Source organism: Corylus avellana, chromosome 3, assembly GCF_965113065.1.
Source record: "Corylus avellana chromosome 3, dhCorAvel1.hap1.2, whole genome shotgun sequence".
NCBI lineage: Eukaryota > Viridiplantae > Streptophyta > Magnoliopsida > Fagales > Betulaceae > Corylus > Corylus avellana.
Window position 1 is genome coordinate 11,714,466 of NC_142492.1, and position 141,275 is coordinate 11,855,740.

At 36.0% G+C, this 141,275-nt stretch overlaps 14 protein-coding genes and 1 long non-coding RNA gene across 23 annotated transcripts in view; 6 read left to right on the forward strand and 9 right to left on the reverse strand.

The window, feature by feature from the left end:
- The first annotated feature begins 1,672 nt into the window (after positions 1-1,672).
- On the forward strand, positions 1,673-10,701 carry YDA (Protein kinase superfamily protein). 3 transcript variants are annotated; one of them, XM_088514511.1, is made up of 14 exons: positions 1,673-1,834; positions 3,056-3,238; positions 3,341-4,168; positions 4,302-5,033; positions 5,412-5,499; positions 5,613-5,675; positions 5,977-6,137; positions 6,270-6,345; positions 6,692-6,751; positions 6,836-6,943; positions 7,102-7,341; positions 9,067-9,152; positions 9,419-10,136; positions 10,341-10,701. In XM_088514511.1, the coding sequence occupies exons 3-13, from the start codon at positions 3,636-3,638 to the stop codon at positions 9,915-9,917; spliced, it is 2,646 nt and encodes an 881-aa protein (XP_088370637.1). In that variant the 5' UTR covers positions 1,673-1,834; positions 3,056-3,238; positions 3,341-3,635; the 3' UTR covers positions 9,918-10,136; positions 10,341-10,701. The 3 variants fall into 3 exon arrangements, with proteins under 3 accessions (XP_088370637.1, XP_088370636.1, XP_059441215.2); XM_088514510.1 differs by having other exon boundaries at positions 3,056-3,213; XM_059585232.2 differs by lacking the exon at positions 3,056-3,238.
- A 441-nt stretch (positions 10,702-11,142) lies between these two features.
- Positions 11,143-17,445, reverse strand: LOC132173667 (short-chain dehydrogenase TIC 32, chloroplastic). Of its 3 annotated transcripts, XM_059585231.2 has the most exons (9): positions 17,132-17,445; positions 16,825-16,913; positions 15,503-15,734; positions 15,239-15,318; positions 13,696-13,849; positions 13,493-13,571; positions 12,015-12,099; positions 11,626-11,672; positions 11,143-11,479 (listed from the first exon to the last, which is right to left on the reverse strand). In XM_059585231.2, the coding sequence occupies exons 3-9, from the start codon at positions 15,667-15,669 to the stop codon at positions 11,315-11,317; spliced, it is 777 nt and encodes a 258-aa protein (XP_059441214.1). In that variant the 5' UTR covers positions 15,670-15,734; positions 16,825-16,913; positions 17,132-17,445; the 3' UTR covers positions 11,143-11,314. The 3 variants fall into 3 exon arrangements, with proteins under 3 accessions (XP_059441214.1, XP_059441211.1, XP_059441212.1); XM_059585228.2 differs by lacking the exon at positions 17,132-17,445 and having other exon boundaries at positions 16,825-17,050; XM_059585229.2 differs by lacking the exons at positions 11,626-11,672; positions 17,132-17,445 and having other exon boundaries at positions 11,347-11,479; positions 16,825-17,052.
- A 4,617-nt stretch (positions 17,446-22,062) lies between these two features.
- On the reverse strand, positions 22,063-28,170 carry LOC132173666 (short-chain dehydrogenase TIC 32, chloroplastic). The gene is made up of 8 exons (XM_088514512.1): positions 27,912-28,170; positions 26,705-26,936; positions 26,385-26,464; positions 25,078-25,231; positions 24,875-24,953; positions 22,906-22,990; positions 22,550-22,596; positions 22,063-22,401 (listed from the first exon to the last, which is right to left on the reverse strand). The coding sequence occupies exons 1-8, from the start codon at positions 28,015-28,017 to the stop codon at positions 22,237-22,239; spliced, it is 948 nt and encodes a 315-aa protein (XP_088370638.1). The 5' UTR covers positions 28,018-28,170; the 3' UTR covers positions 22,063-22,236.
- Positions 28,171-59,594: 31,424 nt separating this feature from the next.
- On the forward strand, positions 59,595-60,400 carry LOC148586787 (uncharacterized). The gene is made up of 2 exons (XM_088514331.1): positions 59,595-60,059; positions 60,143-60,400. Exons 1-2 carry the CDS (start codon positions 59,595-59,597, stop codon positions 60,398-60,400), a joined length of 723 nt encoding a protein of 240 aa, XP_088370457.1.
- On the forward strand, positions 60,397-60,888 carry LOC132174332 (uncharacterized). The gene has a single exon (XM_059586004.2). The coding sequence runs from the start codon at positions 60,397-60,399 to the stop codon at positions 60,886-60,888; it is 492 nt and encodes a 163-aa protein (XP_059441987.2).
- Positions 60,889-61,246: 358 nt separating this feature from the next.
- Positions 61,247-63,463, forward strand: LOC132171244 (uncharacterized). The gene is made up of 3 exons (XR_009439019.2): positions 61,247-61,589; positions 63,102-63,220; positions 63,305-63,463. It is a non-coding gene; the product is annotated as an uncharacterized LOC132171244 (long non-coding RNA).
- A 915-nt stretch (positions 63,464-64,378) lies between these two features.
- On the reverse strand, positions 64,379-68,671 carry LOC148586788 (myb family transcription factor PHL11-like). Its single transcript, XM_088514332.1, has 7 exons — positions 68,599-68,671; positions 67,352-67,605; positions 66,939-66,950; positions 66,741-66,804; positions 66,433-66,508; positions 64,998-65,067; positions 64,379-64,913 (listed from the first exon to the last, which is right to left on the reverse strand). Exons 1-7 carry the CDS (start codon positions 68,669-68,671, stop codon positions 64,506-64,508), a joined length of 957 nt encoding a protein of 318 aa, XP_088370458.1. The 3' UTR covers positions 64,379-64,505.
- A 5,671-nt stretch (positions 68,672-74,342) lies between these two features.
- Positions 74,343-78,089, reverse strand: PIP1;5 (plasma membrane intrinsic protein 1;5). The gene is made up of 4 exons (XM_059584765.2): positions 77,655-78,089; positions 77,100-77,395; positions 74,730-74,870; positions 74,343-74,635 (listed from the first exon to the last, which is right to left on the reverse strand). Exons 1-4 carry the CDS (start codon positions 77,980-77,982, stop codon positions 74,537-74,539), a joined length of 864 nt encoding a protein of 287 aa, XP_059440748.2. The 5' UTR covers positions 77,983-78,089; the 3' UTR covers positions 74,343-74,536.
- Positions 78,090-84,546: 6,457 nt separating this feature from the next.
- On the reverse strand, positions 84,547-93,104 carry SPPL2 (SIGNAL PEPTIDE PEPTIDASE-LIKE 2). The gene is made up of 14 exons (XM_059588176.2): positions 92,807-93,104; positions 91,834-91,992; positions 91,610-91,721; positions 90,613-90,732; positions 90,247-90,398; positions 89,957-90,139; positions 89,643-89,677; positions 88,845-89,001; positions 88,418-88,471; positions 86,298-86,390; positions 86,050-86,192; positions 85,385-85,455; positions 85,100-85,183; positions 84,547-84,892 (listed from the first exon to the last, which is right to left on the reverse strand). Exons 1-14 carry the CDS (start codon positions 92,942-92,944, stop codon positions 84,768-84,770), a joined length of 1,626 nt encoding a protein of 541 aa, XP_059444159.2. The 5' UTR covers positions 92,945-93,104; the 3' UTR covers positions 84,547-84,767.
- Positions 93,105-95,719: 2,615 nt separating this feature from the next.
- LOC132173316 (stress response NST1-like protein) lies at positions 95,720-99,444 on the reverse strand. Its single transcript, XM_059584778.2, has 2 exons — positions 99,008-99,444; positions 95,720-98,250 (listed from the first exon to the last, which is right to left on the reverse strand). The coding sequence occupies exon 2, from the start codon at positions 98,002-98,004 to the stop codon at positions 96,328-96,330; it is 1,677 nt and encodes a 558-aa protein (XP_059440761.2). The 5' UTR covers positions 98,005-98,250; positions 99,008-99,444; the 3' UTR covers positions 95,720-96,327.
- Positions 99,445-102,276: 2,832 nt separating this feature from the next.
- MURE (ALBINO OR PALE-GREEN 13) lies at positions 102,277-107,636 on the reverse strand. Its single transcript, XM_059588773.2, has 6 exons — positions 105,684-107,636; positions 105,107-105,223; positions 104,600-104,775; positions 104,100-104,245; positions 103,468-103,710; positions 102,277-102,473 (listed from the first exon to the last, which is right to left on the reverse strand). Exons 1-5 carry the CDS (start codon positions 107,542-107,544, stop codon positions 103,692-103,694), a joined length of 2,319 nt encoding a protein of 772 aa, XP_059444756.2. The 5' UTR covers positions 107,545-107,636; the 3' UTR covers positions 102,277-102,473; positions 103,468-103,691.
- An 11,643-nt stretch (positions 107,637-119,279) lies between these two features.
- Positions 119,280-124,802, forward strand: TRM12 (uncharacterized). Of its 5 annotated transcripts, none has more exons than XM_088514731.1 (6): positions 119,280-119,463; positions 121,151-121,218; positions 121,560-123,222; positions 123,309-123,430; positions 123,551-123,680; positions 123,798-124,802. In XM_088514731.1, the coding sequence occupies exons 3-6, from the start codon at positions 121,620-121,622 to the stop codon at positions 124,388-124,390; spliced, it is 2,448 nt and encodes an 815-aa protein (XP_088370857.1). In that variant the 5' UTR covers positions 119,280-119,463; positions 121,151-121,218; positions 121,560-121,619; the 3' UTR covers positions 124,391-124,802. The 5 variants fall into 5 exon arrangements, with proteins under 5 accessions (XP_088370857.1, XP_059440754.2, XP_059440752.2 ...); XM_059584771.2 differs by lacking the exon at positions 119,280-119,463 and adding an exon at positions 119,466-119,490; XM_059584769.2 differs by lacking the exon at positions 119,280-119,463 and adding an exon at positions 120,561-120,764.
- Positions 124,803-126,002: 1,200 nt separating this feature from the next.
- Positions 126,003-127,355, reverse strand: LOC148586789 (uncharacterized). The gene has a single exon (XM_088514333.1). The coding sequence runs from the start codon at positions 127,353-127,355 to the stop codon at positions 126,003-126,005; it is 1,353 nt and encodes a 450-aa protein (XP_088370459.1).
- Positions 127,356-130,002: 2,647 nt separating this feature from the next.
- On the forward strand, positions 130,003-134,717 carry LOC132176629 (GMP synthase (glutamine-hydrolyzing), putative / glutamine amidotransferase). The gene is made up of 6 exons (XM_059588890.2): positions 130,003-130,694; positions 131,865-132,115; positions 132,313-132,688; positions 132,782-132,913; positions 133,009-133,184; positions 134,245-134,717. Exons 1-6 carry the CDS (start codon positions 130,137-130,139, stop codon positions 134,366-134,368), a joined length of 1,617 nt encoding a protein of 538 aa, XP_059444873.2. The 5' UTR covers positions 130,003-130,136; the 3' UTR covers positions 134,369-134,717.
- Positions 134,718-139,857: 5,140 nt separating this feature from the next.
- The window catches only part of LOC132175948 (transcription factor EGL1), a 4,778-nt gene continuing 3,360 nt past the window's right edge, over positions 139,858-141,275 (reverse strand). Inside the window, exons 7-9 of the mRNA XM_059588046.2 lie at positions 140,908-141,275; positions 140,385-140,828; positions 139,858-140,179 (exon numbers count right to left, since the gene is read on the reverse strand). The exon at positions 140,908-141,275 is cut by the window's right edge and continues 490 nt beyond it. Coding sequence (XP_059444029.2) covers positions 140,108-140,179; positions 140,385-140,828; positions 140,908-141,275 — 884 coding nt within the window. The 3' untranslated portion in view covers positions 139,858-140,107. The remainder of the gene's footprint in view (positions 140,180-140,384; positions 140,829-140,907) is intronic.

The window sequence follows — 141,275 nt, forward strand, 5'->3', positions numbered from 1 at the left end:
ACAAGCCGATACTCATCCTCTTCAACTTGAAAGCCAAGATAAATTTCACATCCACAACCCAAAAGTTTGGACCAGTAATATCGTCCAGCAACCGGGCGCAACAAAGCAGGAGGAGAAAGCCTTATTACAACCAAATAGACTTTTAATTGCTATTCAATGGTAATGGTTTCAAAAACGCTTCAAAGTCAAGGATCTCAATTTACAGTCTTCTCCTATTCGAACACAACTGTAAAGTCAACAGAACTATAAAGTCAACGGATTCATGCCCAAAAACCCAAAAAAGACCAAAACCAAATAACAAATAACCCAAAAATAAGATTCTTCAACAGAAAAACCAGAATCGGTGAGAATCCATTTAAGAGGGATGGCTGCTAGCAACACTCACAAAATCATTAAACTTTCAGCACTACAATATTGACTCTGATAATGATTGGAATTGGCTGCAATGGTTAGAAAATAAATATGTGGGAAATTCAAAAACTAAAGAAAGCAAAGTAAAAAAATTGTATGAGAAATTTTTGAACTCTTGACAATGAGACAAATATGAGTATTGCTCTTAGATAAATACCGCCTCCCATTTTATAGCAATTTTATTATCACGATACGATACTGATCGGATTATAGTGTGCACATTACAAACTCTGAACAAGAAAAAATTGTACAACATCAAAGGAGAGGATGAAAAATTGTGTATATCTTGAATTTTTGAAGACAACCTTTTATGCGGGCTTGTGCGAGTGTCAATGCAACACGCGCATGGAACACTAGGTGACACCACTAGTATGTGTCTACCCAAAAATTATTCTAGAATAAGAAAAAGACAATTCCTTATAAAGCACATTAAATTCTTACAACTTTTCAACGTGCGATAAGTGTAAAACACAAATAGAGAGAGAGTTGAAATTTTCAAATGAAAAAAAAAAAAAAAAAAAATCTTTAATTTTCATGAACTAATTTCAATAACTATCACCTATTGATTGCAACCCCTAGAAAGTTCATATATCATAACAGGTGTTCAATAGTCGAGAATCTATTTAGGCAAGTGAACTCTATAAAAACTTTATCTAGTTACTTTTCGGATTTGACGAATAATTACAAAGAATTCCAATATATCTGATAATGAGCTCTCGATAAAATTTTTTACAGTAAAAGTAGTTGATTAATGGACAGTCATTAAAAAAAAAAAAAAAAAAAAAAAGGTATTTAACTAAATTTACACATAATTTTAAAATTTTAATTACTAAAAAATAATAAATTGATTATGTAATTATTTTTCTCCTTTGTGATCAGCTATGACGTTTCTTTTTGCAAGAAGGTTCTATATAATTTCTTTTAATTTGTGAAGAAGCCAAGACCAAGAAAAAGAACCACAATTGTTTAAAGCATTGATGATAATGGAATATAAGATAATATATAATTTTGGAAGTTGCCGTTAAAGAACACACCAAAAACAAAAATCCCATGCTCCTCGGATCACCATACGGCCGTGTTCCTACACGCTACTCGTTGACAAAACACGACCACTAACATCATCGTCGTCCGACCGACGGTCAGGATGACCCAGTCCCACGTTGTTATTATACATCACGCGTCTCAGGTGGGTCTTCCTGTTTTCAATAATTAATCACTCGAAAGGTTTCAGACAAACCCAAAAAATAAAATATTAAAAAAATAAAAAAATCTCTCTGTCTGAAAAGTGTTTCCTATCTTTGGATCTCTCTCTCTGTGTCTTTTCAGCTTCTCTGCTTTTTCTTCTTTGGTGTTTGTGACATTTGGAGCTGCTGGTGGAGCAAGAGGATCATGTTTTTTGGGGCTGTGCATACACTGTAGTACTGTAAGTGTTTGTTAGGGTTTTGGTTTTGGTGCTTTGAGCTGACTTGAGCTGCAAAAAATGATCATTTTAATCTGGGTTCTTTTGTTATACATGGTTCTGTTGGGGTTTTCAACTTGGGAAGTATTGCTCACTGTGTTTGAAGGAATCTTTCTGTGCTTTTGTTGCTTGAATTGTGAGTGATTTTGGTGTTTCCAAGTTGGAAATTTTGAATTTTAGCTGAAGTTGGAGATGGGTTTTGATTTTTGTCATGTTTCGTAATTTAATTTGTGTGAATGAGTTTGTTTCTTTATGGGTACTAATTTTGGTGAGTGCGATTGATATTTGTTGACATGAATGGTTGAATAGTTAGATCTGTGTTGAAAGACTGTGATTTGGGCTTTTGAGCTTGAGTGCAATACAGCAATATCGTCGAAGTGATAAGTATTACAGGATGGGTCTGTTACGATATAGGAGTGTCAAGGTATAATGTGCTAGAGCAAATTATATTGCTGAGTGTATATGCATCTTTTTCAATATTTTAAAACTGACATGGAATGAGCTATTGATGTTGAAGAGCTGGTTTGGTTCTCATTGGGACATGCTTTCTGAATACGGATTAGGCATTCCAACCCCAAGTTTGCCAATGAAACAGAAATTATGTAACAAAAAATTTAAAGCCAATGGATTTGGGTGTGAGTGGTTTACAAGGGTTTCTTTTGGTTTATGCTACTGAACTTAATTAGAGAAATGTGGGTTCCTTTACACAAACTGATAATTTTAACATCCATGTAACTTTATCATGAGAATATGGGTTGTTTTAGGGTAGACTGTTAGTATGACCCATCTCGGTTTGAAAGTATTACTGACTGTTCTATTAGCTTGATGCCAATCCATTTTGAAATGATGTGTGATTTCTAGCTGAGAAGTTGGTGGCAGAGAATGGTTTGCCATGATATTTGGATCTTAGTCCAGACCTGTTAGCAAGTGAAGAAATCTACTAGATAGAATAAGCTCTTTAAATCCAAGTAAGTATAACTAAGTAGAAATCCTTGGCGGTTTTCCTTTCATAAGGTATGGTCTAGACGAAGTGGATGGAAAACCCATTTCAATATAGGAATTGCATTCATCCCTGTGGTATTTTGATTGACATGTATCTGATAATCATTATAGACTTTGCAATGTGCCTAATAGCTCCAGCTGTGTCCTGAAACCATGGCAAATCTAACCTCTGTCTACCTTTAGGGTTAACAAACCATGTGCTTGGAAGATGCTGGAAAACAAACATTCAAAAAGTGCAAGTTTGATAGATTTCGCTTCTAGACGAGGGATCCAAGCACAAGGGTCTGTAGTGGGGCATAGTGGGAATTATCCTCGAGACACTGCTCTGTTGCTGCTCATTTGTTGAGTTCTCTGACTATTGTTCATGTATACTTAATTTTATAAGTTTAAGATTTGAAGATGTAATATTCGTATCCATTAATTTGGCATTGGTTTGGGTGAAATCTGACAATAAATCCTTCTGTACAGGTCCCTATAGAGTACAATGTCTTTTGAGCCACCCTACTCTGGTTGACACTCCAGAAAAGAGCTGGATTGGATGGCTGTCTGTGCTCTGTTTATGTGGAGATTTTTTGGATAAGGCCATTGAATTAGATCTCCTAATTGCTGACATATCAGGTCCAAATCTGGTTGTTGACTTGGTGTACATGTTATGGCTTATCTATAACCAAGGAGTATTGAAACTCAGAATTTGGCCTTCATTTCTGGGCTTTTTTTTTTTTTTTTTTTTTTCTTCGCATTTCTGTAAGTTTGTTGCATAACCATGCCTCCATGGTGGGGAAGGAAGAAAGCAAACAAGGAAAGTTTCTTTGATACAATACACCGAAAATTTAAGAGTGCATCTGAAGAAAAGTGCAACAGTAGATCAGGAGGGTCTCGGGGACGCAGTAGTGACACTGTTTCAGAAAGAGGATTCCGATCCAGTCTGCCTTCAAGATCACCGTCGCCCTCAACACAAGTATCACGTTGTCAAAGTTTTGCTGAAAGATCTCAGGCCCAACCACTTCCACTTCCTGGGGTACACCTTCCTAATATTGGGCGTGCTAACTTGGGAATTAGTGCATCATCAAAGCCAGGATTGGACAGAGGCTCTAAGCCACTAGTTTTTCCCCCTCCAAGACCTGGATGTGTCCCAAACAGGGCTGATCCTGCAGATACTGAGGCTGATATAGCCACTGCTTCTGTTTCTAGTGATTCCACAATCGATAGTGATGATCCATCCGATTCACGACTTCTTAGCCCCCTGGCTTCTGACTATGAAAATGGAAACAAAACCACTGCGAACAGCCCTTCGAGGTGAGCCTGCTCTTATGTCATTTAAAGTATTTTTTTGGGCTATTATGATCTCTTAATTGACTATGGTGATGGATGCATCATACTTATATATCTGTTCCTTCCCTGACAATTTTTTCTTTTACCTTTGCTGAAGTGTAATGCACAGGGATCAGTACCCTGTTGTCAATCAAAAGAACTCGAGAGAGATATTGAAACCAGCTAATCTTTTATTCAGCAATCAATTTCTCTCTACATCACCTAAACGGAGACCTTTAAGTGCGCATGTGCAAAATTTACAGATTCCTTCACACAGTGTTTTCTGTAGTGCTCCAGACAGCTCGATGTCAAGTCCTTCTAGAAGTCCGATTAGAGTGTTTGGGCCTGAGCAAGTTATGAACTCTGGTTACTGGACAGGAAGATCTTATCCAGAGATAGCTTCTGGGCAGTGCTCTAGTCCAGGTTCAGGTTATAATTCTGGGCATAATTCAGTAGGGGGGGATATGTCGGGACAGCTGTTTTGGCCACACAGCAGGTGTAGTCCTGAGTGTTCTCCAATTCCTAGTCCCAGAATGACAAGTCCAGGTCCTAGCTCCAGAATACACAGTGGTGCTGTCACCCCTCTGCATCCACGAGCTGGAGGAGCTGCCGCAGATTCGCCTACAACCCGGCCTGATGATGGGAAACAACAAAGCCACCGTTTGCCTCTTCCTCCAATAACAATTTCAAATTCTTGTCCTTTTTCTCCCACATATTCAGCAGCTACAACTCCCTCAGTTCCACGTAGTCCTGGTAGGGCAGAAAATCCTACAAGCCCTGGTTCTCGCTGGAAGAAGGGACGTCTGCTAGGGAGGGGTACATTTGGACATGTATATCTTGGTTTTAACAGGTCCGTAGCCGAAGGATGTATGCCTAACTGTTATTTTTAATGTATATTTATATATATTGCTCTGCTTGTTTCTCATGATTGCATGTATGACATTAATGATGTTGTCCGCTGCAACATTACCAATATAGCCAGTTATATGAGATTAAAATCGGTGGTTATTATTAAGTATCATGCATCAGGGAATTACACTTATATTTATTTTACTATATTATTGAATCTTAGATTGATGGTGTCTTCAGACTCAAAATTGAGTTCTATGATTGTTTACATGCCATAGAATTGAGGTTATTCAGTATTTGTTGTGCACAATTTCCTTTTACTTATCAAAAAAAAAAAATATTTTTGCAAGTCTCATTTGATTTAATTTTTGGGCCTTAGTGAAAGTGGCGAGATGTGTGCTATGAAAGAGGTAACTCTGTTTTCAGACGATGCAAAATCAAAGGAAAGTGCACAGCAGCTGGGGCAAGTAGGTTTTCTTTGGTAGATTTGGCAGTAATTTTATAGCATAGCAACAAGAATATATACCTTTTGCTTTTGAGAAGTTTGAGTTATTTTATACTTATCAGTGGCATCTAACAGGAAATTACGATGCTAAGTCGCTTGCGGCACCCAAATATAGTACAGTATTATGGATCTGAGACTGTAAGTTGTTTGTGCCTTTTGGCTTCATTTTAAATATGATTCCTCTTACAAGCTTGCTGTGATCCATGTCAAGGAACTTGTCATTATGAAAAGTTATTGGTTATGATTATTGTTTGAACTTCGAAACTACTGAGCCTTTTTGGATGTTGCAGTACTTTATTTTAAGTCAGTGAACCTAGTTTATTTACTTATTTAATGTATACTTTTTTAAGGTTTTGTCTACTTAAAGTAATGTTAGGACCAATAGGGGCAATTGACAGATTGTTTTGAACTTTCTTTTTTCTCTTGTTTTATTGTGCAGGTAGATGACAAACTATACATATATCTAGAGTTTGTATCTGGTGGTTCCATCTATAAACTGCTTCAAGACTATGGTCAGTTTGGTGAAATTGCTATTCGCAGTTATACTCAACAAATTTTGTCAGGGCTTGCATATCTACATACTAAAAACACTGTCCATAGGTGAGTTTGGTTAATATGGTTCCTAGTTTGATTGTTGTCGGAACATTATCTATTGGTTAATCTTGTTGGCCTTTGTGTTTTCATCATTTTGGACTTCTTTTATGGTAATTGGTAATTTGTAATTCTGATTAGGGACATCAAAGGAGCAAATATTCTGGTCGACCCCAATGGCAGGGTGAAATTGGCAGATTTTGGGATGGCGAAGCATGTAAGATCATTTATATGCAGTTTTTGTAGTTTCTTTGTAAATCCTACCACACTAACAAACAATTGCACGTTACACTTAAGCTGCTATAATTTCTTTTGTCAATACAGTTGGTTTCAAAAAAGATGGTAACATTGATATGTGATGCTATAGATAAGAAGAAATGCTGCAAAAACTTTATCAGTTACTTGTTTTGTTTAGATCTTTAGACTTTGTCATAGAAGAACAGAAAGAATCTGGTTAAAAATGGACTTGCGAAGTGGTACTAAGTAACCTGGTTTAGGTCAGATTTGAATACTTAAACCATGACTTTGGGTTCTGATCTTGCTTTTCTGAAAATGATTTGCAGATTACTGGGCAGTCTTGTCCTTTGTCATTTAAGGGAAGCCCTTACTGGATGGCACCTGAGGTCAGCATTGTTTTGTTGTCATACTTATGTCACCATATTTTATGTGCATCCTGGTAATAGTTTTTAGTTTCATCAATTGCCTAGGTTATCAAGAATTCAAATGGTTGTAATCTTGCTGTTGATATATGGAGCCTTGGATGCACTGTTTTAGAGATGGCTACAACAAAACCACCGTGGAGCCAGTATGAAGGGGTTAGTGAAAACTGGATACTAAGGCTTAAATATAATGAATTTCTTGTATATTGCATTCAAAGTAAGTAATTAAGTAATAAAATCCATTCGTCGGTGAGAGCTGCATGCCAGACATTGATTTTTTTACATGTTTTCTTGTGTTGTGTGCTTCTTCAAAGGTTGCTGCTTTGTTTAAGATTGGAAATAGCAGGGAACTCCCTCCAATTCCTGATCATCTATCAGAGGATGGAAAGAATTTTGTGAGGCTATGTTTACAGCGTAATCCATCACATCGTCCTAGTGCTGAGTGGCTTTTGGAGCATCCTTTTGTTAAGAATGCTGCACCACTAGAAAGACCCGTTTTGAGTGCTGATCCTTCTGATGCACCACCTGTGGTTACAAATGCAGTGAGATCTCTGGTACAAGCAATTCTTTTCTTTTCTTTTTCTCATAAGTCATGATCAATATAATTTTGATGCCATGGCTGCATATATGTAAAGCATTGTTATTTATTTTTAGTCGGATTAACTGGTTTAGAGTAAAAAAAAAAAAAAAGGAGCAATGACTTAATCTGGACTTGTTTTAACCCATTTATTCACTTAACCCAACCTTAAATTTATTTATTTTTTTTTTTTTTCGCGTTGAAATTTTTTTCATGACCTTATTGACCTCACCAGGAGGTTAGCTATGTGCTGTGTATTATCAACAATTTCGATAAACGCATTTCAAGTAATTGAAGTAAAACCTGACCTGTTGACCCTTTGGCTTGATAGGGCTTCCAAATTTACCTGATCTAATGATTGAGTATCACAAAGCAATTGTATTTTGAGTACTTGGCTGAATGTAATTTAAGAATTTTCATTTAGCAGAAGGGGAAGTTAATTGTTGCATAATTGTTTTCTGATCTGTTTCATAATGATTGCATAGATGTTGTGTATCTATTTCAATCTTTGTTCACAGAATCAGTTTAAAGCACTAGCAGCAGACACGCTATAGCTCATTCCCTTCCTTATAGTTAGGGAAAATTTAAAAAAAATCACAAAAATCCACCCACATCAGTTTTTCCTTAAATTTAACATTAAAGGGGGAAACACTATAGCTACCCAATGCTTTATTTTAATGCTAAAAATACCACACGTCTCTCTCCTTTCTCCTCTCATGTTTCCCAATCTTTTCTTCCTCCTCTCCTCCTCTCTCTCCTCTCTTCTTCATCTTCTTCTTCTTTCCTCTCTCTCTCTCTCTCTCATGTTCTCTCCTCTCCCATTTTCAGTCAAGAACAGGACTGAACAAACAAAAAAATGAAGACCAAAATCTTCAAAACAATGAAACCCATAAAATCCTCAAAAAGCATAGATCACAAATCCACAAAATCTTCAACCCAAAAACATTGAATATTCCACCACTCGAAATCAGCAGAAATCAACAAACAATAATAATATCAGAACCTAGAAATCAATGGAGACAAGAGAGAGAGAGATTGAGAGACAAAGAAGAAAGAGAGAGAGAGAGAGAGAAGACGCTGACGGTGAGAGACGAAGAAGAGAGAGATAGGGAGAAAAGAGACGGATTTTTCTAGAATAGAAAAAAGAAAAGTAAAAGTAAAAAAAAAAAATTATTTTAATGATATAGGGAAGATATAGGGAATTTATTGTGGGGAATATTTAGATAGGGAACTAAAAAGTAGTTTTGTTCCCTAAATTTAAGAAAAATGGTTGGGTATATGCTGCTAGTGCTCTAAGTTGACACTTCCAGTGCTTCCAATCTTCTTCATATATTAGTTGGTGACTATCATGTGGAAACAAACACTTATATTATGTTCCTAACGCCGACACGATTAGCTTGTCAACTTCCACAACTTAGATGTGGAAACACGATTATGTGTGTGTTGTCATACTAGTGGTTGAACTTGTATAATGCCTACATTTATATAGAATGAGGTATGCTATTGAGGACCTGATGCTTTGGTGCCTTTGAATTGTAGTTAATCTGTAATTCCTGAAATAAAGAATTGTCTAGTTAACTTGATGCTGGTGAACTTGTATGGATCTTTAATTAGTTCCCTTTGTTCTCTTATCCGACTGTTGTGGTTTCTGTTGGTCTGCCATCAGTTAACAGTTGGTTTATACACTTAAATCTTCTTTCAGGGACATGCACGAAGTTCTCCATGCTTAGACTCCGAAGGAGTGGGTATCCATCAGTCTAGAGGCTCAAAAACTGGTTCAGGATCCAGGTCTTCTCTCTGTCTCTGCTCATAGACGTATACACTTGTATAAGTGAAGCCTAGGATGCATCATTTATGTATGTATGCAGAGATGGCTAATCTAGTAACAAGTTGTTAAGAACTAATGGCACCTGAGCGGTCTCCTGATGCTTGTTCTTTCTATGAAGACTGGGTCACTTTAGGCATCACATAAGGCTGTCATTATGTGGGCCATTCATAACCTTAATATAGTCATTTGCTCCCCTAAATTTTTCTCTTTTTCTTTTTGTTTCCAGTGATGCCCATGCGATATGGAATATATCATGCCCAGTTTCTCCTGTGAGCCCTCTTCTACGTTCAAGGTCACCACAACATATGAGCGGAAGGACATCTCCCTCTCCCATTTCTAGCCCTCGCACCCCATCTGGTTCATCAACACCCCTTACTGGTGGTACCGGTGCCATCCCATTTCACCAACCGCAGCAGCTAGCAACCTACGCATATGATGGTGTGGCAATGATACAAAGAAGCCAAAACAGTTTCTATACTAATGGTAGCACCCCCTATCACGAGCCAAACCCTGACCTATTTAGGGGGATGTCACAAGCTTCTCATGCCTTCCGTGATATAATTTTATCTGATAACAGTACTCTTGGAGACCAGTCGGGACGGCCTCTCCGAGTGGACACAAGGGAATTGTATGATAAGCAGCTCTTAAGGGAACCCTTAAAGCAAAATTTGTTCCTGGAACTTATGCCCAGCTCGCCAATTCTTGGTCGTAAGAATGGAATCTGATTTGCATGTAAATCCCTGACAAGAGCAAGATTCCAGGCCATGCAAGATTCTTTCCAATGCTTGAAGGGTATCATATTCATGGCCGATATCACAAGTTTGTACTTTAGCAATTCAAGTTGGGGAAGCATTTGAATAAGGTTGGATCTTTTGGAAGCCTAAATGATGGGGGAGAGACGTGGTTTTCTAATTCCCTCAGTACGGGGTTGATCGGTTCAAATGGTAAGCGATAATCGTAGCAAACAATAGGCTTTCAAGGCTATGATTGCTATGTTGACATTGATTGAAGTGTTCACCCTCATTTTCAGTATTCCACTGTTATTGTTAACTTTGTATTTTATTTTATTTTATTTTTTCCCGTTATCAACTTTAATCGCTTCATAGGGCTCAAAAGCTGATTGGAAAATGAAATCGTTGATGTTGCAGGAAAAATATGGCCTCTGAAGATCCAGCAGTCGGCAGTTCCTTACAATGAAGAACATTTCTGCATGTGTAAAGAAATGTACATTTTTACCACACCTGAAAAACAGAAAAGGTATAACAGCTACTATGATATGGACCATGAATATTTTTGCATTTTTCTCTTTTGGAAAGGGGGGGATTGGTGGTGGCAGCAGCAAAGAATCTTTTGTACAGAAGGATGAGGATTTTAGTCAAAGATTTTGTAAAGATGGCCGAGAAATTTGCCAGGCGTTCAATCTCTTGTATCAGCTAATGGGCTGTAATGCTGAATACTGTTGTAACTACATTATACCTACATCTAATTGAAGAAATCTAGTTCATATTCTGTCTTGCTTTCAAGATACTTGCATTAAACCTTGCGTCTTCAACCCAACAACCTCGCAGCCAGTCAATTGAGCATGCCACTTCAGAAAACTATGAAACACCTTGAAAATATGTGAAACCCTAATTAGGTTCGAATGAGAAGTTATTTCATTTCTTCACGTTCCTGTTTGAACGATTGCAGTTTTTATAAATCGACTTTATGTCAATGTTTTCTTAAGTTTAGTAGTCTAGGTAGTACAAATATATGTTATTGCCGTATAGAGCATTAGTTTTAATGTATTTGGATCAATTTATCAATAAGAAATACTCGAGGTTGAATTTTCTCCTATTTTTGTCTTGAATCCTTGATTGACTATTGGTTTCGAGAAGAATTGTAAAACTTGTGTTTGTTTGTCTTCGCGACCCAATATGCCGTGCTGCATCAGCATTGTAACTTCTTGTTCAACTGAAATACCATTTATTCTAGTTTTATCAGTTCTTTCTTTTAATATTCACAAGTAATCAAAATAATACTAAAAGCGTAAAGCGCCCAAGCTATAGGTACACAGGAAGAGTTTTATGGGTTCTTATAAGTACAAAGAGGATACAACGCAAGTGAACACCTTAAATCCTAACTAGTTTTGGCCAGTCAAGCTCAAACTGAGGTCCCATAATTTCTTTGCCAATTCTGCATCTGTAGCCCGAGAGCTAGCTTTCGCTTTATTACTGTCCATGAAATATTCACCACTTACTCCTTTAACTTGTGGATGCAATGCCACATAGCATTGAGTTGCTGCTCCCTACAACCATGGAAATGAATCTAATAAGCAACCATGCTGCATGGGGACATGCAAGTTGAAGTGAAGCTGTTTAAGTACATTTTGTTCGGATTTGCAGCCACACTTGCTAGAGTAACACGTAGTAATATATATACCAGGATACATACCTGATGAACACTTTTTAACACACATTTACAAAGTGTAGAAGCAATAACTGCATTGAGCCAAAACAGTAAAATAATATCATAAAACGGGACAATTTCTCATTCTGTGAAAGCAGTTAAAAACTCATGATCTCGTTATATTGGTATGGCAAAGTACCATATGATTCCTATGTGGAAACCCATAAGCCAATATGTGGAAGAGAACCTTTTCCTAGTGAGAAGGTTGCAATAACTAGATGTTTTCACCATTGTCAAAATAGCCTAGTTCCATAATTAGAGGTATGATCCAAGCATACTAAGACAGATTTGTGCAAGTAAGAATTAGAATACTTGGAACCTGATCCTAAACAAAAGGAGTATTGGAATATAAGTCAAATGGCTAAGAGGTTTACCATGAATGAAACGGTGGACACGCAGAATATTTGTACCAATTGCACCTGGATGAAGGGAATTAGCAGTTATCTCCACCCCTTCTTCCTGTTTATAAGAGAAAAGAAACCAACAATTGTGGATTACATTCCGCCTCACAAGATAAAATGACTAGATGGACTTGCTAACTGCAAGAGCAGTTAAAACGGGATGTCTAAAGAGTTATTATCATTACTGCCATGAAGAAAATATTTTGACCTTACATCATGATCTCTATATTGCATCAAATGGTGGTAATCTTCGGTATGTGGGTCAGCATGGCAACTACGTTTCATTTTCCTTGACCTGATACTATGCACAATTATTCAAATTTGGCAAAAGACCCAAGTGCTACAAGAGCAGGTGAATTCAATCAACTTCAGAATTTATTTCGACTGCTAACCGAACAATGGATTATTTATTAATTTTTCATTAAATCAAGTCTTATTCACACACTATATCTAGTAATTTTGTTAAATGGATGACTTCAAACTACCACTGTGCTTCTTAAAAGTCTCTGGCAACATAAGTGCCTAGGTGACAATTTCCCTAGCCTGACTCCCAGGTGCCTCCAGGAATTTTATGGCAGGCAAGGCAATGGCAGTGAAACGGTTACCTATTTGAGCTTCAGAATATTAGCACACCAAGGATGTGATGCCAACCCAGAGTCACAAAGTACAAATTATCTTTATCATTTATAAATGAAGCTAACAATTCGCTGCTTATAATAGTTAAGATATAATATTATACTATACATAGATTGCTTTCAATTGACTTACCAGTAAATTCAAAAACAAGTATAAGAGACCTCAAAAGAGAAAAATATAGTGCTTAGCTGCTGAAGATGAGAAAAGGGACAACAACAGTGAGAAGAGCTCTAAAAGATAGTCCTCATTTGGCATATTATGATTACGAGCACTAGAGTAACACCCCTACACTTTCTCAGGGGCACGAATTTTTTTAACACTTCATTTAATTTATCTCTACTCCTCTATTTTTTATAAGGTTAAGCATTTGGATCACAATTTAAGAAAATGAAAAATTTAGACTGCAGTATGATTTGATGTGCGCCACTTGCAAATCACCACCTGGAAGGACCAGGTGTTATATGACAGCACCCAAATAGGCAAACAGACAACTAAATAAGCAGATAACGTCTTCAAGAAAAATATTTCTGTGACGCCCCATATGTTTAGGGACATTTATTTGTCTTAGGAAGCTATTTATTATTTTACTCACAAAAGACATGAATAATGTGCGTGGCTTGCATAAGCATTTCCTTGTCAGTTAATTCAGGAACCAAACATATTTTTTCAAACATATTTTAGGATATTAAAGAAAACATAATTTTTTTTTTTTTTTTTTCAAAAAAGGAATCTTAATAAGGAGGATAATACATGATCAGATACAATTTTGCATCCGTATATGGGTTAATAATTGATGGCTTATATGCTTTAAGTACCTTCAAGCGCCTTGCAAGCTCATTAGCATGCAAAATGTTGGCAAGCTTTGATTTCCCATAGGCAAACCACATGCTGTATCTGTTATTGTGAAGTAAACATAAAAATTTAGGAGAAGAGACATTGCAATTTATGAGCACCTCAAGCCATAAAACATATGCTACTTAGAGGCAAGATTAATCATATTGTCCAGCCAAAGTTGTACCCTGATTCATCATTGATCTTATCGAAACAAATCCCTTCACCAAACACGAATCGGTGAGCCTCAGATGATACATTAATAATCCTCCCCTCTTTGTTTCTTTCACGAGCAGTTTTTTTCATGGTCTCCAATAGAAGGTTCGTCAAAAGAAAATGACCTGCAAAATGGTATTAAGACCTTAGGCACTCATATCCACTCATTTGAAGAGTAAGTAACAAGTGAATAATTCACAAAATCTTTCTTAAAAATGTAAATGAGTATTTAAAGTTTTCGATATTGACTTTTTCTTGGGGAAATTACACTTTACCCCCACCCAAAAAAAAAAACTACCACCCAATTCTCACTTGAACATCTAAACTTTAAATCGCTGCAACTCAGACCCTAAATCCAAGTTTCAGTTACAGTTTGCCGCTCCATCAAATTTTACCATTATTTTGGATGGAAAACATTCCCCCGTGCACTTGAGTCCTTTGAAATAACCATTTAGCCCTTACCATGACAATGGATGAAAACGCTTGGTACAAGAAAATTGCATTCACAGTTCTTTCATCGAATCACACCTTTCTCTGGTGCAACTTGCATAGCATGATGAGCAAATCTCTTATTTAACATATCCGCAATTCTATTGATCTCAAAAACTTTTTTTTCCCTCTAAACTCTCAATGTATAAAGAAAGCAAATTAATGAAAAAATTTCATGAAAGGGGAAAACTAGAACTGAAATTTTGATTTAGGGTATGAGTTGCAAAGATCAAGAGTTTAGAGTTGCAAGTGAGAATGAAGAGTCAGCTTGAGGTAAAATGTAATTTACCCATTTTTCTTTAGGGAAAAATATAAAAAAACCCCCCAAACTACCCGCCATTTTCGATTTAGCCCCCTAATGTTCTAAAAGTGATAAAGTAGTCCCCTAAACTACCAAACTATTGTATTTTGGCCACTCCGTTAGTCAAAACCGTCAGTTTGGACGGAAACTGCAAAACGACGTCGTTTTGTTATGGGTAAGTTACTACAATGCCCTTTTATGAAAAAAGCAATTTTTGAGAAAAATATAAAAAAGCCCCCCAAACTACCAGCCGTTTTCATTTTAGCTCCCTAATGTTCAGAAAGTGATAAAGTAGCCCCTCAACAAAATGACGTCATTTTGAATTTTCATCCAAACTGACGGTTTTGACTAACAGAGTGGTCAAAATGCAATAGTTTGGTAGTTTGGGGGGCTATTTTATAACTTTTGAAATATTATGGGGCTAAATCGAAAACGGCTAGAAGTTCAGGGGGCATTTTTATATTTTTCCCTTTTCTTTATTTACCAAAGAAAAATGTGGAAACTCTATCAATAATTTAAGGGAAAAATGCAACTGATTGGATCTTGTGATGAGCTTTATTTCTGATTCAAAAAAAAAAAAAAAAAAAAAAAAACACGATTCTGATTTACCAGAGCAATAAATAAAAATGGGACTTCTGTAACTAAAATGTCCCTGATCACTGCTCCCCATGCAAGAGATTGTTGCAGCTTTAAGACATATCAAATAAACGTATGAGTAAAATACCTAAATGATTAGTTGCAAATTGCAGTTCAATGTTGTCTTGCGAAAGCTTGAATTGCCTCACAATCGCCCCTGCATTGTTACTTTCAAACATATATAGCTTTTTAGTGAGTTCAATGAAAGAGCAAACTGAAACAACGAAGGAAGCAACAAAAACTACTAAGGTCAAATATGCATGTAAGCATTCACACACCACGCAGAGACATGATTGCATGCAAGCCCTTGCACCATCTCAGGGAGACAGAGAATTCAGCTTACTGTGCTTACATGAGGAGATTCAGTGGACGACCTGATTCATTATAATCTGATGCAAATTTCCTCACCGATCCCATTGAGCTAAGATCTAACTGCATGACATCAATTTTGGCATTGGGGATTTCCTTAAGAACTTGTTCTTTGATTTTCCTACCAGCATCCATATTCCTTACAGCCATAATGACATGGACACCACGCAATGCAAGAACACGTGTAGTCTCTACACCAATGCCACTTGATGATCCTGAAAATTCAAATCAACATAAGAAGTAAAATATGCCAAAATGTGCAGAACTAACCAGTTGCTCCAGCCAATACCAGGGATATAAACATATAAACAGAACCAACCTAGTCCAGAACCATCTCTTTGAATCGCCCTTGTTTTGCCTAGTTTAAAGCCTTTTTCCCCCTTTTTCTGAGTGTGTGTGTGTTTTTGACGAAGGAGGGGGGGGGGGGGGGGGGGGGGGGGGTGATTTCTCTTTTTCCAAATAATACTTTTATTCAACAAATTAAATTTCTCTGTTCACTCTTCCAAAGTAACTAAGTTCTAGAATAAGCATACCTTTGGCAAACACAAAGATACCCCAATAACAAATGCTCATAAGATCACATAGCTGATATTAATATATGCTAAGGTGCCAACTCTGAGACTTTAATATAACACTTTCAGAAATCCCGCTTGATACTAAAACTAGACCAGGATTGAAATCAATCAAGATTATTTCCAAAGAAGCAGATTAACCAATCAATGATGAACACCATATTGTACCTATATAGACCAACTCGTCATGTATCACGTATTTGCTCGGTTTCCATAACTCTGACAACTCCATTAAAAACTCACAACCATGATTTATCACAAAAATATCATAACAAAACCACATAAGTTTATCATCTACCAGGAGCTTTTCCTGAATCTCGCATGAAAGACTTATCTTGGGGAAATATTAAATTGTATCTTGCACACCAGAACCCGAGGATAATCACAAATGGAAACAGACAAGTAAATGATTCATATTTCATCAAAACAATTAGCTTGTTTTAGGAGCTGTCATTTCATTTTGCTTCACCGGCCAATTCCCTTGTAAATACTTCTACTAACAACTAATACCATTAGATAGTAAGCAGAAAAGAACAACAATAGCAACTACATGGCATAAAGAACAAACATTTTAACGATTTATTCCCAAAAAAAAAAGAAAAAAAACTCATAGTCCTGAATGAGATTTCCCATTACCTGAAACCACAAATTCCCGAGGAAAAAAAACATACATATGCAATAGCTGAAATCAGAATAAGGCAAGACTAGTTAGACCCAGATGAAAGGAAAAGACCTGTAACAATGGCAGTGAGACCACTTCCATCAATTCCTTGGGTAACTTCCTCTGCTGTTGAACTAGCTGAGAACCCAGATGGTCCTTTCCTGCCAAAAATCCACATCTTTTGCAGAGAAAATAAATACAAAACGAGACAATCCACAAACTTAAAACTGGCTCTATCACTCTACTTCTATTTCTATACAGCCCAGTTCCAACATTGTAGTGGCAGCTTAGTAATCCTCATACTCTTAGCCATATTTTTTTTTTTTTTTTTTTTTTTTTTTTTTTTATGTAATAAATGCAAAATTTATACGGTACCGACCTGAGTAGTTGTATTTCAGATTCATTGACCAGCCCTGAGCCCCACCACCCTCAATCCGCACAACCACCCTCTGTTGTCCCCACCATCCCTCTGCCGTTCTTGACTTCTTGACATCTTGTCACCCCCCAAAGTCTGCCACCCTTCATCGGCACTACCATCCTCCTCCCTTCGCAACCGCCAACTAGCCGTAATTTTTTTTTTTTTTTTTCTCGAGAAATTAGGCGATTTACTATTTTACTGTGATATTAGGTAGATAGATGATGGTAAATGATTTTCAGCCTGATAAAGGAGGGAAATGTTTTCACATCATTTTTTAGGGTTTCTATCAACGTTCTTGTTGACGTGGCACATTTATTGTAACGGCCAGAATTGAAAAATGTAAATGCTAGAACTGACTAATAAAAATATTTATAGCAATAAAATTAGAATAATATTTAGTGGTTGGATTAATTATTATTTTTTAATTAAGATTAAAGAAAGTTGTTAGTTATTTAGTGGCTAGTATAGCGTCTTGCTTAAGCTGTTTTATTTATAAGATCCGCTAGATTTCTCTCAAAAAAAAAAAAAGGTAATAGATAATATTTTGGGTTGATTTAGAAAATACTAAAAACAAAAAATAGGGGCTCACATCACACGAGTATGGTTAGTATATTTTATACTTAGAGCATGTTTGGGATTGCGGAGAAAAATAAAGCTTTTGAATATAGAACTTTTGCCTGTGAGCTTTTGTCGAAAGTGGTATTACTGAACAAGTTGTTTACATATTTGGTAACCGCATGTCTTAAGTGCTTTTTTGATGTTACTATATTTGGTAACAAAAAAAAAATATGTTTTTAGTTGCAAAGATGACAATAAAGGACATGTAATAATAGGCTTTAAAAAAATCATTATGTGACACCAAATATATGTCATTTTACGTGAAGTCATTACATGTTTTTCAATAAAGGCCTAAGGTTGGTAATGAATTTTTTTTTTTTTTTTTTTCCATTTTATACCAACCTTTTTATATAAAAATGGTTAATGTTAGCTTTCATAAGTAAAAATTATTTTGTAATGGTTTATGTAACAAAACGCCAACATTTTATTTCTTTTGTATGCAATCATTTTCTTTCTTTTTTAAAAAAAACAAAAAATTATTTAACACACTTTTTAACACCACAACACTTCAAAATATTTAACACATAAAAAAGAACAACATTCAAGGAGATCCTTATAACATTTTAAGTAGTTTTTTTTCAAAAAATAATAAAATAATAATAAAACCATTAATGGGTCATAAGTAGATTAGCAATATGATCACGCTCAATGTTCATAGAATTTTCATCTGATGTCTCTGATTGTTGTATGCTTGACTCATCTTGTGCTTCGTCATTGCCTACACTGTCAGTAGGTAGTAAATCATCATCATCATCATATGGTTGGAACTCAGCATCCTTTATTGCATGCTTCTTAATGAAGTTATGAAAAGCCATAGACACTACCACGATTTTCACTTGTTTATCATAAGGAAAATTCAGCATAGAATGCAATAACTTCCACTTATTTTTCCAAACTCCAAATGTTCTTTCAATAGTGCATCTAAGTGATGAATATGCATGATTAAAAATTTCATGCATACCCCTCGGTTGGCTTCCGCGACGAAAGTTTGGTAGATGATATTGTTCTCCTTTGTATGGCCCCATGTATCCTTTCAAATGAAGATATCCTGCGTTTACCAAGTAATACTTTTCTACAAAAAATATACGAATAACAGTGATAATTTTTTTTTTTTCATAATCATAATTTTTATTTTTATTAAATACAAATCTCTAGGTGGGTGTGGAAATCGCAATTCTTCCTTTCAAATAACTTCCAAAAAAATACGTGTATCATTATTCCATGCTACGACGGTTGATTTCTCTATTTCCCATTTGCATGATAAAGTCAATCTGCAACCATGACTCTTTAATAGTCACAAACATCTTTCTATGTGATCTTTTAAGAAATACCTATGTTGCAAACTTAAGGATGCTAATGTCATTTTTTCTTTCAGCAATCCCCTGAACAACATCCATAACCTCTTCAATATTACATCCAAGTTTATCGTAACTCTTAGATGTCACTATATTCTTACTTTCTATTACATCACAAATACGACTCAAATGTTGATCACTAACGATTTGAACTCCTTTTTTATCTTTTCTTACATTAAACCGCAAGACCAAAATTTTTATTTCCTTTATCCCACATATCTAATTCAACAGGAATATCATCAATGCCATGTGTATTGGGATTTGGTTCATCATCCAAAACATCTAAACTTTCTAAAACATTGCCATCTTCATCAATCATTACATCTACACCATCCATGGCACCAATATCATTAGGAACTAACCCTATTGATGGTGCCCAAGATCCCTCTCCGATGGCAATTATATCTTTAAACAATATTTCCACCCTCATAGCATAAGCCAAACATGTCGTGCGAAACTTGGTTACTTCTGGAACTTCTTGTATTTAGGTATATGTAAAAATCAATAATAAACACTTTTTTAAATCATTTTAATAAATACAAATAAGTACAAATATAATACCTGCAATTTTTTTTTCCACCAATCATCGGGCACATCAATTGTCTTTTTCACTGGATCCCATCCAATGCCAGTTTCCTTGCTTATCAATCTCTTTCAAATGTTTCACTCTTTTTTCAAACTATCTCAATTGTTCTTTAGTTGTTTATAGCAATATTATTTTCCAGTTTTTTCATTAAATTTATCTATCACATTTTTCCATCCAGTCCTATTGAAATGTGTTCATGGGCGGTTACCAGCATGAATCTCAACAATACATACGTCAAGATAATCTTCTAGCATTTTTTCAGTCCAAATTACTTTCTTTATCTGAATATATGTAGTAGCAGCATCAACATTGCTTTGACCTTTTTAACTCATGTTTTTCACACAATAAATAAGCTGATAAAATTATAAATAAAAAAGTATGTTAAACACTATTAAGAATTAAAAATTTGTTTAAAGTGATCAATTGATAAAATGCAAAAAATCATATTTGCATGAATAATATGCATGTCCATCCAACAAAAGGGCAACAACAAAATAATAATAATAATAATAATAGAATCCAATTTCTGCAACAGAAAAGGCATTAAATAATTCAAGTGAATTAATTGTTTTACCATGCCATTGTCATTCACCTCTTCGTAAGCTTCATATATATATATATATATATAATATGAGCATGATGTTTAAGTTTTTTTTTTTTTGTTTGTTTTTTTGTGAGTAGCATGATGTGGAATAAGTTTTGCAAATGAAAAAGGCTTGAGTTGGTGGTGTATGAGAGAAATAGATTCTAAACGAAAATCTTTGTCATATCTCAAAGAAGATCCACATGTTATTGTCATATTTTATATATATATATGAGCATGATGTTTAAGTTTTTTTTTTAATAGCACGATGTGGAATAAGTTTTGTAAATGAGAAAGACTTGACTCGGTGGTGTATGAGAGAGAAATAGATTCTAAACAAAAATCTCTGTCATATCTCAAAGAAGACCCACACGCCATTGTCATCTCACAATCTCACAACAGAAGGCTCACGTGAGAGAGAGAGATATTTTGCTCACATATATTTTTTTTGCAATTTTTCTACAATGTTGATGTATCAAACTCTGAGTGGGTTGCACAAAACCCTTGTTTTGTGCAACGACCACACAGAAAACCCTCTCGTTTTATAGATGGTGGTGACAAGGAGTTAAGTGACGACTCTTATGATGTCTAGGCTTTTGTCTATGAGGTTTGCAGGAGGCCTCTCACCTTCTGAAAGACTGACTCATGTTGAGTCAATCTTTAAATTATATGAAAGAATTTTCTTATGGCGTCTTTTGATTTGATGTCAAAACAATATTAGTTTATGTTGTTGTAAAAACATTATCTTTAAGCTATAATATGTTATTTCATATAGTAGCTCTAGTATTATGTGATGATGTGAGTTGTTGGTTCGTTAACCAAAAAAAAAAATTATACATGTTTTCTTTCGCTACGAGTGTATGTAAAGATAGTAGCACCATGTGGAATTAAAATAATGATGCTTTGTGACTTATATAAAAGTTGGGGTGCTTTTTTCAAAAAAAAAAAAATCGCATTTCTCTACTACCAAACATTTAAAAACAAAGGTGACACATGATTGGTGCCTATATTATAATTAACGAATTTCGTCAACTTTCTATCAAAATGGGTCTACATGCTTTTTTTGCTTATCCTAGTGAGTATTTAATCACTTTTTTAAATTCAATGAGCCATTTGTCAAAACTTCATACCACAAACACCAGTTTTGCGTATATCCCTTTCATTTTGAGAGCTTTTTTTTTTTTTTCCTATATTATTTCAATTAATTTAACAATTTTCTATAAGCACATAAGTCTAGGGTGACCCACCATCAATTACTTCCTCTGGGCATTAATAATGTAGAGCTTGCAATTTTTAATACAAACTATAAACTTGACACGAACATGATACGAAATTGGTGGATTAAAGTTAGTGTAATAAGATTTGTGTCAAACTGAGTCAACCCGATTAGGCACGCTTAATAAACAAGTCAAATCTTAGGTCAACATGCTTAATCCACAATTGACTCGTATAACTTGTATAACTCGTATGACTCGTATAACTTTAAATTACACTTCAACTCTATCTACTTCCCATTCTACTAATAATTAATGTCGATACTTAGTGAGGAGGCTTTATCATGTTATTTGTTGGAATGTAATCGTATATGAAGATGAACTTTATTGGATTGTAATATTATTTTGATTGGATATTGTGTTGAGAAGTTAGGTTATATTTATTAATTATGATTATAAATAATTAGATATTGATTGTCATGAATCTAGCTGTGAGCGTGCATAATTGATATAACTTATGCTTATAAGATATAAAATTGTGTCAATTGGAATATTGTCTATGTATTCTAATTTTATTAGTTTTTTCATAATACAAGTAATCAAAATATCATTAAAAGCATAAGACACTCGTCCAAAGTACAAAGTACGAGTTTTATCAGTTCTTCGAAGGACAGAGAGCGTACAACTCAAACGAATGCCTTAAACCCTTACTAGTTTTGGCTAGTCAAGCTCAAGCTGAAGTCCCATAATTTCTTTGCTAATTCTGCATCATTAGCCTGAGAGCTGCCTTTCGCTTCATTACTATCCATGAAATATTCACCACTTACTTCTTTAACTTGTGGATGCAATGCAACATAGCATTGAGTTGCTGCTCCCTACAACCATGGAAATGAATCTAATAAGCAACCATGCTGCATGGGGACATGCAAGTTCAAGTGAAGCTGTTTAAGTACATTTTGTTAGGGCTTTCAGGTACACTTTCTAGGGTAGCACATATTAATATATATACCAGGAAATACATACCTGATGAACATTTTTAAGCACATATTTACCAAGTGTACTGGCAATAACTGCATTAAGCCAACAGTAAAAATATTAACACAAAAAGGGACAATTTCACATTCTGTGAAAGTAGTTAAAAACTCATGATTTCTATATGATTTCTATGAGGAAACCCATAACCCAATTTGTCGAAGGGAACCTTTTCCTAGTGAGAAGGTGCAATAACTAGATGTTTTCACTATCAACAAAATAGCCTAGTTCCATAATTAGAGGTATGATACTAAGACAGATTTGTGCAGGTACGAATTAGAATACCCGGAACCTGACCCTAAACAAAAGAAGTATAAGAATATAAGTCAAATGGCTCAGATGTTTACCACTAATGAAACTGTGGTGACGCAGAAGATTTGTAACAATTGCACCTGGATGAAGGGAATTAGCAGTTATCTCCACCCCTTCTTCCTGTTTATAAGAGCGAAAAAAACCAACAATTGCGGATTACATTCTGCCTCACATGATAAAAATGACTAGATGGACTTACTAACTGAAAGAGCAGTTAAACAGATCTTTAAAGTCTTAGAGCATGTTTAGGATTGCATTAGAAAATATAGCTTTTATTTATTTTTATTTTTTTAAGATTTCCAAAAAGTTCGTTTTGGCAATTTTTAAAGTAAAAAAGTCAAATAAATATTTTTGAAGTTTTTTAATAAACATGCTAGCTTTTTGTTTAGCACAACTTTTTAAGTACTAAAAGTACTTTTTAGGCTCCCTAACACAATCTTAAACATGCTCTTATTATCATTAATGACATGAAGAAAATATTTTGACCTTACATCATTATCTCTATATTGCATCAAATGGCAGCAATCTTGAGTGTGTAGGTCAGCATAGCAACCATGTTTCATTTCCATACATCAACACTAGGTAAATAATTATCTATACTTCTATTACTGTGTATGTATAATTTCTTTGACTTGATACTATGTGCACTTTTTTTTTTTTTATGTCGGGAAACCTCTCCAAGACAGGGCCCTTCGGACCCAACCCTGTAAAGTAAACTCCGGTCCCGTGAACCGCACTCTCAGAAGTTTCTCTACACGAAACTGGTTAAATCGCTAGCTTTTTACCAAGGGATGTGCTTCAAAAAATTGTTTGCACCCATGAGGTATTAAACCTTAGACCTTGAAGGGAGCAAACCCCAAGACTAAGGGCTTCAAACTTGGTAAAAAACCCCAAGTTCTTTAATTCAAACTGGGCTGCTACATGAGCAGGTGAATTCAATCAACTTCAGAGTTTATTTCTAGTGCTAACCAAACAATGGATAATTTATTAATTTTCCATTAAATCAAGTCTCATTCACACACTACATCAAGTAGTTTTATTAAATGGATGACTACAAACTACCACTGTGCTTCTTAAAAGTCCGTGGCAGCATATGCGCCTAGGCGATAGTTTCCCTAGCCTGACTCCCAGGTACCTTCAGGAAGTGTATGGCAGGCAAGGCAATAGCAATGAGACAGTTGCCTATTTGAGCTTGAGGATATCATGCACACCAAGGATGAGATGCCAGCCCAGAGTCACAAAGTAAAAATTATCTTTATCATTTATAAATGAAGCTAACAATTCACTGCTTATAATAATTAAGATATAATTTTATACTATACATAGAATGCATTCAATTGGCTTACTGGTAAATTCAAAAAGAAAGAATAAGAGACATCATAAGAGAGAAATATATAGCTGCTGAAGATCAGAAAAGGGAAAACAACAATGAGAAAAGCTCTAAAAGATACAGTCCTCATTTGGCATATTACGATTACGAGCACTTAAGTAACAGTCCTGCACTTCCACTGGGGCATGAATATTTTTAACAATTAATTTAATTTATCTCTACTCCTCTACTTTTTAGTTTAAGCATTAGGATCACAATTTAAGAAAATGAAAAATTAGACTGCAGTATGATTTCATGTGCACCAATTGCGAATCACCCCACCTGGAAGGACCAGGTGTTACCTAGAAATTATTGTGACAGCACCCACCAAAGAGGCAAACAGACAACTAAATAAGGAGATACATCTTAAAGAAAAATATTTCCGTGACTCCCCACATGTTTAGCCGTTTAGGGACATTTATTTGTCTTAGGAAGCTATTTAATATTTTACTGACAAAAGACATGAATAATGTATGGCCTGCATAAGCATTTCCTTATCAGATAATTCAGGAACCAAACATATTTTAGGTTATTGAAGAAAACATAAAAAATATATATAAGGAGGATAATACATGATCAGATACAATTGCCTCCATGTCTGGGTTAATAATTGATGGCTTATACGCTTTAAGTACCTTCAAGCGCCTCGCAAGCTCATTAGCATGCAATATGTTGGCAAGCTTTGATTGCCCATAAGCAAATAACATGTTGTATCTGTTATAATCAAGTAAACACAAAAATTTAGGAGAAGAGACATTGCTATTTATGAACACCTCAAGCCACAAAACATATGCTACATAGAGGCAAGAGTCATCATATTGTCCAGTAAAATTTTTACCCTGATTCATCATTGATCTTATCAAAACGAATCCCTTCACGATACACAAATCGGTGACCCTCGGATGCTACAATAACAATCCTCCCCTCTTTGTTGCTTTCACGAGCAGTTTTTTTCATGGTATCCAATAGAAGGTTTGTCAAAAGAAAATGACCTGCAAAATGGTATTAAGACCTCGAGCGCTCATCCACTCATTTGAAGAGTAGGTAACAAGTATATAATTCACAAAGTCTTTCTTAAAAATGTAATCAAGAGTATTTTAAGTTTTTGTGACTTTTATGGGTAAATTACACTTTAACCCCAACCCCCCCCCCCCCCCCCCCCCCCAAAACACCTCTAAACTTAGAGGTGTAATTACACTTTTATGGGTAAATTACACCTTTAAACTTTAAATTGCTGTGGACCCTAAATTGAAGCTTCAGTTCCAGTTTGTCCCCTCCGTCAAATTTTGCCATTATTTTGGATGCAACACATTCCCACGTGCACTAAAATCCTTTGAAATGACCATTTCGCCCTTACCATGACAATGGATGAAAACACTCAGTACAAATTGCATTCACAGTTCTATCATCAAACCACACCTTTCTCTAGTGCGGCTTGCACAACATGATGAGCGAATCTCTTATCAACGTATCCACAATTCTATTTACCTCACACTTTTTATCCTCTAAATTCTGGAAATATAAATGAAACATATTTCTAAGATCATTATCAGAATTTCGGTTATAGATATATTGTTGTTATTAGAGATAATGTAAATGGTTCTATCTATAGGGAGCAATTCACCTCTAATTTATTTTACTCTCATTTCTTTCAATATTGATGTAGGACAACAGCCATCCCTATTTTCGGTGTTTGCCAAATTAAGAAAAATAACAAAAATCAAATTGAAGTAGCACCGTTTTAGCAGATTTTTGTTTGATCTCAGTCGATGGAAGTACAAAAGGGAGGGATTTTGTCACAGAATAAGAAGCTGGGTAGAACTGAAATTTCGATTTAGGATCTGAGTTGCAAGTGAGAATGAAGTGGCAGCTTGAGGAGGTAAAATGTAATTTACCCCTTATCCTTTATTTACCAAAGAAAAATGTGGAAACTCTATAGATAATATAAGGGAACAGTGCAACTGATTGGATCTTGGAACAAGCTTTATTTCTGATTGAAAAAACAAACTATTCTGATTTACCAGATCAATAAATAAAAATGGGAATTCTGTAACTAAAATTTCCCTCATCACTGTCAACACTGCTCCCCATGCAAGAGTTTGTTGCAGCCTTAAGACATATCAAAGAAACTTATGAGTAACATACCTAAATGATTAGTTGCAAACTGCAGTTCGATGTTGTCTTGGGAAAGCATGAATGGGCTCGCCATCACCCCTGCATTGTTACTTTCAAACATACAACAGAGAATTTACTCCTTATTGTTACTTTAAAAAATATATAGCTTTTAGCGAGGTCAATGAAAGAGCAAACTAAACAAAGAAGGAAGCAACAAAAACTACTATGGTCAAATATGCATGTAAGCATTCATGCAGCAAGCAGAGACATGATTGCATGCAGGCCCATGCACCGTCTCATGGAAAGAGAGAGAGAGAGAGAGAGAGAGAGATTCAGCCTACTGTGCTTACATGAGGAGATTCAGTGGAAGACCTGATTCATTATATTCTGATGCAAATTTCCTCACCGATCCCATTGAGCTAAGATCTAACTGCATGACATCAATTTTGGCATTGGGGATTTCCTTAAGAATTTGTTCTTTGACGTTCCTACCGGCATCCATATTCCTCACCGCCATAATGACATGGACACCACGCAACGCAAGAACACGCGTCGTCTCTACACCAATGCCACTTGATGATCCTGAAATTCAAATCAACGTTAAGAAGCCAAATATGCCAAAATGTGCAGAACTCACCAATTGCTCCAGCCAATAACAGGGATATAAACAGAACCAACCTAGTCCAGAACCATCTATTTGAATCACCCTTGTTTTCCTAAACAGGAGTTGAAAGATACTTTTATTCAACAAATTAAATTGCTCTGTTCATTCTTCCAAAGTAACTGAGTTCTAGAATAAAGTATACTTTGGCAAACACGAAGCTAATACCCCACCCCAATAATGAAGGCTCATAAGATCACATAGTTGATATTAATATATCTAAGGTGCCAATTCTGGGACCTCAATGTAACATTTTCAGACACCCCGCATGATACAAAAACTAAATCTCTTCCATTAGACCAGGACTGAAATCAATCCAGAATTATTTCCAAAGAAGCAGATTACCAATCAATGATAACCAACATATGGTACCTATAGAGACCAACTCATAAATGATTACCAAGCAGATTTCCATAACTCCCACAACTCCATAAAAACTCACACAACCATGATTTATCACAAAAAAAAATATCATAGCAAAAACAGCAAAATTTATCATCTACCAAGACTTTTTCCTGAATCTCACATGAAAGAATTATCTTGTGGAAATATTAGATTGTATCTTGGACACCAAAACCCAAGGATGATCACAAATGCAAACAGACAATAAAATCATTCATATTTTATCAAAACAATTAATGTTTTAAAAGTTGTCATTTCTTTTTGCTTCACTAATTCCCTTGTAAATACCATTAATTAATAAGCTGAAATAACAACAATAGCAACTCCATGGAATAAAGAACAAATATTTTAGCGATTTATTCCCAACCAAAAAAAAAAAAAAAACACAAAACTCACACTCCTGAATGAGATTTCCCATCACCTGAAAACCCACAAATTCCAAAAAAAAAAAAAAAAAAGCCAAGACCAGTTAGACCCAGATGAAAAGAAAATACCTGTAACAATGGCAGTGAGACCAGTTCCATCAATTCCTTGGGTAACTTCCTCTGCTGTTGAACGGGCTGAGAAACCAGATTGCCCTTTCCAGCCAAAAATCCACATCTTTTGCAGAGATAATACAGAACGAAACAATCCCACAAAACTTACAACTGGCTCGTTGACTTTAATTCTATTTCTATAGACTATACAGCCAAGATCCCCAACATAGTAGTGGCAGCTTAGTCATCCTCAGACTCTTACGGTGGCCAACCAGCGCAATAGCCGTTGCATCTTATGCTGATTGACGTGACGTGAATCAACCGGGTCGGGTGGATTCCTCTGGTGCCATCCGGGCTATGATAAAGCCCACCAAAAGCTGCAGTACCATACTTAACCTTCTTTTTTTGAATTTTCTTTTTACTTTAATTTTTTTTTAATATAAGGAAATAGTTGTATTATTATAAATTTTGTAGGGATATAACCAACATTTTATAGGTTATTGTTAGTCATCTAAATTAACAAAAAAAAATTCAATAATAAGAATAACTGAAAAGGGCTAAAAGATGTCTCCAAGGGGTAGCTCAATCAGCTGTGAATCGCACCTCATCAATCGGAGGTCATTAGTTCAAATCTCCCTTCCTCTTCTCTTGTGTGGACATGTCAAAAAAAAAAAAGAGGGGCTAAAAGATTAAAACCTCACATATTACAAACTTTTAAAGTTAAGAAAATACATTACAAATTGCATGGACTATTGATGGATTTACTTTTTACTAGGTCCACCAAGCTTCTATCTGCTCTTCAATTTTTTATAGCGTTTATTAAATTGGCGTATTCTTTTGAATTCACACAAGAAGAAAAAGTTTAAAGGGAAGCCATGAAATAAAAAATTAAAAAAAAAAAAAAAAAAAAAACTTTCTATTATGCAATCCATGGGCAAATGGACCTCCAAGAAAACTAAAGAAACAAAGATTTAATACTAAGGCAGGTGAAAGACGCACAGGATTAATGTCACACTCATTGCAAGGGATTATGGTCTAAATCCCAATAATTTATATTGACATTAAAAATTTTATAATAAATATAAGTTGTATTTTTGACGTTGTTATTTTAGAGCAATTAGCTCTATCTTTGTAGGGCTTTGTCCCAAACTCTAGTTTTTTTTAATGAAGATCAATCTTTCTCCAAAATATATATATATATATATATATATATATATATATATATATATATATATAGAACTAGCCCGGACGGCTGGTTTCGGTTTACTTGGTTCTCCTTGATCTCAGACGGATCACTGTTCATTCATATTTGGAGTTACTGTGCAAAATCACTGTTCACTTTTACTGTACATGTCCGGACGACACGCGCAGGATTACTGTTCAGATGCACTGTTCACTCACTTTTCAAGATTTGTCCGCCGACACTACAGTGCCGACAATCTACTGTTCCAGATTGGTACTTTCACTGTTCAGACTGGCGCCAGACGTGCCAATCTACTGTTTACTTTTTACTGTTTACTTTTGACCGCTGGACGCGGCTCATGATTGTAATTTACTGTTTTTCTAAAGCCTATATAACGGGCTCCCCTTCTCCATTGTAAGGCAGAGGTTTTTTGAGAGGTTCCTTGAGACACTCTATCCTCCAGCCATTCTTCTTCTTCTTCTCCTTCTTCTTATCCTTACTTCAGTAAGTCCGAACGCCTTACTCAAGCTTAGGTTTTTATCTGTATAATCTTTAACGATTATCTGTTTATCAACTGTTTTAATTTCAGTTGCTTATTTTGACTATCAATTGTCATACCGCCATCTTGGTCGGTTCTATTGCTTTGATTTTCAACTGCTTATGTTCTGCATCTATTATCATCTACCCCTCATCCCCTGCATCTATATGCATATTGCGCTTCCACCCCTCCCCCCCCCCCCCCGTCTTGGTATCAGAGCCATAAGAGTTCCGATCTGTTGACTGCCTTGATTATACATCTTCTCTCTTTCTCCCCCCCTGAGTGCATAGTCTTTGCCTCCTCCTTTTTATTTACCCCCTGTTAACCTTTCTCTGTGTCGAGATCCTAAGTGTTAGACGGTAGTCTGCCACCCCGTCACTTTTGTTGGAACGGTAGTCCACCACCCCGTCACCTCTGTTGTAAGGAACGGTAGTTCGCCACCCCGTCACTACAGTGTTGAGGTATCTGTAAGTCCCGCTTAAGCCTGGAGTTGGCGTCAGGGCGTGAAGAAGAGCTGTGGGTTAGGCCAAGGGTATGTGCGAATAGTTCTGGTTTCAGCTTAGGGCTAGGCCAAGGGTATGTGTGGATAGTTTCACCAAAGGGTTAGGCCAAGGGTATGTGCAAATAGTCTAGTGTCTTAGGAAGACCCCTACACATAGAGACTGGTTACACAGTGAGTGAGTACCTAGGATGAGATCCTTTAAGACTTCACCCAGTGAGTGATTATGAGTTTAGTTTGTATGTCATAATGTTCAGATCTAATTCTTCTGTTAGCTCTAATTCCAGTTTGCCACCGGACGTGGTTAACTATGAAAACATTTTGGTTGATGATAATGCTGATTTTAGTAAGTGGAACATCCCCAAGCTGGACGCTAGAGATATCTACAATACTACTTGGTTTCAATCTTCTTTTAAGATTCAATATTCTGTCAAAACTGTTGAACAGACCTTCCCGGTCTCGGGTAATAATCAGACTATTACCTTGTTCAGCAAGCGTTTTGTTAACAATGCTCTTGCAAAGAAATACAGATTTTTGCATGTTGGTTCTGTCCAAGTTGCAGTCAAAGCTTTGACTCGACTCGGTATTAATGCATCTGTTTTACTTTGTTTGCGTGATGCTCGTTTTCTTGATTTCAAAACAAGCATTATTAATTTAATTCAGTCATCTTTGTTTGGTGGCCCTGTCCACTTTGATGTTTTCCCCAACATGACTTTGAGTTTAACCGATGTTCATATTCTGAAAGCACTAACGCTGAATATTCTCACATCTGGTTATAATATGGAAGAAGGTAGCCATCCTGTTGCTATCATCTACCGTATTTATTACAAGTTGATGAAAACAAATCTTGATCCACGTGTTGTGATTAAGAACACTGGCGAATCGACTCTGTTGATTCAGAGCTCTACTCAGAATGCTCATATTAAAACTCCAAAGATGATTCGGTGGTCGGAGATTGAACTCCCCAACGAGTGGCTTTTGGAGAATGTTGCAAAACCTTCTCGAGTAGTTAACGATGCCTCTAATCTTGATTACATCCAACAATACATGGATGGATCTGTTAAAATCAATTTTGCTGATTTGGGATATTCAAACAGAATTGAACGTCCCCTGTTGATTAACGAACGAAGGAATTCTTTTGCTGGTTCAACGACCTCAAAAGGACTCCGTCGTAGAGATAAAGATGTCGACGAATCCCTTAACGATTCTCCTCATCTTCATCCCACTGTTAGTCCTGGTTTGAAACTCAAAGGAATTTCCACTGATTCCCAAGTTTCATCTGCTTTTTATTCCACGAAAAATCATCCACTGACGGATGACGATCGCGGATCTCTTTCTCCCTCTGCTTCTGATTTTGTTGCTCCCGTTACATCTGATTTTCCCCATCAGTGTAATGTTATCACTGCCCATATCAAAGACTTTTTCTCTGTTATTGATTGGAAAGCTTTGAACGAGGATTTTTCTTCAAAAGAAAATCGTGAGTTGAGGCATGCTTACCATGCTAAGTATTCTCAAAAGGAATGAGATCGTATCAAGGTCCAATGGGCCGAAGCTATGATCGAGTCCCAGACTCACATTTTGTTTTTTGATTTTCTCCAAAAACATTTTCCGGACGAAAATGATTTGAACGTTGTCAAAAAGAAGTTTGTCAGAGAGGATAAATCTGAAATCAGATCTTCCCATCCTCCTACTGAGACCACTCTTCTGAATGTCAACAACATGGTTATCAAGTGTTCCCCTTTCAAAACTCATGATAAGGACCCTATCACGAACGATAGGAGAATCATTGAGCAAAACAATTTTATTTCCGAATCCATTCATATCATAGGTCAACAGTTAGATCGGATTGAAGATAAACTTCCATCTTCTTCCTCTGATTTAAAGTTTTCCTCTGTTCCCCCAAAAATTGAAAAACCACTGATTTCTCTCCCTGATTTAAAGAAATCTCCTGGTTTCAAACCACTTCTCAGAAGAACACTGAGAAAGTGAACAAATTGCTTGCTGAACTGGCCGAGTTAAAGACGACTCGTGCCAGTACTTCTGGTCAGAATTTTGCCATGGAAAAAGCTTTTTCATCTGATTCTGAATCCTCTGCTGATTCCACTGATTCTGACATCAAAGTTCTTGAACAAAACTTTGGAAAGATTGAAATGGAGCCAAAACTCCAAAGGATCTTTGACGGATCTAGAACTTTCAATCAGACAAAGAATTTTTATCCAAAACCTACCCCTCCTGATTTACAATTTTAGGAAAGGTTTTTGCATACTCAGTTTTCTGTTTCTGCTGATAAGTTGTATGAATGGAACATTGATGGTTTGTCTGAGCAAGAACTGCTCAACAAGATGAATCACATGGCCATGGTTGCTAATGCCTACATCTCAAACCACAGTAAAAGTCAAACTGATATTGTGGATTTACTTGCTACTGGTTTTTCTGGTACCCTTCGAAATTGGTGGGATAATTATCTCACTGAGGACAGAAGAAACCAAATCAGGAAAGCAGTAAAGTGTGATGAAGAAGGTATACCCATTTTCAATGAGGACGTTGGCATGGGTGAACCTGATGGTGTTAACACCTTGATTTATACGATTATCAAGAATTTTGTTGGAACTCCCTCCAACATTACTTCTCGTATTTCTGATTATTTGAACAATCTTCGATGCCCTACTATGTCTGACTATAGATGGTATCAAGATGTTTTTCTTTCCCGTGTTATGATGAGGTCTGATAGCCAAAAGCCTTATTGGAAAGAAAAGTTTATTGATGGTTTACCCTCATTATTTGCTCACAAGGTTAAAGATGAGTTGATCAGTACTGACACTGGTCTCATCGATTTTGAAAGATTGACCTATGGAGATTTATTCTCCACAGTGAAAAAACTTGGCATTAAGATGTGCATCGATCAAAAAATGATCCGACAGCAGCTTAAGAACGCCAAGAAAGCTAAGTATGAAATGGGAAATTTTTGCGAACAATTCGGTTTGCCTCCTATTGCTCCTTCAAAGAAGCATAAGAAGAAAACCAGAAAAGATTTCGTGAAATCCTCCCCTCCATATTACAACAGATCAAAGACAAGAAAATTTAACAAACCTAAATTTTCTAAGTCTAAGTCTCCCAAACGGAGCAAGAATTCTAAATTTGAAAAATATTTTTCAAAAGATAAGTGTTTTAATTGTGGAGAAACTGGACACTATGCTGACAAGTGCCCTAAACCTCCCAAAAAGATTAAACAAGAGATAAATGCTTTAAACATCAAGGACGATGAAAAGCAAAAGATTTTCAGAATTTTCCAAAACAATGGGTTTTCTGATTATTCTTCTAATGATGATCTTCCATCCTCTTCGGATTCTGATTATCATTCTGATTCTTCTGTTTATGAAAACTGTTACAAATTTGAGAACTGTGCCGGTTCTTGCTGCAACACAAAAACTTGTTCAATGATGTCCAAATCAGAAGAACAAGAAGATTTGCTTTTAACTTTGATTTCAAAAATTGATGATCCTGAGTTAAAAGAAGAGTATCTTAAAAAACTTAAGAAACTCATGTTTAAAAATTTTGAAAAACCAGCTACTTCCAAGATTTCTCTTGAAGACACTTTGAAACGTTTTTCAAACCCGAAAAACAAAGTGCGTACTGTCTCAGAATTGCAGCATGAGATCAGTAACATCAAGAAAGATATTGTGAAATTGCAGACTGATCTGCAAGCTGTGAAAACTGAAAACAAAGATTTACAACAACAGCTTTTGCTGTTAAATCTTAACAAATGTTTTCCAGAAAGTGCTTCAAGTAACGAAGACACTAAAATTTCTGAGCATGGTGATGAGGCTGAATCCACCCATAAACCTCTCTCTGATGAGGCTAAGGTTGTCAGTATGATTTCTAAAGTTATTCCTCCCAAATGGTATTCAAAAATTCATATCCGTATTTCTGATGAATATGCTTTTGATACTATTGCTTTGATTGATTCTGGTTCTGACTTGAATTGCATTCAAGAGGGTTTTGTCCCCAAAAAATATTTTCAACCCTCCACTCAAAGATTAAATTCTGCCAGTGGAAACAAGTTGCATATTGAGTATGAACTCGGTAACATTCATGTTTGTCAAAAGAATGTTCGCTTTCATACTTCTGCTGTTCTTGTCAAAAACATGAAAGAAAAAGTTATTCTTGGCATGCCTTTTCTTTCTTTGCTTTATCCATTTTCTGTTGATGAGATTGGTGTTTCTGCTGTCAAATTTGGTACTAAAATTCAGTTTGAGTTCGTTTCCAAATTTGAAATTGATATTAATAGGTTGATTAATAGGTTTTCAGGATTAGAGTCTGATGAGTACCCTACTCCCATTAGGACTTTATCTTGTTTAAACACTCCCCCTGACGATTGTGTTTTACCTACTGTTCATACCTGCACCCATCACATGGCGTATATTATTATAACTGTTTTACTTTGCATCAAAATAATTTTAAAATTATTTTGTGATATTTTAAAGATTTTTACATCTTTATTTCTGATTTCTTTCCTTTTGAAATTTTGCAGTGCCACCATGGCAGGCAAAAAAAGAAAAAGAGAAAGTTACTTCCAAGGCTCTGACCTTCAAGTCAGAGTCTTCTATTGTTCCCACTGCTTCCCCATTGCCGTTTTCATCTGTTGCCCTAACCAACAGATTCACCCCCTTTTGTCCTGGTTCCCAGGTTTCATATTCCAGCACTCTTGCTGCCCCCTTTGATCCCTTTGCGGATCCTTCCCAAAAACCTTCCGTCAAGTACGACCGGACGTCGTCAAAATACATGACCCTCCCCTACTCCCAAAATTTATTTTTTGTTGAGTTAAATCGGGTTTCCCCTTCCCTTACCCCCGGAGATATTGCCGTCTCCTACTTTCCCCCAAACTTTCATTGGATTCCTGAACATCCTTCGAAAAATTTGGCTTATTATTCTGCTATCCTGAAACAAACAGGTTCTGTTTTCTTCAAGGTCATCCCTGATAAGATTAACCTCCAGAAAACAATTTACCACAGTGTTTATTTCAAGAGAATTATTTCGGAAAAAGAATGGGGTAATCACCCTTCTGATTCCAGGTCCCTGAACGGGTTTAACATCCCATGTAATTATTATGATTACGTGGATGCCTTTTTCAAATTCCTCCTTCATCAAACCTCGAAATTTGAACATTCTTGGTTTGTCAGTTTTGATAAAGAATTTTCTGGTATTCTCCCTCTCTGGTTCTCCAGGTGGTGGAACCAATTTGGTTGTCTCCCTGATATTCTCCCCCTCCAACTTGTTGATGCCTTTCAAATTTTCAAAGGCCATTACAAGGTTGATTCCTATGGAGCAAAGTTTCCAACTGTGCTTCATTTTGTTAAAAAATTCAAGATTCCTTGGATTCTGAGATGGCAATATCACCTCTCGGAAGACAAAATCCAAAGGCATTGGTATATCAAATGGTGGGATAAATACTCACAAAATGATTCCATTGTCCTTGAGGTTAAGAACATGGCTCGCGCTCCCAAGGCCCTTCCTGCCCCAAAAGCGTCTGCCCTGTCCAATTTGTTGATTCCTCCCAGTGCTTTCTCATCTCCAAAACGAGAAAAAGAAAGTTCCCCTGCTTCCCCCCATTCAGCTTCTTCAAGCTCTTCAAAGAAGAATTCTTCCAAGAAGAAAGAAATGATTGAAGCCCTGCTTGCTGCCCTGGATACTTTAGAAGATGATGAAGACGAGACGTCTAAACCTTCTGCTGAGAAGCCCATCCAGGTTCCACCATATTTTGAAGACTCACAAGACTACTACCCCTACCCAGGGGCTGAAGACATGTGAAGAATTGGGCCTCTAACGGTCCTTTATGTTCTGCATTATCTAGCCCCTCGGGTGGCTAGTTTTCTCAGGTTTTCTCATTTGACTGGCTCCATGACGGCCAGTATTGTTCAGCTCAACAGAACTAGCCCGGACGGCTGGTTTCGGTTTACTTGGTTCTCCTTGATCTCAGACGGATCACTGTTCATTCATATTTGGAGTTACTGTGCAAAATCACTGTTCACTTTTACTGTACATGTCCGGACGACACGCGCAGGATTACTGTTCAGATGCACTGTTCACTCACTTTTCAAGATTTGTCCGCCGACACTACAGTGCCGACAATCTACTGTTTACTTTTTACTGTTTACTTTTGACCGCTGGACGCGGCTCATGATTGTAATTTACTGTTTTTCTAAAGCCTATATAACGGGCTCCCCTTCTCCATTGTAAGGCAGAGGTTTTTTGAGAGGTTCCTTGAAAATGCATATAGATGCAGGGGATGAGGGGTAGATGATAATAGATGCAGAACATAAGCAGTTGAAAATCAAAGCATTAGAACCGACCAAGATGGCGGTATGACAATTGATAGTCAAAATAAGCAACTGAAGTTAAAACAGTTGATAAACAGATAATCGTTAAAGATTATACAGATAAAAACCTAAGCTTGAGTAAGGCGTTCGGACTTACTGAAGTAAGGATAAGAAGAAGGAGAAGAAGAAGAAGAATGGCTGGAGGATAGAGTGTCTCAAGGAACCTCTCAAAAAACCTCTGCCTTACAATGGAGAAGGGGAGCCCGTTATATAGGCTTTTGAAAAACAGTAAATTACAATCATGAGCCGCGTCCAGCGGTCAAAAGTAAACAGTAAAAAGTAAACAGTAGATTGGCACGTCTGGCGCCAGTCTGAACAGTGAAAGTACCAATCTGGAACAGTAGATTGTCGGCACTGTAGTGTCGGCGGACAAATCTTGAAAAGTGAGTGAACAGTGCATCTGAACAGTAATCCTGCGCGTGTCGTCCGGACATGTACAGTAAAAGTGAACAGTGATTTTGCACAGTAACTCCAAATATGAATGAACAGTGATCCGTCTGAGATCAAGGAGAACCAAGTAAACCGAAACCAGCCGTCCGGGCTAGTTCTGTTGAGCTGAACAATACTGGCCGTCATGGTGCCAGTCAAATGAGAAAACCTGAGAAAACTAGCCACTCGAGGGGCTAGATAATGCAGAACATAAAGGACCGTTAGAGGCCCAATTCTTCACATGTCTTCAGCCCCTGGGTAGGGGTAGTAGTCTTGTGAGTCTTCAAAATATGGTGGAACCTGGATGGGCTTCTCAGCAGAAGGTTTAGACGTCTCGTCTTCATCATCTTCTAAAGTATCCAGGGCAGCAAGCAGGGCTTCAATCATTTCTTTCTTCTTGGAAGAATTCTTCTTTGAAGAGCTTGAAGAAGCTGAATGGGGGGAAGCAGGGGAACTTTCTTTTTCTCGTTTTGGAGATGAGAAAGCACTGGGAGGAATCAACAAATTGGACAGGGCAGACGCTTTTGGGGCAGGAAGGGCCTTGGGAGCGCGAGCCATGTTCTTAACCTCAAGGACAATGGAATCATTTTGTGAGTATTTATCCCACCATTTGATATACCAATGCCTTTGGATTTTGTCTTCCGATAGGTGATATTGCCATCTCAGAATCCAAGGAATCTTGAATTTTTTAACAAAATGAAGCACAGTTGGAAACTTTGCTCCATAGGAATCAACCTTGTAATGGCCTTTGAAAATTTGAAAGGCATCAACAAGTTGGAGGGGGAGAATATCAGGGAGACAACCAAATTGGTTCCACCACCTGGAGAACCAGAGAGGGAGAATACCAGAAAATTCTTTATCAAAACTGACAAACCAAGAATGTTCAAATTTCGAGGTTTGATGAAGGAGGAATTTGAAAAAGGCATCCACGTAATCATAATAATTACATGGGATGTTAAACCCGTTCAGGGACCTGGAATCAGAAGGGTGATTACCCCATTCTTTTTCCGAAATAATTCTCTTGAAATAAACACTGTGGTAAATTGTTTTCTGGAGGTTAATCTTATCAGGGATGACCTTGAAGAAAACAGAACCTGTTTGTTTCAGGATAGCAGAATAATAAGCCAAATTTTTCGAAGGATGTTCAGGAATCCAATGAAAGTTTGGGGGAAAGTAGGAGACGGCAATATCTCCGGGGGTAAGGGAAGGGGAAACCCGATTTAACTCAACAAAAAATAAATTTTGGGAGTAGGGGAGGGTCATGTATTTTGACGACGTCCGGTCGTACTTGACGGAAGGTTTTTGGGAAGGATCCGCAAAGGGATCAAAGGGGGCAGCAAGAGTGCTGGAATATGAAACCTGGGAACCAGGACAAAAGGGGGTGAATCTGTTGGTTAGGGCAACAGATGAAAACGGCAATGGGGAAGCAGTGGGAACAATAGAAGACTCTGACTTGAAGGTCAGAGCCTTGGAAGTAACTTTCTCTTTTTCTTTTTTTGCCTGCCATGGTGGCACTGCAAAATTTCAAAAGGAAAGAAATCAGAAATAAAGATGTAAAAATCTTTAAAATATCACAAAATAATTTTAAAATTATTTTGATGCAAAGTAAAACAGTTATAATAATATACGCCATGTGATGGGTGCAGGTATGAACAGTAGGTAAAACACAATCGTCAGGGGGAGTGTTTAAACAAGATAAAGTCCTAATGGGAGTAGGGTACTCATCAGACTCTAATCCTGAAAACCTATTAATCAACCTATTAATATCAATTTCAAATTTGGAAACGAACTCAAACTGAATTTTAGTACCAAATTTGACAGCAGAAACACCAATCTCATCAACAGAAAATGGATAAAGCAAAGAAAGAAAAGGCATGCCAAGAATAACTTTTTCTTTCATGTTTTTGACAAGAACAGCAGAAGTATGAAAGCGAACATTCTTTTGACAAACATGAATGTTACCGAGTTCATACTCAATATGCAACTTGTTTCCACTGGCAGAATTTAATCTTTGAGTGGAGGGTTGAAAATATTTTTTGGGGACAAAACCCTCTTGAATGCAATTCAAGTCAGAACCAGAATCAATCAAAGCAATAGTATCAAAAGCATATTCATCAGAAATACGGATATGAATTTTTGAATACCATTTGGGAGGAATAACTTTAGAAATCATACTGACAACCTTAGCCTCATCAGAGAGAGGTTTATGGGTGGATTCAGCCTCATCACCATGCTCAGAAATTTTAGTGTCTTCGTTACTTGAAGCACTTTCTGGAAAACATTTGTTAAGATTTAACTGCAAAAGCTGTTGTTGTAAATCTTTGTTTTCAGTTTTCACAACTTGTAGATCAGTCTGCAATTTCACAATATCTTTCTTGATGTTACTGATCTCATGCTGCAATTCTGAGACAGTAAGCACTTTGTTTTTCGGGTTTGAAAAACGTTTCAAAGTGTCTTCAAGAGAAATCTTGGAAGTAGCTGGTTTTTCAAAAATTTTAAACATGAGTTTCTTAAGTTTTTTAAGATACTCTTCTTTTAACTCAGGATCATCAATTTTTGAAATCAAAGTTAAAAGCAAATCTTCTTGTTCTTCTGATTTGGACATCATTGAACAAGTTTTTGTGTTGCAGCAAGAACCGGTACAGTTCTCAAATTTGTAACAGTTTTCATAAACAGAAGAATCAGAATGATAATCAGAATCCGAAGAGGATGGAAGATCATCATTAGAAGAATAATCAGAAAACCCATTGTTTTGGAAAATTCTGAAAATCTTTTGCTTTTCATCGTCCTTGATGTTTAAAGCATTTATCTCTTGTTTAATCTTTTTGGGAGGTTTAGGGCACTTGTCAGCATAGTGTCCAGTTTCTCCACAATTAAAACACTTATCTTTTGAAAAATATTTTTCAAATTTAGAATTCTTGCTCCGTTTGGGAGACTTAGACTTAGAAAATTTAGGTTTGTTAAATTTTCTTGTCTTTGATCTGTTGTAATATGGAGGGGAGGATTTCACGAAATCTTTTCTGGTTTTCTTCTTATGCTTCTTTGAAGGAGCAATAGGAGGCAAACCGAATTGTTCGCAAAAATTTCCCATTTCATACTTAGCTTTCTTGGCGTTCTTAAGCTGCTGTCGGATCATTTTTTGATCGATGCACATCTTAATGCCAAGTTTTTTCACTGTGGAGAATAAATCTCCATAGGTCAATCTTTCAAAATCGATGAGACCAGTGTCAGTACTGATCAACTCATCTTTAACCTTGTGAGCAAATAATGAGGGTAAACCATCAATAAACTTTTCTTTCCAATAAGGCTTTTGGCTATCAGACCTCATCATAACACGGGAAAGAAAAACATCTTGATACCATCTATAGTCAGACATAGTAGGGCATCGAAGATTGTTCAAATAATCAGAAATACGAGAAGTAATGTTGGAGGGAGTTCCAACAAAATTCTTGATAATCGTATAAATCAAGGTGTTAACACCATCAGGTTCACCCATGCCAACGTCCTCATTGAAAATGGGTATACCTTCTTCATCACACTTTACTGCTTTCCTGATTTGGTTTCTTCTGTCCTCAGTGAGATAATTATCCCACCAATTTCGAAGGGTACCAGAAAAACCAGTAGCAAGTAAATCCACAATATCAGTTTGACTTTTACTGTGGTTTGAGATGTAGGCATTAGCAACCATGGCCATGTGATTCATCTTGTTGAGCAGTTCTTGCTCAGACAAACCATCAATGTTCCATTCATACAACTTATCAGCAGAAACAGAAAACTGAGTATGCAAAAACCTTTCCTAAAATTGTAAATCAGGAGGGGTAGGTTTTGGATAAAAATTCTTTGTCTGATTGAAAGTTCTAGATCCGTCAAAGATCCTTTGGAGTTTTGGCTCCATTTCAATCTTTCCAAAGTTTTGTTCAAGAACTTTGATGTCAGAATCAGTGGAATCAGCAGAGGATTCAGAATCAGATGAAAAAGCTTTTTCCATGGCAAAATTCTGACCAGAAGTACTGGCACGAGTCGTCTTTAACTCGGCCAGTTCAGCAAGCAATTTGTTCACTTTCTCAGTGTTCTTCTGAGAAGTGGTTTGAAACCAGGAGATTTCTTTAAATCAGGGAGAGAAATCAGTGGTTTTTCAATTTTTGGGGGAACAGAGGAAAACTTTAAATCAGAGGAAGAAGATGGAAGTTTATCTTCAATCCGATCTAACTGTTGACCTATGATATGAATGGATTCGGAAATAAAATTGTTTTGCTCAATGATTCTCCTATCGTTCGTGATAGGGTCCTTATCATGAGTTTTGAAAGGGGAACACTTGATAACCATGTTGTTGACATTCAGAAGAGTGGTCTCAGTAGGAGGATGGGAAGATCTGATTTCAGATTTATCCTCTCTGACAAACTTCTTTTTGACAACGTTCAAATCATTTTCGTCCGGAAAATGTTTTTGGAGAAAATCAAAAAACAAAATGTGAGTCTGGGACTCGATCATAGCTTCGGCCCATTGGACCTTGATACGATCTCGTTCCTTTTGAGAATACTTAGCATGGTAAGCATGCCTCAACTCACGATTTTCTTTTGAAGAAAAATCCTCGTTCAAAGCTTTCCAATCAATAACAGAGAAAAAGTCTTTGATATGGGCAGTGATAACATTACACTGATGGGGAAAATCAGATGTAACGGGAGCAACAAAATCAGAAGCAGAGGGAGAAAGAGATCCGCGATCGTCATCCGTCAGTGGATGATTTTTCGTGGAATAAAAAGCAGATGAAACTTGGGAATCAGTGGAAATTCCTTTGAGTTTCAAACCAGGACTAACAGTGGGATGAAGATGAGGAGAATCGTTAAGGGATTCGTCGACATCTTTATCTCTACGACGGAGTCCTTCTGAGGTCGTTGAACCAGCAAAAGAATTCCTTCGTTCGTTAATCAACAGGGGACGTTCAATTCTGTTTGAATATCCCAAATCAGCAAAATTGATTTTAACAGATCCATCCATGTATTGTTGGATGTAATCAAGATTAGAGGCATCGTTAACTACTCGAGAAGGTTTTGCAACATTCTCCAAAAGCCACTCGTTGGGGAGTTCAATCTCCGACCACCGAATCATTTTTGGGCTTTTAATATGAGCATTCTGAGTAGAGCTCTGGATCAACAGAGTCGATTCGCCAGTATTCTTAATCACAGCACGTGGATCAAGATTTGTTTTCATCAACTTGTAATAAACACGATAGATGATAGCAATAGGATGGCTACCAACTTCCATGTTATAACCAGATGTGAGAATATTCAGCGTCAGTGCTTTCAGAATATGGACATCGGTTAAACTCAAAGTCATGTTTGGGAAAACATCAAAGTGGACAGGGCCACCAAACAAAGATGACTGAATCAAACTAATAATGCTTGTTTTGAAATCAAGAAAACGAGCATCACGCAAACAAAGCAAAACAGATGCATTAATACCGAGTCGAGTCAAAGCTTTGACTGCAACTTGGACAGAACCAACATGCAAAAATCTGTATTTCTTTGCAAGAGCATTGTTAACAAAACGCTTGCTGAACAAGGTAATAGTCTGATTATTACCCGAGACCGGGAAGGTCTGTTCAACAGTTTTGACAGAATATTGAATCTTAAAAGAAGATTGAAACCAAGTAGTATTGTAGATATCCCTAGCGTCCAGCTTGGGGATGTTCCACTTACTAAAATCAGCATTATCATCAACCAAAATGTTTTCATAGTTAACCACGTCCGGTGGCAAACTGGAATTAGAGCTAACAGAAGAATTAGATCTGAACATTATGACATACAAACTAAACTCATAATCACTCACTGGGTGAAGTCTTAAAGGATCTCATCCTAGGTACTCACTCACTGTGTAACCAGTCTCTATGTGTAGGGGTCTTCCTAAGACACTAGACTATTTGCACATACCCTTGGCCTAACCCTTTGGTGAAACTATCCACACATACCCTTGGCCTAGCCCTAAGCTGAAACCAGAACTATTCGCACATACCCTTGGCCTAACCCACAGCTCTTCTTCACGCCCTGACGCCAACTCCAGGCTTAAGCGGGACTTACAGATACCTCAACACTGTAGTGACGGGGTGGCGAACTACCGTTCCTTACAACAGAGGTGACGGGGTGGTGGACTACCGTTCCAACAAAAGTGACGGGGTGGCAGACTACCGTCTAACACTTAGGATCTCGACACAGAGAAAGGTTAACAGGGGGTAAATAAAAAGGAGGAGGCAAAGACTATGCACTCAGGGGGGGAGAAAGAGAGAAGATGTATAATCAAGGCAGTCAACAGATCGGAACTCTTATGGCTCTGATACCAAGACGGGGGGGGGGAGGGGGTGTGGAAGCGCAATATGCATATAGATGCAGGGGATGAGGGGTAGATGATAATAGATGCAGAACATAAGCAGTTGAAAATCAAAGCAATAGAACCGACCAAGATGGCGGTATGACAATTGATAGTCAAAATAAGCAACTGAAATTAAAACAGTTGATAAACAGATAATCGTTAAAGATTATACAGATAAAAACCTAAGCTTGAGTAAGGCGTTCGGACTTACTGAAGTAAGGATAAGAAGAAGGAGAAGAAGAAGAAGAATGGCTGGAGGATAGAGTGTCTCAAGGAACCTCTCAAAAAACCTCTGCCTTACAATGGAGAAGGGGAGCCCGTTATATAGGCTTTAGAAAAGTAAAAACAGTAAATTACAATCATGAGCCGCGTCCAGCGGTCAAAAGTAAACAGTAAAAAGTAAACAGTAGATTGGCACGTCTGGCGCCAGTCTGAACAGTGAAAGTACCAATCTGGAACAGTAGATTGTCGGCACTGTAGTGTCGGCGGACAAATCTTGAAAAGTGAGTGAACAGTGCATCTGAACAGTAATCCTGCGCGTGTCGTCCGGACATGTACAGTAAAAGTGAATGATTATGAGTTTAGTTTGTATGTCATAATGTTCAGATCTAATTCTTCTGTTAGCTCTAATTCCAGTTTGCCACCGGACGTGGTTAACTATGAAAACATTTTGGTTGATGATAATGCTGATTTTAGTAAGTGGAACATCCCCAAGCTGGACGCTAGGGATATCTACAATACTACTTGGTTTCAATCTTCTTTTAAGATTCAATATTCTGTCAAAACTGTTGAACAGACCTTCCCGGTCTCGGGTAATAATCAGACTATTACCTTGTTCAGCAAGCGTTTTGTTAACAATGCTCTTGCAAAGAAATACAGATTTTTGCATGTTGGTTCTGTCCAAGTTGCAGTCAAAGCTTTGACTCGACTCGGTATTAATGCATCTGTTTTACTTTGTTTGCGTGAGATATTTCTAAAGGTCAGATTCGTCCTATTGACAGGGCGATTCAATTTGCTGATACCAAGACGGGGGGGGGAGGGGGTGTGGAAGCGCAATATGCATATAGATGCAGGGGATGAGGGGTAGATGATAATAGATGCAGAACATAAGCAGTTGAAAATCAAAGCAATAGAACCGACCAAGATGGCGGTATGACAATTGATAGTCAAAATAAGCAACTGAAATTAAAACAGTTGATAAACAGATAATCGTTAAAGATTATACAGATAAAAACCTAAGCTTGAGTAAGGCGTTCGGACTTACTGAAGTAAGGATAAGAAGAAGGAGAAGAAGAAGAAGAATGGCTGGAGGATAGAGTGTCTCAAGGAACCTCTCAAAAAACCTCTGCCTTACAATGGAGAAGGGGAGCCCGTTATATAGGCTTTAGAAAAGTAAAACAGTACATTACAATCATGAGCCGCGTCCAGCGGTCAAAAGTAAACAGTAAAAGTAAACAGTAAAGGCACGTCTGGCGCCAGTCTGAACAGTGAAAGCATCAATCTGGAACAGTAGATTGTCGGCACTGTAGTGTCGGCGGACAAATCTTGAACAGTGAGTGAACAGTGCATCTGAACAGTAATCCTGCGCGTGTCGTCCGGACATGAACAGTAAAAGTGAAAAGTGATTTTGCACAGTAACTCAAAGTATAAATGAACAGTGATCCGTCTGGGATCAAGGAGAACCAAATCTTCCGAAACCAGCCGTCCGGGCTAGTTCTGTAGAACTGAACTTTACTGGCCGTCATGAAGCCAGTTTTTGGGAAAACTTGAGAAAACTAGCCTTTGCGGGGCTAGATAAAACTGAACATTGAGGACCGTTAGGGGCCCAATTCTTCACATGTCTTCACATGTCTTCAACCCCGAATTATTCTTCATTGTCAAGAGGGCCAATAGAATCAAGATAGTTTTGAATCCATTGCTTCTTTTTAGAACAATATTTGGGGACAGGAGGAGTAGGTGCAGAGTATGGTACAATGGCATCATATCTGCTTGTCATAAGCTCAACTTTTTTAACAATGGGACCAATTTTTGGAGACATTGTCCAAGTTTTGCACATAAACCATCGTCTTTCAATTTTCTCTTGATTTCTGGCATATTTCCATTTGAGAAACCAAGGGATTCTGAATTCTCTGGCAAAATAAAGCATGGGGGAAAATATAGGGTTGTAATGGGCAATAAAGCCTTTACAGCCAACATGGGAGGAGAAAAGATGAAAAGCATAAACAAGAGGACCAGGAAGAACATCAATTGTTAGGCCAAAATAATCCCACCAATGTTTGAACCAAGAGGGAAGTTGGCAATTGAAATCTTCAACAAAAGTTATGAACCAAAAGTGTTTGGATTCGGGATTCTGGTAAAGCATAAAGCGAAACCAGGCATTGACATAGTCATAATATGAGAAACAAACTGGAGAATTAGAAGATGGGAGTAGCTGAGATGGGTGAGAACCCCATTCTTCTACAGAGATGAATTTGACAATATAGGCAACAGTCCCGATAGCCGTTAATGGGTTATCTTTCTTGAGAATATTCCTAAATTTGATGGATTTGGTTTTGATAAGAATATCAGTGAAAAATGATAAATCCTTCAAAGGATGCTCAGGAATCCAATGGAAATGAGCAGGGAAATAATTGAAGGCTAACTGTCCAGGAGTCCTGGAGAGATCTTGGGAAGAGAACAAATATTGAGAAAATGGTAGGGTAACCCAAGGGAATGTCAAAACAATTGGGTTAGAATTTGGTTCCGTCTGAGAACCAGGTTGGGAGCTGGATTCCGTCTGGGAATCTGAAGAAAGGGGAATGTAACCATGAAAGCAGAAGAATCTGACTGGACAATAAGTGGGGATTTCCCAAAAACTGTTGAAGTATGGGTTACAGGTTCTCCAAGGAAATCAAGGGGAATCATGTCAAGTGGGATGGAGGGGCAAGGTCTCAGAACAGAGTTAACCTTTTCCTTTCCCTTGTTGCTGGCCATTGTGGCACTGCAAGAATTCACGGGTAAGAAAATCAGGTATTGAATTGTTTGAGCCTTTGATGTATTCAATATCAAAATCAAAAACACTCAAAATAGCTTGCCATCTGGCAAAAATCTGTTTTGATGCAATATTTTCAACATCTTTTTTCAAAATATACTTAGCAGATTTACAATCGATTCGCAAAAGAAATTTTTGATTGAGCAAATCAGACTGAAATTTGGTAATGCACAAAACAACAGAAAGTATTTCTTTCTTAATAGTGCTATAATTAATCTGCGCAGAATTCCAGGATCCAGAATGGAATCAAACAATTTGTTCAGAGGTTTCTGGGTTGGATTCTGATGAAACAACCTGTTTTAGGATACCTCCAAAGCCAATATCGGAGGCGTCAGTATCCACAATCTTGAAAGAATTATCCGAAGGGATGCCAAGGCAAGGGAGAGTCTTGACATGGAGTTTGATTTCTTTGACAAGAGAAGTATGGATATCAGTCCAAGGGGGAGGATTGCCTTGCAACCTTCCAAATAAAGGTTTACAATGTTTTCGCAAATCCTTGTAGAAATCAACAATGTAGTTCAGAGAACCAAGAAATCTTTGAAGCTGTGATTTCTCAGTGATGATATCAGGGAATTTATCAGCAAATTGAATCGCCCTGTCAATAGGACGAATCTGACCTTTAGAAATATCAAACCCAAGAAATCTGATTTTATCTTGGAAGAGTTTGATCTTTTTGGCGGAAACAACAAGCCCGTTATATCGAATAGTTTCTAGAAACGATTTCAAATGTTTCCAGTGTTCATCGATGGACTTTGAGAAAACAAGGACATCATCAATATAGACAATGGTGAAATGGCTGAATGGGTTGAAAATATCGTTCATGATATTCTGGAACTCACTCGGGGCATTTTTCAAACCAAAAGGCATGACATTCCACTCATAATGACCAAAAGGGGTAGTAAAGGCCGTCTTGTACCTATCACTATCCTTAATCTGAACTTGCCAAAAACCTGACTTTAAATCAAACTTAGAGAAGACTACAGCGTCGTTCAGACGGCTGACCAGATCCTTCCTATTGGGGATAGGATACCTAATCCACTCTAAAACATCGTTGAGGGGCTTGTAGTTAATGACTAACCTTGGAGCACCTCTTTCTAACTCAGCATTTTTCATGACATAAAAAGCAGCACAAGACCAAGGAGACTTACTCTTTCGAATAATACCCTTAGTAAGCAAATCAGCAATTTCTTTTTGACAAAATTCTAAAGTTTCAGCATTCATTTGAATAGGCCTAGCTTTAGTAGGAATTTTGTTTTCAGAGAAATCTTTGACATAAGGCAAAGAAACAATATGTTTTTTCCTATGCCAAAAAGCATTAGGAAAATCAGAACAAACAGAATCAACAATCAAGGTATTGAAAACAGAAATTTTTGATTGCAAAAGCTCGTCCGAGAGCTGTTCAGCAATCTTTTTATACCTTAATTCTTGTTTGAGGAAATTGAGTTGTTTATGCTTAGCAGAAACTAAATTTAAACAACCGTTATCAATTTCAGATTTAGTAGCAAAAGGAAATTTAACTTCAAATCCCATCTTGACAGTTGAGACACCTGTGTCATCAATTGTTATGGGGTAAAGCATGGCAATGAAAGGCAAACCAAGAATGACTTTGTCAGTCATATTTTTAACCAAAACAGCAGGGATATGAAAACAAACATTGTTCTGACAAACATGAACATTGTTTAATTCATACTTGATATTCAACTTTTCACCACTGGCTGAATGCAACCGTTCTGTGGATTTTTCAAAATATTTGCTTGGGATTAAACCTTCTTGGATGCAATTTAAATCAGCACCAGAATCAATCAAAGCAACAACATCAAGAGTAAAATCAGGAGAAACAATGATATGCACGTTAGAATGCCATTTGGGAGGGACCACTTTGTTGATTAAATTGACAAAATGGGTTTTTTCAGAAACTGAGATAGGGAGATGCTTATTCTTTTTTAAATCAACCATTTCATTCCTGATATTACGAATCTCGTATTTCAAGTCTGAGATTGTAACTTCTTTGGATTTTTGTTTTGAAGATTCTTCCAAAGGTTTTTCAGGAGAAGTTTTAGTATTGCTTTGTTCCTCTTGATTGGTCAGAACAGAACAAGTACTAATACAATCGTAGTTGATTCTATTAAGAAGAGGGAGGTTAAAATCTTTCATAGGATTGACAGATCCGTTCCAGATCTTTTGGAGGTTTAATTCCGTTTCAATCTTACAAAAGTTTTGTTCAAGAATTCTGATGTTAGAATCAGTTGGTCCTTGAGGGGGCTTTTCAAAATTGGTGCTAATGCCTTGTTCATAGGAACTAGCAATATTTTCTGAAAATTTATTAAGAAATTTGTCAATCTTCTCAAGGTCTGTTTGAGAAGTCTTTTGATATGAAAGTTTTGACAAATCAGGGAGAGGTTGGGAAACAAAATTGTTTTGCTCGATGATTCTCCTATCGTTCGTGATAGGGTCCTTATCATGAGTTTTGAAAGGGGAACACTTAACAACCGTGTTGTTGACATCAAGAAGATTGTTTGTAGTGGGAGGATGGGAAGATCTGACGACAGATTTATCCTCTTTAACAAACTTCTGTTTGACAACGTTCAAATCATTTTCGTCCGGAAAATGTTTTTGGAGAAAATCAAAAAACAAAATGTGAGTCTGGGACTCAATCATAGCTTCGGCCCATTGGACCTTGATACGATCTCGTTCCTTTTGAGAATACTTAGCACGGTAAGCATGCCGCAACTCACGATTTTCTTTTGAAGAAAAATCCTTGTTCAAAGCTTTCCAATCAATAACAGAGAAAAAGTCTTTGATGTGGGCAGTGATAACATTACACTGATGGGGAAAATCAGATGTAACTGGAGCAATAAAATCAGAAGCAGAGGGAGAAAGAGATCCGCGATCGTCATCCGTTAGTGGATGATTTTTCGTGGAATAAAAAGCAGATGAAACTTGGGAATCAGTGGAAATTCCTTTGAGTTTCAAACCAGGACTAACAGTGGGATGAAGATGAGGAGAATCGTTAAGGGATTCGTCGACATCTTTATCTCTACGACGGAGTCCTTCTGAGGTCGTTGAACCAGCAAAAGAATTCCTTCGTTCGTTAATCAACAGGGGACGTTCAATTCTGTTTGAATATCCCAAATCAGCAAAATTGATTTTAACAGATCCATCCATGTATTGTTGGATGTAATCAAGATTAGAGGCATCGTTAACTACTCGAGAAGGTTTTGCAACATTCTCCAAAAGCCACTCGTTGGGGAGTTCAATCTCCGACCACCGAATCATTTTTGGGGTTTTAATATGAGCATTCTGAGTAGAGCTCTGGATCAACAGAGTCGATTCGCCAGTATTCTTAATCACAGCACGTGGATCAAGATTTGTTTTCATCAACTTGTAATAAACACGATAGATGATAGCAATAGGATGGCTACCAACTTCCATGTTATAACCAGATGTGAGAATATTCAGCGTCAGTGCTTTCAGAATATGGACATCGGTTAAACTCAAAGTCATGTTTGGGAAAACATCAAAGTGGACAGGGCCACCAAACAAAGATGACTGAATCAAACTAATAATGCTTGTTTTGAAATCAAGAAAACGAGCATCACGCAAACAAAGCAAAACAGATGCATTAATACCGAGTCGAGTCAAAGCTTTGACTGCAACTTGGACAGAACCAACATGCAAAAATCTGTATTTCTTTGCAAGAGCATTGTTAACAAAACGCTTGCTGAACAAGGTAATAGTCTGATTATTACCCGAGACCGGGAAGGTCTGTTCAACAGCTTTGACAGAATATTGAATCTTAAAAGAAGATTGAAACCAAGTAGTATTGTAGATATCCCTAGCGTCCAGCTTGGGGATGTTCCACTTACTAAAATCAGCATTATCATCAACCAAAATGTTTTCATAGTTAACCACGTCCGGTGGCAAACTGGAATTAGAGCTAACAGAAGAATTAGATCTGAACATTATGACATACAAACTAAACTCATAATCACTCACTGGGTGAAGTCTTAAAGGATCTCATCCTAGGTACTCACTCACTGTGTAAACAATCTCTATGTGTAGGCTTCTTCCTAAGACACCAGACTATCTGCACATACCCTCGGCCTAGCCCTTTGGTGAAACTATCCACACATACCCTCTTGGTATCAGAGCCATAAGAGTTCCGATCTGTTGACTGCCTTGATTATACATCTTCTCTCTTTCTCCCCCCCTGAGTGCATAGTCTTTGCCTCCTCCTTTTTATTTACCCCCTGTTAACCTTTCTCTGTGTCGAGATCCTAAGTGTTAGACGGTAGTCTGCCACCCCGTCACTTTTGTTGGAACGGTAGTCCACCACCCCGTCACCTCTGTTGTAAGGAACGGTAGTTCGCCACCCCGTCACTACAGTGTTGAGGTATCTGTAAGTCCCGCTTAAGCCTGGAGTTGGCGTCAGGGCGTGAAGAAGAGCTGTGGGTTAGGCCAAGGGTATGTGCGAATAGTTCTGGTTTCAGCTTAGGGCTAGGCCAAGGGTATGTGTGGATAGTTTCACCAAAGGGTTAGGCCAAGGGTATGTGCAAATAGTCTAGTGTCTTAGGAAGACCCCTACACATAGAGACTGGTTACACAGTGAGTGAGTACCTAGGATGAGATCCTTTAAGACTTCACCCAGTGAGTGATTATGAGTTTAGTTTGTATGTCATAATGTTCAGATCTAATTCTTCTGTTAGCTCTAATTCCAGTTTGCCACCGGACGTGGTTAACTATGAAAACATTTTGGTTGATGATAATGCTGATTTTAGTAAGTGGAACATCCCCAAGCTGGACGCTAGGGATATCTACAATACTACTTGGTTTCAATCTTCTTTTAAGATTCAATATTCTGTCAAAACTGTTGAACAGACCTTCCCGGTCTCGGGTAATAATCAGACTATTACCTTGTTCAGCAAGCGTTTTGTTAACAATGCTCTTGCAAAGAAATACAGATTTTTGCATGTTGGTTCTGTCCAAGTTGCAGTCAAAGCTTTGACTCGACTCGGTATTAATGCATCTGTTTTGCTTTGTTTGCGTGATGCTCGTTTTCTTGATTTCAAAACAAGCATTATTAGTTTGATTCAGTCATCTTTGTTTGGTGGCCCTGTCCACTTTGATGTTTTCCCAAACATGACTTTGAGTTTAACCGATGTCCATATTCTGAAAGCACTGACGCTGAATATTCTCACATCTGGTTATAACATGGAAGTTGGTAGCCATCCTATTGCTATCATCTATCGTGTTTATTACAAGTTGATGAAAACAAATCTTGATCCACGTGCTGTGATTAAGAATACTGGCGAATCGACTCTGTTGATCCAGAGCTCTACTCAGAATGCTCATATTAAAAGCCCAAAAATGATTCGGTGGTCGGAGATTGAACTCCCCAACGAGTGGCTTTTGGAGAATGTTGCAAAACCTTCTCGAGTAGTTAACGATGCCTCTAATCTTGATTACATCCAACAATACATGGATGGATCTGTTAAAATCAATTTTGCTGATTTGGGATATTCAAACAGAATTGAACGTCCCCTGTTGATTAACGAACGAAGGAATTCTTTTGCTGGTTCAACGACCTCAGAAGGACTCCGTCGTAGAGATAAAGATGTCGACGAATCCCTTAACGATTCTCCTCATCTTCATCCCACTGTTAGTCCTGGTTTGAAACTCAAAGGAATTTCCACTGATTCCCAAGTTTCATCTGCTTTTTATTCCACGAAAAATCATCCACTGACGGATGACGATCGCGGATCTCTTTCTCCCTCTGCTTCTGATTTTGTTGCTCCCGTTACATCTGATTTTCCCCATCAGTGTAATGTTATCACTGCCCATATCAAAGACTTTTTCTCTGTTATTGATTGGAAAGCTTTGAACGAGGATTTTTCTTCAAAAGAAAATCGTGAGTTGAGGCATGCTTACCATGCTAAGTATTCTCAAAAGGAACGAGATCGTATCAAGGTCCAATGGGCCGAAGCTATGATCGAGTCCCAGACTCACATTTTGTTTTTTGATTTTCTCCAAAAACATTTTCCGGACGAAAATGATTTGAACGTTGTCAAAAAGAAGTTTGTCAGAGAGGATAAATCTGAAATCAGATCTTCCCATCCTCCTACTGAGACCACTCTTCTGAATGTCAACAACATGGTTATCAAGTGTTCCCCTTTCAAAACTCATGATAAGGACCCTATCACGAACGATAGGAGAATCATTGAGCAAAACAATTTTATTTCCGAATCCATTCATATCATAGGTCAACAGTTAGATCGGATTGAAGATAAACTTCCATCTTCTTCCTCTGATTTAAAGTTTTCCTCTGTTCCCCCAAAAATTGAAAAACCACTGATTTCTCTCCCTGATTTAAAGAAATCTCCTGGTTTCAAACCACTTCTCAGAAGAACACTGAGAAAGTGAACAAATTGCTTGCTGAACTGGCCGAGTTAAAGACGACTCGTGCCAGTACTTCTGGTCAGAATTTTGCCATGGAAAAAGCTTTTTCATCTGATTCTGAATCCTCTGCTGATTCCACTGATTCTGACATCAAAGTTCTTGAACAAAACTTTGGAAAGATTGAAATGGAGCCAAAACTCCAAAGGATCTTTGACGGATCTAGAACTTTCAATCAGACAAAGAATTTTTATCCAAAACCTACCCCTCCTGATTTACAATTTGAGGAAAGGTTTTTGCATACTCAGTTTTCTGTTTCTGCTGATAAGTTGTATGAATGGAACATTGATGGTTTGTCTGAGCAAGAACTGCTCAACAAGATGAATCACATGGCCATGGTTGCTAATGCCTACATCTCAAACCACAGTAAAAGTCAAACTGATATTGTGGATTTACTTGCTACTGGTTTTTCTGGTACCCTTCGAAATTGGTGGGATAATTATCTCACTGAGGACAGAAGAAACCAAATCAGGAAAGCAGTAAAGTGTGATGAAGAAGGTATACCCATTTTCAATGAGGACGTTGGCATGGGTGAACCTGATGGTGTTAACACCTTGATTTATACGATTATCAAGAATTTTGTTGGAACTCCCTCCAACATTACTTCTCGTATTTCTGATTATTTGAACAATCTTCGATGCCCTACTATGTCTGACTATAGATGGTATCAAGATGTTTTTCTTTCCCGTGTTATGATGAGGTCTGATAGCCAAAAGCCTTATTGGAAAGAAAAGTTTATTGATGGTTTACCCTCATTATTTGCTCACAAGGTTAAAGATGAGTTGATCAGTACTGACACTGGTCTCATCGATTTTGAAAGATTGACCTATGGAGATTTATTCTCCACAGTGAAAAAACTTGGCATTAAGATGTGCATCGATCAAAAAATGATCCGACAGCAGCTTAAGAACGCCAAGAAAGCTAAGTATGAAATGGGAAATTTTTGCGAACAATTCGGTTTGCCTCCTATTGCTCCTTCAAAGAAGCATAAGAAGAAAACCAGAAAAGATTTCGTGAAATCCTCCCCTCCATATTACAACAGATCAAAGACAAGAAAATTTAACAAACCTAAATTTTCTAAGTCTAAGTCTCCCAAACGGAGCAAGAATTCTAAATTTGAAAAATATTTTTCAAAAGATAAGTGTTTTAATTGTGGAGAAACTGGACACTATGCTGACAAGTGCCCTAAACCTCCCAAAAAGATTAAACAAGAGATAAATGCTTTAAACATCAAGGACGATGAAAAGCAAAAGATTTTCAGAATTTTCCAAAACAATGGGTTTTCTGATTATTCTTCTAATGATGATCTTCCATCCTCTTCGGATTCTGATTATCATTCTGATTCTTCTGTTTATGAAAACTGTTACAAATTTGAGAACTGTGCCGGTTCTTGCTGCAACACAAAAACTTGTTCAATGATGTCCAAATCAGAAGAACAAGAAGATTTGCTTTTAACTTTGATTTCAAAAATTGATGATCCTGAGTTAAAAGAAGAGTATCTTAAAAAACTTAAGAAACTCATGTTTAAAAATTTTGAAAAACCAGCTACTTCCAAGATTTCTCTTGAAGACACTTTGAAACGTTTTTCAAACCCGAAAAACAAAGTGCGTACTGTCTCAGAATTGCAGCATGAGATCAGTAACATCAAGAAAGATATTGTGAAATTGCAGACTGATCTGCAAGCTGTGAAAACTGAAAACAAAGATTTACAACAACAGCTTTTGCTGTTAAATCTTAACAAATGTTTTCCAGAAAGTGCTTCAAGTAACGAAGACACTAAAATTTCTGAGCATGGTGATGAGGCTGAATCCACCCATAAACCTCTCTCTGATGAGGCTAAGGTTGTCAGTATGATTTCTAAAGTTATTCCTCCCAAATGGTATTCAAAAATTCATATCCGTATTTCTGATGAATATGCTTTTGATACTATTGCTTTGATTGATTCTGGTTCTGACTTGAATTGCATTCAAGAGGGTTTTGTCCCCAAAAAATATTTTCAACCCTCCACTCAAAGATTAAATTCTGCCAGTGGAAACAAGTTGCATATTGAGTATGAACTCGGTAACATTCATGTTTGTCAAAAGAATGTTCGCTTTCATACTTCTGCTGTTCTTGTCAAAAACATGAAAGAAAAAGTTATTCTTGGCATGCCTTTTCTTTCTTTGCTTTATCCATTTTCTGTTGATGAGATTGGTGTTTCTGCTGTCAAATTTGGTACTAAAATTCAGTTTGAGTTCGTTTCCAAATTTGAAATTGATATTAATAGGTTGATTAATAGGTTTTCAGGATTAGAGTCTGATGAGTACCCTACTCCCATTAGGACTTTATCTTGTTTAAACACTCCCCCTGACGATTGTGTTTTACCTACTGTTCATACCTGCACCCATCACATGGCGTATATTATTATAACTGTTTTACTTTGCATCAAAATAATTTTAAAATTATTTTGTGATATTTTAAAGATTTTTACATCTTTATTTCTGATTTCTTTCCTTTTGAAATTTTGCAGTGCCACCATGGCAGGCAAAAAAAGAAAAAGAGAAAGTTACTTCCAAGGCTCTGACCTTCAAGTCAGAGTCTTCTATTGTTCCCACTGCTTCCCCATTGCCGTTTTCATCTGTTGCCCTAACCAACAGATTCACCCCCTTTTGTCCTGGTTCCCAGGTTTCATATTCCAGCACTCTTGCTGCCCCCTTTGATCCCTTTGCGGATCCTTCCCAAAAACCTTCCGTCAAGTACGACCGGACGTCGTCAAAATACATGACCCTCCCCTACTCCCAAAATTTATTTTTTGTTGAGTTAAATCGGGTTTCCCCTTCCCTTACCCCCGGAGATATTGCCGTCTCCTACTTTCCCCCAAACTTTCATTGGATTCCTGAACATCCTTCGAAAAATTTGGCTTATTATTCTGCTATCCTGAAACAAACAGGTTCTGTTTTCTTCAAGGTCATCCCTGATAAGATTAACCTCCAGAAAACAATTTACCACAGTGTTTATTTCAAGAGAATTATTTCGGAAAAAGAATGGGGTAATCACCCTTCTGATTCCAGGTCCCTGAACGGGTTTAACATCCCATGTAATTATTATGATTACGTGGATGCCTTTTTCAAATTCCTCCTTCATCAAACCTCAAAATTTGAACATTCTTGGTTTGTCAGTTTTGATAAAGAATTTTCTGGTATTCTCCCTCTCTGGTTCTCCAGGTGGTGGAACCAATTTGGTTGTCTCCCTGATATTCTCCCCCTCCAACTTGTTGATGCCTTTCAAATTTTCAAAGGCCATTACAAGGTTGATTCCTATGGAGCAAAGTTTCCAACTGTGCTTCATTTTGTTAAAAAATTCAAGATTCCTTGGATTCTGAGATGGCAATATCACCTCTCGGAAGACAAAATCCAAAGGCATTGGTATATCAAATGGTGGGATAAATACTCACAAAATGATTCCATTGTCCTTGAGGTTAAGAACATGGCTCGCGCTCCCAAGGCCCTTCCTGCCCCAAAAGCGTCTGCCCTGTCCAATTTGTTGATTCCTCCCAGTGCTTTCTCATCTCCAAAACGAGAAAAAGAAAGTTCCCCTGCTTCCCCCCATTCAGCTTCTTCAAGCTCTTCAAAGAAGAATTCTTCCAAGAAGAAAGAAATGATTGAAGCCCTGCTTGCTGCCCTGGATACTTTAGAAGATGATGAAGACGAGACGTCTAAACCTTCTGCTGAGAAGCCCATCCAGGTTCCACCATATTTTGAAGACTCACAAGACTACTACCCCTACCCAGGGGCTGAAGACATGTGAAGAATTGGGCCTCTAACGGTCCTTTATGTTCTGCATTATCTAGCCCCTCGAGTGGCTAGTTTTCTCAGGTTTTCTCATTTGACTGGCTCCATGACGGCCAGTATTGTTCAGCTCAACAGAACTAGCCCGGACGGCTGGTTTCGGTTTACTTGGTTCTCCTTGATCTCAGACGGATCACTGTTCATTCATATTTGGAGTTACTGTGCAAAATCACTGTTCACTTTTACTGTACATGTCCGGACGACACGCGCAGGATTACTGTTCAGATGCACTGTTCACTCACTTTTCAAGATTTGTCCGCCGACACTACAGTGCCGACAATCTACTGTTCCAGATTGGTACTTTCACTGTTCAGACTGGCGCCAGACGTGCCAATCTACTGTTTACTTTTTACTGTTTACTTTTGACCGCTGGACGCGGCTCATGATTGTAATTTACTGTTTTTCTAAAGCCTATATAACGGGCTCCCCTTCTCCATTGTAAGGCAGAGGTTTTTTGAGAGGTTCCTTGAGACACTCTATCCTCCAGCCATTCTTCTTCTTCTTCTCCTTCTTCTTATCCTTACTTCAGTAAGTCCGAACGCCTTACTCAAGCTTAGGTTTTTATCTGTATAATCTTTAACGATTATCTGTTTATCAACTGTTTTAATTTCAGTTGCTTATTTTGACTATCAATTGTCATACCGCCATCTTGGTCGGTTCTATTGCTTTGATTTTCAACTGCTTATGTTCTGCATCTATTATCATCTACCCCTCATCCCCTGCATCTATATGCATATTGCGCTTCCACCCCTCACCCCCCCCCCGTCTATATATATATATATATATATATATATAAGTTGTTATTTACTGATTAAGTTATTTGTGCATATAACATATGATCTTTTACATGCTTATTGTAATTATGTATATTGGATATGTAAAAGATCTTTAGATTACATTAAACTACATTGTTCTGATAGTTTTGGAAAGATATTGACACAATTAATAATTTAAAAGGACATTGACAATGAAGTGGGAATTTGAGAGGGACATGCATTATTTTTCCCTATTTATTGATGAGCTTTTTCCTTTGAATTTGGATCCTTTTTAATTATTTAAAATATAAGGGAAAAATTGTCAAAAGAAAATATAAAATAACAATTTTGCCCTCTCACTTTAAAGGATCGGCTCTCCTCCGATTCATTTGAACGGGAGACGATATGGTCATTTTCCTGCAAAAAATGTGTGCTTTTTTTTTTTTTTAAGAGGAAATTTATGATCTCATTCATAAAAGAAATAAACAGAGCCAAGGCTCTATAAATCAAGAGCTAAACGCTCTACAAAATATAGGCTAAATGCTCTAAATTAACAATATCAAAGATACAGTTTGGGACTTCTTCTAGCCAAACCTTGTCTGAAGAATTGTTTGCTGCCTCCTTTGCCAGTCCATGCGCCGCCATATTTGCTTTATGATTGACATGGCGCACTTCCCATTTATTGAAACCCTGTAGGATTTGAAATGGAGAGGACCATTTTCTTTCTTCCAAGCCCTCTTGGGCCTCTTCCATAGGTGCAGCTGACATACCATGCATCTTCCTTTTGGAAAATGATCATGCTGTTGTGGTGAATGGGGTACCGTGTGGTAACATTTATCCAACTAGGAGAATAAGGTAAGGAGATTCTATCTCTCCTTATTTATTTCTTATTTGTGTGGAGGTGTTGAGTTCTATGATATCATAGGCTAATCATGATGGAGCTTTAAGAGGGACCCCTACTTCTAAAAGGGGGTCCTCAGGTGAGCCATTTATTTTTTGCGGATGATAGCTTGTTATTTTGCAGAGCCAATATTGTGCAGTGGGATGCTTTGACGAGGTTGCTACGGCAATATGAAGAAGCGTCGGGCCAACGTCTCAACAATAATAAGACGGCTATTTATTTTAGCCGAAATACTTTGGAGGTGGACAAAAACAAAATTGCTGGAGTGTCAGGTATACCCACATCGCAGTGTTACGAATCGTATTTGGGACAACCACCTATGGTTGGGAAATCACGGACAGCCGCTTTCAAGGGGATCATTGATAAAGTGTGGAAGAGATTACAAGACTGGAAACTTAAATTCTTGTCGCAGGCCGGGAAAGAAGTTTTGTTAACAGCAGTGATCCAAACCATCCCGACGTATTGCATGAGTGTGTATCTTCTTCCGATCACCTGGGTAACCTCGCTGTCCTAGGGCTAAAACCAGCTGACCGCAGGATCGCCTGGCGTAATCCTGCGATCCCTGCCATCTCCTTGAGCAGGGCCCCGTAAGTCACAGAGGCTGTAAGCCGGAGGGACTGGAGGGGGATTAACCCCTCCTTAGGAGATAGTATAAGATAGCGCAGTGGAGTGTAGCTTCTAGAAGCGAAGCAGAACGAAGCATTGTTATAATTAATTATAATACACATACGTGCGACAAAGATAACCGCAGGAGCTACAAAGAAAGAGCTAACCCCCCCGGAGGTTTACACGAAGCCCAAAAGAGAGCCAGGAAGGGAAACCCAAAAGAGCTCGTCCTGGGGCCCCAAAGAGGTCGACAAGGAGACATAAAGACACGGAGACTCAAAACAAAATATTAGTACCAGATTAGTAAACGGAACAGCAGACCAATCAGAGGATAATCGGTATGGTCACGGTAATTAATTCACTCATGCAAAAATTTTGGAGTAAGCCCAATAGTGAGTCTAGTGTACATTGTATGAGTTGGAGGTGTATGGGGACATGGAAAAAAGATGGAGGGATGGGTTTTAGGGATTTCATAAGTTTTAATAAAGCACTTTTGGCCAAACAATGTTGGCGGCTTTGGCAGAGCCCTGACAATTTTCTTGCCAAGATTATGGAAGGTAAATATTTTTTGGGTAGCAATATACTTGAAGCTCCTCTAGGTGCAAGACCTTTTTTTGCTTGGAGGAGCATACATAGCTCGTGCGATTTGCTAAAAACCAGCTTGATATGGCGGGTCGGCAATGGAGCCTGAATTCGAACTTGGAAGGATAAATGGATCCCGAGGCCTTCGACATACATGATACAATCTCCCCCGACTATTTTGCATCTCAAAGCCACAGTGAGTGAATTGATCGATGAAGACACAAGATGGTGGGACTCAACCTTGTTGGAAAATATTTTTAGCAAGGAAGAGGTCTCTCTTATACAGTCTTTAACGGACAGTGTGTCAAATAGGGAAGATAGGTGTACTTGGAGGGGAACCAAAAATGGCCTTTTTTCCGTAAGGAGTGCCTATTACCTACAGCAGGAACTGGATGATCAAGATGGGGCTTCGAGTTCTTTTAAGACTGGTTTCAGTGACGTATGGAGAAGCATGTGGAATTTGCAACTCCCTGGTGTGGAAAAGAACTTTTTGTGGAGGGCTTGCAATGAAATTTTACCTACCCGTTACTTAATCTATTTAAGAGGAAAATCGTGGGAGATCCTCTATGCACCATCTGTAGCCATGAACCAGAAACTGCCATCCATATCCTATGGAAGTGTAATTCGGCCATGGATGCTTGGTGCGTGAGTTCTCGACGATTACCAAAAAAGTGTTCCATGACTTTTGAAAAAAAAATTCAGTTGGTGGAAGACATATTTGCTCCCTATGACCAAGAAGAAATAAAATTGTTTGTTGGGATTGCTCGGAGACTTTGGCTTCGGAGGAATGATGTAGTGCATGAAGGGTCAATGGCTCACCCAAACTCCCTGGTTCAACATACTGTCACAGCAATGGAGGAATTTTCACAAGCTAACGATGTGGGTGATGGAGCTTCGGTGTGGACAGTAATGCCAACACCAATGGTTTGGAGTGTTCAAGTCATGGATGGAAGAAAATGAATTGGGATGCCTCAATAGCAAAAGACATAGATTGGATGGGATTAGGTATGGTGCTACGTGATGAGCAGCGAATAGTCGTCCTAGCTGCGTACAGCAAAACATTTGTTGGAAACCTTGATGTATTGACGGCAAAGGCGAGGGCAGGTCTTATTGCACTCCAGGTTTGCAAAAGTTTGGGGTTTACCAAAATTCATTTGGAAGGAAATGCACAAGGAGTAATTTCTGCAATCAATTCGCGGCACCCAGATTGGAGTAGCATAGGAATGTTAGTGGAGGACTTTAAGCATAAGTTGCAGTCTTTACAACAATGGCAGTTGTCGTTTGTTCGTCGAGAGGGTAACCAGGCGGCACATACATTGGCTAATTTAGCCTCTGGAACTTTTATGAATAATATGTGGCTTCATGGGCCACCTGAATGTATTGTTGGGAATTGTGCAGAGGGAGCAAGTTACTCCTTATGCTTTGAATTTGAATCAATCAGAAAGTGACTCTATAATCTCCAAAAAAAAAAAAAAAAAAAAATTAGTGCATTTTGAAAGGTAGTATATTTAATGCACTACCGTCATTAAAAGTTGTGGACAATGCACTAAACGAAGAAAATTGAAGAAATTTAAAAAGGAGAGGACCATTTTCCTTGGAAAAAGACATAGGGATGCTTTAATAATGTTGGGCTAAAACTGTGAAATGTCAAAAAAGTCACAGAACCAAATAAATGTAGAGGTTTGATAAAGGCACAACACAAACCCAACTTAAAACCAACTTCTCTCCTCCATGGCATTTATTTATTTTTTTATTATATTTTTTTTAAAACCAAATTAAAGGCTTGTAAAAATCAAATTTCAGAAATCCTAAAATTCCTCTCTCAGTCCCTCGCTCTCCCTCCCACGCTCACCCTCTCTCCTCCGGCGAGTTCATTGGCCACCGGAAATCCCCTCTCAGTCTCTCGCTCTCCCTCCCGTGCTCACCCTCTCTCTCCTCCGGCGAGTTCTTCGGCCACCGGAAATTCTCTCTCACTCCAGCACTCTCCCTCCCGCGCTCACCCTCTCTCTCCTCCGGCGAGTTCTTCGGCACTGGCGAAGCTATCCGTCCACTGTCTCTCTCACTCCGGCGACGTCTACAGCCACCGGCGAAGCTCCTGTCTCTCTCTCACTCCGGCGAAGTCGAAGGCTCTCTCTCTCCTCCACCGGTGGTAAGTAATCCCTCTCTCTCATCCACATTCAAAATCTAGGGCTTTTTGATTTATGTGTAGTGGGTGCTAGAATAGTGTATTAGATTTATATGTATTTAGGGTTTAGATTTCTGTTTTTTTGAATATAATTGCTCTCTTTGTATCGACCAAGGTCCCTTCGTGCTATATGCAATTCTCTTGTTCTCGAAGAGGTCTTCTTTATGAATTCAAAAGACATAGTTATAACAGAGGAACACAAATGGTTTGCAAGTGCTTAAAAACAAATGGAAAATGGTGAAATGGAATTTATACAGTTCTTTGGAATATACCTCTGAGAAATCCATCTGGGGTTTCATGAGTGGACTACCTTCAAGAATCCTATCTCCATATGAATTAATGGCTGCTTTAACTGACCCAATTCTTCATCTGTTACCTAGCTTTGCTCTATCCATTCCAGCCTGTTTGTTCTAAACACAAAAAAAAATGAAAATTATTTGCACTTGCTCAGTCTTTAGCTCAAATTTGGAAATTGAAGCCAATTTTGTGGAAACCAAAACTTTTCCAGAATATTATTATTCTTAAATGCTGTTGATTAAGTATATGTAATCTCACCTCAAAAAGTTTTTCACATAGAGCTCATAAAAGTGGTCTGTGAGTCCTTATACATTTGTTAGCTTCTAAGAAATAAGTTATATATAATATTATTCTTAAGTAACTTTTCCAGAATATTATTCTTAAGCACTGACAATTTGATTAGTTAAAAAAGGAAGATAAGTTAATAGTCGATCTGATTTTTTTAGAGGAGAAAAAGGACAGATAGTTCATTGTAAAATTAGCATACCTATAATCCCCAGGTAATATAGGCAAAATTTTCCGAACTGGCCATGTTATAGAATCTTCAATAGCATCCCGTATGGTTTCCTGAACAAAATAAATTTCATTAGATTCCTAATGCTTGTTCATGATTTAAGCATTATGGGCTTAAGATATAATGACAGAATGCAGTGCAGGCAAAGTGATTCACATCTGTAGTAATATCACATGTGATGTTCTATTCCATCCCATCTGAAGTTCCTGCCTGCAAATGTGAGTTAACATAGCCTGGACTACTCCACCTGATATTGTTGATTCCTTCCAGAAAGTATTGGGCAAGTTATAAGACCAAAACATAACTTCTCTTCCAAGATTAGTCCAATAACACACGGATAGCCTTAAATGCCATCTGGCACCTGGTTGTGTGGAATTTGAAGCTAGTGAAAATCTTGCTAGATCTGAACATACTGGTTTATGAGGCCAACCAACAGGATCAACAAAGAATTATAAGAACAAAAGGAAAAAAGAAAGAAAGAAAACAAGACAAACCCCATATCTGTGGAATATACCTTTTGAATTATACATTAGGTAAGTGGAAAAGTTTGAATTATACCTTTTGAATTATACCTTTTGAATTTATATTCTAGTTTGTCTTTATAGTTCACACTGCTTTTTATAGTTCACACTGCTTATACAATAATATTTTGAATTATACATTAGGTAAGTGGAAAAGTTACTCATTATAGCTGCCTAAATGGACAAGGATGGTGAAGTTGAATCTTTGTATACACGTATTCCAAATGATGAAGATTTTTTGGAGCAAGATTGCCCTCAAATAGGTTTGACTTTTCATCTTTTGTTTGTGTTATAATTTTGCTTTGACACACCAAGATGGCTTTTAACTTTGTATCCCGTTTTGATAGATGTGGATGAAGAAGTTGAAGAACAAAATGTCTTAAGGATCACTTGTTCGGATGAAGAGTTGGATGGGGATGAAAGTTCGAATGAAGAGTTGGATGGAGATGAAAAATTTGAAGAAACAGAGATGATCGGTGGGAATGAAAAAGTTGAAGAACCAAGGATGACTTTTCATCTTTCTTACTGTTTATGAAAGTTTTTTATAGGATTCTTTGATTTTTTGTTCATTTATTTTTTGGGGAAGTTGGATTTATGGGTTGCTAGTTGTTTTAGATAGTGGGGCCAAGGTTTGAGCAAACTAGATATTTTCAGTTGTGGAGTTGAACCTTTTTCTTCTTTTTTCCCTTCCCAACAGACATTTTCCCTAGTGTCATATCTTAACTCTTTGATGGACTAGTTACTTGGTTATATTGGTGTAGAATGAAAACAGTACTCCTTGGCGCTCTATCTATGAGAAGAGTTCATAGGCTGCATGAAAACTACATACATCCATCATAATGAAAAAAATAAGTTTTAAGGTTCTTAAACTCAGTATGTTTGTAATGATCATATTATATCAAGGTTCTTGATTTTGGTATTCATATTTGTTGTATTGGATTGAGAGTTGATAACTCTATTAATCTTTATTGTTGTTAAAATTGAGATATTCATTGTTTAACGACTTGCAGTCTAAACTAACGTTTTTCATGTCTTATAGGTAAGATCCGTTTTTGTGTGAGAAAAGAGAATATTAATCGAGACTAGTGAACCTAAATCAAAACTTATTAAGGCTCTTTAATTTTTTGTTCAAGAATGTTCTGTTGCGACATAAAGGGGAAAACCTTCTTTTTTTTCTTTTTTTTTTTTTGTGCTTTTATGAGTCTTTTGTGGTTTGGTTTTTTTGTTAATATTTTTATTTTGAGAAAAGAAAATAAAAATTTTAACAAACGAAGCCTCTAAACTCTCGGGGCTAGGTTATTTACCTCATAAGAATACGAGAATAACGAAATTTGTTAGACAATAGAGAATTATTCCAATGTTTTGAAGACTTAGTAAATTCAAGAAATATCCCTAGAGAAACTATAAAAGAGGTGTTCATTAGTAAAGGTATATTATACATCTGTTGGCTACAATTGTTAAAACTCAATACAAACATATATAAAGCAGGCAGTAAAAGGTGACTTTTATGTCATCAAATTAAGTGTAAGACATTATATATAAAATTTTCTATCTCCTATAGGCAAGCATATTGGATTCCAATTCAGCTCCATTTGCAGCAACAAAATCATAATTTCCTTTTGTGTTCAAGTCAAACTGTATCAAGCCCCCCTCAACTTTGAGCTTGACATCTTTATCTTCTTCTTCCTGGCCTCCCTGTGGGTAAATATGGATGCCTGATCCATTGGCCTTTCTGTAAATTTCATTCATCTGTAGCATGTTTTCTTTTCTATCTCCTTCATTCATATTCTCCATGAGGCTTGATAAGGCCAAATTGAAGTCAGTTAATTGTGCCTTTGCTGCTTCTATAGTACTAGGGCCATTCATATCAAGGGAAAGACTCTTTTGGGCTTTCTCTAATATAGCTTGCAAGTACTTCCCTTGAGCCTCTATTCTCATCTGCAGTTTCTTCTGTACCTAATGGTAATAATGTATAGATCAGCAACAGAGAATATATAACACTTTTCTTTGCATAAAGTAGCAAAATTTGTGGCAATATACCTCAAGCTGCTCTTGTAATCTTTTCTGAACTTCAAGCTGACACTTGAGTGCTTCTGCAATTGGGATTTCTCTGTTTCATTTGCAGCATTAGTTAGTGTGAAGGTGGTGTAATACAAAATAAGGTCACTGGATGAATCTGAAGAGATACTAGTTCTACAATTTAGATAGCACAACTGGTTTATTATTAGTGAAAATGAGGAAGGCCAGAGGAGGCAAAGGATACAACCACAAATAACAATTATTACAATCAACCCGACAACAAGCAAAGATGTCACTTAAAAAACCAACAATAGTGATGTCTGGCTTAGTGTCGTTTTAAAAAAACGACACTAGTAGCCGTCACTTGCAAGGGCAAATGACGCCTCTCATAATGAGGCGTTGATTGCATAGTGAATGAAACCTCTCAAGCGTCAAATAGTTGACGCACACTATTCAAGCTTCATCTTCCAAAAGGTGACGCATTGCCCTAAATGTCACCTTATGGTGACGTTTTTACTATACAAACATCACCAAATTTAAATCTAGTTATTATGTTTAGAGTCTTTTGCCAAATGTCACTATGCGAATGTCACTACATCAATTGTGACTTTTTTTGGGCCTAAAACATCATCTTCCAAGAGTCACTATTTTATGATTTTTTTGTAGTGAACGTATGTCACATCTTAGAAAGTGCTAATCACATTTGCGTTATTATTTTAAAAGAACTAGTTAATGTTACAATTGGAAACTAACAATTTTTTTGTTGATAAATAATGCATATTCATACAACGCTTAGAGGGGCGCAATTCATGTACCCAAGAAGTATATAAGAGATCCATAATCCGAAGAGAAAGAAGAGCATAAACCTAGAAATTCAGAAAAATTAAAAATAGTTGGAGTAAGCCAAGCCACTCTCCATGAATACAGCATTTGTAATACCAACTTCTTCAAATGGATCAATCCTCTTTCCCAGTCATCAAAAATTCAAGCATTCCGCTCTAGCCAAATACACTACATCACACACAATGGAACCATCCGCTATAAGGGGAAACTAACAGTTATATAACACCTTTACAATTCACCCACCTAATCTAAGACTAATTTTCTAAGTTGTCACAATCCCTCTCACTCAAATTTCTAACGTTCTCCTCCTTAGCGCCTATGTCAAGTTGCGATTCCCCAATATCACATGGTATTGCCAAATTGCTATTATCTCAAATGGACTAATCAACATTATAGTTAGTGCTCATTGTAATCACTTAAATAGCATAATCTCACTTAATAAGGAACCAACGTGAAACTTAGCATCTAACAATAAAATACGTTTAATAAAGATAAAAGCACAAAAAAAAAAAAAAAAACTCCCAAAATCCTAAAATTGAACTTAAATTACCATATATTTTTGAAAAAAGTAACAAAACCAACAAATGTGAGATTAATGGTTTCACATACGTACCCTTGTTCATTATCACCTCTTGAAGAATTGGGACTGGTCCCTGAGGAATGATTACCAAATTGTACACATGTGCCCCCTAAAGTTTACAAACGGCAATGTGTAACTACAGAGAATTTGAAGCATAAATGAAAAAGAAAAAGAAAATAAAAAATAAAGTTCCAAGCATAAGCAAAATTTTCTTAAGATATGTTCTATATACGTACATTAAAGTATTGCCTCTGGGAAACTTTTCAATTAATTACTTTCTTCGTAGAATTTGTGTGGGAATTCTAAAACTTTTCTGAACAGGAAATTTCTAATGGACTCACCACTGCTCTCGTTGGCTTGTTCTGCCGTACATTGTCTTCTTGATTGTTGTCCAAGTCTGTACTTCTGCATATTCATCTAAGTTAACACGTGAAATATTTTTAAAAAAATATAAGCAAAATTAGTCGTTTTAATTTATCTGCTTACAATCAGTTTCATTTTAATATTATAGGAAGCGAATTGTAAATCAGGTAACTCACTGAGACTAATTTTCAAAACCGCACATTTGACACCTAAAAAGGCCATAAAGTACAATTAAATGTCAATGCCCAGGTTCAGTGGAAAGAGAAAACTTTCCTATAACACTAAAATTGCATCAATACAATAATACATATAATCTCCAACAAGAAGTTCCAAATTTTAAAACGATGCTTTACCTTACCGCAGCACAAGCACTCCCCACCAAAAACAAATATTCACTACCCAATCAAACATAGAACTAAAAAACAATAAAACCACCAAAACTGCCAGCTTTCTCGGCATCCAACCAAACAAAAACACATCAAAGACACAGAGGCCGAGAAAACAAAACCAAAACCCTAATCAGAAGAAAAAAAATCAATAATAAAAAGATCTAACAGGGGGATTTGAGTTTATAAGGAAGAAGATACACCAGGATGAGATCGAAGGGGGTGGCCTGGTCGACCTTGACGAACTCGGCGTCCCAGGCCTTGAGGTCGTCGTCGGAGGTGGAGCGTTCTTCGGACGCGGCGGCTGCTTTGGGAGTCTCGACGTGCTTCTTGCAGTACTCGGTGGCCGAAGATGTCGCCGGAGTGAGAGAGACAAAGACGGAACCTTGCGCCGGAGGAGAAAGAGGATGAGCGCGGGAGGGGGAGGGGGAGCGAGAGACTGAGAGGAATTTTGGATCTGAAAGGGGAAAAGACAGCGTGAATGGTTTAAAATTCAAACTTTTATTTTTTTATTATTTTTAAATGCCATGTATGAGAGAAGTTGGTTTTAAGTTGGGTTTGTGTTGTGCCTTTAACATTTTCCATAAATGTATGTTACATTATTCCACACCCTCTAGGACCCTTTGTGATTAGGTGCTACGAATTCAAATCCAAGTAAAATAGTTACAAATAGTATCCCCACCTCCCTAAAAAAAAAAAAAAAAGTGGCCAACTGGCCATGTTAAAAAAAAAAAAAACAGAAAAAAGCTTCAACTCAAAGACAACCACATATCTACTCGGGCTTCATTCCCACTCTCTTTTTCTCTCTCTCTTCCATCCCAATATGTAGTGGTAAAGATCTACCTCCCTCTCTTTTGTAGTTTTGCTCCCTAGTTTGTTCTTGATTGCAAAGTTTATTAAAAAAAAAGAAAAAAAAGGCAACCACATAAATGAATTTGCATGTGTTCCTACTAGATATCTTCTCAATTTTTTGTGTTCTTCGAATGCTTGTTTGCGATGATATAAATGTTGGGTAAAACTTATTATTAAAAATCGGTTTGTAAGAAAAAGATGCCTAAGAGCTTATATACACATAATTAATATTTATGCATAATTCATGTAAGAAACTTAGAATATATATATATATACTTTTCTTTATTTATAGTTGCTCCTTTTTTTCTTAGAATTTGAATCTTCTCTAATTTATTTAAAATGGAGATGATATTGTCCTCCTATTTTAAAGGATCAGCTCCTTTCTTTGACTACTGCCAAAAAAAAAAAAAAAAAAAAAAAGTGTGCTTAAAAATGCATGGTATATCAGCTGCATTTATGGAAGAGAGCTGAAAAAGGACATAGGGAATATGCTTTAATAATGTTTGGGTAAAATTGTGAAAGGTCAAAAAAGTCACATAACCAAATAAATGCATGTTACATTATTCCACGCCAAAGTGTTTTTTTTTCTTAAGATCACCAAAGTGTTTGCTACGGGTAAAGAGCTCCTCTTGAACCATGTATCTACCCATCATCTTATACCCAAATTCCATTAAGTCTTTTTTTTTCTTTTTTTTTTTTATTATTATTATTTTTTTAATTCAAACATGATTTTTTCGATGATTCTGTCTTATCATTATTTGAAAAAAAAAAAAAATTACTTTGAATCTTCCTATTTACTTTGAATGACAATTTATTGCTTGAACTAGGTGAAAAAATTCATAATGTTATGAATATTAAATGCGAAATAATAAAATAGACAAGACACAATATTTTATGTGATTCAGTTTATGACCTATATCTAAAAATAAAGTTCAAAGAACTACATTATGTTTTTATTACTTGATTGATATTACAATATAAATGCTCTTATTTATAGGAGAATTGAAATAGATAAGTATGATAATCAAATTCGATTAATTTGATTATCATCAAACCTGATTACAATCACTCTTATACAAGATAAATAACATACAATATCAATTTAATATATTTCCTTTTAATGTAGGAAATATATTCTCTAACACTACGAGCCATCAATTTGACTGAGAGTCTCTCTATATGCCAAAGAAAAAAGAGAATAATTTGTATAAAGCTAAGCACAAATTAAGTTTTTGTGTCTTTTAAAGAAAGGTCCACACCAAAGCTTAAAAAAAAAAAAAATTACCAAAATATCATATTAGGTAAATGGGGAGAGTTTTTTGTTTTTTTTTTTTTGTTTTCATAGATAAGTGATAGAAAGATTAGATCCGGTGTTTTTTTTTTTTTTTTTTTAAGTCTGAGGTGTCAACCTCTCATATTGGTACAACCCTCCCTCTTAAACTCATTACGTTCTCGTCAAAACTATGTCATGCAGTGCTCCAGTACCACATGATATGACGTTACTAGGTGACTCTGATACCATTTATAATCATCCAGAAAAGAGCGTTAATCACATCTACGCTATCACCCAAAAAAACTAGTTACATTAGAACTTTCTTAAAAAAATTTATAAAGCTCAGTTTCACATAGTAACTAAGTAACGTGGAACTTAATACTTATAATTATCTTTATAAACCACCCACTCTATGTGGATTATTCCTCATTTTTTCAATATGGAATTGAGGTGTTACAATGACTCAATCGGACTTGAGAAAAATCTCATCATCTAGGCCCCCTCAGCAATTACATATTACTATAGTCACGCCTAAGTAAAATAGTCACAAGTAATCTCCTCCGCCACTCTTAATATTTTTTTTTAAAAAAAAAAGGCAGTGACCTCACCATCTTCATTTTCTTCTTACCTCTTTTAAAAAAAACTGACTAGATTGTAATGGACTAATGGTTCTCTGAATAATTTGGATCTTTCTATTTGCTGCTTACTAAATGTAATTGTTAATATAAGGACAAAATTACTATTGCCTTGGCCCCATAAGAGCTTCGATTCCAAGTGGTTGAATCTAGAAATAAATGATTCGGCACTTGTTCTTTGTATATAAACAAAGTGGTCTGCTTGTCATCGTCCAAAGGGGCATGCCATAAAAGCCAAAAAGTGCAGCTTGAGTACAAGAAGAAGGTCCAGCAACGGTAGGATCAGAAGAATTAGTAGAAAGGCTTGGCAACAACTTGAGCCATGGATTTAATTTACCTTATTTTATTTTAACTTTTTAAGTATTGAATATGTTAAAAAAACTTGAACTCAAAGACAACCAAATAAATTAATTTGCAAGTCTTCCTATGTTGTTTACGTTGATATAAATTTTGGGTAAAACTCATCATTGAAAACCAGTTTGCAATGAAAAAATACTCAAGAGCTTATATAAACGTAGTTAATATTTGTGCATAAGCCATGTGAGACACTTAGGATCATAACATACCACCACACCTTACAGCTGACATCTACGGCGGTCCACTCTATCTCATAGGTTGCTTCCTCCGTGACTCGTCTCACAATCTCCACACAGGTAAGGGCAAATTAAGTCGAAAAAATATAAGACCTCCAAACTTTTTAGACCATGCAATTGCTTTAAAAAGGGTTGATTGCAATGGTGGGGATGTTAGAACATTTGAATTAAAATGAAAAATTCTAGCCTGCAACAAATAAAATGAGAAAAAACATTTCACATTTTGTGCAAGACCATTTTCAATAGGTTTTACTGCTTTTCCTCACATGCCAAGTACTTTCATGGTTCCACCATTATCACTCTGCTACATTTTTATTGCTGAACCAATCTATCATTTGTATGAACCATAACATCTAATGATTCATTGGTCATTCATTTAGTCAACAAAACAATTAACTTGGATAAACATAATCATTTGAAGTCTTGGCGCAACATGATACTCTATCTACCTGACGCAGCACGGGAAGGATTGTCACGCAAATAGATTAAGAACAAAAAAGATAAAGAATTAGCGTCTCGTCAAACAGAAAAATTGGCATCACGCCAATGGCATGGTGTCCCACTACAAGAGAAGAGTAATCGCAACTCTCAAAGAACAAATTCTTTTTATTCATCCATTCGAATCTCTAATATATCTCCATTGAAGTACAAAAGAACACTTAGTTTGACTCAATGACTAAATCTTTACCCTAATTTGACTGACTTTGGGCGAAGCCCATTATTGAATTACTAAATAACACTAACTCTTAAAAATTAATTAAAACATAAATAAAATACTAATAACCTAAATAAACTTAAAAGACCAAATTATTCTTTTCTCATCCTGTATCAAGAGAATTGCACCTTTTAAGCGTGTATTTTAGTTGGAGATGCTCTTAGAGAGACACTTCAAACTTTGTTTCTTTCTCAATTTAAGGATTTTTTCTTTTTTCTAAAACTTAAACATATAGGAATTGATGGGTTTAATCATTTAATTTATATTCTAACCATTATTTAATTCCCAAAAGAAAATAAAAATAAAATAAAATAAAATAAAAATAAATAAATAAAATAAAATAAAATAAATAAAAATACCAAAATGAAGAAAATCCTTTTGGTGACATTTGCAAGCAGACAATCATTTGAACCAAAACAAAGGATAGAGAGTGAGTTAATATGTTTCATCATTCATGGGTGTGATAATTGTGTTGGTCTTAAAAAAAGAAAAAAGAAAAAAAGAAGAGTTAGATTAAAATTTAAAGTGTTCGATAAGGTATTTGCTTAATGTATACTCTCATATGAAAAATAAGTTTGATTTTCAGTCATAGATGAAGTTAGGGGAAAATTCACAGGGGTTTTTCAATTCGAACTTAAATGTTTAAAAATTAGCAATGTATTCCCTTAATGTTTCAAAAAATTTCAATTCAGGCCCTCTGTTACTAATTTCCGTCCAATTATACGGAAATTAGTAACGGATGGTCTGATTTGAAATTTTTTGAAATATTAGGTGGGTACATTGCCAATTTTTAAACATTGTGGTTCGAATTAAAAAATGCCTGAAACTTAAGGAGGTAAAGTAAATTTAACCTATGAAGTTATTTGCTTTTCACAAATCTTGTAAAATTAGAAGCGATTAAAAAAAAAAAAATTGAGTGTTATTATTTACAAGTGTATAGTAGGGGGGTCCTATTTATTGGACCAACATGGCAGGTAAAAACCATGTGATCCCACGGAAGTCCATTAATACATACAAACATGTAGGAAACATGGACATGAAAATAATAAGGGCATGGAAAACACATTAACAGGAAATTATACTAGAATGGAAAGTGATGATGCAGTTGATCACACAACTAAGTTTAGCCAACGGATGCTTATATTAACGGCAGAGATAGTCGGAGACTTACCGGAGGTTGTCGACAAGGGAATTCTCTGATGCTTAATCATGGAATGATTATCCTTAGATCCACCATTCCTGCTTTCTTTTGGTGGAAGTTATAGCCTCTATCGAAGTGGCCACTATGTTGACATGGTTGATTGAGCTATGTGGGGGGTTTCTCTTCGTCGAATCTTATCATTTGCTCTTTGTTTTTTTCCTTGTGCTTACCTTCGTGGTGGTTCATATATTCTTATGTGGAATTGCTAGATAATTGAGCATATATGATCACATATTTGTGATTAAATGTAATTCTTCTTCCTTACCTATGTGTTGGTTTTTCATTAATATATACAAGCATTACATCATATGATTTACAAGATAAACTCTGTAATTGAGTATTTAAGTAAGGGAAATGTTAGGTGTTCTCATGATATTTTCTTGGTCTAAGTAAATATTATTTTCTAAAAATCAGGTGAGAGAAATAATGGCTATTTTTTTTTAATAAAAAATAATATCCAACTAAAACTGAATGAACACGTCTCCAAGAAGTAGCTCAATCGGCTGAAATCACACCTAATAAAGCAGATGTCACTAGTTCGAATTCCCCTTACCCCTTTTGTGCGAACATGTCAAAAAAAAAAAAAATTGGATAAACACGTAACATTTTCCTAATAATTCAGGTGCTCTAACTCATCAAAGGATACCACACTATACTTGAGTTCATTAAAAAAAAAAAAATGTCAATATCAATCTTATTCTTAAGCATTAGCATTCTTATCACTTGAGTTTGAGTTGGAATGATATTGTCCCTTATCTTTATCCATAACTTCAACAGAACACAACAAACATTGCAAACATAGACCATTCCATAACGATTGCATCATCTTGGAGCCTCAACCCATTCCTGGCAGGGTGTCCCTCTTGGGACGGGTAGGTGCACGTCATCTTTCATTTCAACGTCTCAACCACCTCCCTTAAGTCTCTGGTCATCTTTCATTTTTCAGTCTTTTTATTATTATTATAATTTTATTTAAGTAAATTCAAAAAAAAAAAAAGTGGATATGACCCATTAAGTTAGGTATAGAGGACAAAACTTTAAATAATAAAGATGCTTGATTTGCATGTTTAAAGTTTATGAAACCAAGCAATTCTCAAAGCCCCCCTCCCCTTAAAGTTCCTAAGGTAACCTAAGCTTAGAGGGCAAGTCTTTCTAGGTTGTACCTAAAATTTATTTGTAATTTATTTATTTTAAATAAATTTTATATAAACTCTTGCAATAACAAAAAATAAATCATTGTAAACCCACATCCGTCGTTTAATAGTAATTTTACAAGTTTATCTATTATCTTTTTAAAACTTGCATCTTTTTAAAAAATAAAGTGATTTTAAAAAATTATCATTCAATCAAAATCCTATAATAATAAATCACAGGGTCGGTAGTGATTTTAAAAACAGTCACATCATCCTTAAAAAGACACATGAATAATACAAAAAAAAACTTGTAACATTACTCATTGTTTAGAATTTGTACCAAGTGTGAATTTCTTTAAACTTGGATATTAAAAATGCAACACATCAACATCTGGTTTGCTTGTTGCACTATTTTTTCTTAGAGAAAGTGCAGCTCAACATTCAATGGGCGACCTACGAGTCTCTGGAAAGGACAAGCCCTTCAACCAATTTAATATGCCTCCCTCGGTCACACAGCTCACATGGTAATCCAAGGAACAACAGTGTTTAGAATTTGTACCAAGTTTGAATTTCTTTAAACTTGGATATTAAAAATGCAACACATCAACATCTGGTTTGCTTGTTGCACTATTTTTTCTTAGAGAAAGTGCAGCTCAACATTCAATGGGCGACCTACACTCCTCTGGAAAGAACAAGCCCTTCAACCAATTTAATATGCCTTCCTTGGTCGCACAGCTCACATGGTAATCCAAGGAACAACAGTGTATTTATATACAAGCAAACTGAAGAATGTAGCATTAAAGATTAAAGAATTCTCCATTAAAAGATGTCACAAACTTGACATATAATTTACACACATAATTAACACCTCAACACCAGACACATGAAAGGAATGGCTCTGAAAATACACAACAAAGTAAAAAAGAAGGAAAAAAAGAAGAAGAAAGGAAACAGAGATAGTTTGATATCCAAAGGAAGGAAGAATTTTAAGCCCTGCTGCTCTTGAAAGGAATGGCTCTAATGACAATCTGGTGGTACAAAGCAGCAAGAGCAGCTCCAATGAAGGGTCCCACCCAGAAGATCCACTGGTCAAGCAAAGAGAGAAGATTATATAAATCTCATTCACTTATATCACAAAAAAATAAAAGGTTCGACATGCTTTTTCATCAAAATGCTTACTTGGTCATCCCATGCGTGGTCTTTGTTGTAGATAATGGCAGCTCCAAGACTCCTGGCTGGGTTAATACCAGTTCCTGTGATGGGGATGGTGGCCAAATGAACCAAGAACACCGCGAACCCAATGGGAAGTGGAGCCAAAATCTGCAGATATGATAAGACACTACATCAGAACAAGACATGGATGCATTGTTTGATTTATGTTTTGAACTTTTCAAGTGGGGCTTTTCAGTGTAATTCAATTCATACAAAGAAGTACAGGAAAAACAAATGTCACACATACATATGACAGTTTTTTTTTTTTTTGACAAGTAAATGTCACACATGCATATGACAGTTAGAGGAACTTGTTAAACAGGAACGCATGAGGGAGGCATTGGCTGGGATCCTCCTTCCATACACAATTCAGTCCATTCACTTGTAAAGAAGCCATGCTCCCCAAAAGGAAGGGTAATGCTAAAGGGCGTGCCCAAATTTTTTTTTTTTTTTTATAATTAAAAAAAAAATAAAAAATTGGCTGGCTTGCCACGCACGCCAGCGTTCCGTGTATCACGACCCCAAAAGGAATAATGCTACGGACAATCCCACTTTTCAGTATATATGTCAGCGTAAATAAGTGTGATTGTGCAGCATTACTCCACCAAAAGTGAGTTAAGAGACTGGCCACCAGGGTAGTTGATGGCTCAATTGCTACAATATTACCATAATTGTGATAGAATATTTTCATGATAATCTTGACATATCATAAGAATATTCTATTACAATCATGTTTATATTTTAACATCAGCCATGAGCTATGTTCTATCAACCAAAGTACAACCCAACTCCCTCAACTGGCTCGAGCCCCCACTTTTCTCACAACATTTATATCCGCAAGTTGATCAAAGTGAATATTTGCATCATAAAGTTATCAGTGGAAAACATTAGACAATTAGCTCGAATCCTTGTTCACATTGAAATGGCAGGAGGATGACATTTTTAGTTTCTACTAAAATTCCTGCCACGTCAGCATGAAAAAGGATTCCAACACATTGTCTCATGAATCTCATATGATATATATATATTGCGCAAAATAATCACTTTGGTGAAAGAAAAATTGTCACAAACACAAATCATAGAATGGGACACATCAATGATGAGTTAAGTTCCAATCCATTTCTTTCTATACCTATAATGGCTATCAAAAACTGCTATCATGAATGGTTTTGATCCAAGATACCTTTATTTGCGCGCGTTACCCACAGATTAACGTTAATCCCATCAAATCCATGGAAAAGAATTGAAATTCAAATTTCAAATTTGAATCATCCCTTTCATGTAATTGTCCAAAAGTGGGCCACTAAAAATGGGCCAAATATAGGCATTATATTGCACTGAAGCATCTCTCTTTTCTTTTCCTAATCCGAAGTAGAGGAGGGGGCTCAAGAAAAAGAAGAGAGCCACGACAAATTGTTTTGTACTACTTTAATATGTGGTGGGTCTCTCAAACCCACGAGGTCCTCACGTAAAAGTAGCCCAGACCTCTCTCTCTCTCTCTCTCTCTCTCTCACACACCCCCCAACACACAGCACATGCAAGAACTAAATCAAACAAGACCCAGAAGAACTTCTCGGGAAAATAAAGACAACCCCAGTATACAAGAAAATATTTATATATAAGAAAACCCTATTAGGAATAAGACGAACAACAAAAGTCCAAAAAATCAGAAATATGCATGGATTTGGCTTACTTTGATAAACAGAAGCCTTTTCTTGGTTTTGAAAGGGGAAAAAAAAAAAACAATTATTTTGTTAAGTTTGTTAAAAAAAAACCAGCTTATTTTGGAAAGCAAGCACCAAAGGGAAATGGAGAGTTAGGAGATCAAATAATCAGCTTTCAAAAACAAGTCCCAAAAATTAACCCACAATACCCACTTAAGGTAAATACAACCAAACAAACGACCAAACTAACAAGCAATAAAGCAAGAGGAAAGAAAACCTGCAGAAAACAAACACTTTTTTTTACAAAGGCTAGGAAGTAGCACAAGAGATCATGAAAAGGGATAATGCTAGACATCCAAGAGATTCTTCCCAAAATGCTTCTCAAATGATGTGGCTTAGCATTTTTTTTCTTTAAAAAATTTTCATTCCCTCTTCTCTGAAAATATTTTAAGAAAAAATAGTGCTTGCCACATCATTTGGGAAGGATTTTGGAAAGAATCTAGGTGTACCTAGCAGACCTCCATGAAAAAACAACCTGCGATTCTAGAAGCTATCAAAAGCACTTGCAAAGAACAAGTAAAAAAAAAGTTATACAACATCAAAAGCAGCTCAAGAGAAAAAAAAAATACATAAACATCATGCAGTTAAAGTTGACAGAGAAGAGAATACATACAGGGACGTGAGAGTCTCTGGCGTTTCTCTTGGCATCAGTGGCCGAGAAGACAGTGTAGACAAGAACAAAGGTGCCAACGATCTCAGCACCAAGGCCATCGCCCTTGGTGTAGCCATGGTTCACAACGTTGGCTCCACCATTATTGGCCTCGTACAGGTTCTTCTCGAATCCCTTCACCACACCAGCTCCACAGATGGCCCCAAGGCACTGCATGACGATGTAGAACAGAGCTCTTGTGAGGGAGAGCTTCCTTGCCAGAAAAAGTCCAAAGGTCACAGCTGGGTTGATGTGTCCACCTGTTGCAAAAAGCACAAATATTCGAACTTTTTCAGCATCATAGCCTTTTCACAGGAAGAAATACATTCCAGAGTGAACAAAAGTCAGATCAACCCAAAACATTTAACTGAAATAGCAAAATGAACGATGGAGACAGAGATTGAACTTTAAAAACCCTGCTTTTTTTTATACCATGTTAAATTTATATTTTGACAGAACCCAAATCAAAGAAGAGCAAGAAAAACCATAAAAAAAGGAGAGAGAGGTGGGAAAGCCAACCTGAAATACCAGCAGTGCAGTAGACAAGAGCAAAGATCATACCACCAAAAGCCCAAGCAATTCCTTGGATACCCACAGAAGCACACATGTTGGGAGAGCGCTTCACACCCATCACAGTCAAGATGGTGATGTAAAGGAACAAGAAGGTGGCCACAAACTCTGCAATCCCAGCCCTGTAGAAGGACCATGAGCAGAGCTCCCCTGGCTCAAACAGAGGAGCTGGAGGTGGCTCCTTGTAGTCCTTGTCTGTCTGAGCTGCTGTGCCCAAGGGCTGCCTCTCTGCGTACTTGTTTGCTCCAAGCTTAACATCCTCTTCCTTGCCCTCCATTGTTTTACTGATCACTACCTCACTGAGATTTCCCTCCCTCTCTAAAAAAAGATGCTATTTTTTTCTCGCAACACACTCAAAAACAAAGGCTGTGAAGTGGGGAGAAGGGAGAAGGTAAAGGTAGTTTTATAGATGTAGGGGGGGGAGGGGGGTGTATTATTTAGCTGAAAAGCAAAAATGGGTTGTCTTTTTCTATTTTTCAAATAAATTTTGGTAATTATTGTTTTGCTTTTGGTTTAAGTGATTTTAAATTAGTCTTATTTTACGGAGGGGGGGGATAGGGATTGTTCTGGAAAAGAGCAGAGGGATGTTGACAGGTTCTGGTTGGTTCTTGTTTTGTTCTTATCCTCAACAGAGTGTCATCCTTTTTTATTATTTTGTCGCTGGATTTTTAAATTCTGATGCAATTGATTAGCTGTTTTGGGCCATCTGATCATTCACCTAATCTTTTAATTAAAGAATTTTCTGTGAAAAAAGGTAGAAAATAAAGGTGGTTGTGGTCACATGTGGTCAAGCTCAGTGAATTTCAGCACTTGTTTAAAAGTGTGTTTGCTTAAAGCCTTAAAGGAAGTGAAAGCTTACACTTCTCCCTCCTGCCTTTTCCCAAAGTCACTCATTTATCAGGGGAAAAAAGATGAAAGCTTACTTCTTGATTCTTCTTTCTTCTTCTTTTTTCTTTCTTTTTTTTTTCTCTCTTTCTTTTTTTTTTTTTTTGGATTAGAAGGTCAATAAATACTTAACCCATGGGATGGCATCCATAATGGGTTCAATAATATGAGGTTTTATCAATAATATTAACAAAGCCTTTATTGGTGGTTATAACTTATATCATATTTACAAGGGAAAAAAAGATAAAAATTGATTGGACTTTTAAGAAAAATGTTACTGCTAGGCTGAATTCTTTTTCTGCTCTGGGAATGTAAGCAGCTTTCTTTTTCTTTTTCTTTCTTTTCTTTTCTTTTTTCTTTCTTTTTTTTTTTATAGAAGAGAATAATAAAAAATTAATTAATTTTTTTTATTAAGCCATTTATTTGGCAGCGAAAATTTATTTATCATGTTTACTTTACATTTATCATGTGTTTAAGTGAATTTTTTAAGGATTGACATAAAAAATTATTTAAAATATATAACATCAATATCAATATGAGAAAAATAAATGTAAAGAGGAGTGTAGCATCATTACTCTTCTTTTTTATTTTTCTTGTATAACTTATTCTAACTAAAAAAAAAAAAAACACGATACTATGCTAGTGTGAAGTGAGAAGGTCATTTTAAGCGTGAAACAATTGAAGGCTTGCCCAAATCTTTTATTTTATTTTATTTTTTGTCCTTTTTGGGCCAAGTTAACGGGATTACTTTAAAGTTTCAACGGTAGAGACTTGTAGCAATCGCAGCCGCACAATAATGAGTAATGGAAAGCAAATCCGACGGCTGAAAGAAAGTGGCCGTTTTGTGACCGTTAGGAAAGCGACACCCTAGCTTGTGCAAGCACGTGGCAACGGCTATGTATGACATAATGAATAGTAATTGCTTTTGCAACGTTGGTGTCGTACTTAGCAGTTGCATAGAGTTTAGGGGTCCATTTCCAGAGAAGTTGGGCCATCATCACATTCAACTTTTTTTTTATATAGCAGTTTGGCATAATGTTTTAAAGAGAAAATGAGAAATCTCATCCTATTTTGCTTGGATTAGGATTCAGTAATTTCTTTTCTTTTCTTTTTTCAAATGGTTAGTAATTCGAAGAAAAAAAAATTGAGTGAATTTGTATTGAATGTACATGTCCAAACAAGTGGACAGACAATCTATAATTTATTTAAGCAAGTTTTATAATAACTTTCTCATATTATTTATAAAGGTAATTTAATCGGCTGAAAATTACGTCTTATGAAGGAGATGTCATTAGTTCAAATCCTCATTTATCTTTGCCTTCCCCTTTGTGAAAAAAAAAAATAACTATTTCATATTTGCTGCTTAAATTATTAGAAATCTCAATCTATTTTTCTTGCATGTTGATCTATAAAACATGATAACTTTTCCTTTCTATTTTTGGGCACAATCATTTTTTTTTCCCTTTTTCAATAAGAAAAAAAAAGTATTATCAGGAAGGGGAGTGTTAAGGAGCCAAACAAATGAACCTAAAAAATTTTTTAAACTGACGTGATAGACTGGAGTGGCAGACAAGGGAGAGAAAATTGTATATTTTTTTTAATTTAAAAACCCTTAGCACATCAATTTGAAAATTTTTCTGAATTTATTTGTTTAGCTCCCTAACACTTCTCTACTAAGAGTACTACAATTTTACTTATAATTTTTTTATAAATTAATGTGACAATTTACGTCAATTATTAAATAATATAATTTAATTTTGACTAAGATGAGAGTGTAATATAAATTGTCACATTAGTTTAAAATTTTTTTTTTTTTTTTAAAGTGTCTTCTCAAAGTTTTAAATGATGCCAATGACCTAACATGATTGACAAACAAGTGGATATGGGACCACATAGCTTTCTTTTGTATTTCTATGTTCCTCCATTATTCTACTAATTAATCTTGTGGGGCCTCTTTAATCTTCCCTGATTGCAACCATCTTTATCAACTACCTTTACCTAAAAAAAAAAGAAAGAAAGAAGAAAAACAGAGTAGGCAGATTGTGGTGGACAACTCACACTCATGGGATACCCCTCTTGGTCTCTTTATGCCACCCTAGACTCACATGCAGCCCTCGATGGCTCTGCCCCACCTTGCCCCACGGCGTCAACTATTTGGACAGGAATGAGTAAAAGAGGCAGAAATCAGGAGCCATTGATTTCATGTCAGTGTATTGTGTTTTTCCTATTTTCGCAGTGTCACCCTGCCCGGCTGCCCCACTTAAACCATGGGGAGGGAGGAAGTTCTTACTTTTACTGTGGCAATCAAAATTACCGTTAGAAATGTTTCATACATTCTTAAATTTGGATTTGGATTTCCAAATTTTAAATTGTTTGTGTGTTGCCGAGAATCTTAGATTATTTGCTTTAATTGCACACAAATCTTTGCATTTATTTGAGCGATTTGATGTAATGGATGACTAAAAAAATATGAAAATTTCAAGTTTTAGAAAATCTAAGGGAATCTCTAATCTCTCAAGTTTTCACTCAGGACGTGTGACAGTAAAAATTACCATTATATCCTACATGTTATTTCATTCTATGGTAATTTTTGTTGTCACATCAAACGTGTTTATTGGCGTGACAGTAAAAATCATCGTTAAATCATATATGTCATTTTATTTGTTATTTCATTCAATAGTAATTTTTTTTTATTAATTTTATCTTATAGTAATTTTTACTGTCACAACATAAATACTTAAGTTTCGTTTGGTTCGCAGAATGGGTATTCCACTAGGAAAATGAATAGCTATTATTAATAATGTATGAGTGGAATGGAATAATTATTTATATTTTTTAGTTTGGTAATAATATATGTATTTTAATTGGAATTGAACCATAATTACAAAACACCCACATTATTTCTTCTTTTTTAAAAACTAAAATTTAAATTGGCGGTGGCCGGCCAACCGTTGCAAATTCACGTTTTCTGTTTTTTTATTTATTTTTAAAAAAAATTAAGGGTTAAATGAAATTTTGAAGAAAATTTTTTTTTTTTTTCAGAAAATGAGGTATATTCCTCTTCATGAATAAATAGCTATCAAATCATGAGAATAAATAACTATTTATAAGAATAGGTTCTTACTAAACAAAAGAATGAATATTCTATAAAAATAATTATTCTATTCTTAGAGTCCATCTAGCGAACCAATCGAGATCTTCCTCTCTGACGGAACAGGATCCTTTCCAGTCCATTTTATCAAATTAATGGTTTAGGATCTCTTTAAAAAAATCTTGAAGCCATAAATAGGACATTTGTCCAATTAATAAAAAAAAAATTATATTTTTTTAAAACGAAATTATAAAAAATTAAGTAGTAGCCGATCACCCCAAGGGCCAAATGATTTTTTTTTTTTTTTTTAATTTAGTTTGGGTTTAGGGGGTGGCCTGACCATCCCATGGCCGGTCCGGCCATTGTGGTGGCTTCCTAGCTAAAATGATCGCCCCCTATGACCAAGATGGGGTGACTAGTTATCCCTTATTTTTTATTAATTAATTTATTTTTTTAATTTAAAATATTATTTTTTGTAGCGAAACAAATATCTTATTTGTGATTCTATAACTTTTTTTAAAAAAATCTCAACCACAAATTAAATATTTTTTATAATGGACCGAATAGGATGTATTCCCTCTCTGACATGCCATTAGATCTGACATTTGTTTTCATTTATTATTTCATCAAATAATAATTTCCTTTGACAATGAACCTTGAAAATACTTGAGAGTGGGCAATGAGCAGGGCCAGCTGCATTTTCAAGGTGACTTGTCACGGGGACACTTTGCCCTCAACTAGAATATGCTTTTGACTGTTTAATGATGCTCACTTTTTACTCATTTGTATGTACTCTTAAACACTGTCTTTTGAAGTGCTGGTCTTTATAATATAAGATTTTTAATATTAGTGTTTTTTAATTGAAAAGGCAATAACACTTGTTTGCTTGAAGTCACACATGAAGGGTTTACATGGTAGACAATTCAATTAAACCATAATCTGATTTAACCTTATTTCAGGCATTAGGGCATCAGTATGACTCGATGCAGCTTATATTAATAAGATTGAGGATTCTATTTTGGGAATTAAATTCTTACCTAGTACATGTCCAACTATTTTAGGGATTTTTTTAAGGGCACTAAACCACCACTACTCATAGTTAGTTAGTTTGATTCTCTTTACTTATTATCATAGTTTTCTTATAAATATAATTTTTAGTATTTTAAAAAAAATCAAGAAATAATAGCAAAAGTAACCATATCAGGTGAACGTAGATATCTGACCCCGAATTACTAACGAATTCTTTTGTTTTCATTTTCTCTTGCTTCTACTATTTTCTCACATTTCACATTTCATTGCAAAATTTTAAATGGCATCAGAACAAAAGGGTTCTGAGTGCGAACATTATCTCTATAATTTTAATTAAAAAGTTGACGTGTTGTGTGATTGCAGGGAATATTTAAATATTAATTAATAAGCTTTTGAGATTTACTACATTCATAAATAAGAGGTAATTATACTTACGGTTGTTATTATTTATTTATTTTTTTGAAAGAATTGTATGTGTCTATATTATAAATGGATCATTGACCAGGCAATTGCTCTGTCAATATAATATCTCGAATACAAGGGGGACCCTCTTCCAACCATACAATATCATTGGCCTGTGTAAGAGCCAATTTTGCTAATCTATGAGCCACCTTATTCGCCTCACGATTCACATGCTCTACTTTCCACTTAGGGATAGCATTAAGACCAAGTCTAACATCATCAATCAAATGGCCTAATGAAGAACGATAATTTATTGTTATATTCCCACTTGAGGTTATAATTAATATGTCTTCTCTGTTATTTTTCTGATTCACAATTATAAAAGAAAATGGTATATTATTATTAGGCTTAGAGAATAATTTATTTTTTTTAATTAGTGGGAAGCAATCAACAGTCACGACTACCTTACTGATATTTAAAACACAGGTTGAGTGATACAGAGCTTCTCTGCTTGGAATATTATGAACTGGCTCCCTTACTGCTCTTAATCATCAGTTTCATGGCTTAATCATTGCATATGATGAACTTTTAAAAAATAATAATAATAAAAATAAAAATTTGATAAAAAAAAACTAACGTGTCATCTTCCATTAGAATCAAGATTACAATAAAAAAATAACAAATAACTCAAAATATAAAATACTTGAAATTATTTTCACATTTATCTTATATCATAACACTTTTTTAAACATGTTGGATCGCATTTGGAAACTAATTGATGTCCATTGTCCAATGAGGAAAGGCAAAACAATCACATCCCGTAAGACATGTTCTAAGAGCCGTCCACGTGAGCAAAGTGGCACTGTTGCACCTCAACAATTCCTCCCTCAACGTGATGCTCCAACGACTTGAATCAATAACCTTGGCTCTAATATCATTTATTGGATAAAGCCTTTGACCATCTCACCTGAAAATCAATTGGTATCTAGAAAGTAATCACACCCTATAAAACATGTTCTAAGAGCCATCCACGTCATCAGAGTAAAACTATTGCACCTCAACACAACAAACAAAAAATACTCTTAAAAAAGCATTATTATCAAACGGAAAAATACATTCTTATCATGAACCTAGAGACTCTGCTTGTTGCATCAATCAATTTGTATATAATCTTGGAGGCTTGCAGTTACATCAATTTGTAAATAATCTTTACGCAAAGTTTATGCGCAAAATATTCTGGTATATTCTTTTTGGCTAAGTTTAGATGACCTTTCACAATCAGGCCAAGTGTTTGCATGTCTTTCTTTCAGCATGGTTGATCAAATTATTGCAACTGGGATTTCTCCACCTCATGGATCATTGAGTGGCACTTCATCACCATGCATGCCAAGCTAAAGCTTACATAAACACCATAGAAAACTGTGACACCCAACATTGCAGAAGAGGAGCATTCAATATAGATGGAAATGTGAAAGTCCTCAAAATGTTAAAATGCTTACTATTCTTAATTGATCATAAGCCCATGGTGTTTTTTTTGGAAGGGAGATCAAGAAAAATACAACATTTCTATCATATGCTAAGGGTGGTGGGTTATTTACCAGATTCCTAATGATCAGCAATAGGTTACAAACACTACAATATGATACAAGTTCATCTTATTTTTCTTCGTTGGATTCTTGACAGTGTTGTTGTTGGATATGTGGGCAGGGTCTTTCTGGTTCTCCCCTACTCCACAGGACTTTCAGATCACCTCTCTTCCTCCCCAATGTTAGGAAGGTGCCTGCATATGTATAAATTGATCAGGTAACTTAAATAAATTAAGAGAAGTTCAATGCAGATTTTTTTATGTTTTCAAACCGCAATTTTTAAAAAACTCACTCCCAAATGATACACTTTTCCCGATTTTGTTTAAAATCGCAGAGCGAAACGGACTCTAATCCACTATGCAATCCAAAATGATTCACAGTGCTTGCTGTTACAAAATTACCTAGTGTGAATGGAACGATGTAAAGCAGTGCTGGTTGCCCATGCCCATCCATCAAGTTTAATGCCACATATGTAATGAGAAGACCTGCCACAGATGTCAACAAATTGAATGATGATGTTCCCAAAGAAGTAGTAAAAAAAAAATAAAAAATTCCATGCCATATGAAAGAAATGAAGATAGACGATGTGACATGATATGTATAGTTTTTTCAACCTAGTACCTTATTATAAAAATGAAGCAATATAAGACAAGAAGAGAACGAAGATATATTGTTCATTATTTTACCTAATCCATATGCAAACATTGCCCACAAGAAGTATCCAGCTCGCAGAGTCTTATTTGCCAGCCAATCATACCTGCAAGGACACCCCAAGGTATTGACTACATTTATTTTTATAAAAGTATTGATTAATTTAAGAGCTCAATGATTGTAAAAGAATCACAAGAAGAGCAGTAATGAGGATTTCTCATTGTTCTTCCACTAGTTTAAAGCATGTTACTGTGGCAATTATGACCCTTTGGGGTTAGTGAAGAAAAGATGAAGAAATTTTGGAATCTCACAACTATTTATACTTGGAATTGCTTTTGTAAGAACTCAAATTTATTTTTCTTTTCTTGCATCTTCTAGGTCAAAAGAGGAGGGAGTGTTTTGAGCATCAAAACAGAAAGGAAGAAAAAGAAATCAATGCCCAAGGAAGAACAAGAAGGAATTTCTGAAGATAAAGAAGTTAATTGCGGTATCTTATTATTATGGTTCTAACTCTCTTAGAAATTAACCAACTTTATCACCCAAATCAATAGCTCTTTGAATAAATTATTATGTCTAAACTCCAAAAAAGCTGGAAATTCCAACAATTTGATTAAAGCGGCACAATCTGAAAATAAAAAATGCTAATTATAGCCAGATAGCTGTGTATATATATATTGCAAAGGAGAGTAGGAGCTTTAACCTAAGAGAGAACGCTATCAGCAATCCAGGTAAAAGGATGTCACCAAATCCTATGATGCTGTAACCACGCCAAGGATCAAACATGCGTGGGATCTTCAGCAGCATTGGGATTCCATCCTCTCCACTTTTATCACCACGAGCCACCTGTTAAAAAGGTATAAATGATTGGTACACTCTTCAGTGCTTGAAGCCCTAGTAGTCCATTTGTGGTGATCTAGCATAGAGAGTAAGATTTTATTGATTACTTACCACAATCATCACACTTTCATGGAAAAACTTCTTAGAAACAAACACCCAAAAGATGTCATACAAGAAGGCACAACTGAGTAGAACTGTACCCACCTGATTAACAAAATATTCAGAAGCATGTCAGAAGAATAGTTACTCAATTGTCAGGCATATTGATGTTTGTCAAAACCATTCCATCTAGACCTCTTGACAATGAAATAAACTGATCGTTAACAAAATATTTACAAAATTACAATCGCCAAGGATTAACTATATACTCCCACAATATCAAACTAGATGGCGTTCTTTCTTTTTTGGGTTGTAACAAAATAGAAGAAAGTTTCCAAAATGAAAGCATTCATCCATTTAACTTCCCATATAAGCCTTAAAATTTGAACTCATCTTTCCTGGGCCATCTAAGGACATGTTAGGAAGAGTATTTGTTTTATTAAATGTGTATCATTTGTAAACTTTCATCGATTGCAGGAATAAGAGAAGTTAACAATACACTGTTGAGATACAATATACATATCTAAGCTTATGCGAATGTGACCACCTTCATATACTAGGTTCACATTTTTCAACATCCTTTAGTCATTAATGGATAAAATCATGAAACTTCCAAAATGATGCAGAACCATACTACAACATAAATTCATGGCTTTGAACTTAGCTTGCGCCACCATTAGCCCCATCTAACCAACCCAATCCAGTTCACTAGCCAATTTAACCAAGTTAAAAGAAAATGGCGCATAATCACCAAACATGAAATAGAAATGTGGAATGGAAACTTATACAAAAACATTGATAATAAGAAATAAACAAAAAGATATTCTTTATATCCTTTTCCAACTTCAGCAAGTTAGATGATAGGTAGCACACTGCCCAAACTTAAAAACCAATTGTCATGGTTGCCTGTTAAGCAAACTTTCAGGGTCTCATGCAATACAGCAGCACGTAAAATAACTGCTCAGATGTTTTGAACTCACACACCTAATAGAAAAATGCGAGGAGTTCTGTTATCTGGTTCATATTGTAGCCAAACTTGAAACCCAACTTGTTCAGGCTAGAAATGAGCTCAATTGAGCTGGCTGACAAACCGAACTTCAGTTGTTCACAAGCAGTTTGCTTGCTTGCTTGCCAATTTTAGCTATTAGCATCATGCACAAAAACAAAGAGTAATAATGAACATTATTTCTTTCCCTAGAAGCTTTAGTTTCACATCATTTTTTTGATGTCGGGGAACCTTTTTAAGGCAGGGCCCTTCGGACTCACCCCTGTAGAATAAACCCCAGTCCCGGGCACTGCACCCTAGGAAGTTTCTCTATATAGAACTAGTTAAATCGTTGGCTTTTCAGCCAGGGATGTGGCCCCAAGAAATTGTTTACACCCATGAGGTGTTGAACTTTGAACCTTGAAGGGAGCAAACTCCAAGACCAAGACCTCCACCACATGGACCAACCCCTTGGGGTTTTGTTTTCATATCATTAATACTCTTAAAAAGGAAAGTTGCCTTATCTATTCATTTCAAAAAAGTTTATTGTATACAAATATCTTCTGCATGGATGTCAACGATCATAACTTTTAAAGTTGGATAGCTCTTTCCATTCTCTGGATATTTTTACTTTTTCTGTAAATTATAGGCGTCACTTCTAAGACATATACCAGTTATCGACAGCAAAATTTGTAAACTGATGATTATATAAATGCCATAAAAGATCTCAGCAAAAAGCTACTCTCCACATCAGCGCACTATAAGCGTCAAACACATTCAACAAAGCTAATTTGCTCTCCAATGTGCAAAAAACTGAAGGGTCAACCTGCTCAAATTTTCTGTAAAAGTTTCAAATAGAAAAATCTGGATTTGTTCATACATGGTCTCACACTCCTTATGAATGTGATATTATTGTTACACACACATCAGAATAGTTGATGCTAGCTTACCTTTGCATTTGCATTGTTTGTATCGTTGAAACATTTATCAGTGGATATTTAACAAAAAAAATATGATAAAGTTAACATTAATTTGCTCATGGCATCGCTATAATTGCAAATTACTGGTTTGTATATTTATTTATAAAAAATGTTATCCTCCCATACAGCTATTAACCGCCAATAAAATGAAAAGGCTGAATAATTACCTTGAGATTGGGTACATGGACAATTTGAAGAACTGTGATTATCAGTGCAATTCCCTGATTGAATAACAAATAAAAGAAAAGCCAAGTATGAGTTGAATTCTGCCCCTATAAGTAGTTACTTATCAAACATATCCTAAAAATGAATAAGATAACTTGGAACAGTTCTCATGCCACTTGTCTACATCTGTTTGAACTAGGAGTAATTAGTGTGCCATCTAACAACATATATAAATCACTACAGCAGCAAGCAGAAGATGCAATAGTGAGTATTACTTGACAAGAAACACTAATCCTGCAGATTGGGTGATCTCTTTTGGCATCTAATGGTGATAATACAAAATAAATTTTACATGTGTACCATCAATAATTGAAAAATATATATAAAATCATTGAAAAAAAAAAAAAAACATAGTGAACTTTATCTTACAAGTATATCTTGACCTATCCAGGCAAAGGACACATTTCGATAAACTGCCCAAACAACAGCAAATGCTATGCATAATGGAGAAACAGCCAAAGTCAGGTATGACACAGCTCCAAAGACAGGTACTTTAATGTATGATTCTCCTGTGCGTCTGAACCACCTGTGCAAGTATGAGTAGATTTAGTTCTAGATCTTGGAAAAATAAGAAACAAAACCACTCATCTAAATGGACACTAAATCCTCTATATAAGTAACCTAATAAGAAAACATATACAAACACTTCTTTTTCTCTTTTTTTTTTATAAGTAATCTTATATATATATCAAAAAGAGCAGAGGGGCGCAACCCTAAAATATATACAAACACATGAATGAACACAAAGGTAACTGAGTACCTTTGTCAGAACCACAAAAACTTTCACAGCTTTTTTTGAGTTAAGATTTCAAAATCTGGTACATTCTTTTTTGCATATACTTCGAAGATTGGTAAATGCTCATAAAATCTACTTTCACAACAAAAGGGCATTATTATTTGTTGGCATATTTAAGCTTTTGCCAATCCGATAATGTAACAGTATTCAGGTAAGGAAAACATGAAATTGTAGCCACTGCCAATTGGGGTTTCTCAACTGTGCCAACCTCCTAACAAATAACAAGACCTAATCTGAGCCTCCCAAGCGATGCAATTATTGTACCAACAAGCAGCAAGTGCCCATGCGGCTAGTTAGTTGCTCAGATGCAGATATGTGTAGCATTTTGAAAGTCATTTGAGTCATTTATCAGTAAAAGATACTAATTGTACCTTGACAATAAAGCAACCAAGCAAGTTTGCAAGCCCTGCATGTACAAGGAACTACATAGTTAGGATTGAATCAGAAACAACAGAAAGAAAGAAAAAATGTAAACTAAAAGAGGAGAAAGCAACAAAGACAAACAAAGTCTTATACATTCAGATTCCAAATACTACAATCACAACATAGAGAAGAAATTTTACTCAATGCACATATTTCATTTGTGTCTGTGTGCGTAATTCTTTTGGAGTGCTTATATATATGTGCAATTATTTACACAAGCATGCAGACAAATATGACATTAAGAGGTGGTAAAATATATTACCTCTACACCCCCAATGCAGAAAAGAACAACCAAAAGCTCGATGAACCAGAATGACATAAGTTTGTATAGTATAACCAAGAAGCACGAAGCAATAACAACAAACAGGACAGCAGATGTTATGTTGATGTCCACAACACCACTAGTGCCGATGGCTTTGGTACTTGGGTTTTCGTCTGCAGCATCCTACAAGAACAAGATAAATTTGCAACCCAATCAGTATTTATAGCTGGGAGATGAACACTAGCTTATGGAAGGTTAAATCTATTTAGCTAAGAGTAGCAAATGGTGACCTTTAGTAGCTTGTCCTGTTCAATAGCTGCTTCTCTAGCACCCCATGCGGACCAATAAGATGCACACAAGATGGTACCAACCGCCATCAACCATAAAAATACTTCTGCTATGTCAACTACTGGTCGGCGTGGAGAGTATAGCTGCACAGACACTGCAGAAAACCTAAAATTTTCAGTAAGCTATATAAAAGCAAGAGTGATATATTTATGCCAGAAAAATAATAGAGAATTAGTCACCATAGGGATGAGAATCAAATAATAACTTGATATTCAAACCAACAAAGAAACTATGATGAACAAAATATCACTTTTGCACAACAGATTTAGTATTTGCTTTGTGGTTATGAAGAACAAGGAAATGCTTACCTGATGAACTATTCATCAGCATTTTTTCCAGGCTTGCACCAGCATCTTGCGGGAGCATGACAGCGGGAATGCGTATATCTAGATCAGTTTCATCTGGCTCACAAACCATCTTGTAAAGTTCTGCAGGAAAATGAAACAAGTTCAAATACAAATTGAAAAATGGTGGCAATATTGATCTTTAGCTTCGTATAACATCTCTTCCATTCTCCTACGTTATCAAAAAATAAAATACATAACATCTCTTCCATGCTGCTTCAAAATTTCATTTTGGACCAAAATCTAAAAAGTTTAACAATCATAGCTAATCAGTATAAGACCCTTATACATATTTACAAAAAATGGAATAATCAGATTTGTGAAACAACACATCAATTTTCACCAGCAGTATAAACATTTATTTTAGGGTAAATTACACTCCCCGTCCTAATTGCCCTTACACCTCCAAACTATATGACTTACTGCAACACAGGCCTATAAACTTTCAAAATATTTTGAGTTGCCCCCTGTGTCAAATTTGGATGTTATTTTGAATGAAAAACGTCACACATGACTAGCACATGCATCTGAGACATTTCAGAGTGATTAATTTGCCACCATTTTGTGTGAAAACGTATCATTTTAGTAATAGTGATAAAACAAAATTGACGCAAAAGCCCTAACATAACAGAGTTGATGGCCGCGTGGCCAACCCCAAGCAGACAGAAGTTCAGCCACCCCTTTGCATTAACTTTTTTTTATCAACATTATGAAAAATGATGTGTTTCCACACAAAATGGAGATAAATTAGTCACTCTGAAATGTCTCAACGAGCTGGTCACATGTGATATTTGACAGAAGAGGCAACTCAAACATTTTGAGAGTTTATGAGTTGCCGATATTGTATTTTGGAAGTGCAAGCGCAATTTGGATGGTAGTTTTGGAGGGAAAATTTTACTTGCTCCTTAAATACGTTAACAGATGCATTAAAACAAAAAAAAAATACAGATATTGTGATTACCTTTTTGGTTGTTTATAATGAGTACAGCCTTAGCACCAGCAGCTTCTGCAACATTTGCCTTGGCTGTGAATTTGCAGAGGCCTCGATCCACCATTACAACATTTCCAGAGAGCTAACAGAATCCATATCAAAGTTCCACAAACACATTGGTATTAATAAATACATTTTCTTAATTGGCATGATCACATGTAAATGTCTATTGTATGAGACAGGAAAAAAAAAACCTTATTCTTTGGTGGACTACAACAATCACGAGGGTCTGAAAGAATAAGACGTCGTTGGTTTGCATTTTTCTCCTTCGAAACAATGGTAGTGCCAAATCTAGCACCCACACCAACAAATTCGGCGCCCTCTATGCCATTAACCCAAGTTTGAACTTTTACCTATCAACAGCAATTTTCAATCAACAGATGAGAAAATGGGCCAAACTGAATTAAGGAAGGATTCTACATCAAACTACTAGTAAACAACCTTCCCGTTATAGCTCAATAAAAGCATGTACATTCTATGTCAATCTACAACGCAAACAAAGAAAGAAATGGAGAAGGTTCTCAATTATGGCGCAAAAGAGTAGACAAGTTTTGGCTTTAATTCCCACTTCAACTTTATAAGATTCACAAAGCTAAATCGCCTAAAACAACATTATCATTATCAATTACCAATTCAAAAGCTATTACCCACTATATAATAAATATAAACCCATTGACTGCAAATGAATTGATAAAACATTAATTTAAAAAATTAAAAAAAAAAAAACCAAAGCCCACCATAATTTGTGTGATAAGAATAAGCACAAGCTTTGGAGGAGGCAAAAAAGTGGAAATTTACTTCCCACTCACTAAACGAAGCTAAAACTAGATCCGTAATAAGTTTTGAGTCCTACAAAGCTAATCGATAAATAGAGGGAAAAAAAAAAAAAAAAAAAAAGACAACCAAAAGGAAAGTACAAAAGAAAACCGAAAAATAAAAACAATTATAAGCTGATCTCCACTTGCATGTGGGTACACTCCTATCTCCAAATCAAAGAAAAAGAAAAGGAAATTTGATATATTTATACTCACCATAATGATAGTTTTCCATATAACTAAACCATCAAACAAAGAACCCAGAATATTTAATTAAAAAAATGCAAATTAAGCAAGACCCAGTTGTTTAATCACAGAAATAAGAAATTGGTATCAGAGAAAAAGCTCTAACCAGAACAAAATCGTTTGCACAGCCGGGCTTTTTCGGAGCCAAATCATCTTCGTGAACTATGTCCCCCGCTCTCACACTACAGACCAGTGAAATCACACCCAACACAAAGACCACCCAGCAAGTCCTCCACAAATCCATGGATTCTTTAGCTCCCTGCACGCGATCACCAACCCTCTTGGGTCCTCTTCCTCTGCATCACAAGCTCACAGCACAGAGGCGCAGGAAGAGAGAGAAAGCAAGCTTTTGGGGTTGGTTTCTTTCTCTCTGTTCCAATAGAAAACATTAACACAAACTAAATAAATAAATGAGAAATGTACAAAAATAAATTAAATACTCGACAATTGTTTTTGGATCTACTGACGACTGGGATTAGCATTTTGCAGAAATCACGCTTACCCAGTTACCCAATACGATCGAAGTCCTCCTGAAAAACGTCATCGTTTGCGTTTTTTTTTAATCTTGCTTGGCGAAAATGACTGTATGGAGGCTTGACTAATTTCACAGTCACACTGTACTAATAAAATTTTCCGTACACATCTCATGGTTGGAGACGGCGGCAAAATACGTTAAAAATATAATTAATCATGGTTATTTGTCGGTGTCGTGAACTTTTTTTTTTGTTTATATCATGTCTCATGTCCTCTGCTTTTTCATATTTCTAATTTTGGCTTCGTATTATGATTGCCCTTCGTAAATGTGTTTTTTATTTTTTATTTGATTTTTTTTTTTTAATATAACATATAGGTGTAATTATGTTATGTGTTTGTTTAAGCAAACAAGGACGGATATGGTTGCCACACTAGACTTTCGTCATGTTAGTAACTGCTCTCACAATCCTCGACAATTTATGAAACAATACGCACGATGAAAGTGGTGGGATGTAGAGAATATTAATAGTAAGAAAATTTCCAATGATAATATAAAATGTTATGTGGCAAACGGTTACGGATAATAAAGAGCAGCAAACGTTAAGTAATTAAGTAAAAAGGATATTTACTCGGTTAACTCAATTGTTGTAACAAATATGATAGATGATATGAAAATGTGAGTAACTACGGGACAAAACAAAACACAAGGGATAGTCAATTTTTGTTTTTGCCATCAAGTCCTCGACATATAACATTCAAGATGGACATTGTCTTGTCTGTTGTTGGACAAAAGCATGTGACAATAACTATAAAAACTTGGAAGGTTGCGTTATGTTTCTTTTTACCATAAAACTTGTATTTGATACAATTAGTTCTTTTATACTTTTTTAATATATATATATCAAATGAGAAAGTTTCTGAACTCATGTCTCCAATTTTATGAAAAGAGAAGAAGTAATCACTAAAAAGCTAATGATTTTAAATTTACCAATTTGGGTGGCACCAAAGCTGTAGATAGATCGATGCTTCAAAAAGTTAGTTATATGAATTATTCACATTGAGTAGGTAGATTATAAACGTATTTAATTCTTTATTAGGTGAAATTGAACTTTATAAATAATTTTAAAAAGCTCTAATCATAAATTAACTAACCTTTTGAAATGATAATGCAAATGTGACCGACGTTTTCTTTAATTAATGACAAAAAAAGCATAAGATTCCTTTAAGTTTTGCCACTAGTGGAAAAAAGTAGTTGAAAGTTTGAATACCACCATGTTATAATCCTCCTGCTCAATAGGTAGGTAAGAATAAAATTAAAGAATGCTTATTTGGAAAGAATAATTTATTTTTTTTTTCTTTCAAATCATGTATTCTCTATTTAGGAATAAATAAGGACTATCCTTCTTTTTCAAATAATATAATCTTATGTATTAGGTAGTATTTTTCCTTCTACATGTAGAAAACTAGGAATGTTTTCCTTAATTATCCCTAGAGCTTGTAAGTGGTCTTCTAAAAACACCCTAGAGTTATAGAATAAGAGACAATTTCTCCAGCTTATTTCATCTTATATGAAATATGGAAGGTCACGGCTCCCTCGAAGGTCCTAAATTCTACGATACTATGGGGATCACACCACACCATTTGGTTTCTACAGAAAATTTCATCTCAAGTGATCATTGCTAAGATGACTGGCATTAACTTTAAATGATTAAAAAGATGGTGTACACTCATAGCATGATACTAAGTCTAAACTCATAATGGCAATAATCCCATTAGGCCATTAGAATTGTCCATTAGGGATTAACCATAAGAAAAGAAGGCTTCAAACTTTGTTTTTTTAATCTCATTTTGACTTGTGGAAGTGCTTGCCTCTAGGAACTTCCAAATGCTTGGTTCAGAAGCTCAGCAATTAAAAATTAAATCACAGTATCAAACCAAAAAATCAATTAGTAAAATACTAGGGTAGGGTTGATGGGAAAACACCTGCATGTTAATGCTTTTTAGAGGGTGATTTTTGTTTTTTGTTTGAAAAAAGTGTTTTGGTGTAACATGAAGGCGAAAATAGTTTTGAATAGTTTTTGTGTTTTTTTGTTTTTTAGTTAAATGTTTTTATTTTGAAAAGAAAAAACAAAAGGGAAAAAGGAAAAAGTGTTATCAAATCTGAGTAGCAAAAATCATTCAAGCCCATGGTTGATTCAGATGGACAACTTAAAGACAAATGTAAATTATGCAATGTTCCACTTCACCCAGGTGAGTGGTCAGGGAAGGGCTTTGAAGTCAAACTTAACAGTTTAACTTGGCAAAGATTCGGGTCGATCTTTCTTCTGTCACATCTCTATCAGTGGCAGGCAAGATTTTTGCTTAGTGGAGAAAAACCAGAAGGTAATCAGGTATAGATTATGTCTAGTTCTTGTTCTTCTGTTCTTTTCTTCTTTTCTTTTTCTTCTTGTTTCAAGTATCCGACCATAGGCATCATATAATTTTAAAAGCTTCAGTGGGAAACATCAAGACCCAATTCATTTAATTCAAATTCAACAATATGAAGTATAAAATATTAGCACTCAACATTACTGTTACTAATGCATCAATCAATCCCAAATCAACAAGAAATAAATATTCCACTTAAACCAAGTTTTGTAACACAGCTGAGGCATATATCCAGCTGCAAAACGCTTTCTCATGCTGTTGAATTTTAGTTACAATGTCATGGGGACTTTAATAGGAAGGTTTTTAGGCACATACCTGAGCCAGGACAGAAAAGCAGACCATCAAAATTTAGATTCAGATACCCTCACTAAGGATTAAAAAGCAGATGCTAGACAATTGACTGAACATTCAACCTCTCACCCACACCATTCTTCATACAATCTCATCATGATCTCAAGAGAGGATTTACAGTCACTTTTCATGGTACAGAACAACCCCCTTTAACATTCCCTCCCAAAACTTTGCCTCTTTCTACTGATAAAAATCTTGAATCTCAGCAAAAAACAATGATAGAGAAACCTCAATATGGGTTGAAGCAAATCAAGGAACAAGATATTCATTCAGTATGGGGGCTTTTTGAGTCAGCAGGATAAGACAAATCATCATAGGCTCTATATTCATGGGAACAATTGGAGATGTTTTTGTTTAGTGTCCACCCCCTTCAAACTACTTTGGAAACAAACCACTTTCTTGTAAGTCTGAGATTTGAAACCCCCTGAGTCCTGTATCAGCAATATAATTGGAATGCCTGTGGAAGTTGTTGGCAGGATATTGTTCTGACAATGCATGGTTTTCCCCAGAAAATCTTATTGCTCCTCCATTCATTGTTAGACCTAATATTTTGTGATTTTCTTTGGGTACATTTTTCAAACCGAGCTGACTTGGAATGTTAAAACCACCAACATCCATACCCTGATGAAGTGGTGGGAGTCCAGTTCCAATGCTTCTTGAGGCTGGGGTGCTGTTTTGGTTTAGAGCAAAGCTTCCTAATCTTTCTTCTTGCTGCATCTCAGAAAAGCATCCACGATAAGCACTTGAATCAATCATCACATTTGCATTTTCTGAACACGTGTCCCTTTTGTTCGCACCGGTTCTTGGGTGAACATAATTGCATGAAGAAGTCTCAAGCCTGTAATTCTCTGCACAGGGCTGTGGTAGTACAGTCGGTAATGACAAATACATAGAAGAAGCCACCTGAGTAGAGGAATTAGATGAAAAAATTGGGTTAGTAGTTAATCCCAACCTTTCCCCTTCGGCCTTTTCAGTTGATGGCAGAAATCCAACTCGATCTTCAAGTACTTTTGAGCAATTGTTAAATTCAGCAGTCCTTTTGCCTTTAACAGATCTCTCTGAAGACCCATCGTTGCAGTTTTGAGCTCTTAAGCCTAAAACAATATTGTTCTGATGTTGCACTTGTACTGAGTTACCAGACTGAAAATTTCGCATAACAGATGGTACCAACTTTGATTCTCCTTTTTTGTTTGCTCTTGATGCCATAGATCCAGTAGTTTTTCCATACTCAACTTGATCTTCAAGTCCCTGACAGTAATTATTAGAATCAGCTGCCCCATTGCTATCAATAGACCTTTTCAGAGATCCATGATTGGAACTTCGTTCTCTCATGCCAGACTTCAAATCTTTTTGAGGCTGCAAAATGTTCTCCTCACAGTTGTTTCGATGCCACACTTGGATTTTCTCCTTGAAGTTGCTTTCATGCTGCACTTGGGTGGTCTGCTTCAAGTTGTTTTGATGCTGCACTTGAACATTCTTCTCAAAGTAGTTTTGGTGCTGCAGTTGGCCCTTCCCCCTTCCATATCTTCCTTTTCTACTTTCTGCTTTTGAAGCAGTATCATCTGCCACCAATTTTTGCATTTCCTCCCTCATCCGTCTAAACAAGTTTTCTCTAGCATCTTTAAGTTCCTCCAACAAGGACTCCATGAAGATTTTAACATCATCCAGTGCAGCAGCAGGATCATAAGCACTAGTATTATTCTTCTTTCTATCAAGTTCTTCATGAGAATCCCTCTCCATCCCATTATCAACTAAATTTTCATTTCTTCTCCTTTCAATATGCATTTTTTTCGCTTTCCTAAATTTAGCTTTTCCCCGGCCTTTGCCAGGAACATACTTGCCCTTCTGATGAAATCTTTCAGTATCTATGGCCTCATCATTTTCATCATAAGCAAAGCTGGAAACTAGTTTAAGCTTCTTGAGAACCGGCTGGCTACTTGAACTTGATTTGGACTCCTCGCTTGAAGAATCATACTCATTTTTTCTCCTCCTAATCTCCCACCGCTGCTGAAATTTCAGTTCATCTCCTATATTAGAGCTGGGGGGCATCATTAAAATCAAAGCTTTACAGTGAAAGAAACAAATAGCTACTACAGGATGGACTTAACCCCCTAAAAAACTTCTTTAATTGGTTTCTTAAAGCACAAACACTGTTGGATAAAATTACTGCCACCAAATTTGGAGCTTAAACATGTCACGATCCAATCGGTAGATGTTTAGAACAACAACGCCCAACAAAAAAAAAGCTCATTGAATTGTGCCTGCAAGGATATCAATTTGGCTTCATCTTTCTCCCATCTTGCAAAGAAAGAACACCGAAGATCGATCAGAATGATTGAAGGGGACAGAAAGATAGCAGTCATCAAAAGTTTCTCATCAAAAATTATATAAAACATAGATGAACCAGTGGGGGCAAGGACTTGGAGCAAGATAACACTTTTCTCCAAGTTTTCATATTTTGATCTTAGAGCAAGAAAATTCAGAAGGTTTTGCAAAACCTACTACAGCATAGAAAACCAATATAATCAGATTTTATTTTTCTAGTTGTTCAAACCAGCAAAGAAATCAGCAACAAGAAATTAACGCATACATAGAAGAACAAGATGTAAATGCCAAAGCTCATTTGGTAAACAAGAACACCTGCTCTTACAAGATTTAAAAACCCAATTTTTATTCTGACCCACCATGCAAACAATGGAAAAAAAGCAACCCAAACTATGAATTTTCAAAAATTCAAAGCTTTTCAAACAAAGAAGTCTAAAAAGCAATAAAGACCTAAGCATAACAAGAATATCAGCACTTTTCACACTCCAAAAAACACAAGAACCATAGGAAGAGCATCAAACATTTAGTTCAACTCACTCACAAAAAGTAACAAACAGGCTGTAAATTCTAAGTTGAACAAATTTCAAATATTATCCACAAAATCAGAAACATGATCAAAAGACGCATCAATCAATGGATAAAAGATGAAAACAATATTATAAAGAACACCAAATAAGCAAAAACGCAAAAGGGTTTTTTTTTTTTTTGGAGATAGATATATTTTTCTAACCATTTATCAGCAGGTGAAATTTGGTGCAAAGCAAGCGATTCCCATCCTCACGAGTCATGATCAAAACCTCCATGTTTCACTGCAACATTTTTTTTTTTTAATTTTTTTTTTCCCTATGCACTTATTTCTCCAGGTAGCCTACTCCAAAAGGTAAAATACCCATTGCATATTTTGTTGTCTGTATAAATGATTTTTTTCTATTTGTGCTGAATGAGTTGCTGCATTTGGTGAGTGAGAGAGTTGGGTGGAGAGTGGCAGGAGAGAGTTATGGGATTTCCCACTTTCCAATGAGTTGGTCTGGTGGATAATTGCTAAGCTCATCATTAATGGATTTTTTAAATATTGTTTGGAGAAAATATTTATGATTTTTCCATCAAATTCACAACCCCGACGCTTCTTACCTGTTTTCACCCACCCCAGCTTTTCAAGTTGGGAAACAAAAGTTTGCCTTGCCTTGGTGGAGTCTCTCTTTCGGATAAGAATTTATTGAAAATAAACCTCAGAAAAAACAAACAAAATCACAAAGCAAAGCAAACCCATGTATTAACTTGCCTGCCCTTTACAGGTATTAAAGATGAATGATTTATTAGTATATTTAATATGGGGAATGCTAGGTGTCTTCTCGGTGGGAACATGATCATCTCTATTTCAAATGAAAAAGATAATATCCTGTTATAGTAGAAGGGTATTTTTGTCTTTTCACTTTTCACTTTTTTAAGAAAATAAAAATATCACTGCACTATAACTAACCGGATATTATGGAGTTCATTTGAAATAGAGAGGATCCTAATTCCTCCTGAAGTTCTTCTGAGTATTCTTTTCTATTTTAAACATTACAATTATTCATGAGAAATATCTAAATATTCTTACTATGTCAGAATAGAATATATATATATATATATATATATATATATATATATATATATATATAATGTTAGGTGTTCTTTTATGTGAATATTATTTTTTTTAAAAAAAAAAAAAACTCGTTCTTATTTCTCACATCTGGTTTTTATAAAATAATATTTACATAAGACTGAGTAATTCTAAAAGTTCATATTTTCATCACTCTTGTGTCACTCCAAAAATAAAGTGACTTTTAAAATTATCATTTGATTAAAATTTAATAATGAGAGGGATTCAAACTAGTAACATCTGCTTTATTAAGCATAAGCATGATCCTAACCAATTAAACTACCTATTGGATACAACATTTTAACTTCCGAAAAATATAAGGATGTTCTTTTGATTGAGTTTGAATTTTTATTAGTAGCCTTGGTTACCCAAAAAGATTCTTAACTTCTGCAATGGATAAGGATGTTCTTTTGATTGAAATTGAATTTTTATTAACTGAAAATTCGATATTAATTTTTTATTTTGGCAGAAAATATCCCTGCATAAGTTTTTTTTAATTTTTAATTTTTTTTAGATAATTCATTAAACACTTGTGAGCGAAATACATGAAGCGGGTAATTTCTGTTTCCTAAGCAACCTAAAAAAGAAAGAAAAAGAAAAAGCAATAAAAGAGTTTTATGACAACAAACCACAAAATGTTGTTAATAAATTGGAATATCTTTCCTTTATATATAGCCGTTTTCAATATAACGCCTTATTTTACATCGATGCCTTAAAACATGTTTGGGATTTTATTTAGAAATAGAGCTTTTGAAAAAAAAAATATTATTTTTTTACGTTTTTACCAAAATTGCATTTTAGTTATTTTTGAGTAAAAATTCTAATAAATACTTTTAAATTTTTTTAACCAAACATGTCAGCTTTTTGTTTGACACGGTTTTTTAAATACTAAAAATACTTTTTAAGCTCTCTAACGCAATATTCTCAAATAGGCTGCAAAGAAGCTTTAAAAGAAATAAATAAATTAAGACAAAGCACACGTTTTCAAACAAAATCATGAAATATTCTGTTTAAACGTGCATTTTCTTTTCAAAAAAAAAAAAAATTAACACTTTAAAAACATTTTGTTATGCAAAAATAATAAATAGATCATTGCATCTAACTTCTATCTAATTTTTATACCAAAGGGATTGATATTGCAATAAGCTCCTTGTGGTATAAAAATATTTTAAGAGCTTCGTATGGTATGCAAAAATAACAAATATGTCTCTGCACCCAGCTTTTGTCTAATTTTTTGATAGAAACTGCCGAATGCCACATCAATACCAATCCAATTATGACACGTGTAATCCATAAGATGTGTTTGTTATTTGGTTTCTGTTAAAAAAATTAGACGAAAATTAAGTGTATGGACCTATTTGTTATTTTTGCATACCATATGGAGCTTCCAAAACATTTCTATAGACTATACCACATGAAGCTTTTTACAAATCAATATAATCACATGGACAGTCCATTTTACATTTTCCCCTTTTATTAATTGCATTTTAAAATTGCTATTTTTCTTTTTTAAAACCATATATTTTGAAATTGCTAAACTCAACAGACACTTAAAACTTGTTATTCCAAGTAGTCTTGGTTTTTTTTTTTTTTTTTTTTACATGGATGGATTGATTTTACATTTTCCCCTTTTATTAATTGCATTTTAAAATTGCTATTTTTTTAAACCATATGTTTTGAAATTGCTAAACTCAACAGACACTTAAATCTTAAAACTTGTTATTCCAAGTAGTCTTGTTTTTTTTTTTTTTTTTTTTTTTCCCTAAATCATCCTGGTGACTAAATGATGCCCATAAGTAGTCAGCAAGGCATATTTATTAAAATAAAATAAAAGAAAAGAAAAAGAAAAAAAAAAGTCTGCAAGGCACTTAAGAAGAAAAGAAAGAAAGTTGAAGCATAGGAGTAACTAATTAATGTTAATCTCGTACTCGAGCTCAGAAAGGATTACATTTTAGATTCCATTGCTCATACCCCCTTCCAAGCTGGATTCTTGGTTGAGATAGAACCCCACCTCATGCCCTAATTTTATGACAGATGATCTTGCTTTGGCCTTTCTTTAAAACCCATGCCATACTATCAGAAATTTGGGGGGCCAGAAGAATCATCTGTCAACTGTAATGTGCATAGATAGGCATAAAAGAGACCAACTTAAATCATTAAGAAAACTCATATTCGAGTTTGACTATTGAGCCGTACGATTTTTTTTTTTTTTTTTTAATTTTAATTTTATGACGAGGAAACCCTTTAAGGCAGGGTTCCTTTGGGACCCATCCCTATCAGGGTTTACATATGACCCCGCCCACAAGAGCTGCATATCAGGTAATTGAAGCTGTACCATTTTGATCTTTATGCTGAACTTCAAGAAACAGGCTGATTTGCTGAATTAAATGAATAATTCAAACGTTCCAAAAGTATATGATCACAGTAATTATTTTACATGGTGATACAGTGCTTGGCACATACACGTTGCTTACAAAATTTTACCTTCAACTTCTCATTAGGGCCAAATTTGTCAAGTTCCCTCGGTGTTCAAGAATCTCGAACGTCCAGCCGCCTGCAGAGAGAACAAAAGTTAACAAGATCTCTATCCAAGAATGATTCTCAATTATTGGAAAAATATATAAAACTAAGATCTATAGCTTAAGTCAATCATTCATGCACCATCTCTGGTATTAAACAGTAGCTACTCACATTACATCTGAACTAAGCAGTCAATATTACATGACTAAACTTTCAGCAATCACGTTAAATAAATTCTGTATGAGCACCACCTCCATCAGCCAACTTTCAGTACAAAGAAAAAGAGAACAGCTAACGGTTATGAGTTTCTGTCTGTAACACCTCACTCAAGTGACACACAATATTGTCTACTTTTGACTCCCCCGAACCAGACTTTTCATGAGATTACTCATTATAGTATTACTCTCGCAAAAGCTCGCTTAACTGCGGAGTTCTGATAGGATCATAACCATTACGGCTTTAAAACAAGTTGTTGTCATTAAGGGTGTAAGTATACATATAAGCACATCTCCATCTCCATTCCCTGGGCAATGTAGGATTCCACACTGTTCCCCTAGCTTCAGAGAACAAACTGTCAAAATCACCTACTAAGCCAGGTAACATGACACTATCACTCAAATTAGTAAAGAAATAAAGAATTGTACTACTGCAGTTGGCTTTGCTGCTTTCGTTAAAATTCGTGTCATGTGTCTAGAGATTCTATAATCTTGTGTTATAGATGCCAAAAAGGCGAAATTAGATTTAGAAAGAAGCAAGACATTTTGATAAAATGGTGCTACCTTCACTATACAAATCTTCAATCAGGCCCATAGGTTTAAATATATTCAACTATCCAAACTCATTCAGCTTACACACCCAAGAAACCTAAACAGTCTGATCACCAGGGTGCAGTCATATTCAGAAATCATAAGATTCATTGTAAAAATTCATGAACTTTACATAACAAAGAAAATAATTACTTCTCTAACTATTCAACATCAGTTCAGAAAGTAACTCATGATCAATGTATCATGTGGAAATATTCTTACCGTTCTCTTTTCAAGCACGGAGCACCAGCCAACAGCCTTCAATTATAGGGTAGATCAAGTGTCCATCAAACCAATACCAACATGATCCTCCACTGTCTTGAATTCTTTGAAAGAATTGAAGGAGATCTGCTACTTAGTTCTTATACATGCAATCAGCCAAATCATCTGCAAAAGCCTTCTCTCTAAGATTTGTCTGAACACCTACATTCTCCTTTTTAACTACATCAATGACTCTCTGGTAACCTGCAGCAGCACAGGCAAGAAAAAACACAATTAGCTAATCATGATCAATAAACTACCTCCCTAGACCTTTGCACGCTACATCAAGTGGTAAAGGAGACATGTATACTCTAATTTTAGTAATATTAATGTCAAGTGTGTTATGTATATACACTTCTCTGTTATTGCCTAAGTCTCTGTTGCGAGATACTTATGGCTTCTCATCAGATAAGCCAATGTTAGTTAATGAGTCAAAGGCCACTGAACGAATAAAATAATTAGACTCCAACATTAATGGAAGTATTATTCAACAATGATTAAAACAAATTATCAGTCTTTTTTCCCCTTCAATTTACGGAAATAATTTTTGCATAGATACTGATAAACCAGTAAGTTATAGCTAATTAAATTACCGCCATGGGAATTCACTAGTGTCTATCCCAGCTTGGTGGAGCTCATCAACATACTGCAATGCTTCACGGCACTCTTCCCGGTCATCATAAAATTCATTCTTCTCACCTTCTATCTGATATGTTTCATGCCCTTTGCCAGCAACCACCTGCAGAATAAAAGAAGCAGTATATTAAACCCTTTTTTTTTTTTTTTTTTGTCTAAAAAGAAAAAAAGAGCTTAGCAGCAAATTGTGAGAGAACTGGAGAGCATCACTGGGGCATGTATAGATTATAATTAGTCTCTCAAACACATGAGGAGCAAGGATACAGATCTTTCCTTTACATCTATCTTTAAAACTACAAGGGTAATTTGAAAGTCACAAGGAATAAGGAAAATATTTAAACTAAAAAAATAATTTTAGAACCTTTTCATTATTTAGAGTTTGGAGCTGAATTTTTTCTCCTCCCCCCTCAAAATAAATAGAATATACAAGAAATAAGATGGAGCTTTAAGAACTTACAACCATATCAGCCTCCTCGCCCATGGCAACAGCACAACGTACAGCCACCCGTCTAATATCATGCAGGAAAATCCTATGACCATTTGGAAGAGGTGGGTAGTAATCATTCTCACCATGTTTCAGGTAATCCTGCATTGTCCATCCTACTCCAGCCAGCATATCATCCAAAATGTCCACTGATGAAGATGAAACATCCAGGCATTAGCATTACGCTTCCAGGAATTTGATCCTACAACTTAACATTTCTTTGCATTTTATTCCAGAGGCAGACATGAAGAAGCAGAGAGAGAGAGAGAGAGAACAGTCACGACGAAGGATGACCAGACACACACACACAATGCCATGGCTAATCCTTTCTCAAATATGTAACAGTTCTCAATAAGGAAGAAACCTGCTACATATTTTAGAAAATATTAGCATCTTGAAAAGACCAGTGAAAAAAAAAAAGTCCGGTTCAAGGCTAGTGTTGGCATACATTCCTTAGAAAGTATCGTTCATTGTACATACATGGATCTTCATTCTTTGGATTGTCAGATGTCAGAATCGTCACATCACTTTTATCTGTTGCAATCTTTGTCATCATGGGTCTTTTCCCCCTGTCGCCCTCGCCAACACAACCAAAAACTTCACATAAAGAATGAGTGTTAATCAGAAAAGGCACTTACAAAAAAAAAAAAATCAGAAAAGGAAGATCAGTCCGTTGTATGCAATGTTATCAATTGCAGCTGTAATTTTAAAGAATATCAAAAAACTATTGGTGCTACACTAGAAACTTAAGATGCTTCTAACCATTTTAGTTAAAAAAAATTGATCAGGCAGTTTGCATGACTGGAACAAGAGGAAGCACCTTCCTATCTTGTGAACTTTAACGCTAATACCACAGTCAACCTAGTTATCACCCCTTCCTTTAGAAATAGTCAAAGACTGCAGAAGGCAGGCAGTCTAGATACCTCTTGCTACAACACAATTAGCATATGAATCACTTCTGTAGGCTTTTGTTGCGTTTCTCTGTGCCTGTGTTAGGGTGTCTGTGTATGTACATGTGCGCGAAGAATCAGAATAAAAATATTAGGTACAAGCATACCAGTGATAATCCTCCTCGGTCCAAGCTCTCTTACAGAATCAAGTAGTCTAGACAGGGCATCAGGAGTATGAGCATAGTCCACAATCACTCCGAATGCCTGTTCCTCATCAATCAACTCACACCGTCCTGGAACCCCATCAACCTCTTCAATCCCTCTAACAATGTCCTCCAATGGTGCCCCAACCGCAATCCCAACTGCCACGGCTGCAAGAATATTATAAATATTATGCCTTCCAAGTAACCCGGATGAAATCTCCAGAATGCCTTGAGGCGTATTAACCAAAACCTGTGTCTCGAACAGGGAGAGCTCAAACTTCAGCGGGTGAACATCCGCATTCTTATTCTCCATTCCAAAGGTCACAACAGGCACATCTGGGTTCCCTTGTGCTATAAAGAAAGGTGTATTTGGGTCGTCAATGTTGACAACTTTCCTGTTTCGTTCCGGGTCCACCATCCTCGAAAATAGCTTAGCCTTGGCATCCCTATACTCCTCCTCAGTCCCATGAAAATCCAAATGGTCCCTTGTCAAATTTGTGAAAACTGCAATATCAAAATCAACTTCATCACACCTCCCTAAGGCCAGTCCATGAGAAGAAGCCTCCATGACAACCGCTTCAGTCCCGTTATGAAGCATCTTTGCCATCAAATTCTGAACCAAAACAGCATCCGGGGTCGTGTTAGGTGACTCCAACTTGTTATCCCCATGGATATAATAAGCAACCGTGCTCAACATCCCAGTTCTCAATCCCATCGCTTCATACATGCCTTTTATCAAATATGAAGTGGTCGTCTTCCCATTGGTCCCCGTTATCCCAATCACCGCCATATTCTTCGACGGGTACCTATAGAAAGATGCGGCCAATGCCGCAAGAACCGCATTGGTGTCTTCCACAATCACCAATGCCTTACATCCCAAGGTCTCCTCTATATCAATCTCCTTGCTCGCCACCACTGCCACTGCCCCTCTCTTATCAGCCTCGGTCAAATACAAATGCCCATCAGTTTTCCTCCCAACACAACACACAAACAAGTCTCCTGCGCAGACCAGCCTAGAATCGTGTTGAATTCCAGTAATCTGTACCTCTAAATCACCATAAACCGAAACGGGCACCACCTTACTCTCATCCAAAAGCTCAGCTAAACTCATCTTAAATTTGGGTTCCACAATCCTAGCCTTAACTTTCCCATAATCAAAATCCAAATCAAACGAGGAATTTGAAGACGACCCACGATTTCCATTACCGAATTCCGTAACCTCTTCGCTGAACTTCGCCGACCCATCTTCGTCCGAGTCCTCCGAAACGACCTTAAGCCCCTGAAGCTCGTCGATTTCCTCCAAATCCACGACCTCCTCGGGCTCCAACTCTTCGATTCCCTCAACCTGCTCGGTCTCTTCCTTCTTGGGGTTCGGCTTCAGAAGCCCCTTCTTCACGAACTCCTTGCGCTGCAAGGCAATGGCCTTGTCAATATCCCCGAACAAATCGTCCCCGGAGTCGTCCTGGTCGGTATTTTCCGCTGGGTCTTCCACATCAGCAATGGCGGAGAGGTACGTGGACTGGTTCTTCTCAAAGTCATCCTCTTGGAGCTTCCGGGCTCGCGCGGCTTGGCGATGGATTTGCTGGAATCTGGACACTCCGTGCCCGGAATCCTCGTCGGCTTCGGGTGGGTCGTCGTCTGACGGCTCAGGGTAGAACTTTTTGTCGGGTCCGATAGCGGTAGGGGCTCGGAGAGTGTGAAATGGGGAGGAAGATAGAGAAAGATTGTCAGGTTTGGAGGGGAAAACTTGGGGTTTTGGAGAGAAGATGTGGGGTGGTGGAGGTGCAGAGAGCAAGTGTGGGATAGTGAGGAAAGTGAAGGCCATGGGAGCGAGAGGGTTTTAGAGTTGCAGGGGAGAGTGGGATAGGGGTTTTGTGCTTCGTCTATCCATTTACAGTTTAACGGCAAGTGTCAACTGTCAACTCCTTTGCAATAGAAAACTCAGAGCATTGCTTATCTAAATTTAGGTAAGTTACATTTTATTTTTTATTTTTATTTATTTTTTTTTTAATATAACTTACATATTATTTCTTTATTACTTATTGAAAAATTGTATCAGGGACGGTGGTCCTTCAACCGAAAAATTTATTTTCGTTTATTAAATATTATGGAGGACCACGTCACGTAAGCTTTGATAGATTGAATGCAAATATTTGTATATATAGCATTTCTCTTTCTCTATTTATAATCGATGAGCTTCTACGCCAGTATGGTTTGTCTTTGAACTAAGAACCATTTTTTATTTTATTCCATGAATTTAAATGTGTGACACTTATGTTATACATCAAACTACTAATTTGTTACATTTAAGTCACTCTTCTAGAGTAGGTCCGTCTATTTGGGTGGCACATGAGCACTTTTTTGTCAGCCTTCCTCTAATAACCCCACATTTCCTTAAAACCAAAATAATAAAATAATAATAATAAACTTTTTTTAAAAAAAAAAATCTCACAATCAAAGTGTTTCGCCCACTCAAAATTAAGATAGGAGATGGCTCGGCTACCCAAAATCAAGGTAGAGGGTGGCTAGCAAGCCACTCTCAAAGGGGGCTTCGGGTGGTTCATGGCCACCCACAACCCATTGAGGTGGCTGAGGGTGGTTCACAGCCACCTCCAAACCATTGCTTTAAATCCATTAAAAAAAAACAAAAAAACAAACGTTTGGGATGGGGTTTTAGAACATGTTAGGGATTGTGCTTAAAAATTATAGTTTTTAAGCCAAAAAGAACTTTTTGAAAAAATTTTCATTTTTAAGCTTTTGTCAAAAATATGTTTTATTAATTTTTATAGTAAAAAAGTAAAAGAAGTATTTTTGAAGTATTTAACCAAACATGTCAACTTTTTGTTTTGCACAACTTAAATACTAAAGTAATTTTTAAACTCTCTAACGCAATCCCAAATAGACTCGTCCTTTGATATGTCGTGAAAGAAAAAGAAAACGTTTCGTGAAACAATGTTTGCAGAGAGAGACAAACAATGTTTGGATTGAGCCACAGTGCTAATAGGTCATATCCTATGGAGTTGCAAATGGTCTCTACAAATGTTTGGATGGAATATAGCAAGAAAATACAGAAACATGCCATAGTAGAGAGTGATGGCTTGTGCTTATTAGAGAAGCTCATGGAAAATTTAGAGGACAATGAGTTTGATCTGGTAGCTACTTTGGCCTAGAGAATTTGGCTTCGTAGAAATTCAATAGTCTGCAGAGGAGATTTTACACCACCAAGCTAGTTATTAAAAACTGTTCAAGATTCAATATATAGAGGATTACTACCAAATGTTACAGGTTTTTGAAAATCATACAATGGATATTAATCGTCAAGAGAGACAGAAGTGAAAAAATCCACCTCAAGGGGTGGATAAAGTAAATTGGGCGCAGCTATTGATGTTTGAAATAATAAGATGGGTGTGGGGGTGATGGTCTGAGATGCAGAGGGTTTTGTTTGGGCAACCATGTGTACCTTAGTGTGTTTCATCTCAGATCCAGCTGTGGCAGAAGCGGTGGTAGCTTGGAAGGCATCAGTTTTTTTGTAGAAAACTTGGGCTCCAACGAGTATATTTGGAGGGTAATGCGATCGAAATTGTGTTTGCTTTGCTTCAGGAAGACTTCAGCTGGAGTCGGTATAGACAATTGATTGAGGATACCCAAATTAATTTGCATAGTCTCCAATCATTGTTTGTAGGGCATGACCGGAGAGAGGCCAATAAAGCAGCTTATCATCTAGCACAAGCAAATCTCCATCAATGTTTAGAACAAGTTTAGATGTTAGTTATAATGATAATTACAATTCAACATAGAATTTATTGGATCCACTAATGTTGGTTGAACCAAATTGGATCCATTGGTTTTAGTTGGCTAAATTCAGTAAATTGTTCTCTTTGTATTTTGGATTCTTAATGATTGATGTTTCTATATTGTACCAAAAGGCAAGTATCCACATTAAGTTTTGGGACCATTTCAAGTTGTCCATGACAACCATACCATCCAATTTATAAATTTTTTTTTTTTTTGAAAAAAAAAAGAAAAAAAAGAAAGAAGCAAACATTTATATTAGTCTCCAAAAAATATATAAAATTCTAATTTAGTTCATAAATCCCAAAAATTATGATAAAATCCTAAAATAATTTAAAAATATCATAATTACACCCTTTTGTCAGCTAAATGTTAAGAAAATCACTAAACATCATAATTTTAGCAGAATATGGAGATTATCAATTTCAGTCTAAATTTTTTAAATACGTGACAATATATTCATCATTTGACAATATATGCACCATTAAATATATATCAATCTAATATAAACCATAAAATAAATTATCTTCATGAATTCACTTAAGATCTCAGTCTAATTTTATATGTGTCACATGATTAAATTATGGGAAAATACATTTTACCTTCTTGAACTATCTATCAATTTGCACTTTTAACCTCAATGTTTAAAAAGTGACACTTTAATTCCCTCCCCTCCCCCCAAACTTTCAAATTATTGCAATTCGACCGTTCTGATTTCTTTTTCCCAAAATGCCCCCATCCCAAGTTATATATATATATTAAAAATTAAGGGGTGGCCTGCCTGAGGTGGCTAAACCCCAGGCCCAACTGGGGTGGCCGGCCACCTCTTAATTTTATTTTATTTATTTATTTATTTTTAAATAGGATGGAGACATTTTGGGGGGCGAGGAGGGGGGGGGGGGGAAAGTCAGAATGATCGAATTGCAACAATTTGGAAGTTTTGGGAGGGAGGGAGGGGGTTAAAGTATCATTTTTTAAATATTAAAATTAAAAGTGCAAATAAGTGGATAGTTAAGGAGTGTGAAATTCATTTTCTCCAATAAACTATTTACACGAGATAGCCACATCAACTAAAAAGTTCATAAATTGTGTTGTTTTGACGTTGCAACGCGCGCACCACATAGATGCCATCCCTAGCCACAATACTAAAATAAATAATTAAATGAATTCCATATTACTACTATTTTCATGTGAGGTAAGTAAACATAGTTTTAAGGGGACCACAAGAGAAATTAACTTGGCATTTTTTTTATCAAAAAATAAATAAAAATTGCATGTTATAATTTTTGCCAATCAAACTTAACATTAAAGGATTTGAATAAAAGTTTTGGGTTATTTAAAAACTAGAATTTAATAAATTCTTTAAAGACCAAAATAAGTATTTGTCCTATAATGTTTTTTTTTTTTAAAAAAAATAATAATAATAATAAATTGTGATAATGACTCGCATATTTGTCAATTGTCCATTTTGAATGGACATTTTATGTCCAAACATGGATACGTGATATAAACTACCATACAGTTGCAAATTTCACATTAAAGGTCCAAACTCTAAGAGCAAGAACAAATGTTTCTGTCAAATGTTCAATTCGTAACCAAAATGATATTGTATATATGGTTTTAATGTAAATAGATTTTCTTAGTAATAATAATAATAGATACCATGTAGTTTATATAGCGAGACAGAAAGGTACGTTGCTTATTATTAGCTCAAATTTGCTTTTTAAGGCGTACTTTTGAGAAAGACCAACTCCGCCGCGCGTACGCCTTAACAAAAGCAACATTATTTTCAAAGAAATTCCATAATGCATTTTTAGCATGCGCTATGAAAGTAGTGTAGCTAAATCAACGGTTGTCCTTTGTTTTTTTAATCAATAATGAAAAAAAGGGTACAAGGAATAAAAAATCAAAAACACGGTGTGCTCTCTAATGACAAACTCAAACCGAAAATACAACTATAAAGTACAATCAAAGAATAGGAAATTGGCTAGAAATAGGCAGCAAAAAGCAGTAACGAAAGCCAAATGAGCATCAGAATGAGCACGAACCTCAAAAAGTCTCTCAACCCTTTTGGAAACGGGTATGAACCTCAAAATGTCTATCAACCCTTTTGGAACCTCTACTTGAACACAACAACAACCAGAAAACTGGTGAAAGAGAAGCATTTATTTCCCATCTAGGACCGATGAAAAGGGTAATCGAGCTCCTATTTCATGAGTTTCCACAACAAAATCAAACCACAGGAACCCCGGGGACAATAATGAATAACCTACAAAACCCATAAAGCATGACAGAACAACACAACACACAATTGGAAACGTCATCTTGACAACACATTAGTGTTGCCCTACTAATACCACATTTTGGTTTTAGTTTAAAAAGGTAATTTAATGTGATATAAATGTGAGAAGTAATTTTTGGTGAAATTTACATTTTGTAAAGCGTTTTGTATTATGAAAAATATTTTGCATTTTGAATTATTTGTTACTCTATTTTTTTTTTTTTTAATTCTTCAAAATTGTTATCAAACGAGAGACTTTTTTTTTGGGGTACCTCTAACTATAAATTTCATTTTTGTTGGTATTGACATGTAGAATGAGAGTTATCTTTATTCTCTCGTTTGATTAATTAGTTCTTCAAACGATCTATTAGATTATGATGGAGTAAATAATTTGATTAATAAATATTCATTATTTTCTTCAATTTGGAAAGGAGGCCATGCCACATAAGCTTTGCCAAAAATAGATAATTATGGAGAGATGAGAGAAAGCTTAGTTTTTTATTAGATCAAAGGTGAGATAAATCAATAAAGTTGAATATAAAGGATGAATAGTGATCCTTCGTATAATCGGGTTAAGGGTGAATTTAAAATACATTCCTAAAAAATTTAAAGAATAGACTTTGTTAAAGCATCCAAAGTGAACGCTCTTATATCCTCGTGCATAGTTTTTCCATATTAACTAAAAAATTCTTATAAAAAGGAGTCTACACTCCATGATGATATATCATCTTAATTTTTCCAATATTAACGATAGTATACTCTATATCAATTATGAGGTTTTTTTTTAATAGAAGTTTCAATCTTCATTTATTTATGAAAAACTAGAGTCAAAGCTCTAGTGCTCTAAAGATACAATGTCACCAATATGCATTATAATTGGTTTCTCACTTTGTATGGCAAATCTACCAACTTTGTAGCGTTCATAGCACCCCTTTAGTATCTTCCACTATCTGGCTGCATCTATTATAGTTTTTTCTAGTAGCTTTGATCGCATTGACAATTAGCAACAAATTGCCCTCCAATATAACATTATGTAGCCCCACCTCATGACAAAATTCTGCAGCACTTAACGTGCTGATAGCTTCTGCCACAGCTGCCTCTGACATATGGCTTCTAGCAGCAATCACCTGGCCTTAATAATCTATTGTTATAATGCCAATACCCATAGCCTGGTAGCATAATTTTTGTGAGATTTATGGGAATTTTTGTGAGACTAGAAAATTATTTTTTAACAAGTTCAAAAAAAGGACCCAACTTAATTTAAAGGAAAAACAAACAAAGGATAGAACCCTAAGTAGACCAAGCCAAACCAAAAGGGACGATCCATACTTTGTAACGTGATTTGTAGTGTGTCTACCGTTCATTACTCTTTGCCACATTACCATTTAGTAACGTGTCAGTTTACTACGTTACTAAATGGTAACGTGTCAAACTAAATGGTAATGTGTCAAATTTTACACGTTATTAATTCGAAAATAAAAAAAATTAATAAAATTAAAAAAATAAAATTTCAAAAATTTTAGTAACGTGTCAAAGTTGACACGTTACTAAATGGTAACATGTCAAATTTGACACGTTATTAATTCAAAAACTGAAAGAAAAAATTAAAAAAAAAAATCGAAAACTTTTGTAACGCGTCATTAAAGTTGACACGTTACTAATTCAAAAACTGAAAAAAATAAAATTAAATTAAAAATTTGAAAACTTTAGTAACGTGTCTAAGTTGACACGTTACTAAATGGTTACTAATTCAAAAACTGGAAAAAAAAAATTAAAAAATTAAAAAAAAAAAATTGAAAACTTTAGTAAATGGTAACATGTCAAATTTGACACGTTACTAATTCGAACACTTAAAAAAATTCAAAATTCAAAATTCAAAAAATAAATAAAAATTCAAAAACTTGACACGTTACTAAATGGTAACGTGTCAACTTTGACACGTTACTAAGACGCATTGGAAACACGGACCAGTTCCTCTTTTTCTCTTTTCTTTCTTCTTCCCTCTTTTTTCCTCCTTTCATACGCGCTTTTTCTTTCTTCTTTCTTCTTTCTTCTTCTCTTTTCCTCCCAGTAGCTTACTCGTTTTCTCTCACGCTCTTCGTCATTTTCTCTCTCACTCACTCTCTCCTCCGTCGCCCAGTGTCTCAGTCGTGCTCTCTCCGCCAATATCACCTCCGGCCGTCACTCTCTCTCCCTCCGGCAGTACTTCGACCGCCATACCCTCTGCATCTCCGTCGATCTCCTCTCCTCAGGTATACATATGCATTAATCTGTTGATTATGTTGTTGATTTAATCGATCGATCTCTGTTATATTGACTGATTGTTGCGGAAAATTTATGGGTTAGTAACATAGTATGTATGGATGATTTTCGATTATACCTGTTAGTTCTTGTGTTGGTTTAATTCAGTTCCAAAATGCAGAGGTTACTGTCAACATGCTTAAACACTGATATGGAATGCTTAGAATCAAATCTCCATTGTTCATAATGTAGATTCATGTGCCATGAACGTTCCTGCAAAATTTTAGCTCAATCGGACCACAAACGCTCATCAATCGAAGCTTTTGATCAAGGCTGAACAACATTTACAAAATATTGTTTTCTCCCTACTGCAGGCCATGTCCGGACACAGTGCTAGGCTGTCCGAACAGGCTTTCCAGCAAGCATATTTTTGCTCCGCAAGGCCTTGTCCGAACAGTCCATTAACCTGTTCCGACACCCGATACCTGTTATGCCCAAAAACGTGTTTTTAGTGGGCCCACGTCTAGGGTTTGATATATATATATATATATATACACATCATTATATAAGAGAGAGGCAAGAATTTTCGCCCCCAAAGAGTTCGTCGGAGGCTATGCTAAGAGAGATCATATGCGGTGAACGTTAAATTGAATCTCTTAGAGTTTTAGTTATTCATTTGATAAATCTATAGTTGAGAAGTTTATCGGAATGGTCCAGTAAAGGAGAATCACGTTGAAGAAGATTGTGAACAAGAAGACGAGTTGTAGGCTTGTTGATCTTACAGAGCCAAGGTCTTGCAAAGGGTTGTAAGTGTTCCTAGTGTCTGTAATCTTTGGATAATCTTTTGATAGTGATTTCCTGGGTTTGGCTTCCTCGGAGAGGTTTACTTTTAGATCGGTTTCTAAAATGTTTTCTTTTCGTAATTAAAATATATGTGTCTGCATCTTTATTGCTTTATATATTTTGGGTAATTGAATTGTTTATTGCTTTATAGTATTAATTCCGCATAAATTGTGATAAATAAGTTTTGAAGTCAGCATAGCGTTTTTCAATACCCACTTAATGATTTAGCCAAAATCCCAAAAAAATTTCAGAGCTTAGGCTGTAAACCGAACAAATTTCTTCACAGTTTTTGGGTTGCAACAAATTCGATTTTGAATGCTACCCATGAGAATACAGCTCCCTTTTGTGATACCCATTGGTTAAATTGGTAGATATTGAATAATTTTTGATTGATTTATGGTGGGTCTTTGTTTTATATAGCCAATTGAGGTGTTCTTTTTAGTTAAAGAAGTATCTCCTTGAACTGCTCCTCTACTTGGCTAGATGCTTCTTACTCCTCCATGTGCTTTCCTCTCAAACTATTTGCTCTTGCTGAAGCAAATGTGGCCAGGTTGAAGCAGAAAGTTGCAGAACTCCACCATCTGGGTTTGGATTTAATAATTTTTTGCTCTTACCATATTCCAAGTTCAATTAATTTTTTTTTTTCAATTAAATTTTGATTTGCTACTGCATGGGTTTGGATTTTTGAAAATCAGATTCCATGATCATGGAATCTAGTTTTCATATTTATTTCTGGATTTTTTTTTTCAAATAATATCATGATATTATTTGAAAAAAAAAATTCCGGAAATAAATTTGAAAAAAAAAAAAAATTATTTTTTTATTAATTTTTTATACTTTAGTAGCGTGTCAGTTTTAGTAACTTGTCAATTTTGACACATTACTAAATAGTAATGTGTCAGAAATTGACACGTTACTAAATATTTTTTAGTAACATCCAAATTAGTAACATGCCGCACACGTTACTAAAGTGTTGATACTAATCAAAATGTTTTTTTGTAGTTCATATGGGTAAAGAAGCATTGATATTAACGTTAATTTATATTAATGCTTGTAAACTTGGCCATAGAAAGCATGGTCCACGTCGATATATAAGCGCAACTTAGAAAAGAGAATTAAATCTTTAATCTAAGTTATACAAATACAACTTGCCCGGCCACCTAAATATTTCTATTGCTCTATTATATTGAGTTGTGATTGTCCATCACCAGCACAATTGTCACATTATTAATCCAATTTCTTGTTGAAGGTAATGAGATACAACTCCATTTACAATACTTAGGATTCTTTTCATTTCAAGTGAAACGAAAAAAATTCATTTTATTGTCAAGATTTTAGGCTCATTTATTAGCGAAAAAGTAAAAGTATTAACAAACAATTAGTCTTACAAAATACTCAAAATTACTTTTACATTATCATTTATGTCATATCACAACTAAAAAGTAAAAAACACCAAAAAAGCATTACCAAACAAGTTTTGTGATTTTTATTTCTAACGGTATATGTGGTGTCACATTAATTAAAATTTGTAAACGTTGTGACAATATATTTACCATTTGTAAAATTCAAAGAAATAAAATGGAGCGAATCTTGATTCCTATTTACAACCCTCACTACCAAAAAAAAAAAAAAAAAAAAAAAGCTCAACTAATGACGTTTTGGATATTAACGTTTTGAAAAACATCACCAAAATGCAGCGTTTTATTGGTCAAATGACGCTAGTTATAAAGCACTGCTCAACTTTCTTACAGAGTCTAGCATGAGCCTCAAATATAGTTTAAGTAATGATTTAAGGTGTAAGGCCCAATAAAAAAAAAAAAAAAAAAGGTTTAAGGCCCAAAAAATAGTAAAAAAAAAAAGAAGAAAAAAAAATTAATGTACTCATAAAAGCAAGGGGACTTTCAGTCACATTTTTAAGCATATTGATTGCATTTTGAGCTTGTTTGAGATTGCGTTTGAGGAGTTTAAAAGTGCTTTTAACACTTAAAAAGTCTGTTTGAAGAAAAAAGTATTCGTTTGGTAAAAAAATTAAACACTTTTAATGGTCTAAAATGTCTAAAAATTGCCAAAAAAACACTTTTGGCAAAAACTTAAAAATGTTAAAAGCTCTATTTCTCAAATGCAATCACAAACAGACTCTTAGTATTTAGATTTGTTAATTGCTGCATTTCCCAACATGCTGGCATAAGACATAACATCCACACATAATTTTCCAATTTTTATTTATTTATTTATTTAATTAAGAAGGGTAGGCCGAGGAGACCAATTGTGGCTATCCCACCTGAGCATGACCATAGTAGTACATACCCGCTGAAAGCCGCACAGGAGGAGCCTAGACAGTGAGAACCGTAGACGCTCCATCAAGTTCGACTTAGTCATAACCTGACACAATCTCACCAATGCATTAATAAAAATTCAAAGTGACAAATATTAATCAGGCATACGTGAGTATTCCAATTTATTAGCAATAACAAATGACTTTTCTATAAACATGTTTTGGGTCTATTCTATTATATTGTGACCAAAAGGAGTCATGTGCTTATCGTAGTATATAAAGATATTAATGTATTCTTCTTAAACCAATTCTTTTTTAATCATTTTCATGTATTTAATGACTCATACCACTCGTTGAACATGCTGGCATAAGACATAACATCCACACATACTTTTCCAATTTGTTAGCACTTTTCTTTAAATGTGTTTTGGGTCTATTTTATTATATTGTGACCAAAAGGAATCATGTACTTATCATAGTGTATTTATTAATTTATTCTTCTTAAACCAATTTTTTTTAATCATTTTCAATTATTTATTGACTTATACCACACGTTGAATTCATGAGAACCATTAGTTCTAGTTGAACCAAATTATTTATTTAAAATTATTGAAAACAATTGCATCCATCTTTATGAAAAATTACGAGAAATCATCAATTTCCAATAAACACAAAATTGATTGCTATAATTGCATCGTGACAATGACCCCCATATATATATATATTCAACAATGGTCCATTTTGAATGGATATTTATGGTCAAACATTGTTCGAATTGGTATGGACCGGTTGTTAGTGGTAGGTTTTGCAGCTCTTTGGAGGGAAATTGGAATGTAACAAGGTAAAAGAATTCTAATAACTTCGAATAAAATGAGAATAGTGGAAAAATCTTCAATGGTTTTCTTTGAAGATCGATGGGGTTATTTATTTATTTTTTTAAAATAAAAAATAAAAATACCCTTTCAATTTGCCTACGTTATTATGCATTTCAAGCATAGGAGACGCCACGTAAGAATTGGGAGATGAAAGGGTAATGTATAACATTACTCCACCTAAAGGCTAAAATCCTCTCGGTAAATAACATAGAATATATTTTCCTAATTGACCTAACACATATCTCTAGAGATTTTGTTCTTCTAAAGTATCTTATTGAATAAAAATTACATTAGATAAAAGAAAAGTATAAATAAAAAGAAAGAGAGTAACAAATTACCATATCTTACACCTTCATCTCACTTTCATTTTACTGAAATAATGTGGTAGTTCTTATTAATTTTTGAAGTTATTATTTTTTTAACTAAAGACGGATCTAAATGTTGATGAATGCTGTTATATCAATCCAAAGAGATATAGATATAATATATACTATTACTCTTATTATCTTATCTCATAATATAAATATCAATAAAGAACCCAAAACACAAAATATTTATCAAAATACAAAATAATAATAATAATAATAATAATAATTTATATGCAACATTAAAACACTCTCCCAAATTAAAAATAAAAAATAAAAATAATCAAATACATATTAACAAACCCCATGAAAGAAAAAAAAAAAAGGAGTAATTTCACTTACTCTATGAAGTTATGTGCCTTTTGTAAATACCCCATCAATATTTAAAGTCTCTTACTTTAATGCATCGAACTTTGATTTCCTTCTACTTTCTCTTTTCTGTTAGGATTTTCTGTTAAATCTTAACGGAAAGATGTTTAATTACTAAAATATTTTTACTGATATTATTCATTTCACCTTTTAATTTAACTACGGAAAGAAAAAATTGAAAGAAAATCAAAATTCGGTACACTAAAGTGAAAGATTTTAAAAGATTTTAAACATTAGAGAGTGTTTGCAAAAATACGCGTAATTTTGTTAGGGTAAGTAAAATTACCCCAAGAAAAAAAGTAACAGAGAAATTACCTCCCACGGTAAGAAATTCAAAAATTGAAAATTGTACAAAATCTAGAGAAAGGACAAATGCAGCTTTCAAATCATCTGATCCCAACCAGAAATGTACAGCACAGGAAGCCATTGACCCTCTTTTAGATTACCTAAGACGACAACGTTTGTGCCAAAAAATCCCAGAAAGGCACTCACTTCTCACACACATCAATCATGGCAATGGTAAAAACGAAGCAAAAATAAGGAGCTCAACGACACCTTTCAAAAGTTTTCACTTTTCAGAGTAAGACAAGAGCTGGATTTGTAGGTGACAATGGAGGAAGGTGGGACTTGCAGAGAGAAAGAGAGAGAAAGATGGGAAAGTTACAAGACGTACGTTGCTTGGGTTGAAAGCTTTCCCCACAAGGTAGAGTCATGTCTTTGCAAGTCACCGGTCAGTGTCACAATTACTCCTCCCTATCCCAATCCCATTCTGTTTCTCTCTTTCCTTTCCTGTGCTTCGCTTCCCTTTCCCTCTTCCTCTCTCTCCCTCTCTCTCTTCCATCTTCGTCTTCTTCCTCTACTTTCTTCATCTTTGGTTGCTTATCTTGCTTCTTCTTCTTCAATGTACTTTGGTTTTTGAAGATTTAACATCTGAGCTTTTTTGCTTCTTCACTGCCTGCAAATCCCATTTTTATGCTGTATAGACTTAAGCACAGGCTCTTACGCAAAAGGGTCACTTTCCTTTTCTTCTTTTTCGGTGTTTCTTCTCGAAACATGTAGCTTTGCTCTCTGCCTCATATTCCAGGCTATTTCAGGTAACTCTTCTCTGGGTTTTTGTGTGTGGCTGCGCGTGCCTTTTGTTTTCTTTTTCTGTTTAGTGTCATTCAGAAGAATTTTGGGTCTTTTTGTTTTTTTGGGGATAAATACAGAAGAATTTTGGGTCAAAACAAATGGACTTGTTTTCATGGAGCTCAAGCTTGTACTGTAATCTATTTTAGGTAAACAAATTGAAATAGTGGCACCTGGACTGCTTGTTCAAGAAAGATTAACTAGGGGCTAAATCTATTTGACCCGAGTCTTCCCTGGGTCGGGCCGAGTTGCTTTAGTCACTCAAGCCTATTTTCCCTTAAAGTACTTTAGGCTTTGTTTTTGAATAAATGACAGAGAAACTAATTTTCCATCTCCAAATGTAGCTTTTTCATCTTTTTGTTATTGTTGTTGTTGTTTCTGTTTGTTTCTTTGTAATGAATAGTGGCTTCGAATTTAAGTTTTTCAAAATCATGTCCATTTCTTCTTGTTCTTATGTGGGCATCAGTGATTTTCAAATTTTGCATAACAGAAAGTATTTGTCGTTTGCAGAGGGCAACCTTTTCTTCAACAATGTCACGTTATAAGCTCCTTTTTCTATTTTCTTGTTAAAGAATTAGATATACATATGTATATTCTTTGTGTGTATCTATATTGGAGAAACTATTCTGTAATTTCTCTTAATTGCTATTCATTCTCATGGTTTGGCAGTGTAATTAGACGAAAATATCGTGCTACAGCTGAGCATGTCATCCGCTCATATGGCAAGGAGATCACCTAGGAGCCCTGTGGCTGTTGTCTGTGAAAAATATCAGTCAGACTGTATGTGTACGTGGGGTTTATATAGCCTTTTTGATTTTGGCCAAGGTCATTCCAATAGGAAGCTGCTTTCGGATCAGAGGCATTTGAGCAATGTTGGTTAGAATTCTTTGACCATAAGGACAATTTGATGTAAAAGTTTTACCCCCGACAAGAGAAACGTAAAAAAGTTGTTCTGTACTAGTGGCATATCTGATTTCACCTAGATGCTGTGTTTCTATATACTTTTACAGGCATAATTGTAATATGTGGGAAGTACCTTATATATATATATATATATATATAGGAATTAGTAATTTTTCATAAATGTTGTTAGTGATATAGATGAATGCTGAAATGCAAAGGTGAAAGAGTGTACCTCGACAATGTTTTGCATCTCTTAAGTAACTCTATAGTTGTGTGTTACTTTTTCCTCTTGAAATAATCCTCCATATTCAACAAGTCAGAAAACTTTATTTTTATTCCTATTATTTTTTAATTTTCAGGCAATGAAAATCTAAGGAGCAGGCTTGATTTGCCTACCAAATTTAGTGACAAGTGCCAAGGCGTTGATGTAAGTTCCATCAACCTACTATTTTTATCATTCTTCCACTTTTTTTTGTTGTTGCTGATATTGAGTACTTTACGGACTGATACAAGATGAAGATTGCAGAATGTATGTTGACCATTTTCTTTTCTTGTTCCGTTTGATCATTTGTTCCAACTTTCTCAAGACAGCATATGTAATATAGAGCAAAATTATTCTGTTAAATTAAGCTTACAAGTCCAGATATTTCATTTTTCCTTACAATTTGGTTTGGTCGCTTAACTTCTATAAAGTGATTTTTCTTCTTCTTGTTATTGAGTAGAGGAAAGTGTAGATAGATGCTGATTAGAAACATTTAATTTGTCCAGGATAGGTTAGACAACAAAACTCAGACAGTTGATCCTGATAAGACAAGTCTGAAGTGGCTTATGAAAGAAGAGATGCCCTCAGAGCAGCAGACAAATAAGAAGATTGACACTGCTAACATGATACATTTACAGTCAAATTCTAAACTTGTTGATAACTTACCCGTAAACCATGGAAAGGCAAGCAAAAATTGTCAGAGATCATGTCATGTACCTGGTCATGGTCAGAAAGGTGTAGAGGATACGAATCATCATCAACCTTCTCACCAAAATTTTGTGGATATATCTTTAAGTAAGCTAAACCGTTCAGCATCAAGAAAGGCATTTTGCAACGAGGTGCATCCCAAAAATAGTAGATCCATTTTTGGTTGTAAGAGTGTCAATTGTGTGGATTATGACCAGCAGAAAAAGATTAATGTCCAGCGAGTGCAGATCAATGAAGCAGAGGAAACCAGAAATCAGAAGTCTATTCAAGGAAAATATCTCAGCAGAGATGGGGCAAACCACCAGTCTAAACAATTGTTGGATGCATTGGATATTTTAAATTCGAATAAGGAATTATTCATAGAACTTCTACAAGATCCTGATTCTCTGTTAGTAAAACATCTCCAAGACTTAAAGAATTCTCAGGCAAAAGGACAGCAGACTATATCTTCTTCTGGAGCCAATTTGTCAGAGCATTGGACAAGTAATGCAAGACAATGTGAAGAGCCTAACAGCTTGAAATCTTGTGATAGATACCTTCCTAAAGAAAGCGGTGATTCTCAACCTTCAGATACAATAGTAGTCTTAAGTCCTGGTCCAATAAGCATACAAAAATCTTCCGAGAGAATCAACCCTTACTTTTCCCAGAAATATCCTTATAGCTTGAGAACTAAAGGACAGAGTGTTAGGCCGAAACTTTTTTCATTTGGTCATATAAAAAGGAAGTTGAAAGATGCTTGGGGCGTTAACAAAAATGAGCAGCAGTGGACTTCAATCAATGGTAAACTAGAAAAGTCTTCCTATGATTGCCAGGGTTCACAAGGTGGTGATAAGGGAATAGGTATACAGATTGTTGGAAGAAATTTTCCAAGTAATGTCCTTGATATCGGTGGAATACCGACATCTTCTCTTGAGGTCAAGAAAACAGACAAGATAAAAAAGGCTAAAGATTTTGAATTAAACAGACATGAAATTGCTGCAACAAGTGAAGACAGTTGTAGAAACTCAAAATTTTCACTTGTTGGCCGTCCCATGGAACATGAATCTGGCCTGTCTGCTATGCCTTGGAAACATCACTCTGAGATGATACATAATGGAAATGAGGATGTGGATCTTTTGGGAAAACCGGTGCCAAAGGCTTCGGTGAGGATGTTCTCTTTCCCAGAACATGACCTTCTGCCTGTAGACAATCCCGGATGGGAGAGGGAACTAGGCTTTGCTACTAGACAGATGAGATTTTCCCCCTATGGCCATTATCAAGCGGTCAATGAGAACAGGAGCAAGTTTCAAAAAGAAAAGAAAGACAGCTGCTTAAGTTCATTAAAGCAAAACATAGAAGCTCTACCATCAGCTGATACTGAGAGACAAACTGATCAATTGCAAGTTTTTAAAACAAAGCGAAATATCTCAGAGAGCCATCTTGCTGATATGAAAGTTAAAGAAGATGATTTGAGGCCTATGGGTACAATTCTACTAACTTCTGACCTTCAATATGCTCATTTGTTCTATCTTATTAGATTATAAAAACTAATGACCCTATCTGACCAGGTGAAACTAACCCTTTGGGAATGGCCTCTGAATCACATAGCACACACCAGGTTGGCCACAATCAAAGTACTAACGCAGCCAACAAGTGCGAGAAAAATGGATATTTGGAGTCCTCAAGATTGGTATGCTGCTTACTAATCATTCTCGTTAAATTACTTTCTAGTGCTTCTATTTTTCATCTGTTTCCTTTTGTTTTACTCTTCTTAGTTCTCATTAATGTGCTTAACTGTGTCCGTTTTCAGCATTCATCTTCGGATAATAAACCATTAAAATTTATATCAGAAGTTTCTTCATCAAATCCTTCAGGCGTTCAGAGAGTGGCAGATTCTAAAAGCCTGAAAGATAACCCTAAAAGGAACATACATAAACCTGGTAGGCTTTCATATCAGGAAATTAATTATTGTTATTATTATTATTATTATTATTACTATTATTTGTTCTCTACTTCCTTAATTCTGCATCTGAAATAACGTAGTTAAACTTATGCAGCTGAGTTGCTGGTGCAAGCACTACAAACTATGGTTGAAGACCACTATGCTGCTGCTCAAGAAAGGCTCCCTTTGGGCCCTAAAATCAAAACAACTATTACTATGGATAAGCATGTGTCCTTCTCTGAGTATATAAGTGCAGTGTTACGAGCTTCTGGCTTGAATTGGGATGAATTGTCGGTGAAGTGCCATTCAACAGAGCAACTGCTAGACCGATCCTTATTTGATGAAATGAAGATGTCAAATAACCAATTCTGTGGTGATTTGTCACTCCTGTTTGACTGTATTAATGAAGTCCTGGCAGAGGGTTGTCAATATAGTTTTGGATGCTCAAGTTGGCTATCATGTATCAAACCGATAATTCATCCACTTCCAGTAGAAAAAAGTGTGATTCATGAGGTGATAAAACGTGTTGATTGGTACCTTCTCTCACAGCCACCACCACAGACATTTCAGCAGCTTGCTGAACAGGACTTGGCAAGATCTACAACATGGCTGGATATCCGAAATGAAACTGAAGTTATTGCTATTGAAACTGTAGAAGGTGTCTTAGAAGAATTATTGATGGAAATCGTATTTGAATTGTACATATGAAGCATTATAGATTCATCTATATTGCACCAGGAAAATTCAGCAGCTCAGATGGGTTAACACAACTGGAATTTCTCTTATTCTCAAATGTCACCGGCCTCCTCAGACTCATTGCTTGTATTCAGAGTTTGAACATCACTTGGCATTTTTTATGATGCAAATTGTGTCAAGATGGGATAAGAATGAAGTCTTTTGCTGACATAGAGAAGGTCTGTGAGAGCATCTTTGAGTCTGTTACATGGCTCAAGAAAAAGAAAACAAAAAACTGCTACATCACTCATGTTCCTGTGTTCTGTATAGTTTACTCTCAACCTACAAAACTATTAATCATTCAACCTTTGCCATTTTTGTCATTCTAAAAGAATCCCTACTGGATATAAAATATTTCATCAATATATAGTATGCAATTTTTTTCCATTCTTCCCAATACTATTCAGAGAGGTTTTGACTCATTCTAACCACTATTATATTAGACCTTCAATTACCTTTGTTTGTATGCAAAGACACTTATGCACTAGTTGCTATAAATTGTTAAAAAAAAGATGTTATGCAGTTTTGATAGAGGTTGTTAGACAAGGTTGCTTATATGAGACAAGTATTTCAATTTTGGAATCTAATACTCCAGTTTCAGAATTTCCTTTCAATTATTAATTGTTTTAGGCATTCCATATTTGCGTGGTAGAGATGCTTAATCTGCCCTTTGCTTTCATCTATACAGCCATTAGGCATAATGCAGAAAGATATATGGGCTTCTTTTGCTTTATATTGGTTATAACCTAGCACTATCACTATGTTACTTGCAGGTAATTCTTGACAGAGCTGCTGCATAGTTGTGCATTGGTAAGCATACTAGTCTTGATGCAAAATGCTGCAGCTTTATGTTGATTTGGGCATTCACAATATCAACTGTCCACTTTCTTGATATTTGATTCTTATGTCACATGATTAATCCTCCATAATGAACCAGATTGATATGTATGTGCATTGCTTTCCAAGCGTTATGTTTCACTAGTAGGTAAAATTCTCATCTCATGTAAAAGGAAAAAAAACATTGGTTGAAGTGAAGTGATTTCTTTGTTTTGGGCCATTTTTTCTGTTTTAGTTTCTTTGGTGAAGTGATTTCTTTTGTACTTGCAGCATCAATGTTGTTAGGTTTTTAGCATTCGCTTATTCGATGATCAAAACATTGGTCGTAAGTCCATTTAGCCTAGGTTTTGGTTATCTTCAACTTGAGTGGTTTTGTGAAGAACAAAACCATCGTTAGCTACCCGAGACTCTAAGAGCCTTCTCAGCAAAGCCGTCAGATGGGCGTCCTAACACGACCTTCACAATGGTACTCTAGGCAGTGTCGTGTTGACATCCTCACGCGATCAATTGCAGAGAATGTCGTGAGCAAGGCGTCCTAATGCAACCTGTTAACTTGTTCTTGTCTTAACTTGATAAAACTATCATCAATACCAAGCATCAGTCCAGTAACTTGTTCTCAACACTGGAGAAAACCCTAACCACACAAACATCACATAATAATATGAGAAATGATTGGTGTCAATATTTTTTTCATCTCATTTTACAATTTTTTTTTTTTTTTTTTTTTTTTAATAGAGAGAGGGAAAGGTTACAAAGGAGGATTTTTCCCATTCTTGATCCTGATAGAAGATAGAATGGGGGATCCTGTGGGAATGCTACCAAACACCAGGTGGGTAGCGGCCCATTTTGCTAAAGCGTGTGCACGATAGTTGGCACATTTAGAAACTTTCGAAGCATGCCAGCTTTGAAAGGAGGAAAGAACTAATCTAATGTCTGAAACAAAAGAAGAAAAATGCCAAGAAGAGAAAATTAGGGGCTGATTTACAGCAAGGGTAACCAAAAGAGCATCTCCTTCAAGGAGAAAATGTGCAGCACTTGCAGAGGCTGCCAACCAAGAGGATAGGAGGGCAGCAGAGGCTTCTCCCATGAGCACATCAGTAGAAGAGAGTCTTTCAGTAGCAGCTAGGACAATTTCACCAGAAGAGTTACTAATCACAGCTGCTGCCACAGCAAAATTCTCACGGATGGCTACATCAAAATTCCCTTTCAAAAAACCAATACCAGGAGGAAGCCAAAGAGAGGGGAGGGCAGCAGCATTCCATGCCAAACAATGTTGCTGCATGGTAGCTTTGAGCTTTTGAATAACCATCACTGGATTGGGAAGAGAAGCTTCAAAGATCAACTTGTTACGGGCCAGCCAAATGGAATCCATAACAAGAGCAGCATGAAGTTGGAATCTCCTACAATCTGCCTTGGGGATATCAAGCTTAGCATGGGGAAAAATAATAGCCAATATCCAATCTGAGATAGGTCTAGAGGAGAAGCGAGCCAAATTGAGGGGCCAAGGAGAAGAGCTCCACATAGCATTGGCCAAAACACAATCCAAAAAAATGTGAGTCAAGGTCTCCAGAGGACCTTTACAAAAAGGGCAAACCCAAGCATTGTCATCCTCAGAAATCACAAATCTACCAATGATGGCTCTAGATGGGAGAATATCCCATGCAATTTTCCAGAGAAAATGTTTTAACTTAGCTTGAAGCTTGAGACTCCAAAGAGCCTGCCATGCAGCCAGGGAGAGAGGGGAAGACCTACTAGAAGGAATAGAGGAGACTTCCCTTGCAGACTTTACAGAGAAATTGCCGGAGGAGGAAGGCATCCAAGACCATTTGTCTCCAGAATTGGTACAAGGAATATGGATTTGGAGAATATTCTGCACTGTTGTTGGATCAAATAAGTCACACAGAAGATCTTCATTCCAAATTCTAGCCCCTGGCAAAAAAAGATTAGCCACAAAAAAATCTGGAAGCTCCACCAGATTTCTATTCGGCTTGGGCTTGAAATAAGGCATGGAAGGGAACCAGGGAGAATTCCAAACCTGTAAATTCTCACCTCCAGTAATAGACCAACAAGCTCCCAATTCAACCACTTTCCTGTTTTTCATCAAACCTTTCCAAATCCAAGAAGATTGAGGGCTGACCTTGGCATCCAAAAAAGAAGTACCATTCTGGAGGTATTTTCCTTTAAGGGCTTGAACCTATAGCAGAGGTTCATTGAGAACCATTTTCCAACTCAGCCGGGCAAGGAGAGATTTGTTGATGAATTCCATAGAGCAAATACCAAGACCACCCAAGGCTTTTGGTTGGCAAATACTGTCCCAAGATAAAAAAGTAAGGTTATGCTTCTTGTCTTGAGGAAAGCCCCACCAAAACTTCCTTAGAATTGAATTGATCTCAGAACAAAAATTCTTTGGAAGAAGAAAAATAGACATTATGTAGGAAGGAATAGCATTTGCAACAGATTTGATCAGAGTAGTTCTGGCTGCCTGAGAAAGTAGTCTGGCTTTCCAGCCAGTAACTTTGGCAAAAATCCTCTCCTTGAGCTCAATAAGGGAATCACTTTTCTTCCTATCAAAGAAAAGAGGGAGCCCCAAATACTTAGCTCTGGCAGGAATAGGAGGCAATCTGAGAATGTGATTGATGGATGCTTTGATGGTTGGCTTGCAGTTTTTGCTATAAAAAACTGCTGACTTAGAAAAATTTATACATTGTCCAGACCAATGAGAATAGGTGTTGAGACAATTGAGGATAATAGACGCTTCATCACTGTTAGCCCTGGAGAAGATCATAACATCATCAGCAAACAACAAATGAGAAATAGGCGGGCTCAATCTTGCAATTTTAATACCATGAAGGGAGCCCAACGTTTCTTCTCTCAACAAGAGTCTGGATAAAATTTCAGATCCTAGGATAAAGAGAAAAGGAGAGAGAAGATCTCCTTGTCTTAATTCACGAGAAGGCTGAAAGTTACCAAAAGGAGCACCATCCAGTAGAATGGAAAAAGAGGACGTCGTAAGACATTGACTGATCCAATTAATCCATTTTGGATGGAAGCAGAGCAAGGAGAAACTTTTTAGGAGAAAATTCCATTCCATGGAGTCAAAAGCTTTCTCCATATCAAGCTTCAATGCCATAAGACCACCATTGCCTTTTTTCTGTTTCATATAATGGAAAACCTCATGTGCAAGAATGGTGTTGTCATGGATGGACCTCCCTTTCAAAAAAGCGGATTGAGTTGGGGAGACAATCTTATGAAAGAGAGGTTTGAGTTTATTGGACAAGATTTTGGAAATAATCTTGTAGTTGAAGTTGATGAAACTAATAGGCCTAAAATGGTTCACCGAATTAGATTTATAGAAAATTAGAAGTATTTTGAATCACAATCACAGGTGGACCCAGTTGGCCCATTTCAGCAATTTCAGGCCCAAAAACAATTAATTCAGCCCATCTCAGCCCAGTCCCCATGCCCAGAAATCGAGCCTTACAAACCCTTTCAAAAAGTTAAATCGGATTCTTTAAAAAAGATGTGAAGCCTCACCTCAATTTGGCAAGTGGATTAATCGAATAAAATGGGTGAGATTTTCTTTTTCTTGGGATCGATAAGAAAATCCGTTAAAATGAAAAAGAATAAAAGAAATTCTTTTTCTTGGGATCGAATAAAAAGAATGATATAAAAACCCTTTCAACTTTATTACCTCTTATACTTTGCCATCTTAATTATCTCCCATTTTGCCATTTTCTATCATTTATCAAAATTAATTTCACAATTAAATAAATTTATCATCATTTTCTATTTCAATTATTCTTACAAACACAATTCGAAAAAAAAAAAAAAAAAATCTTACAAACGCTAAATTATATATTCTCATCATGTAATTCACAGCTCGAATCTGTTTAAACAATTTCACCTTGGATTTCTTAAAATTTAAATAATTCTTATTTCAAATTAAATAATATATATTTCAACTTATACAACTAACTGGTATACAATGTGTTAAAAAAAAACAAATCTAAAAATTCCAAATCTTACTATGAGGTACAATTATCATGTATAATTGTTTTTGGATGATAAGGAAGGAAAACTTCCACATATACATATATGACATGAATTTTCCGTAATTCTAAATCCTTGGTTAAGACGGCAGAGGAAGAAGAAGGGTAGATCTTTTTTTTCTTTTTTTTTTGGGTAGGAAACCAACCTAAAAAATTGTAGGTTTTGGGAGGGCCACCTAGGTTTAGCAGCCTCTCCAAAAATTCTGAAACGTGACTTATTTTAAACGCTTAAATGAGATGAACGGCTGCGAATTTTAGATTTGAAAATTTCAAATTTAAGGAGAATTTTAAGGAATCTCAATCCTATTTTACACTATATTTTTTCTTTGACACCTACTCTATACTGTATTAACACACACCTAAATTCATTTTCACGATCAAAAATTTATTTTGTAGCATGTAACAGTTTATATAGTATTACGTCTTTTAAAATTTTAAATAAAATAACAACATATACACCATATCAGAGCACTCACAAGTTACAAGCTTAGCCATTTTTTACTTTTATCTAAAATAGATAAACAAAACACTAAAAAATCATCTACATCGAATTTTGTAAAATACATTTTTGTTGCACTATTTACACATCCATCTCGGAAAAAAAGAAAAAAAGAAAAATTCCCCATTTCACTTTCACTTTAGCCAATTTGTTAAACCCTACTTTGATTTATTCTCTCATTTTGATTCCACTTCACAACGACCACATATTTATAGCCCCACTTCCCGCCAATCTCCCAAACCCCAAAAACCCTACAAAACACGTCTTTATTCTTTACTCGTGGGCTTAAACCCTAGCAGTACTCCAACGCCACCACACACCTCCACACAAAGCTATGGCTTTGGATCCGAAGGCCGTGAAATCGGATTTGGTTCTGATCCTGGACTTCGGTTCCCAGTACACCCACCTCATCACGCGCCGAATCCGATCCCTTTCCGTCTTCTCCCTATGCATCTCCGGCACCTCCACGCTCTCCGCCATCGCCGAGCTGAACCCGCGCGTGGTGATTCTCTCTGGCGGACCCCACTCCGTCCATACGGTGGACTCCCCGTCGTTCCCGTCAGGGTTTCCGGAGTGGGCCCAGGAGAACGATGTGGTCGTTTTGGGCATCTGCTACGGCCTCCAGCTCATCGTCCAGCGGCTCGGCGGCTCGGTCCAGGTCGGCGAGAAGCAGGAGTATGGGAGAATGGAGATCCACGTGGATTCGGCTCCGGCCCGGGGGCTATTCGGGTCGAAGCGGGTCGGGGATAAGCAGGTCGTGTGGATGAGCCACGGCGACGAGGTGGCGCGCTTGCCCGACGGGTTCGAGGTCGTGGCCCGAAGCCAGCAAGGTGCGGTGGCGGCGATCGAAAACCGTGCTAAGAGGTTTTACGGGCTTCAGTACCACCCGGAGGTAATTGGGTTTTGGCGTTGCTTTGATTTTGAGTTCTCTAATTGGATTGGAATTGGTTTTTGAGTGGGTTCTCTTTTTTTTTGGGGTGAAACGCGGTTGTTCTGAGAATTTTTTTGATGAATATGGTCGGTTTTGTTTGTTAAGGATACGTTTTGAGTTGTGTTCGACTAATTTTGTTTTGTGTGGAGTTTTCGAAGTATGTGCAAGTACTTTAGTCGAAATTTCTTTGCTTTGAAGCAGTTGTAATTGAATTAAAATGGGTTTTGAAGTGGGTTCTTTTTGTTTTTGGGGTGAAAGGTAGTTGTTTTGGAATTTACTTATGGTGGGTTTTGTATGTGAAGAATAGGATTTTTATGTTATGTTTGATTTTTTTTAGATATATGTGTAAGTAGTTCAGTTGAAATTACTTTGGTTTGAAGCGTTTGTAATTGACTTGAAATGGGTTATGAACTGGGTTCTGTTTGTTTTTGGAGTGAAAAGCAGTTGTTTTGGGAGTTGCTTTTGGTGGGGTTTTCTTCGCTAAGGATAGAATTTTTAAGTTATGTTTGATTTTGTGGGGTTTTAGATGCATGTCAAAATTGCTTTGCTTTGAAGCTTTCGTAATTGAATTGAAATGGGTTTTGGGGTGGGTTCTGTTTGTTAAGGATGAGATTAAATTATGTTTGATTTTTTTGTGAGGTTTTAGATGTATGTGCAACAGTGCAAGTAAAAAGTGTTTATTTTGGAAATTGTTTTTTGGTGAGTTATGTCTGTTAAGTATAAGATTTTAAGTTGTGTTTGATTTTTGTGTGGTTTTTTATGTATGTGTAAGCACTTAAGTCAAAATGGATAGGGTTAGTAGGTTTCTTTTGTTTGCAATGGTTTGATTTGACGGTTGGATTATGTTTGTGTATCTCTAAGTGGAAGACATGGTAGAATAATTTAATTCAGATTTTAAATTGTTTATTTGATATGAGAAGCTCGATGAATGTTAGCACTGAGAAGAGTTTTTGTCACTATACTGCTTGTTACCAGTCAATAAAACTTGGTGAAAAAAAAAAGAAGCAATGTAATTGCTTCATTTTTGGAAAAATTGATTTTGTGCCCTTCCTCTCTTAAATCACAATTGTTACCAATGACAATGAGTTGTGTAACTCTACTCAGCAGAAAATTTCTCATAATCTTGTGTAGGTGACACATTCACCTGAAGGAATGGAAACGCTACGGTACTTTCTCTTTGAGGTTTGTGGAGTCACTGCCGGATGGAATATGGAAAATGTATTGGATGAAGAAATAAAAGTGATCAAAGACACGGTGGGACTCGAAGATCATGTGATATGTGCCTTATCGGGTGGTGTGGATTCCACGGTTGCTGCTACTCTTGTCCATAAGGCAATTGGAGATAGGCTTCATTGTGTTTTTGTTGACAATGGTTTATTGAGGTTAGAATGCAAGGAGCTTTTTTTCCTATAATACCAAAAAGATAATCAGTTCCATACTTGTGTTGTGGAAGCATTAGATAATGACAAATGACATGATAATAATTGTCAAATATTTATGTGTTTTATAGGCTTCCTTAATATATCTATTGGTGTCTTTCTCACAAGATATTTTTTACTATGGTTTCTGTTTCCTATAGGTATAAGGAGAGAGAACGAGTGGTAGAAACCTTTGAAAGGGATCTTCATCTGCCTGTTACTTGTGTTGATGCAACGGATCAATTTCTTAGCAAGCTGAAAGGCGTGGTAGATCCCGAAATGAAAAGGAAAATTATTGGGAAGGAATTTATTTCCATATTTGATGCCTTTGGCCAAGAGTTGGAGCAGAAACTAGGAAAGAAAGCGTCTTACTTGGTCCAAGGGACTTTGTACCCAGATGTGATTGAATCATGCCCGCCACCTGGATCTGGAAGAACCCACTCCCACACAATCAAGAGCCATCATAATGTTGGAGGGCTTCCTAAGGACATGAAACTGAAGCTCATTGAACCACTTAAACTTCTATTCAAGGATGAGGTTTCCATTTCTAACTTCCTAGTGGCTTGTGCATATTTATCTGTTTTTGTTCTGCTATGATGTTATTTTGGTTGTTAATTTTTCATGTACAAGGTCCGTCAACTAGGACGGATTTTGAATGTTCCTGGGTCATTTTTAAAGCGCCATCCATTCCCTGGGCCTGGCCTTGCTGTAAGAGTGTTAGGTGATGTAACTGAAGGCAATGCTTTGGATATCCTCCGCCAGGTACATCGTGTTTAGCCATGGATGGACTCGTTGGTTTTCTTGGTTTACCTTCTTAATATTTATTTCTTATGTATTTTTTTTTTTGGTTCCCTCAGGTTGATGAAATTTTCATTCAGTCAATCAAAGATGCTGGGCTTTATGATTCAATATGGCAAGCTTTTGCTGTGTTTTTGCCGGTAAGATCAGTTGGAGTTCAAGGTGATCAAAGAACACATTCTCATGTTGTTGCTCTGAGAGCTGTTACAAGTCAAGATGGAATGACAGCGGATTGGTAAGCCTTTAGTTTGTTCTTTATTTATATGTTCTGCCGCTATATATTTTATTTACATTCTAGCAACCTTTTCTGTATAATTTGGGCGTGTGGGTTCTGGAAAATATGGCCATTTCTATCAGTGGTGAAATGAATGTTCTAGGATTCTTAGCTGCTTCCAGTTTGTTATGTTGTGTGTGTATCGGCAAGTACACCAGAGGTGTATAAGACATGGAAGACTTGTAGCACAAAAAGGTGTCCCCATTTCTGTCAAGAACTTGAGCTTTTGAGCATTTCTTTACCTCAAGAACTTGAGCTTTTGAGCATTTCTTTACCTGTATGTATGTCCTATACTTGAGCTTTCCATATAACTATAAGTGATAAATCCTCAGTTTTGGGTAATTATTTTAAACCATAGGCTGGAAGTGCTTGTAGAATTCAAAGAACTTGAGCCGGGGTTTGAGATAGCTCGAGATTGAGCAGCTTTGACTGTTTATGTAGCTGGATATGTGTGTGTATGTTGGGGTCGGGGAATATATTTTAGACATGTTGGCCATTTCAGATGTCCATATGTACTAAATTGAGGTCTGGGATTTCTGTTTTCTTGTGCCACTAGACTGGTAATTGCAAGGAGTAACATGTTTCTAGCAGAAGTTAACCTAGGATGAGGCAAAGACTGAAAAAATATGTGAAAACCTGCAAGTCAACACCCAAACAAGCTTTAAGGAGTAAGAGCGAGAGCTTTTTGACTGATGAACGGGGACGTCAGATGTGTCACTTCATCTTATGTAGCATATCCTTCTCTTTCATAACTTACCCTTCTCTTCTCCATCCTTGCCAAACCATCAGCCATGGAAGTGGATAATTTAACCATCTCATGTTGAAGAGAAAAATATTTTTGTTAGATTGTCTATGTCCTCACTTTCTAAGCAAAGCTTTTACACTTTGTATTGAGTATTGACTGTTGTGGTGCAATCTTCCCCAAAATTAACATAGGTTTATCCTTGTTTTTTCATGAGTGCAATTCTAAGCGCTCTCATATCTAATACTTTTTCTCCCCTTTGGAACTGTGATATCCCAGGTACTATTTTGAGCACAAGTTCCTTGATGATGTAGCACGAAAGATCTGCAACAGCGTTCGGGGGGTAAATCGAGTCGTTCAAGACATTACATCAAAGCCGCCGTCAACTATTGAGTGGGAATGATGCTGTGTTGAATGCTTTCGACGTCAACCATTTTACTTACAGATTTAGTTGTTGCCTCCTTTCTGCATCTAATATAGATAGATAGGCAAGTAGGAGTATGAGTCAAGCAGGATTACAGGGTGATTGATGCTTGAAGTCTACAGGTAATGATTCTTAATGGACAAGACCATAAAAGTTTGTGTGAAAACTTCGATTAGTTATTGTTTTACATTTTGGTGGTGATAGTTTCTGAAATCTGTTAGCTTTGAGACATTGAATATGCAATTTTGGTTCCTGACCCAATGCGAGTGTGTTTATATGTACCGCTTATTTTGTATATTTCTATAAATTGTGATATGGCATTGAGAACTGTCTTGGCAAGAATGGAGCTTTTAACATCTAGCCACCTTCATTCTTTTGTTGCTGGATGTGGAGTAGTCTTTCTCAAGTAAGGAGTGATAATTTGTGTTTGCGTGTTGAGACATAGATATAAGACTATAGGTCAATTCTAATTCAAACCATTTAATTAAACGGGTTAGACTCATCAACCCTAATATGCTAATTTCGTATTAGGTTCATGTTGTGTTTGCAAGTTGTGTTAAAAAAATGTTAGTTTTGAATGTCAAGAGTTGAGTTTGGGTCGTGTTTAGATATGGGTGTAAAACTATATAGGTCAATTTTAGTCCGACTCATTTAATTAAATGAATCAGATCCTTTACCCTAACATACTAATTATATGTTGGATTTATGTTAAATTCGCTCATCGTGTCAGGAATTGTCGACTTTATTCTTAAACCTCCACTCAGTTTGGCACTTGATTAGGATATGTAGGGTCTAAGCCATTTAGAAAGTGTTGTCTTAGGTAACCATGACTCTCTCCCAGCCACCTTCTCTCCTTTTTTTTTTTATTATTATTATTTTTTCACCTTCTCTTTATACCTTACCTATCATAGTTAAGGTGGTCTTTGGATTCCATCTTATAAAAAATCGCATATTTTTGGGTTTTTTTTTTTTTTTTTTAATTAAGGAGGTGAAACTGCGTCTATTAATTCTAATCAAGGATGAATTTGCAACAAAAAAAAAAAAATGTTAATATAATCAATCTTGTACAAATATTTACCATCTACCCCTTTTTTCTATAAGTAATCAATACTCAATTCCAAATAGTTTACAAGTTGGCACGACAATTTATGTAACACCCAATAAAGGGGTAGAATTGCCCTTGCTTTTTGTCCCCCCATTTTTTTTGTCTTTTTTAAAAAAATTCCTAGAAGTTGTAAATTTTTTTTCTTCTAAATGTTATTTATTTATTTATTTTTATGAGTTTGACCCCCTAAAATAAATTTTTTACCTCTAAAGATTTTCATTTTTAGTTCTATCCTCTCTAATCTCAAATCCTGGTTCCACCCCTGACTTGACACATCAGCCATCAAACTGTAAAATACTTATCATGTTTACAAGCGGAAATGTCGCCCTTTATAACAGATCAATTCTGCTGTTCAAGTCCAAGTATTATGACTTCCAAGTAGGAGATGGAAGTTGGTGACCAAAGGTGTGAAAGGGATCATGCATGAAGTCTTGTTTATTCAAATGGGGGAAAGGCTAGAAAGAAAAATGTTGATGTTAGGATCAATTATATGTTACTTAGTGGATCCCTTTTTTCTATTGTTTTCTTGTCTCTACTTCATTAGAATCATTGCTTTGATGATATACACCCTCCAATTTTCCATGCCCACTTAGAAGGGCATGCAAGTTTCATCATTTTGGTGATAGAAAACATCATGGTATGAAAGGACCTTAGTTGGGGTCCATGTTAAGGATCATCTTGGCTGTGATTGGGCAGATTAAATCTGATCAGATGTACATCTAAATTTAGTAGAACACAAATTTCAAACAGATTCATGACGATTGTGACTGCCACTCAAGTGAAGTGAATATTATTATATTGGAAGAGGGATTTGGACTGTAACTTAGAATACACATGATTCATAAAGATTGTGACTGCCACCAAAGTTAAGTGGATTATTTAATTAAGAGAGAGATTTGGACTGAAAATTTGAGGGAATGGGACAAGTGGCATGATTGACAAGGGGACAAAAGGCTTCATTTTGCAGAGTCATCCATGTGGAAGAAAAGTCATTGCAGCATTGAAAAAAGAAGAAAAGTTTTTGTTTTTGATTTTGAAAGTACATAGAAGAAGAAGAAGAAGAAGAAGAAGAAGAATAAAGACCTCCTAGATACGTATTTGGATCATATTTGCTTTTCTTATATTCAATTCAATTTTAATTTTTTTTTATAAGAAAGTATCATTCAATAAGATTTTTGTGCAAAGATCCCTTACGATGTTCAAATTTTATTGAAATTCAGATAGTTCATAAATAGGGAATTGCAAAATTTACATGATCCAGATAATTTAGGGTGTGGGGTCTATTCGGAGTAAGTGAATCTCTCACATCCTCTTCTCTTAGACTGACTAAATGTTAGTGGACACCGGATAGAGATCTCCGACTTTTGTTGTTCAGATTGTTAGCAATTTAGATAATAAATGTGAGAGTGTCTTTATGGGGCTCACCTGTCTGAACAGGTATCGAACAGCCTATCCACATGTTCAGAGGTGGATTCTCTTAGGGCTCTCTCACATTTACTGTCTGAATTACTCTGAATTGATAACAAACAGTAAATTGCTGAGAATTCAAATTTGTGAAAACTCCATAAAATTCAAACACCGCAATTGTAGAAGGATTTCAATTTTTGTGCTAAGTGGGTGTATTCGAACTTTAAATTGCATTGTCTCATATTTGACTCTTTCTCCCTCTCTTCTTTCCCTCTTAGCATGCTTTGAAAAGCCATGGATTTTCAAAAGAGAAAAAAGAAAAGTATATTTTTTTTGTTAAAAAAAAAAAAAGAAATAATCATTGATAGTCAAAGTCTTAAACCCTCTTTTTCTCTTCTCTTTAAGGCATTTTGTAGGCTAGGTGACCCTTTTTCCACGGGTATTACCTTTAGATTGAGATAAATGATGCTCTCAGAGTCCTAGTCTTTGCCACCGAAAAATAATTTCACCTTTAAGCCTCTGCCTGTAGTTTCCACTTTCCACACCTCTAAACTAGTCCTGCTTTTGAGAATCATAAGATTGAATTAAAAAAAAAAAAAAAAAATCCTCATGCATCAACCTATGATAGAGAATAATAATAGAATAGGGCCACCCCTTCCTAGGGGAAAAAACATACTGTACTGTTCTAGTATCTAGGGTTCTAGTTTTTTTTTATCAAATTACTCTCTATGATTCAAAATCCATCCTCAACATTTATTCTATTATCAAATTACTCGCTCTATCACATTTGGGTTAAATTTTTTGATTGAATATCACGTCATTCTCAATAATGTTTTGACCCTTGTGTATATTCTCAATTAGCTTCACCACGTCAATCACATGCCACGATGGATCGCCATATCATAAATGTACCATGTTATTAAAAAATGTACTAGGGTCTGCTATAGGAAGGGGTGGCCCTATTCCATTGTGGGAGAGGGATTCATAGCCACCCCCCATCTGTTGGGAAGGCCTCCCACTCCCAAGTCCCAATACAACCCCTCTCATAGCAGACCGTTTCTTACTTTCTTTAAATAACATTTTAGTGATTTTCTAATTGGTCAATTTTTAATGACGTAACATTGATGTGGCGGTCCATTTTGGCATGTGATTGACGTGGTGAAACTGATTGTGCAGTGTATATACGTGTCACAATATTATGGGATATGACATGGTATTTCATTAGAAAATCTTATCTTACTTATTTACACGAAAGAGAGAGAGAGACTGACCTACCTGTCTCCCAATTATCAAAACTGCTTGTTATAGAATCAAAAGATTTGATAGCCATGGACTCATATGACACTGGCTTTGTTTAATAACGCTTTTTATTTCTTCTTCTTGTTTACTATTTTTAAAATAAAAATATGAACAAACAATTTAAAATATAAAATTCTTACAAAACACTCAAAAACAATTTTCACTTTTATGTCATATCAAAACAATTTTTTTTTTTTTTTAAAAAAAAACAAAAAATACCCTCTAAAAAAAATTAACAAATGACTTTCTAGAGTTGGCCAATGTAAATCCTGCACTGTTACATTGTGTGGATACTTTGTCAGCCTTTTTATACGTATCTACTAATTTAAAATTTTAATTAATTTTATACTATTTAAATGATTTTTTTTTTTTTAAGAGAAACAAACACAAACAGAGCAAAAACAACAAGAAACAAAACTAATAGAGGGTGGATCATTCCCACTACAAATGGGAAAAGAGGGAAAATGGGGGGTGGATCCTTCCCACTACAAATGAGAAAAGATGGGGAATGGGGTAAGTGAGCTCTATCCGTGGCCCAATAAGCCACGTGATGGGGTGGAATGCAGCCGGAGTGAGCTCTAGCCGCGGCTCAATAAGCCACGTAATGAACGCAAAAGTTTACACTTCTGTGAACTTTTTTTCGCCTTCCAAGTGAAAAATGGGGGAATCATAGCAATGGTCCAATGGAGTGGCAAAAGTAGAAAAATGGGGGAATCATAGCAATGGTCCAATGGAGTAGCAAAAGTAGAAAAATGGGGAATCATAGCAATAGTCCAATGGAGTACCACTTTTGCTTCATCCTTTGCTTAAATGAATTCTTACTTTGCTTAAAGTGAGACCGCTTTTGCTTTCCGGCTTCACGGGGATTTAAGCAACTTTGCAGTAGTAAAATGACTTAAATCGCAACTTGGAGTTAATTATTCCACTTAGTTTGGGGATTATCATGAAGATTAAAGCACATGCAGATATTAAATATACAAAAATGACTGAAATTTAAATGGACGTGGCAGCCAGGACCTCTCAGATTTCTATGCAGCTCTATAAAATAATGGTTTCCGTGCTGAGGGGCTTTTAACAAAACAACCAAACACCTTTTACAGCATGTCCTTTTTGTTCTTTTGTGTCTGTCTTCTGCTACACACTGTCATCAACTGTGTTTTCAATGTCTTTTCTCTTGCACAGTAACCATGTGCAAAACAAATTGCCCATTTGTCTTTTTTTGGGTGAGCTTTTGTCCTAAACATTTGTATTCATCAACATATTATCATTATACATTAATTAAGTGGGATATTGGTTAGTCCTAGGGTTATTTTTAAAAATTGCAGAATGTAGACAGCCAAGAGAGAATCTGTCTGGACAAAGAGAATTTTAAAAATCCCTGTGAAAGCAAAGTATTATATAAACTTTTAATATTATTTAGTAAGCAGTTATATATATATATATATGAAATAATATGACAGTAAAAATTAACAAAAGCTTACCAAAAGCAAAAAGTCGAGAGTTAATTTTTACTGTCACGTCATCGCAGCAATATGGTAATCGTATAATAGTCTATATATATATATATTAGCAGTTTGGATGTTTTGGATGTTTTTGTTCAAATTCCTGCATACAAGGGATTTGCTTCACTCTAGCTCCTTTTCTCAGTGAATGTCACTTTAAAGAAAAACATATTACTCTATCATAAATGAGAGGTTGTGGGTCAAGCTTTGTTAGGTATAGAAGTGCACTACTAATGAAAAAGAAAGTACAATATCAGAAGATGTTTAAATCTTATTCTCTCTCTCTCTGCATAAATAGCCCTAGAAGATGTGATTTTGACAATAGATTCCAATATACATATTACACTGACAATTGAAGCAGGGATTCTAAAACAGCCCTAGGTTTCTAGGGAAAAAAAAAGAGCTTCAACACTTCCTAGTGAATCTCTGAAGTGCTTGTTTGATCATCCCAGCTGATGCAACAACTGATCCCTTGAACTGCAGACAACAAAGATTGATTGGTCCATAGTACTAATCCAAAAATGTTGTATCCAAACATTGGAAAAGTTTGGCATCATACTAGGAAATAGGCTTATTCAAAACCATCACGGTTGAAAATACAAAAGACAGTTGAATAACTGCTTCCTTTTCAAGAACAAAACAAAAGGGAAAAACCACTCTTTTTGTGATTCTGAGTGCATACCTTTGATTTAATGTTCAGTGAAAGCGTCCCTTCGACTGTGGACGATTGAACCGAGTGACAATCTAATTGGAGATTGCTTATTGCATCCATGATCTCTAACAGCACTCCCTCCCTCCAAGGACATCTCATCTGAATTAGAACCTCCCTATTAGTCATGCTGACAATCACATTATCGGTTGAACCTTCTTTCGGTACAACACGGTTTCTCTCTGGCTCCGTTTCATCGATGTCACAGGCCTTCCTCTTGTTTATCAGTGGTTTTTTGATGTTATTAGTTTTGTTGTTGCCATAGTTATCAGATGTTCTCTCTACACTATCTTGGGATTTTCCTTTTGTCCTAGCTTCTACCTCTGTCAACTCCCTGCCAGATTCCAACTCTCCAACCCTTCTCTCAAGCTCTTTTAGATATTCTATTGCATCATCAAGTATAGATAATTTGTCATCCTGCATAAACAAGAAGAAAGAAATTTCAATTAGTAATTGTTGTCTATTGCCAACTACCAGGAAATGGAGTTTCAACTACCTTGCTAATTGAATGAACCATCGATTTTAGAGTGAAAAATCTTTCATTTAGTTTTTCCTTTTGCCCCCTCTCAGCTAATGCATTGCTCATACCAATTTCATCAGCCTCTGGTCTCCACACTACATCTTTAATACCATTATCCTCTGGGGAGTCAAACAAGTCACCAACATGCATCCGAGGAACCACAAACAAAACCTTCTTCAATAGTTTTTGCGGGGTTTCACCTCCGGGATTCTGACAATGTGCTAAACCTTTTTTATTCCAACTAACAAAACTGGATTCCCGCTGATAATTTCGAAAATATGGTCCCAAAATCAACTGGTGTGAACTCTTTAAAAGGGAAGAAAGAACACTCTGATAGTGCAGAT

Excerpts from the sequence above, each read along its gene's own strand:
- YDA (XM_088514511.1), top strand. The coding sequence starts at position 3,636 with ATGCCTCCATGGTGGGGAAGGAAGAAAGCAAACAAGGAAAGTTTCTTT. Across the intron at positions 5,676-5,976 it reads AGTATTATGGATCTGAGACT|GTAGATGACAAACTATACAT; the intron begins GTAAGTTGTTTG and ends TTTATTGTGCAG. Across the intron at positions 6,138-6,269 it reads ACTAAAAACACTGTCCATAG|GGACATCAAAGGAGCAAATA; the intron begins GTGAGTTTGGTT and ends AATTCTGATTAG.
- LOC132173667 (XM_059585228.2), bottom strand. The coding sequence starts at position 16,930 with ATGTGGATTTTTGGCAGGAAAGGACCATCTGGGTTCTCAGCTAGTTCA. Across the intron at positions 13,850-15,238 it reads ATTTGCAACTAATCATTTAG|GTCATTTTCTTTTGACGAAC; the intron begins GTATTTTACTCA and ends ACCATTTTGCAG. Across the intron at positions 13,572-13,695 it reads AAGATCAATGATGAATCAGG|ATACAGCATGTGGTTTGCCT; the intron begins GTACAACTTTGG and ends TCACAATAACAG.
- LOC132173666 (XM_088514512.1), bottom strand. The coding sequence starts at position 28,017 with ATGTGGATTTTTGGCTGGAAAGGGCAATCTGGTTTCTCAGCCCGTTCA. Across the intron at positions 26,937-27,911 it reads TCTCACTGCCATTGTTACAG|GATCATCAAGTGGCATTGGT; the intron begins GTATTTTCTTTT and ends TTTGAATTTCAG. Across the intron at positions 22,991-24,874 it reads AGCTTGCGAGGCGCTTGAAG|GAAGAAGGGGTGGAGATAAC; the intron begins GTACTTAAAGCG and ends TCTTATAAACAG.
- LOC148586787 (XM_088514331.1), top strand. The coding sequence starts at position 59,595 with ATGATACAATCTCCCCCGACTATTTTGCATCTCAAAGCCACAGTGAGT. Across the intron at positions 60,060-60,142 it reads CATCCATATCCTATGGAAGT|TTGGTGGAAGACATATTTGC; the intron begins GTAATTCGGCCA and ends AAAAAAATTCAG.
- LOC132174332 (XM_059586004.2), top strand. The coding sequence starts at position 60,397 with ATGAATTGGGATGCCTCAATAGCAAAAGACATAGATTGGATGGGATTA.
- LOC148586788 (XM_088514332.1), bottom strand. The coding sequence starts at position 68,671 with ATGGAATTTGGGTATAAGATGATGGGTAGATACATGGTTCAAGAGGAG. Across the intron at positions 65,068-66,432 it reads AGAGGTGATAATGAACAAGG|AGAAATCCCAATTGCAGAAG; the intron begins GTACGTATGTGA and ends CAAATGAAACAG. Across the intron at positions 64,914-64,997 it reads GATTACAAGAGCAGCTTGAG|GTACAGAAGAAACTGCAGAT; the intron begins GTATATTGCCAC and ends TATTACCATTAG.
- SPPL2 (XM_059588176.2), bottom strand. The coding sequence starts at position 92,944 with ATGGATTTGTGGAGGACTTGCTGGGTGGTCTTTGTGTTGGGTGTGATT. Across the intron at positions 89,002-89,642 it reads TTGGTTGCTTTATTGTCAAG|GTGGTTCAGACGCACAGGAG; the intron begins GTACAATTAGTA and ends ATACTTGCACAG. Across the intron at positions 85,184-85,384 it reads AATGTTTGCATATGGATTAG|GTCTTCTCATTACATATGTG; the intron begins GTAAAATAATGA and ends CATCTGTGGCAG.
- LOC132173316 (XM_059584778.2), bottom strand. The coding sequence starts at position 98,004 with ATGATGCCCCCCAGCTCTAATATAGGAGATGAACTGAAATTTCAGCAG.
- MURE (XM_059588773.2), bottom strand. The coding sequence starts at position 107,544 with ATGGCCTTCACTTTCCTCACTATCCCACACTTGCTCTCTGCACCTCCA. Across the intron at positions 104,776-105,106 it reads TCCAAAGAATGAAGATCCAT|TGGACATTTTGGATGATATG; the intron begins GTATGTACAATG and ends CATCTTCATCAG. Across the intron at positions 104,246-104,599 it reads GCGAGGAGGCTGATATGGTT|GTGGTTGCTGGCAAAGGGCA; the intron begins GTAAGTTCTTAA and ends TTTATTCTGCAG.
- TRM12 (XM_059584769.2), top strand. The coding sequence starts at position 120,593 with ATGTCATCCGCTCATATGGCAAGGAGATCACCTAGGAGCCCTGTGGCT. Across the intron at positions 121,219-121,559 it reads ACAAGTGCCAAGGCGTTGAT|GATAGGTTAGACAACAAAAC; the intron begins GTAAGTTCCATC and ends TAATTTGTCCAG. Across the intron at positions 123,681-123,797 it reads AAGGAACATACATAAACCTG|CTGAGTTGCTGGTGCAAGCA; the intron begins GTAGGCTTTCAT and ends AAACTTATGCAG.
- LOC148586789 (XM_088514333.1), bottom strand. The coding sequence starts at position 127,355 with ATGAAAAACAGGAAAGTGGTTGAATTGGGAGCTTGTTGGTCTATTACT.
- LOC132176629 (XM_059588890.2), top strand. The coding sequence starts at position 130,137 with ATGGCTTTGGATCCGAAGGCCGTGAAATCGGATTTGGTTCTGATCCTG. Across the intron at positions 130,695-131,864 it reads GGCTTCAGTACCACCCGGAG|GTGACACATTCACCTGAAGG; the intron begins GTAATTGGGTTT and ends AATCTTGTGTAG. Across the intron at positions 132,116-132,312 it reads GTTGACAATGGTTTATTGAG|GTATAAGGAGAGAGAACGAG; the intron begins GTTAGAATGCAA and ends TGTTTCCTATAG.